The sequence below is a fragment of the Pteropus medius genome, unplaced genomic scaffold (genome assembly GCF_902729225.1).
Source record: "Pteropus medius unplaced genomic scaffold, Ma_sr-lr_union100, whole genome shotgun sequence".
NCBI classification, from domain to species: Eukaryota; Metazoa; Chordata; class Mammalia; order Chiroptera; family Pteropodidae; genus Pteropus; species Pteropus medius.
The window spans coordinates 4,648,257-4,770,152 of NW_024342469.1; the positions used below are offsets into that span (position 1 = coordinate 4,648,257).

Here is a 121,896-nt window from a genome sequence, read left to right on the forward strand (position 1 = left end):
CAGTCCTCAGGGCCTGCTGGTCCTGGGGGACCTCCCCAGGCAACAGCACACTTCTCCACGTTTCCATGTTGTAGAAGCCAGTAGTGACTTGGCTGACGCAAGGTGGCCATTCCACCTGGGTCCAGGTGAGGGAGAGAAAAGAGAAGGTGGGCGAGGGCTGGGCCCAGGAAGGACAGATCCCCACGACGAGTCCAGAAGCACGGAAGCCGAGGACCAGGGTGCAGGAGTCCCGTGCTGCCGAGGAAGAAGCCAGCTGGGCAGGGGCTGAGCCAGAGGTGCACCCCCCACTCCTGGATGGACGTGGCCCTTGGACAGCCAGACTCATCTGGGCCGCCCAGGCCTGCCCTTGGCCTGCACCGACCCTCAGTGGCTGGTCAGTCGGTGAACTTCAAGGGAAGGAGCTAAGGAACAAGCTTCTGGAAAAAGCTTGCCCAGTCGGCCAGGACGGGAAGCAGGCGCCAAGGCCAAGAGGCTCTGATGAGCTCGGTTCTGCTCCTGGGGAGCATCGTGCTGGGCCAGCTGGAGAGACGGCGAAGACAGCAGTGGGAGACCACGGCGTCCGCACCTGATTCCTGGGGACGTGCCACTGCCCCGCGTCCCCGGCCTCTTCTGGAACTCTCTGCTTCCACAGAAACATGCTGAGGAAGGAGAAAGACTCTGCCGGGGGGGCTAGTGGCCAGCCAAGCCCTGGGCGTGTTGATGTCCCTCCATCTGCTTCCCCAAATGCGGCTCATTTTTCCCCAGTTCCCCCCTGTACCTGAGCCGCAGCCTTGCAGCTGTCACGCCGTGCTGGCCTGTCCCCTCCCCTGGACCTCTCCATCCAGTTTCTCAAACAGCAGCATCAGCCCCTGTCCCCCAGGTCCAGTCTGCCAGTGCTGGTGACATCATTCTTCCCAGAGCCGGCTCCCCAGGGACAGTCCTTCCCAGCTTCTGCCCACCTCTATGGCGACACGCTTGAGGAGGCTGTTGGGCCCAAGGACAGCTTTCCCTCCTGCCATCCTCCGTTGGTTTGGGACATGCAGATAAAGTAGAACCGAAACCCAGCCCGCAAAGTCTCCAGACTGCAATGGCCCAAAGAGGCTGACTCTGAAAGCCTGCGAGACCCTCTCTCCCCGACCTTACAAACCCGTTTCCTACCTGAACCCTTGTTCTCCCAGAGACGCAGCCAAGGTGACCCATTTTCCACAGCAAGAGACCTCTGACCTGTGGGAGCTATAGCAGGTGCCTAACTGACATTTTTTTGGGGGGGGTGAATAATTATCCCAGCACCTCCGCCACCCCCACAAGAAAACTAAGATACTGAACTAAGTCGGGTCACTTAGCAGACGTTTGCCGAGCACTTACTGTGTGCTAGGCTCCTATAGAGGCAAGAAGACCACAGCTGGGAACTGACAGGATCCCTGGAAAGCCCCCCTGGTCGCAGAGACAAAGGTGACTGAGGCTGAGCTGGTGGTGGGCAGAGCCCAGCGTTCTCCTCAGGAAAAGCCAGTCCCTAACCCCAGCGCCACCCAGGACCCCCACTGGGGATGGAGGGCATCCACAGAGGGGACAGAGCTGGGGATACATCTGCATTTCAAGGACATCGGAAGAAGCAGCAGCCAGCCTGGCCTCACGAAGCGGCCGCCCTCCTCCACCGGCAGACAGAGATGCACACGGGTCAAAGCTGCTGACCTTGGGAGCCCGGCTGCCCGCACGCGGCCCTGCTGCCTGTGCCCACACGGCGGGCGCTCCACAAGGGACGTGCCTTTCTTGGCACCCAGGGACCCCAGCTCCATGCTTAGAAGTCGGTCAAGCTGGCAAACTACATCTTCTATCAAGGCCCCTCTTCTTCACCAACGACACACATGGTGGCAGCCTAGCCCTTCTGAGCCAAAGTTTAGGCCAAAGGCGGAAGGATTTGACATTCGGGAGACACTGTGAATAGTTCCTATTCTCCCACGCAGACCGCTAGCCCTTCCAGGAGTAAGTCCTAAGGACCTACTGTGTGCCAGGCACAGAGCCAGCACAAGCGGGAGTCAGCCTCACCCAGGCTGCCTGGCTTCCTGGAGAGGGCGCCAGCAGAGGCGAGCCAGCCCCCCACCCCGGCCCGGATGACACTGCACGGCCACACGCTCCCTCCCAGAACCCTGCGCAGGTGGCCTGCAGACAACAGGACGCTTTGCTCTCTGGGGCCTCCTAAGACCCTGAAAAGACACCCTGAAATTCTCTGTGCACCCCAAATCTCAAAAGGAAGGGCCAGGGGTCCCCTTCCCACCCTGGCCAGGCTCTGAGCTCAACCCACTACCGTCTGCTCACAAAATCCCTCTGCCCCAGAGGAACGTGGGGCTAAACGAGTTCTTCAGATGCGGAGCCTAAGACTGGGAGCCGAGCGACCTGCCCAAGGCGATAGTTATAATTCATGGGACCGAGAATCAGAACCAAGCCCGTCTGATCCCAAAGTAGGAAACGTCTCTCTGAAATGTCGGTACCGAATTATGCAGGTTGGCCAGCCCTGGTAGCAGAGCGTCCAGGGGCAGGGGTATGAGGAAGAGGGCAAGCGGGTGAGGAGGGGTGCGGATGTAACTGGGGTCCTTCCCTCTGGAACAAGCACTAAAACTTCACTCAGAGAAAGAGGGGCCTCTGCCTTCTGCCCCGGTGGACAGGTCACTTCCGTTCCAACGTGAGCCCGCTGAGTGAACTGGGCCGCAGCTTCCAGCCCAGGCCCTGCTCACAGCCCCAGATGCATGCCGAGTGTCCCCTCCTCCATCAGGCCCTCCCGCAGTCCAGGCACAGGCACAGTAGAGAGTGTGGGTGTCCCTCCGCTGACAGGCGGTGAGAAGTAGGGGTGGGGGAGAGAAAGCTGGTCGACGCCAAGTATTTTCTTGTTCGGTCCACCAGAGGCCACGTACATCTTTGGGGAAACTTCTTGATTCTGCCGAGATCAGAACTGTTACGCAGTCTGGGCAGACCCGGTCCATATTGCTCTTGACACAGGATGCCTGCATATCGCTGGGTCGGGGAGGGACCAAGGGACCAGAGAGCGGAACCCTGGTGCCTGCGAGCCTTGCCCTGGGTCTTCCGTGACGGCGCTGAGTGTCCTGGCGCTTCGGCAATCACCGCCTACAGAGTGACACTATCGGTATAACCACGTTTTTCTTTTAGTCGCCTCGAATATTCAAAATTTTGTTTTCTCATTATGTTCGTACATATGCATGTATTTAAACATTTGTGAAAATCACTTTAATAATAAACAGAAAATGAACGTAAACACCGCTCCTCTCTCTCATTCATCAGAGGTCATGCTGGCGGGGAGCAAGGTAACTGAAACCTGGAAAGAAAAGCTTTTCAGAAATCCCCTGGCTGTACTGAGCGCTGAAAAGTACAGGTGCTACAGTACATTCTGGAAGGCACAGCAGGCGTCTGAGATCTGAAGGCGAAGGGCACCCGAAGTTAGGGAACACACCTGCTCCTAAATGGTCTACCAGAAAGGAAGGCTGTTTCAAATCCCATTCTTCCTCGTGACGGGCATTATGAAATGTGAGGCGGCGTCCCTCCCTGTCCACGGGGACTTCCATCTGGGAGTCATGGGCACGGCGAGCCTCAGGGGATCCGGGACCCCTCAAAATTAGGTGCGAAATCAGTGCCCTTAGTGTGTGCACACCTGCACGTACATGCGCATGCATTTCTCTGGGAATACAGCCCGTGGCCTTCATCAGATTCTCAAAGAATTTAGAATCCCAACCAAGCTAATAACTATTCTCCTCAATAATGAGGACAGTCTGGTGTCACGCACTCGGCAGGAGAAAAAACAATTGGATAAATGATATTAATATTCCAAACAAGGTACGCGTCTCAAAGAGTTATTTCTCGTGCACATCCACTGGCTGAGGAATTATTCCACGGTTGATGCCGATTTGTATCAAAGTCATCAGTTCCAATTTTTTCATCCAATTCATGGGATCAAAATTAAGCTTTCGGAAGTTCATTCCGTCCGAGGTGAAAAACTAGCATTATTGTGAATGCTACCCAGCTAACTCAGTGAGAAAGTTGAACACCGAAGGCCTTTTTTTGCGATGATAATACTCATATGAAATTCGATGGGACACAGTACTAACCTTCTAAGTTATAACCCCATGGAGCAGACATGCATTTGGAATTAGATGTGGTTAAGAATTTCATCCAAACAAGCTGTAAAATTATACTGTTGACTGAAAAATAACGTCTAGGTGTTTCATCACCAAAAAGTATTTATTTGGGAAAAAGATAGAGTTGCAAGCGAGTGCATGCAGACATGGCAAGACACGTGCACACTCTGGCCTGTATGCCAAGATGGAGGAGTATTTATAGAAGGGAAAAGGAAGTTAAAACCATAAGCTTTACTATAAACAGAGTTCTTGTAGTGTTCTTGTGTATAGGGGTCTCGCAGCTAGAGTACAAGAACTTCCAGAAGTCCCAGCTCCTCCCATAGACTCTCCTGACAGATTATGTTTGCTTAAAGTTCCAGTTAGTCTTTATCAATACTAATTGAATTAAAAACCATAGTTATCAAAATTTTACAAGTATTCATAATTAGAATAATTGAAATACTTTTTTTTTTGTGACAAAGCCGATGTCAGACACGAAAAAATACTTGAGCGTGGCAGTAACATGTCTTTCTCTGTGCCCCTCACCAACTGGAGTTTGGAAGTTTGTCTTTGCATACAATTTAAGTGTCTTAGCCACGTTGAACACATCCTCTGGACTGGAGTATTTGCTCAAATTCAGTTTTAAACTTTTCATAAGAATATTCAGCAACTGAAGCACCACCCAACAAAACTTAAGCCTTTGAGCCTTTTAGCAAAATGCAATGATTGCAAAGTTGCAAACGGGAAGCCAACGGAACACATGGCCGTGGAAGTGTGTGGGAGGGAGAAACTTCCTTTCGCTAATCTAATAATCAAATAGACGAGACAGAGTGACAAGAGGGAATAACCGAATTTAATGCATCTGTACACATGAGAACCCCACATGCATGAGGAGACCCCACACACGAGAGGTTCAGAGACAAAGGGAACATGGTGTGTAAGACATTCTGAGCTACCCACGAGGCAAAGTGCCTTGTGGGCTTCAATGGGTCATTGCAGGATGATACAAAGAGCTTTAAGTAATTAGAAGTTTCTCTTACCCTATAGATAGGCTTTAAAAAAATAAAAAGTTATCTCTGATAATCCCTTATTATGGGCGAGTCCCCCAATTCAAATTCCTCTAGATAGAGGGGCATGGGGCAGAATTTTCCTTTGAGGCCTCAGGGTCTCAGTTGCCTTGAACTCAAAAATAATCCACATACCACTTAGGCATATCTTGGGGGTGGCTCTTTCTGAACTTCCATAGAAGTAATAGAAGAACTTGAAAACTCAGGATGTTCAAAGAATGATTTTTTTGAAATTCTGTAATTGCACTTTGAAACACCTTTGCAACAGCTCAACTGGTAAGAAAAACCTCCCAATTTTAAATGCATAAATTTACATGCTGAATCCAAATGAGAAGGCCCACTTCTTTACAGCACTTAAGTTAGGTGAAGCACTCAAAGTATCGGAGAGCCCCTCCTCCTTCCCGCGGCCTGCAAGTCATCAAACTGTGCTCGGCGCCCGGGGCGGCAGCTCAGCCACAGCGCTGTCTCTGGCCCTCAGTTTCCCCTTGGGGACAGGCTCCGGGGAGTCTCTTCGGTTCCGACAGCGCTCGGGCCTCCTCCCGGCATCCCGCGGGACAGGCGCGGGCGAGCGAGAAAGCCCCGCCCCCGCCAGGCGCGCGTGCGCAGAGGCCGCAGCTCTGGCCACAAACGCGCCCCCCGTGCGCACAGTCCCGCGCGCTCGCCCCTCCGACGGCCAGGCCTTCGGGTTCCAGGGGTTTCCCGCCCCGCTCCCCGCGAGCCCCGCGGGCCCGCGCGAGCCGGCCGGGCGTGCGTGCAGGCGGGCGGTGGGCGCTGGCGCGGGGACCTCGGCGGGAGGGCGGGGCGGCGGCGCTGGCGGGCGGGCGGAGTCGAGAGGGCCGGGCCCGCGGGCTGCGGCGGCGCTGGGTTTGGTGCTGGTGGAGGCGCCATGGAGGCGGACGCGGGGTTGGGGCTGACTCCGGAGTCGGCGCGGGGCCCGGACCCGGAGGAGGGCGCGCGGGCCCGGGCGGAGTTTGAGGCGCTGCACGGCCCCGCGCTACGCGCGTCGGGGGTCCCGGAGCGGTACTGGGGCCGCCTCTTGTACAAGCTGGAGCACGAGGTGCGGGCCGGGGCGACGCAGGGTGGGGGTCCCGGAGCCGTGCTAGGGCCACCGCCTGCACAGGCTGGAGCGCGAAGCGCGGGCCCTGGGCGCACCGGGGGTGGACCGCTCTCGACCCTTCTGCTGGGAAGGGCGCGGTCTGCGGGCGGGCCCCTGGCCGAGAACCGCTGGGGTGCAGCTGCGGGAGGCCGCGCTGGGTCCGCCTGGGGAAGGCACGGAGGCCTCCTGGAGGACACGTGCAGATGAGGGTGGGAGGGTGTCCGGCACCTCGCGGTGTGAGTGCGCGATCCAGGGCGGGGAACTTGTGCCCAGCCCGGCAGGCCTCGGTGAGACGCTCAGGGGTGTGTGGCTCGGGGAGCTGAGGGTGGTGTGGATGAACAAATCAAGGAGGCAGAGGTTCGGCGATGAGAAGCCACAATGCTGTGATGACCGAGTTTAGGAGTCATCTAAAGTTTGGGGCCCGAGAGTGGCAGCCAGAGCCCCATACCTGTGGCCCTGGGCCTGCCAGCACCTAGGACTGGGCCGGGGCTGAGCCAGGGCTGCGGAGTCACAGAATTAAAACGAACTTTGGCTCCCGCTGTGTGCCAAGTCTACGCTGACCTCGCCACACCTCCGAGCCCCCCAGCTGTGAGAAATAAGTTGTCAGCCCCAGTAGACAGTTAAGAAAACTGATGCTCCAGAACAGGAAGTGAGTCTCCCAAGGTGTGTCAGACTTTAGAACTGACCGCTTGATTTCAGCCACTACCTAGGGGAGAAGAGGAGCCCCATGAGTTTGTGTGGCTTTATGTTTCCTCATTCGATTGGAGCCTGGCTCACCTTCATTTTGCAGATTAAAGGAAACAGGGTGAGAGATGGAAAAGGAATGTAAGGAAAAATGAAAAGGTCTCCGATCGCTCCCTTTCTGCAGGCAGAGCTCCATCCCGCTCGCCAGCTGCTCTAGCCTGGACCTCCAAAGGGTCTCCCGACAGGTCCCGGCTGAGGGGTGGGCCCTAGTTTTGGGTAGTTTGCCCAGGTGCCGAAGCCAGAACACATTCACAGGCCAGCCGCCTTCTCTTTTGCTGGAACCAGGCTCCTCTTCAGGGGGCTGCCTCCTGGGGCCGAGACAGAGGAAGCAGTGCAGGTGATCAGGTGGGGACTCCAGAGCCAGGAAGGGGGTTGTCCCCTGGGTCTGGCTGCTGGACAGACCCCTCTCACTCAGCCAGTTTATCTGTAAAATCTGGGTGGGCCAGGTGCCTCCTTTCTCAGAACACAGGTAGTTGCTATGAAAAAGATACAATGTCAGGGGCAGACAGACAGTAGTAACCTATCTTTTGTAACAGTGAATTTCCTTCCCCCAGTGACTTGCCTTGTCTTCCGCCAGCATTTCCTGAGCACTTGTCCCGGTTCCAGGCCTGTGCTGGGGTGGGAGGGGACCCCAGCCATTTGTTAGGGTGGATAAACAGGGCCCCCTGTGCTGGGTGAAGGGAGCACAACATGGGAGGGCCTGGCTCCAGCCAGCCAGCCTCCGAGGGCAGTAAACCCTCACTGGGGCAAGTCACTCACCCCACTGAGCCTCCATCTGGAGAACGTGGACCATGGAAGGCGGCCCCAGCTCCCACTATCTTGGCGGGGATGGGGTGGGGAGGCATGAGATAAGTTTCGGCCAATGCCTAGCACGTAGCGGGCAGTCCTCAGACTGTAGTGTCCCCTCTGCCCTGTTTGCCGTTGCTCTGCTAAGGGGCAGCCAGTGTTTTTCCATGACCCTCCCCTGCCATTATGGGTTATGGGCAGAGCTGTGAGTCATCATGTTGCCAGACCCAAACCTGCAGCCATTGTTCCAAGTGAAACCAGCTATTGCTGCTGCTGCGGGCCCAGGTGTAGGGGAGGGCACACGCCAGCAGGACGGGCACCTGCACCATTGGCAAGGCCCATGATGCTGGTGCCTTGTCTGGAAAAATCGGTTCCTTTGGAAAGGATGGGGGAAGCGTTTTAAAATTTCGACTCTTCCTGTCCGCATGCACTTCCCAGCCAGGGAGATGCCGGACCTCAGGCAGGCCCTCTGTCTCCCTCCCTCCCGTCAGGTTTGGGGACTGAGAGCTGGAGGTTTGGGGTTCTGGGTTGGAGCCCAGGCTGTGAATTCCAGCCCTCTGAGCCGCTTTCCTAATCTGTAACCGGGAGGTGGGGCAGTGTGCCCCCCACCCCAACCCCCGGGCTCTCTGAGGGTTAAAGGAGAACCCAGAAAGAGCCCAAGGCTGGTCTCATCCCACAGCCCGCTCTGCCCCGCGCACTGGCTCTGCAGCTCCCTGCCTGGAGCCCTTCCACCCGCACCCCGAGTTCTCCCTCTTCCCCTGGCGCTCACCTCTGAAGTTTCCAAGATCTTCCCGCCCTCCAGGTTCAGCCCCATTTACCTGGTCCTATCTTCGCCCCCCAGGGCAAGATCATGAGTGACTCATCCTCAAGGCCCCAGCACAGGAGCTGCTTGTGCCTGGCTGGCCAGCTGCGTTGGGATGAGTTTTCCTTCTGTTTTTAGTAGAGATGTGAGAAATAGGTATTTTGAGGGGGTGGAAAACTGGCCTTTGTTGAGTCCCTGCTGTGTGCCAGGGACTTGCTCCTGGAGAGTGGGTGACACCTCCTTCCTAGGTGACAGACCAGCCTCAGCCACCGTGGTGCTGGATTGGTTCCTCTGATTATAGCAAAATTAGGGTGTAGTCCCTGGCCCCCAAGACCTGACTTCCATTTACTTCCAGTGTGACCGGAGCCACCCCCTCTGCCTCTGAGGCCTCATTTTCCCTGTAAAACAAGGGACCAGACTAGATATAATTTGGACACGTACATGCAGGCCCACTTCCACGCACGGGCCCCGTGGGGCGAGGGGCCTTGGATGATAGTCCCGGTGATGAGGGTACCCCAGTTCTGACCGGTTTCGCCAGGAGCCTGTTTTCCCACCTGCGACATGGGTCCCTGGGTAGTAAACAGGCCCCACTTCTCCAAAGGGATGTAGTTTGACCTGGAGGCCAGGCGTGGAATGCCAGGGCATCCGCCGACACGCCCTGCTGTGGCCCCCAGGTTTTCGACGCGGGGGAGATGTTCGGGATAATGCAGGTGGAAGAAGCCGAGGAGGAGGGCGAGGAGGAGGCAGCGCGAGAAGCTCAGGAGAAGCCGCCCAACCCAGGCATCGAGCTCTGCTACAAGGTCATCGTGACCAACGAGGACGGGCTCCAGGCGGCCGACCCCAACAGGTAGGAGCCCAGCAGGACATCCGTCACTCGCAGCGCGGCTCTCAGGGATGGGCTTCCTGCGTGTCGAGCACCGGTCACTTAGCCAGCTCGTGACGAGCATTTGCCGCCACCATGTTTCCAGCTGGGCTTCAGGGTCATGCGGGCTCCAACACTGACAGTGCTCTCATGTCGCTCGCCTGTCCCAGCGGCCCCACAGCAGAGATGTGGGGAGTTCGATTTTGCTGATGAGGAAGCAGGAAGGACTCGCTGCAGGGTGGGTGTCACCCAGGGCGGTGCTGCTTGTAAGCCCAGGCTTTCTAGATCGGAGTCACTGGGTGGAGTCTGGGGAACAGTATTTGACATGTCCTCCGGGGCTTTATTCCTGGGAATGCAAGGAGCGGGGTCTGGCCAAGTCCTTGGGTGAGGGTGCTGAGGCCCGGAGCGGGCCTGGGCCACAAGGCAGAGCTCAGACAGGACCCTGGGCTTCCTTCCTCCCAGTGGCCAAGAGGGCCATCCTAGACGGGACAGGCCTGCAGACTGCTCTCCCAAACTTCGTTGGAACCTTGAGGAAGAAACTGCTGGCCTCTGAGGGTCACAGGGCCCCTGTGTCTGTAGCGCCTCCTTCGGGGTGCCGGTGGAGTGGGAGCGGCCACACAGGTCATCACAGCAGCCAGGCACCTCCCTCCATATGTTTTCGGACTCAGGGACTCACCCCTCTCATTAAGTNAGGTCATCGTGACCAACGAGGACGGGCTCCAGGCGGCCGACCCCAACAGGTAGGAGCCCAGCAGGACATCCGTCACTCGCAGCGCGGCTCTCGGGGATGGGCTTCCTGCGTGTCGAGCACCGGTCACTTAGCCAGCTCGTGACGAGCACTTGCGGCCACCATGTTTCCAGCTGGGCTTCAGGGTCATGCGGGCTCCGACACTGACGGTGCTCCCATGTCACTCGCCTGTCCCAGCGGCCCCACAGCAGAGATGTGGGGAGTTCGATTTTGCTGATGAGGAAACAGGAAGGACCCACCGCAGGGTGGGTGTCACCCAGGGCGGTGCTGCTTGTAAGCCCAGGCTTTCCCAAGGACCCCTGGGCCTCCCCGGCCCTCTAGATCAGAGTCACTGGGTGGAGTCTGGGGAACAGTATTTGACATGTCCTCCGGGGCTTTATTCCTGGGAATGCGAGGAGCGGGGTCTGGCCAAGTCCTTGGGTGAGGGTGCTGAGGCCCGGAGCGGGCCTGGGCCACAAGGCAGAGCTCAGACAGGACCCTGGGCTTCCTTCCTCCCAGTGGCCAAGAGGGCCATCCTAGACGGGACAGGCCTGCAGACTGCTCTCCCAAACTTCGTTGGAACCTTGAGGAAGAAACTGCTGGCCTCTGAGGGTCACAGGGCCCCTGTGTCTGTAGCGCCTCCTTCGGGGTGCCGGTGGAGTGGGAGCGGCCACACAGGTCATCACAGCAGCCAGGCACCTCCCTCCATATGTTTTCGGACTCAGGGACTCACCCCTCTCATTAAGTTCAGTGCAGCCAACCTCCATGTGCACCTGCTCTGTCCCCACCCGGGCTGGCTCCGGGCCCCAGCACAGCAGCCACCTTGAGTAGCTCACGGCTTCTCACGTGCCACCAGCAGTCAGGTTTGGGAGGAGGTGGGCTGGGCTCCTGGGCCTCTCTCCCTCCAGGCCCCAACCTCCATCTCTTTCCCGCACCTGCCACGTATAGCACCCCTCATGTGCACTTGCCCAGGGTCACCTGGCTCTGTGCCCTGCATCATAAACTCTTAAGCAGAAGGGCAGAAATAAGTCATTTATTTTGGGATATACAAATATCCCCAGTCTGCATGGGAGACTGGTTCCAGGATCCCCTCAGATACCAGAACCCACAGATGCTCAAGTCCCTCATATAAAATGCCATAGTATTTGCATGTAACCTACACATATCTTCCTGTTACTTTAATCATGTCTGGATTCCTTGTATTACCTGATACAATGTAAATGCTGTGTAAATTGTTTGTCTAGGGAACAGTGACAGTAAAAGTCCACATGTTCGGTACAGACACACTCATCATAGGCTCAACTACGTAATACAGTCAGCAGCTAAGGAACTTTTATTTTCAAATGTTTTTGATCCGAGGCTAGGCCGGTCAGATCTGCAGGTGCAGGACCTGTGGATCTGGCAGGACAACTGTGTGAGCACAGTGAATAAATACCGCCGACCATGCAGCTCAGCCTTACTCCTGGAACGCCTGCCGTTGGTTCCGGGGGGACAGGTGAGGGCCGCTTTGCCCACCTGTTTGCGTGGAGCCTCCTGGTCCTGCAGGGCTCTGGACCGTGGCCTGGCTTGACGCGGTCGTGGTGAGCTGTGAAGATGGCCCACCGGGCTCCTCTAGGGGGACCAGAGTGTGTGGGCTGCTGGTGTCCACACGTGTGGGCACGTGGATCCTCTCCAGGAGAAAGGCCTTGGCGCTTCCCCGGAAGTCCCAGCATGCGTGTGCGCGTGCCTGAGCTCCGCCTGGCGGCTCCTTTGCACGTCTACCTGCTGCCGGCCTCCAAGGTGTGCGGCCTTCTCTTTAGCCGAGCACCCGCTGTGGGCCGGGCTGCAGGTAGCAAGGTGAGGGCTGTGGGCCTGTCCTCCAGCAGCTCACAGCGCAGCCAAGGACACTCACTGTCACAATGATTGGTGTGCAGTCGGCACATTGTATGTTCTGTCCCATCCGATGCCGGTACCTGCCTGGTGAGAGGATGTGGGGACCCATTCTGTTTTAGAAACTGAAAGGGGGAGAGGAACTTGCCCACGGTCGCACAGTGAGGGTTGGGCAGAGCCCGGACCCACTGGTGCCAGGAAGACTAAGTCCCCACCTATGTTCTTGCCATGCCTGCGTGGCAGCCTCACGCCTCCTGTGGCCCGTCCCTGCAGCATCTTCCTCATTGACCATGCCTGGACGTGCCGCGTGGAGCACGCCCGCCAGCAGCTGCAGCAGGTGCCTGGGCTGCTACACCGCATGGCCAACCTGATGGGCGTCGAGTTCCACGGCGAGCTGCCCAGCCCTGAGGCCGTGGACCAGGTGCTGGAGGAGATGTGGAAGTTCAACCAGACCTACCAGCTGTCCCACGGGGTGAGTGGGCAGCCAGGCCCCAGGGGAGGCAGAGGGCGGACATGGACACAGGCCTTCACTGCCCGTGCGGTCAGGGATATGGGGGCATGGCCAGGAGAGCCCCTTCCCAGTCCGGGGGCCTTTACCCCGCACGTGCGCCAACTCAGCTTCTCCCATGGCCCCTGGAATCCGTTGTTGCTGTGGCTTCATCGTGGGCCTGTTACTGTTTGCCTTGGACCAGCCAGCGACCCAGGTGTCTGTGCAGCCTTTAAACTCACAGGACAGAACCCTCAGAGCCCTGGACTTGGGCTCAGTGACTCAGCCGCCCCTTTCCTGGTGCCTTCTGGTTCTGTCACCTCTTAAAAGGCCTCAGTGGTCCTCTCGGCCTTTGGGAGAAGAGTCGAGTCCTATTAACACATGTCCTCAGGCTTTCGTCACCCCCACCTCCGGCTTTCCCAGACTCACCCTTAGGCTCCAGCCCCTCACCACTTTTAGGTTGGGAAGAACAAAAGTTGTTTATTGTAATCTCCGCTTAGATGTTGCCTCCTCCGGGGAGCCTTCCCTGAACTACAAGTCTGTCCCCGCCCCACCCCCATTCTCCTCCAGCCCTCAACATACAAGACCCAACACATCCATGTAGCTACTAGGCGAAGCGCCTTGTCTGCATGAGCCTTTAGCACACAGGCGATCACCCTGTGGTCGGCTGGTCTGCGTCTTGGTCCCCCAAGACAGGGCCACGGGCTGGGAGCCCTGGGCTGACGGGCCTGGGCTTTGTGTGAGAGCTGCTCCAGGCTCAGAGAGTTGGGCACAGGCGGTGGGCGGGTGGAAGGGACAGGCGGAGGGCTCATGGACCAGGGCGGTGTGTGCTCTGCCCGCAGCCGGCCGAGGAGAAGGTGCCGGTGTGGTACATCATGGACGAGTTCGGCTCCCGCATCCAGCACTCCGACGAACCCAGCTTTGCCACCGCACCCTTCTTCTACATGCCCCAGCAGGTGGCCTACACGCTGCTGTGGCCCCTGAGGGACCTGGACACGGGAGGTAAGTCAGACGCCCGCCCACCCCTGGAACGGCCCTGGGCCCCCATCCGCGGCTGCCCCCTGACGGGCACGTGTGTCTTGGTGCAGAGGAGGTGACCCGGGATTTTGCCTATGGAGAGGCCGACCCTCTGATCCGGAAGTGCATGCTGCTGCCCTGGGCCCCCGCCGACATGCTGGACCTCAGCTCCTGCACGCCCGAGCCACCCGACCAGCACTACCAGGTGTGACCCTTGACCCTTCCCCTCTGACCCTGGGCCTCTTTGGTGGCTTTTGGAACCTTCTCCACCCGGCCACTGAGTTTGGGAGCATCTGAGTGACAAGGGTCTCAGAGCTCGGGCATGAACGTGAGCTGCCCGTGGCATACAGCTTGGGCGCCAGGCCTGAGAGGCCTGATCCCAGGGTGCCTGATGCTGCGAACCGTCGCTCAAAGGGCCCGGTGGAGCTGGGGTGCTGGCGGTCAGTGCTGCTCTGCCTCGTTTCCGTTTCCTTATCTGACACCTCCCTCCCCAGGGACGGGAAGACACTGCACTCAAACAGTGTGGCACAGCGTCCGGCGCACAGTAGGCCCTCAACAAGTAGTCGTTACTGCTATTGTTGTGGACATCAGAGGTGCTTTCAGTCCGTGGGCAGCCTGTCCTTCAGGGCCCTGCCAGGACCCAGCTGGCCCCCTAACAAGTGCCTGGCTGGTGGTGACAATGCGGGGCCCGGTACGTGGGGTGGGCTGGGTTAGCGGCCCAGGGTTTGTGAGACCAGGGAGGTGGAGCCTGTAGAAGGGCAGGGCCATGGCTGACAGTCCAGCCCCTCTCCCTCCCATGCCGGCTGGTCTCCTGCCGCTGCTTCCTGTTGGCCGGTCCCAGTCGAGAACCAGGCGATGAGGGAGTCTGTGCTTAGCACTCTGTGGGCACGAGACTCTACTGTAATCCTTGAAACAGTAGGAGTGACTGTCCTGTTTTCATCTTCCTTTTACCAAGGATGAGGAAACAGGCTCAGAGAGGTTAAGTAACTTGCCAAAGGTCACACAGCTGGTGGGCGAACTGGAGTCCAAAACCAGGCGGACTTGATCGCTCGTGAGCGGCGGCCACACACCTGCCCCCGCTGGCACATCAGCCACTCAGGGGATGCCCCCCGGGATTGAAGGAGAGAGGAAGCGAGTATAGGAAGCACGGTGTGGTGTCAGCTGTTCTGTGGGTTGCAGGGGGCCGGGCTCAGTGGTCCCATGGCACCTTTCCCCTCAAATTCGATCTGAGCCCCCGCAGACTGAACTAACCATGCTGAAAACTCAGCGATCACCCTTCTTGGTTCAGAGATGTGTTTCAGAGGCTCGTGAGGTACCTGCGCCTAGTAGGTGCTCAGTAATCTTTTGAAAAAGTGAGTGAATGCGAAGAACTGAGGCTTCAGAGTGGCTTAGGGACAAAGACTTCCTGATCGCGAGGTTATTAAAGGAACGTGAATTAAAATTCATCTTTTTCACTTTTTCTTGAGACACTCTACTGGCTAGAAAGAGGAGACAAGAAGCCACACACTGGTTGTCTGAGGCTTCCTGGTTGTTTGTCCCACATGACCCATCTGGATCAGGCCTCTGCTCAGGGCCCTGGGGTTGCCTGTGTTAGTTATTGTCGGATGACAAATTATTCCAGCTTAAAACAGCAGACGTTTATTATCTCACATGCTTTCTGTGAGGTGAGAGTTAAGGAGTGTCTCAGCTGGGTGCTTCTGGCTCGAAGTCCCTCGTAAGGCACAGTCAGGCTGTCAGCCAGGGCCACGTCATCTGAGGCTTGAGGGGGCTAAGGACCTGCTTCCACGTGGCGCCTCACACACCTGGCGAGGTGATGCTAGCTGTTGGCAGGAGGCCTCAGTTCCTCCCCATGTGGGCCTGTCCACAGGGCTGCTTGAGAGTCCTTACAGAGTGGTGGCCAGCCTCTCAGGGCAGGTGATCTGAGGTTTGATGGAGTCACACGTGGTTCCAGTTTCTTTGCGTTTGATAGAAGCTCAGCCCCCTCGCAAGGGGCGGTGAATTAGGCTCTTCCAAGGGCATGCAGCTGGTGGGCGTGTTTTAAACTAGCACCTAGCGTAGCTCGGATCAGCTTGGGGGCTCCCCAAGGACCAGGCAGCCCCTTCCCCACCCCTGGGAGGTGGCTGTTGAGAATGTTTATGTTGTTCGCATGACATAAGACCGGCCGTCAAGCGCCTGAGCGGCCTGAGCCCCGGAACCTGGGGAGGGGGGCGGTCAGGGGCCTTGGGCACCTGTGAAGGCTGCCCCTGGGGTCTAGGCGTACCCCCAGAATCCTGACACCCGCTGTGCCGGGGGCAGGGGGGAGCGGGGGGAGGCATGTGTTCACTTGCTCCGTCTCTCTCCCTCCGGTGTCTTTCCTTCCAGGCCATTTTGGAGGAAAACAAAGAGAAGCTGCCACTCGCCATCGACCCAGTGGCTCGTCCGCGCGACCACGTCTTCACGTGCGTAGCCCCCTCCTCAGCTTGCGACGAGACGTCCTCGCTCACTTTGCTCACTCAGTTCTGGCTCCCAGAACAGTGCCTGGCACAGGGAGGCGCTCAGTAGGTTCACTCTGTCCTGGCGGCATGAGGGTGACAGATGCCAGGGTGGCGTTCTTAGCGTCACAGAAAGAATGCTGTGAAAAGCGAGCCGTGAGCAAGAGTGTGTGTTCATCGGGTCCTGGAATGAAGTCTCCTCCAGGCCTGTGCACACCGGGGCTTCTCCCGAAGGCTGGGCACCTGGGAAAGGCACCTCGGCTGCCAGGAGGGGCCGTGCCCAGGTGCGGCCGTGCCCGGGTGTCTGCAGGTGTGGGCCGGCCAGTTACATAAGGCCAGGAGGCAAGCCCAGGCTGGCCTTCTACTGAAGCAGACACTCCATCTTACAGGCGAGGAAGTGGAGGTGCCAAGCTCAGCGGAGGGCGTAGAGCAGGCTCAGAGGCCCGTGACTGGCTGGGCAGACGGGCCTCTGCCCCCAGTCGGAGCCCCTCCTCTCGCTGCCCAAACCTGGTCCAGCCAGAAACGGCAACATGCTCCGCTCTGCCCTCCCGCCACGTCCCAGGAGTTTCCTCCTGCTGGCCCTCTGCCCGTGTTTCTTTCCCTTCCCCAAGGCCACTGCCCCGGCCCAAGCAGCCCGGGAGTTCCTCCTGAGGCCCACTGCCCAGCACCCCTCTACCTCGGGGTCAGAGGCCTCGCTGAGGCCCATTCCATCAGGCTGCATGCTCTGGCCCTGCCGAGCAACCTGGCCCCTTAGCTCTGTTCCTCCCCTGACACAGCACCGTCCTGGGCTGGGTCCCCTCTTGCCCCCATACTCGACCCCACAGCCTTTAAAGTGTGGCTGCCTCCACCACCCCCAGCACAGGCCAGGCCAGGCCAGGCAGGCGCCAGCGATCCCCAGTGTGCAGACGCCTCATCCAGGGCACTCTTGGCCACGTGCTCACCTGCAGCTCTTGGGGCTCCGGCTCTCTTTCCGAGGGTCAAGCTCGGAGTGTGTGCGTGGGAGATCGGTAGTGTGGACCTGTCCTGTGGTTTCATTGGGGCGGGGGAGAGCTGCGTTTGTGGAACACTCAGTCTTATCCTGTGTCATCCTAATGATGCGTGTGGGCTCATCTTGCAGGTGGGGGACCAGAGTCTGAGTTGCCCCCCCACTCAGCAGACGGGCAGGTCCACGCAGGCTGTCTGACCGCAGCCCACCCCTCCCCGCAGGGTCTACACGGACGTGCAGCAGGTACTCGACCACCTCACCCACCCGCGCTTCACCCTCACCCAGAGCGAGGCGGACGCCGACATCCTCTACAACTTCTCGCACTTCAAGGACTACAGGTGAGGCCCCACCCAGCCCGGCTGGCCCCGGAGCCCCTGGCGGCCCGCTGAGCCAGTCGCCCGCTCGGCCCTGCAGGAGGCTCAGCCAGGAGAGGCCCCACGTGCTGCTGAACCAGTTCCCCTGTGAGAACCTGCTGACAGTGAAGGACTGCCTGGCTTCCATCGCACGCCGGGCAGGAGGCCCCGAGGGCCCGGCCTGGCTGCCCCGCACCTTCAACCTGCACACGGAGCTGCCCCAGTTTGTCAGCTACTTCCAGCAGCGGGAGAGGCGGTAAGCGTCCCCACCGCCACCGCCGCGCCGTGCAGCCCGAGACCCCGTGTCTGCCAGGCTCCTACGGCCCCCACCCCACCTGCACCTGTCCTCACACTGCCAGCCTGCGCCTTAACTAAGCACCTACTGTGTGCAAGCTGTGCTGCTGGGAGCCATGGGCACTGAGCACACAGCCACCCATGGCTGCCGTGGGTCCAGGCTCCAGCAGATGCCTCCTTAGTCCCCAAGGCCTCACTTCTAACCTCTCTGCTGCGACACCCCCCTCATCCTCCTGAGGAAGTCCGAGTGTCCCTCCGCTGCCACGGTCCCAAGGAGACATTGCCTGGGAGGGCGGGCCCAGGGTGCAGCCTAGCCGGCCCCTCTGCTCCCAGGGGCGAGGACAACCACTGGATCTGCAAGCCCTGGAACCTGGCGCGCAGCCTGGACACGCACATCACCAAGAGCCTGCACAGCGTCATCCGGCACCGCGAGAGCACCCCCAAGGTGGGCCTCCAGCCGTCGAGAAGGGGGCGAAGGGGACTCTGATGTCGAGGGCCTACGCGGGTGGGTCCTGGTGTCACTCAGTTCACAGGAGTCTGTTAGGCCCGCGCTCCGCCCATAGCCCTGCCAGCAGCAAAGGGCTGTGTGACAGGACAGGTGAGAGGAGGGGCCTCGGTCACAGCCATCCGAGGGGACTCGCTCCCGCAGTCCCCACCTGAGTCCCCACACTGCACCACGAGTGACCGCGGCAGCCAGGAGATGGCTAGGGCAGGGAGTCCCTCAGGGGCCCTGGACAAAGGTGCTGTCGTGATGTGGGGCGGTCAGAAGCAGTGTCGGGCATCTGAGGACACGTCACGTGCTAGGCAGAGGCTGTGGGGTGATCACTGCAGATTCCAGCAGTGGGTAGGGAGCCGGTGGGTTTACGGCTGAAAATTCATATTCAGTGTCCAAAACCTAAAAACTGGTGGGAATTGTCCTTCAGTTAGAGAAGATGAAGAACTCGTTCGAGCCTAGGCAGGGGTGTGAATGTGCAGAGGAAGAAGGAAATCTTGGGGCGTAGGTCCCTCCGCAGACACCAAGGCAAAAGGAGGCCCAACTCCTGGGCCCGGGGTGGGCGGGGACTGCGGGAGTGAGCCTGGTCCTCCAGGATGCGCAGACAGTGGATGTCCCACTGCACGAGCCCACGGCCAGCAAAGTCGGGGCGCCCCTGGGTGCTCCAGCCGGGCCCAGGCGAGCTGAGAGCCGCCCGTGAGCCTACATCTGCCCCCCAGGTCGTGTCCAAGTACATTGAGAGTCCCGTCTTGTTCCTTCGAGAAGACGTGGGGAGGGTCAAGTTCGACATCCGCTACATCGTGCTGCTGCGGTCGGTGAAGCCCCTGAAGTTGTTCGTGTACGACGTGTTCTGGCTGCGATTCTCCAACCGGTAACCAAGGAGACTGGGTGGGTGCGGTGAGGGGCCGGGGGCAGGAGATAGGCCCCTCTTGTACGGGATGGGAAGTCTGCACTGGAGCGCCTTCACCACACACCCAGCAGAGACCGGCTCTGTTAGATGGCGCTAGTTCTTGCCACCACAGGGACTTGACGTTCCTCATAAAACGGACACCAACACCTGCGGGTCTTGATGGCATTTATGGGTCTACAGGGGGTCCTCACAGTTAGCCGTGAGGGGGCCATGGAGGAACTGGTGCCCATATGGGGGGTTCTGAGCACCCCTGCTTCTCAGATGCGGCCACACTCGGGGCTCACCCGAGGCTCTGTCTGCTTGTCCTGCAGGCCCTTCTCACTCAACGACCTTGACGACTATGAGAAACATTTCACAGTCATGAACTACGACCCGGAAGTGGTGCTGAAGCAGGTAGGGGGCCTGGAAGGACCTGGGGAGCAGGTTCACACAGACCCCGACCCCATACCCTTAAGCTTGTCTTCCGGGCAGGCAGTATAGACAGAGGAGCTGCCTCTGGCACCTGTGTTACGTCAAACGGCAATGTCTCCCTTGAGGCCCACAGCAGCCCCGCAAAAGTCAGTTTGCTGAGCAGGGAGCATCGTCTCGTTATACAGACGGAGACACTGAGGCCCAAAGTAAATCTGTTTGTCTAGGGTCACTCAGCGAGATCCAGAGCTCAGACCCAGCCTCCTGCCTCCTGTTCATGTCCTAAGGGTGTGGGCTGGACAGACTGCTGGCACTGACCTGTGGCCCCAGCGAGTGTCAGAGGCTCCATGTCATGGCGGAGCAGAGCGTGACGGATCCCGTCTTTGTCTCAGGTGCACTATGATGAGTTCATCCCTGAGTTTGAGAAGCAATACCCAGAATTCCCCTGGAAGAGCGTGCAGGTGAGTGCTGAGCGAAGCCTGAGGTGCCGGGGCTGGCATTGGCCGGGTGGGCTGTGCCTCCTCGGGATGGTCCCGCTCATCCCACCAAGGAACAGAATGGGTGACAGAGACATGGGGTGTCGTGGAGGGCTCCAAGGGGCATTCGGGGTGCCCTTGGGACAGCCAGCCATCCACAGGCCCTGCCTGTCCCAGGAATGCAAACCTGACAGCAGGGACTTGGCCAGAGACACAGGCTGGTCTCCACGTCCTGGAGTGGGCGTTTTGGGGGCTGCTCTGTGCACCTCGGTGCAGAGGAGGGCCGTGGGGGCTCCAAGGCAGGAGACACGGGCAAGTTTGCAGTGGGTGAACACCAGCAGTGGGGGGGCAGGTGTCAGGCAGAGGTGGGACCTGAAGGATTTAGTGGGAGCTGACTGGAGCCAGTTGGGGACCGGGGCTTGGGAAGGGGCAGCAAACCCCACACTGAGACACTGCTCTGGAGGGCAGGTCCCAACGTCAAAGCCATGCAGGCCCCGTGACCATGCCTCCCCTGGTCCCCAGGCTGAAATCTTCCGGGCCTTCACGGAGCTGTTCCAAGTGGCATGTGCCAAGCCACCGCCACTGGGCCTCTGCCACTATCCCTCATCCCGGGCCGTGTATGCCATCGACCTCATGCTGAAGTGGGACAGCCGTCCAGATGGTGAGGGGGGCTTTCCGTAATCCAACCCCCCCCAACTTACCCAAAGCCGATTGTCCAGCCCTCCCCACACCAGCTCCCCCCCCGGGAGAGGGCATCACTGGTCAGTGCTGTCTGACTGGTGCTTTGCCTCCAGTTAGCCGGGAGATCTGGGCCCGGGGAGACTCACTGTTGAGGGGCGACAGCCCACATGGCAGAGTGACAACGGGAAGGGTGGGTGGACTGCAGTGGCTTCAGAGAGAACCCACAAGGAAGGGAAACTTGCGTAAAAGGCGGAGGGAGCGGGCAGCCCAGCCAGCCACCCTTGGCTCCAGATTCCCTGGCGGCCGAGCCCACCCCATGCCCAGCCTGCATCTCTGCTCCCTCTGCTGGACTAAACTGGAAGTCTGAGCTGGGTGTGGTGGCTCACGTGACTCCTCGGGCCAGAGGCAGCTCCAGGCTTCCCTGGGGAGGAGCAGGCATTGGGCCAGGTCCCCCAAGGAGCCGGGAGAACCCTCCCTGGCCCCCCACCCAGCCTCCCAAGAGTGAGCTTCCCGTGCTTTGTGCCATCAGGGAAGCGAGCGATGCAGCCACAGATCCTGGAGGTGAACTTCAATCCAGACTGTGAGCGAGCCTGCAGGTACCACCCGACCTTCTTCAACGACATCTTCAGCACCTTGTACCTAGACGAGCCCAGCGACTGCCACGTCACACGCCTCATCTAGGCGTTCACTGGCTCTCTGCTTGTGCTTGCGGCAGAGTCCAGCCTCAGGTCTCTGAGCTGCTTCTGCCAAGTTCCCCTCCTTCCGCCATAGGTCAGGAGCAGGGTCAACTCTTGGTGTCCCCAGGGCTGAGTGCCAGGCACCTCTGGTGCATTGATGAGTCTCAGCTCAGCCCAGGCTTTATTGCTGAGACTCTGAGTTCTGGGGAGCGCGACGAGGCGTCCTCAGAAACGGGGGTCCCCAGGGAGCCCATACGCTAACAGGGCCAGGCCGCTCTTCTCCAGAGAGTCTGCTCACGCACTGCGGCCCCTCGGAGCAGTCAGGGTCCCACGCCCCTCGCGGGACTCGTGCTGTGATCATCCCCAGAACACCTTGGGGACGCTCCTTGCCAGGCCCCGTCTTCTCGCCCTGCCCCCCCAGCTCCACCAGAACCCCCACCAGCAAACCCCCACCGCCCCTTGCTGCTGTTGCCTTTCCGTTTATTGGGGACCCACCCGTCCGAGGTTGGGCGATGCTTCAGCGAGGGGACTTGGACCAGCGCGGCAGCAGCGCACCAGGACGCCTTCGAAAGACAGTTCCAGCGAGGACTTCACGTCGGTCAGAGGCCACCCTCCGCCAGGGTCGAGTCTCATTGTCGAAGTTTTGTTACTCTTTCATGATGGGAGGAAAATATAAAATTCTCTTTCTTAACGTCGTTTCTGAAATTCGGAGTCAATGCCAGCGTGTTGTGTAGCCGCCGTGGTTCCGGGCCCAGGTCACGGGACGGGGCGGGTGACCCCTGGAGCTCTGCCGTGAGAGCTGAGGGCGGGCGTGCCTGTCGAAGTCAGAAGCCGAGAGCACTCCGTGCAGCGGCCGGGACCTCGTCAGCAGGGACCTGGTTGTGCCTCCCTCTCTGCCTGTGCGGGTGTGTCTGTCCATGCCCTGGTGACCAGAATCTCAGCCCTTCCATCCGGCAGTGGGTGGGACACCTCATCTCTGGTTTCCTCCCTGGGGGAGCTGTTGGCATCCTGTCCCCTACTTCACTGGATTTGTACCACAATAAAGTCAGCCTTCTGTACCTCGGCCTCCCTCTCTCTGGGGAGGCCTGGGACCACAGGCCTGCTTGTGTGTTAGCTGCTTTCCTTGATGGCCGTTGGAGAAAACCAAAATACCAGGATGTATATTGGAGAAACCAGAGAAGAAATGAGATGGTGTGTAGGCCTCCAAGACCCCGTCTCAGTCCGTTTGGGCTTCTGTACCAAAATGCCATAAACTGGGCAGCTTAACAGTTTTCTTTCCCACAGTTCTGGAGGCTTGGGGTGTCCCGAGATTGAGGCAGATTTGGTGTCTGGTGAGGGCGACAGGGCCCTCTTTCTGGTTCATAGACAACTGTCTTCTCCTGTGTCCTCATATGGTGAAGGGGCAATGGAATTCTCCGAGGGGGGTCTTATTTATTGAGGCACAAATCCCACTCATGAGGGCTCCACCCTAAGGTCCTGATAACCCCCCAAGGCCCCAGCTGATACTATCACACTGGGGTTAAGGTTTCATACAGATCTGGGGGACGACTCAGACCAGACCGTAGCAGCTCCCTCCCTGGAAGTTTGATTCCCCAGCACCGGTTCCATTTCAGAGCAGGACGCAGTGGGGACAGATGAGCCGGGGCCCATCCCAGGGTCACAAGCAACACCCGGGAGCTTCGGTCCTCGGGTGAGTCGGAATCGGCTGCAGCCGGAACCTGCAGCCTGCTTCCTCATCCCATGGGGTTGATCAGAGACCCTCCCTGCTCAGGGATCCAGTGAACTGATGCAGCAGAGGTGCGTGGGCACTGGTGGCCAGCACCGTGACAGCCCTTGGTGGTTTCAGACGTTGACACAGGAAGGCAGAGGCCCTCACACACCCAGGCGTCCGGACCACATGCAACTTCCCACAAGCGCCCCCCAACTAGGGGCCATCTGGCCCCCTCAGGACGGTGCTCACACCAAGATTACTCATCCAGATGCCACAGGGATCGTCCGGCTCGCTCCCACTGTATTTGAAACCTGATTGCCCGGGATCCTCTGGGTGGGCATGGCACAGCCACTGGGAGCGGAGGACCCCATGATCCTTGGATTATAAACTGCTTTTTCTTAATTCTAGATGCTCTGGCACCTCCGTCCACCCCCAAGGAAGGCCACCCCGGCAGACCGGACCTCTAGCTCAGTGCGGTGCTGACGGCGCCTACCCTCCAAATCCGTCTTGCCCGTACTTGGCCTCCCGCAAGTCGCTCTCCCCATGTCGAGGGTCCATTGAAGGCCGGTGTTTGTAAGTGCTGGACGCTGGAGGTTGGAGACTCCCAGTAGCGGTATTTATCGTGCCCAGTTTCCGCAGGGGATGCAGAAGAAATCCGAAAGGTAAAGCTCGAGACGCTGACGGCGAAATTAGAAATGTCCTCAGCAATGACCTGTGGCCACACACATGCGCCCAAGCATGGCAGCTCCGTCACAGAGGCACGATCGCAGGGGGACCTCGGCGCGGGAGAGGCAGGGCTTCCTTCCACCTGCCGAGCCCAGCGTGGCCGGTTTCAACGTGAACCGGCTCAGCAAGCCCCTCCGAGTCACTGCCGACCACCGACCAGCCGAGCCCGCTGGGCTGTGTGAGCGAGTGGCCTCGTCTTGCGTCCTCTATGGCCATCCCAGGAAAGCGTCACGAGAAAGCCAGCAAACAAAACAGCAAAACGCCTTCTCCTCTCGCCCGTTTCTCCAGGCGTTTCTGTGGCCACGCGTGTTTTGTGGTCGGTAAGAAGTATGTGCGACATTGCTAGAGGTGAACAAAGCTATGGGTGTATGGAATGGACAAATACCGGTCCGCCCGAGCATCGCGGAGCAGATTCCAGAAGTCTCACCTGCACATTGAGTGCTCAGTGAGGCGTCTGGCAGGCACACGAGTACCCATGACGCTCCGACCATCTTGGAGAACTTTAGAAATAAAAGGATGGGCAAAAGAGCCCCCCATCTGACTCCCCTAGTCCGATGAGCCTCAGAAAAACCGTGCGGGGAGCTGGCTGAGGGCTCAGCTAAGTGCTCACGGCTTCGAAGCTGCTAGATTCCCACAGAACATGATCTGTTGGGTGTCAGATTCCAGCAGAGGCAAGTGAGGTGACAGCCCCTGAAAGTCAGCTGTCTGCCCATCTTCTCCCTGAGCTTTTCGTCATTTGGGGTCACGTCTGAACGTGCCCCCCAGGGGGACAAAGGAGGCCAGGCGAGAGGAGAGAGGCAGCCAAACTCACGGCTGCTAAAATGACCGAGAGAGCTCTAAATACGAAAGTTTTGCCAATTCGGATTGACTTATTCAATGACCAAAAACAAAACAAGCAACCAAAAGCCCAGCAGGTCGGACCAGCTGTGGTCCTAGGAGGTCGTGGTGCAGCGCATGGCACAGGACGCGGGGCTCACGGCAGGAAAGGAGGGCGGCGTTCCAGCAGGAGCCCGCCACTCCAAACAGCCGCCTGGCGCGGTCACCTGTTTGAAGCCGGGAGTGACACCACCAAACCTGGGCTGGCCGGGGCCTGTGTGAGGCTGCTGTCTGTGGGGCTGGAGCACAGCCCTTCTTCCTGCCTCTGACACCCCCTCCTGCCAACGGGGTGTTTGTGGGGCTGCCCTACAGAGGTGAGGCTGGCATGAGTCCTGACACGTAAGGGGCAGGTCAGCTGGTGTCTCCAGCTCTGTGCCTAGCCCCATTCTGGCCGAGGCCTTGGGCACAGGCACAGCCAGGCATTGGCCCAGGCCATCTGTGGGCCCGAGAGCCTGGGCCGAACCTCGGGGAGGCGTGGGAAGCGGGCAGGCCCTCCTCCCTCGGCTGGAGCCCAAGGCCCCAGCCAGTGTGGGTTCTGGGTCAAACCTAGTCTGCTCCACCCCTGGGCAGGCCACCTCACCTCTCACAAGGTATTGGGAGGGTCCCCAGAGGTGCGGAAGCCTCATCCGTATGACAACAGCCCAGATAGATACAGCGAAAAGATGAACTTCTCTCCCCCACCAAGACCAGGGTCCCACCCAAGACAAGGGCCACTGCCAGTTTAAAAACTTTATTCGGTTTATAAAATTCCATGTCCCGAGACTGCGCCCTGAACAGTGCAGAAAGTGTAGGACGCGGTTTCTGGGGTGGGAGCTCAGCCCAAAGACCTCCAAAGCTGCTGGTGACCCCCTGGGCTGCAGCCCAGACAGACTCACAGGCCTGGCACCCATGAACGTGTGAGGGCCACCACCACCAGCAACGCCTGCCTAGCAGCAGCCACAGTCCTCGGAGGATGAGGCACCTCATTCCTCAAACTTTCGGCCACCACGCCAACCACGGTTATCCCGCCAGACGCAATAGTTGAGCGTGGCCGCAAAGGCCAGCCAAGCCAGGTACGGGTAGAGCAAGCGGGCGGCCGGAGGGCTCACTCGGTGCCAGGCTACGGCCGTGGCTGCTGCCACCCCACCTGTCAGCAGGAGGTCCACGAGGGCCTGTGGAGACATGAGGGAGGGAGGACAGGGAGGCCTGAGGCTCAGGTCCCCACAAGGGTGTGTGTCCCAGCTACCCCTAAGTGACCCAGCCAAGCCCCTAGCACTCTGCCTCAGTTTCCCCACGTATAAAATGGGAACAGTCACCCTGACCTGACCCATGCCATGTGGGGGGTGTATGGTACCAGGTGCAATATGGGTTTTCCTACACAATGGCCCCTAAATCCAAGCCAGCAACTCCGTCTGCTTCAAACAGAGCCCTGCACTGGAGGAAAAGCAGCTGCGGGGGACACTGGTCCCCTAAGAGCTGCTGAGGAGATGCTGACCGTGAGCTGTATGCCACCCCTGCCCCTGCCTTTAGACCCTGACCCCGTCTGGGATGTGATGCCCCATGTCCCCCGAGAGGGGCCCACCCCGCCATGGGCCACCTGCAGGCCACACTCACCAAACCCATCTGTCGCGTGCCGAAGAAGATGGGAGGGAACGCCCAGTTGAGAGCCAGCTGCCCAGCGTAGAGGCCCAGGGGGACCACTGCCTCCTCCGAGAAGCCCCCCAGCTCTTTCCAGACGATGTAAGAACCATACCTGAAACAGAGGTCACCTGTCAGGGCATCAGTGGGGAAGAGGCCAGGAGCCTGGCTCACCTCTGGGATGACACAGTGATGCTCAGGTGTCACTACTGTGTGACCTCAGGGAAGTTGCTTGACCTCTCTGGGTCTTCCTGTCTCACAGGGTTGCTGTGGGGATTCAAGTTAACACACTGGCTGAGCTACGAGACGTGCAGAACTATCGCCCTCATTTTACAGGTGAGGAAACTGAGGCACAGAGAGGTGGCGACTGCCTACGATCTCTTGCCAGGCAGTTGGCAGGTCAAGTCAGGTTTTAACACAGGTGGCCAGGGCCAGAGCCCGGGCTCTTCACTCTGACGTGAGACCCCGTCAAGGCCACAGGGAGCCTGCACAGGGCTCCGGGAAACAAGCTGGGGCCATGTTTGTTTCATCGGGCTCTGGGTGGTGGAGGACGGCCAAGGGGGGATGCAGAGGCCTGAGGGCTGAAGCAGAAACGAGGCGTCTGGGCCAGGAGAGGGGAGGACTCAGCAGTGCTGGAAGCCTAACTGGGCAGGGGCTGGGGTCCAGGTGACACCCAGCTTCAGGAATTGTCTGACTCCTGTCAGAACCCTAGGGCACCTGGTCTGGCCTCTGCTACCTGCCCCTTGCAGCCCCACCCTGCACTAGGCTGGAATAGAACCAGGATGCAGGGAACATTCCAGAAGGAGGGGAGGAAGCTGACCTTACCTCCTGGGTGCGGTTCCCACTGGCACCACCAGGGGGCGCCCCCTGCAAGCAGCACTTCCTTTCACCATGGCGGTTCCCAGGGTCTAGTCCAGGGATTCCTGCAGGGTTCCTACTCTCTGGCCCTGCATCCTTGGGCAGTTTGTCAAAAGGGGGGCCGTGAAGATTACCCGAGACAGCCTGGCACTGAGTGGGTTCTCAACAAACGGCAGCTGTTATTGCCGCTGTTGCTGCTGTGGATCTTGAAAGCACCCACACTGCCCGTCTGAACTTTGCACACTGAGCCAGGCTCAGCCTGGAGTCGTGAAAACAGCCAGGAGGGTGCCAGCGCGGGGTTGAGCCACCCGGCCCGCCCCTCCCAGGGGGCCCGGAGGGGAAAGGTCGGTGGTGCAACCAACAGGTCCCACAGCCTTCTCCACTCTTGCTTAGCAAACAAGGCCCAGAAATGATGCCAGTTGCCCAAGGGGCGCTGGACAGTTAAACCCTGCAGAAGCTCTGCCTCGGGCCTGGGCCCCTGTAAGGGGGAAGGATGGCCCAGCTCCGTCTGCTCGAGCGGGGGGCACGGGCACAGCTGCGAGGCCAGCGGCCAAGCCCACCTACCCCATGGCAGAGTAGAGTGTGCCCCAGATGGGGCCCAGCGTCCAGCGGGGCGGGTGCCACGAGGGCTTCTGCAGGCTGGCATACCAGCGGAGGCCCTCTCCACGGACGTAGTAGGAGCCCAGGAAGGCCCCCAGGCTGGGCGCCAGCGTGAAGCCCACCGCGGGCAGCCAGGGTGGCGCCATCGCTGCTGTGGCTGCTGTTCCGGGAAGCTCTGGAAGAGAAGATGGATGCAGTGAGATGCAGGGCTCTCCAGGGCTGGGCCGAGGCCTCACGGGGCATTTGCCAAGGACCTACTGTGCACAGACCTGGGGTTGGGCCTACCGTCTCCTTCAGAGTCACCACAAGTCTTTGGGTGGATCCACTACCAGCCCCTCATCACTCATCGGTCAATCAATCGACTGACCGAAAGATCGGGGGGTGCAGAAGATGAGCGAGGCAGGGAGGGGTGGGCCCACAGCGGCGGCCCCCCGCCGTCACAGCTCCAAGCTTCAGGGGACACATTTCCATCCAAACTCCTGCCCTCACCCAGACGGCTGCCCTGCCTGCAGGAGCCTCTCAGGTGCCCTGCCCCGACTCCAGCTCCCCTTCAGCTCCTGCCAGAGTCCTGAGCTCTCACCCTCACCCTTGGCCTTGGGTGTCCTGGCAAAGGACCCCTTCTCTCTGCCACCTCACTCCATGCCAGTTTGGGTCCCCCCACAGGCAGGCTTCCCAGCCGTCCTCCCGAGGCCAGGTGCCAGCGGGGCGCTCTGCACGCTCGCGTGACTCCACACCCTGTGCTTTGTGTCCTGGTGCTTTTCTTTGGGTCATTCACTTGTCACTCATTCATTTATTAGACAACTGGCAGCAGACAGAGCTGGGCTCAATTCCTGGCTCCCCAAGGACTCACTGTGACCTCAGGCAAATGACTTCTACTCTCCAGGCCAGCCTCAGTTTCCCCCTCTGCAGAATGGGATATCAACATCGCCTACCTGGACCCAGCCCAGTGTGGAGTGTCTTGCACATAGTTGTTTCGGTGCCGCCCCACGGGCCCACCCGAAAATCACCTTCCCTTCCCCTGCGTGCCAGAGAGAAGCAGACTGCCTGGGACCCACAGTGCTGTGAAGCCAGGCTCTGCCTGCTGCTACCCTGACACCCAGGGCCACTGACATAGATGGGAAAGAGTTCCAGGCAGATGAGGTCCTCTCAGCAGCACTGAGAGGCTGGCAGGGCTTGGGGCAAGGAAGGCCCCTGACTAGGCCTGGAAGCTGCCACCCCAGAGCTGGGGACCCAGGCATCGAGCTTCTCCATTATGCTCATCAGCTGTGCCCCCTTGCCTAGCAGCCTCGAGGTCTGCACTGAGGGCCTCCTAGGTACCCAGCAGCGGCCAGCTGAGTTGCTCATTGGAGATCAGAGTCCAGACAGACAACAGGGAGGCCCAGGCTGGACATCTGGGGCCAGCTCTGCGGAACCTGCTGTGGGTTGGCACCCTGACTGGGCTTCTGCTTCCCCATCATAAATTGAGAGGACCGAGCTCCCACTGACACACTCCAGTCCTGGTTGGAGAATCGGGGGGGTGTCTGTTTGCATGGGATGAGAAGCCGCACACAGGATTCGGCTCAGCAACTCTGCAGCACGGCCTGCTGGAGTGGGGGCTGGGGACCCAGGGTAAACGGAGCAGGGAGGCCCTGAGGGGGACACAGCCCTCAGAAAGGGCACCCTGACCTGGGATCCTGGAGGTGGTTCTGGAAGGACAGCGAGCACTTTCTGCACAAGGACACAGACACAGGAAGGGGGCGTGGTGGGGTGCAGAGAACATCCGGGCAGGCAGGTGTGGGCTGGTCAGGGAGCAGATACAGGGAAGAGACCCTGCTCCATCTGGAGGCCCTGGGAACCACTGGGGCTTCAGAGTCAAGGGCAAAGGCTGCCCCGGGGCGGGGCGGAGGGGTGGCTGCTGGCCGGGGGCTCCATGAAGCCCCATGAAATGCAGAAGCAGCCTTGGTGCCCACCGGGCTCTTAAAGGCCGGTTGACCCCCAAATCCAGCCGGTGAGGGCTCTCTCACAAGGTGAAAGTTATTCTCACCTAACATGAAATGAAGAACGTGGATGTAAAATTGAATAACACAGTATAATTCCAACTTTAACAAAAAGCAGGTAACCTAAATATGCACGGTAAAAATTGTAACAAATGCACAAAAATTGTAACAAATGCAGCAGCCATCATAATCATGAGGCCAACACTTACGAGGAACGGCTGTCTGCCCGGCCTGGGCAGAGCCCCAGCCTGAAAATCACCCTTCGGCCCTCACGCTGCAAGGGGGCGGCACCATTTCTCCCACCTGCCAGTGAAACCTGGAGCATGGAGTGCAGAGCTCAGGAGGCCTTTGCTCAGGGCCCCTCCGCTAGCGCTCCTGGGGGGCTGGGGAGCTGGGGAGCCTGAGGCCTGCACACCACACACCACGGCGGGATGTAAGATGCTTACACTCATGATGGCTTTATCAGTTTCCACAAGGTCTCTGATGAGCATTATTTTAAAGAGAAAAAAATCAGAGTGTTGGCTACCCAGCAGATGCCAGCTCTCTGCTTAGTGACTGAGTGTCCCCTCCCTGGGCCTCAGTTTTCTCACGTTTTGGGTAGGAACTGTCTCCCCGCACCCCGGGATCACTGCACAGACGAACCAGGAGGATGGACATTGCCGAGGGCTGGGCATGTGACACGGGGCCCGCCGGTAAATGTGCCTTTGCTTCTTCCTCTCTCCTCCTCCTCCCCTGCCCTCTGGCTTCCAGGGTGCTCACAACCGTTCCCAGGGTGCAGGTTAGAATGGCCACAATATGAAGGGCCACCTGCCCTGGGGCCAGGACACCACTGACTCTAAGCGGCTGTCAGGTGGATGTGAGCACTGGACCCAGAGCCCTGGAACCCAGCGACTACTGTGTCACCTCGGGAGAGCCCAGGCCACCTCAGCCCAATTCCTTACCTATGCAACGAGGACATAAACCCTTTGCTAAGCCTGTTTAATAAATGCGGTGAACCCACAGCGAAGTGACAGTGTTCGGGCAACTGTAATGAGCTGTGTGTGTTCAGTGCGTTAGGTCTCCCATGGAATGTGACACGGGCTGGGCAGGTGGGAAACCCTCACACCATACTGACCCTTACATACAAGTAGGGAAACTGAGGCCCGGAGGCCACGGGGCAGGGACTGCGGGGTCAAGCACTGAAATGGGCCAGACCTCAGGTCTCCTCAGGGTGACCCTATGAGCCTTTTCCCAGGACAGTCCCTGTTTATAACCACTTGGTCCCAAACTAACGGCCCCCTCTCAGTCTCAAGAGTCCCTTTTACGTGTCCTCAAGGTTAATGCCGCCAGCATAAGACACGTGGGCGTCATGAACCCCGGATATAATTCACGGAGGTGGACACGCCCACTGTGGTAATCTTGCCCCAAATGCAAACTCCAGACTAATCAAGGGAAAACCTCAGACAATCCCAGGTAGAGAAACATTTTTTTTCAAAATAACTTATCAGTACTCTAGCACAGTGGTCCTCAACCTTTTTGGCACCAGGGACCGGTGATCCTATGAGAATCTAACACCTGATGAGGAGAAGCTGAGGCGGTGATGCCGGCTGCAAATACAGATGAAGCTTCGCTCACCTCCTGCTGTGCAGCCCAGTTCCTAACAGGCTCCGAACCAGTACCTGTCCGCAGCCCGGGGCTTGGGGACCCCTGCTCTAGCATCTTCGAATGTATCAAGGTCACAAGGAAAGACCCAGGGAAATGTCACCAACTGCAGGAGACTAAGGAGAAATCACTAAACTGCACTGTGGGACCCCAGATGGGGTGCTGGGGCAGGCTTAACACAGTAGTGGGAAAGCAGAGAATTCTGGCCAGGTCCAGCAGTGTTAATTTCCTGGCTTTTATCATGGCCCCGTTAGGGGAAGCCAGACGAAGAGTGAGGTGAAGAGTATGTGGAAACTCTATACTTTTGTAACTTTTCTGTAAATTTAAAACTAGTTCAAAATAAAACGTTAAAAAGAAGCATCCTGGTTTGGACGGTAACTTGCACAATCACCTACTTCCTCCACATGACTCCTGCTCTGAGACCCAAAGTGGCTACCATCCAGTTTGTTTTTTTTTTTCCTATTTTTCTTTAATTGAAGTGAAATTCACATTATGAGAAATTGACCATTGCAAAGTATGGGATCCAGTGGCATTTAGTACTGTCCTCATGCTGTGCAAGTACCATCGATATCAACTTCTAAAACATTTCATCACCCCAAAAGAGCCCCCACACCCTCGTCCCTCACCCCCAGGGGGCTTCCTGCCTCTACAGATTTACTTTTTCTGGATGGTTCCTGGGATCGTACAATATGTGGCCTGTGGGGTCTCGCTTCTTTCACTGAGTGTGTTTTCAAGGTTTACCCACATTACAGCATGTGCCCATACTTCTCCCCAAGGTTTTTTTGGGGGGGTCATGTCACCTTGCCACAGCACCCAGCCACTGTCCAGGAAATCCACACAAAGGACTCGCCTGACATGCCAGCTGACCAGGCCCTAGAGCCCACCATCTAAGTCCTCCACTGTACAGAAGGGGCCCACTAGGGAGTAGGGGCTTCCCTATGAGCCAGAGCGACAGAGTAGGGTCTCAGCCCAGGGCTCTGTCCCCACCCCAGGCTGCCCCTTCCAGGGCCTGGCTGTGTGTATGCTCCACTGGGCCTAGGGGATCAGAGGGTCAGAAAACAGGGAAGCCAGATGCCCCAACGTGGAAAGAGCCAGGCAGGGAGCTTCTTGAGGCCTCCTGGAGACTGCCCAGCTCCTGAGTCGCCCTACCGGGGGACCCACAGAGCTGAGTCATGCGGGGCCAGGCTGGGCGTAGGGTAGCTGGCCTTGGCAGGCTTCAGATCTGCTCTGGGGCCCCAGGGAGGGTCGGGGAGGGCCAGGGAGCACCCATGTCTGGTAAGAGGCTCAGGACTCAGGCAGAAGGACAGAGCTACCCACCTGTCCTTTACATCTATCTCTGTCAGAGGTCACCAATTCGCTTGGTGACCCCAGGCGAATGCTCTTCTGATCCTCCTCAGTTTCCCCCTATGTCCGGTGGGTACAAGCTGCCCTGCCTGCTTCATGGGGTGGTGGGGAGGCTCAGATGAGGACCAGATGAGGGGCTATGGGTGTGAGTATTGGGGGCTACTCGCCCATTCCCTTCAGGGAAAGAAGCGGCCCCGTGGCATAGACCCAAGGCTGAGGAAACGTCAGCCAGTCGCCCGTGGGACACTAAGTGGGTGAAAATGGCTCAAGGCCTGGTGCCAAACACGGCCAAGCAGAGGGCTCAGGACCTGGGGTCCAGAGGAGGCTCTAGGCCTCTGCAAATGAGTGGCGAGGGTAGGGTGGGGCTGGGCCTGTCCTGACGGTCTTTACTTCACTTACTGTTCACAGTGGCCACAGGGGAGGGGATCAGCTGCTGCTTCGCCCTGGGCCCGAACCATGTGGCCCTCTCAGCCTCCCCGTAGACTCCTCCGAACTATTCCCATTGTCCAGGCGAGGAAACTGCCACAGACTGGGAGTCACGAACCTTCCAGGCCTCTGTAACTCTGGGGCCCACAACGCCACCCCACTCCCTGAGCTGGGAGTGTGCTGGCCTCAGGTCTGGGCCATACAGCCGCTCATAAAGACTGTCACCTCACCTCCCTCAGCCTCCTCCCTCCTCCCAACAGGGCACTTGAGGCCCTTCCCAGAAGTCTGCAAGTCAGGGCAAGATCAGGCCTCAGGCTGCTCCCACCCAACCTCAGCCTTTCCACCCTCTGCCTGGTGCCAGAAGGTTCTCTCAGGGAGACAGCCTCTCTCCAGCCCCAGGGCCAATGTCCCCGCCCCCACAGGGCAGTGGGGCAGCAGTTACAGGATCTCAGCCCCCTCTTTTCCCAAGGTGGGACCCAGAACTTGTGACGCTCCACTCTCCCGGCCTCTTGTGTCCCTGTCCGTTAAGTGGGTCTCTGGGGCCTCCCTGGAGAAGGTGACCCTCCATGGAGAAGGTGACAAAACTGCCCAAAAGCAGCACAAAGAGTTTCGCTCTTTCTCTGATCCCTCCCTCCCCAGACGTCCCCAGCCCCCCTGACCCCTCTCCCTGGAGCCACCACTGTCCCAGTAACAATTCACAGTAACTCCTCCTCATTATAACCTCCGTGGAGCTTTTTCACTATGAAAAAGTCTGGAAGGATCCACATCCAGCTGGTAACCCGGGAGGTCTGGGCCGAGGTGGGTCAGGGGGGATATGGGGGGATTTGGGGGGAATTTGCTTTAGCGAGCCCGACTACTTTTTTAAACACAGAGCACATCCAGGCATTGCTCGCACAACCAAATATAAGTAGAATAAAATACAAATAAAAGAAACCCAGATTTGAAACCAAAATAATAAAAAGACAAGACTGTGCCGAGTAAAATATGGCTCCCTCCCTGTCAGCCCGAACCCCCCACCCCGCACCCCCATACCCCGTTCAAACCCTGGCTCCACGGCTGGAGCTCTGAAACCCTGGCCAATGAAGGGTTCCGGGGTGAGCCTCGGCTTCCCCCAGTTCAAAGGGCTCCCTTAGGGGGCCCAAGGTTACCTGTGAGCTCCCTCCGGGGGTGCTGAGCAGCCACTTGGAAACGGGAAGAAGCAGCCTGCTCCCTGCCCCACCAACAGGCGGGCCACCCTCCCGCCCTTGCTCCTCAGGGCCTTCCAGGGCCAGTGCTGTTGCCCAAGAGAAGCTGCCGCCTGCTGCGAGGGGCAGGGAGGGGAGGCTCCACCCCACAGAGACCAAGGCCCTCTGCCCACATCCTGGCAGCTCCGCCTTCTGGTTGAGGGCCGCTGTGTGCCAAGCTCCGTGGGCGGGTGCTTCTCGCACACAGCCTCCTCTGACATCCTGGCCTTACGCACGATCTTTTCCGAACAACCTCAGTCCCAAGGGGAGGCTCAAGTCCTGCCCCTCCTGCGGTGCCAGTGGCCGGTACCAAGTACCACCGGGCCTTGGCAGGCCAGCCAGAGAGGCTCGCAGCCCAGAACAGGCCACAGACATCCGCCTGGCTGACCCCGCACTCAGCAGCATGTCCACTGCCGGAAGCCCCACGACCCATCGCACCCGGGCCCCGAGCGTCTCTGCAGGAGGGGCAGGGGGCAGGCAGGTCCCACACCAGTCCCCTGTCCAGGCTCCAGCTCACCTGAGCACTGGACTGGAAACTAGGGACCTGACTTTGGGCGAATCGCCTCTCCAGTCCGGCCCGGGTTTCCTCTCCTAGAAATGAGAGTTTCCAGCGGGTCTGGAGACAGCGATCTCCTGGGCCCCTCCCGCCCTCCCCTGCCCCGACGGGCTCATCAGCAGGAACAGGCAGGAGAAGGGGTGTCTGGCCCCTCCCGGGGGCTCTGCTTCCCCGGACCCAGCGGGACCCAGCGGCCGGGCCGGGCCGGACCGGGCAGAGGTGGGAGGGAGCGGGGCGGGGCTGCCCAAGTGCCCGCCGTCTGACGCGGCAGTCGAGCCCCTAGTGCAGCCCCGCGGCCGCCCCTCGGGTCCCCGCCCCGCGGCTCCGGCCTCAGTTTCCCCTCGGGCCCCGCGCCTGTCTGGCGGGCGCTGTCGACCGTCGCCCCCGCGCGGGGGGTCCCTTGCTCTCCGCCCCCTCGGCGCGCCGTCCCCACTCACCAGCGACGAGGACTCGCTCCGGGAAGGGCACTGCGCGGCAGGAGGTGGCGGCCGAGGTCCCGGGCCCGCCCCGCCCGCCCCGGCAGCGAGGCGCCGCCCGGCCGCGGCCCCGCCCGCTGCTGCGCCCTCGGGACGCGGAGCTCACGGCGCCGCCCGCGGGACGCGCGGCTGCCCGCCCCGCCGCGAGCGGGCCCCTCGGCCGCTTCTTCCTACCGTGACCGCATCACGCAGGACAGGCCCACGCCGCATTCCAGCTGTGTGACCTCTTCTTGAGCCTCTCTTATCCCATCTGTAAAATGGGGCAACAGAAACTGAGCTCAGAAAGGGACATTACGTCGCCTGATGCCAAAGCCCCAGACATCCTCCTACAAAGTGGCCTGGCCCCCCCATCTCCGGAGGAGCACCCTAGTTCCTTTAGCTGTTGCCCCAGGACACGGAGGCAGCGCTGCACTTTGTCCTGGCGCAGCCTCCGTCTCTCATCTGTAAATAGGCATATCATATGGGCCGGATGGGGATGCTGCGCTGTGATGCAGGCGGGGCGCTCTGCAGATGCTTGGTGCTCAGTGAGAGGTGGCTACCAGCATCACAGCGGAGAGGTGGCCTCCTGTTTGCCAGGGACACCCCAGTGGGACGGGCATGTCTAGCTTGGGGCCTCGGGCACCTCACCTCCCCATCTACACGCTGCTTTATTACTGCAGCCAGGGTCTGTTTGCCACCTGGGGCTGACTTGGTCTGGCAGGGCCCTCAGCCTGTAGGAGCCATAATTGCCCTAACTGGTCCTCTGGGGGCCAAGGTGAACTGCAACTGCTGCTCCCCAGTCACAGTGGCCTGGAGCCTCCTGGGCCACAGTCTGACTTTCATAGGCCCTGGCATTTTCACCTCTGTGGGCCCCTTCCACCTGTGACTGCAGTGGTATAAGAACAAGTATAATCCAGGTTGGAACTCATCCATCTTTTTCTTCTTCGATTTTAAAATAAATTAAAACGTTTGCCTGGGTCCCTCAAAGTATGGTGGCCCAGGGCACTGTGCCTCCGTTCCTACTGAAGGCAGTCTGGCCGCGCCTCTCCCAAGCTGCCAGCTCTCACACTCTTCCTGTACAGAGGTGTCCGCGGCTTGGCTGAGTGACACACTTGCCTCCCACAGAAGACCCAGGAGGAAGAAGCAACGAAGTTCCCTCACCCCAACTGCCCACAGGACTCCCGGCTCATGGGGGCGTCCTAGGAGGCCGAGATGGCTGTCCCCAAATTCTTCCTGCATGCCAGAGCCAAAGGGAGAGGCTGAGCGCAAATACACAAGGCTCTGCCCTCACGAAGGTCACACCCTTCCACAGAGGAGCCCTGCAGCCCAGAGGGGGTGTTGCTGCCCGAGGCGGGCACGTCTGGGTGCAGATGTGAAGGTCCCATCCTGCTCTGCCTGCACGCCTCCCATGACTTCTGCCTCCCTCCTTTCCAGCTCATCCACCCCACCTGGGCTGCAGTGACTGTCCCTCCTCCGGGCAGCAGCCACAGCCACGAGCTGGCCCCCAGCTCTCCTCTTGTCCCTGCCACACCCTTCCTCTGCTCGGGACCCTCCAAGGCTCCCACTACCTCAGAATATAGTCCAAGCCTTGTACCTTGTACCTGGCACTCAAGGCCCTGCCAAGCTGGGGTCGAGCTGCCTACCCCACCCTCTCCCACCTCTGTGCCTTTGCGCTCACTGTTTCCCCCGCCTAAAACACCTTTCGCCCCCACTCGGGGCACCTCCGCATGTCCAAGTCTGACTGCTCTCCAGCGTCACCCCAGGAAGCTCTTCCAGAACCCATCTCTGTGCCACCCACACTCTAAGTTGGCGGTGACCTCTTACCTCCACAGGACTGAGCATGGGAGCCTCTCAGGCATTCGGCATGTGCCAACCCTGAAGGACATATATATATTGAGCATCTGCGGGGAGGGGGCCAGCTCTGGGCTGAACTCTGGAGGGTACAACACGAGCAAACCCAACCCCTGGCCTCAGTCCATCCAAGAAGGAGGCCAGGAAAACACCCTCCGAATCCCCGAGGGACTGACCTCATCTCACATGCTCAGAGAGGTGAAGGGGCAGCACACACCTGGCTGGAGAGAGCGGGCATGATGGCCAGACCAGAAGAAGACTCCCTAGGAAGATAAAACTGAACTGAGCCTCAGCGGCACAGACTGGCCTCAGCCTCTGGGAGCACTGACAAAGGCCCTTTCTGGGGCAGTCGGAGGAGGGCAAGGTTGGGGGTGAGGCACATCTGGCAGGGTTGTGGCAGAGGCATTCAGGAGGAAATGCTTAGAGGTGTGGGTTGTTTTGTCTTGTTTCTGAGCTGCACCTGTGTTCATACCTCAGGGGTAGAGGGGACACTTCTGTGAGGCGGAACAAGTGTTCTCAGCTGAGCCAGGAAGCAGGCAATGGAGGGGAGAACAGGATCTCATTAGCCTGTGATCGAGACCAGCCAAGTGTGGACAATCACCAAGGATTTGGTTCTTAAACAGTCAGCACAGTGGCAGCCAGCAGCTTGGGGATGACAGCCCGCAGTACCTCCCTGGAGTCATGCTGCTCCCAGTTGGACTGGCTGCTTGCACATCTGTGCACACATCATCCTGGGTCCCTCTTCACCACCCCGCACCCCAGGGGATGCCCGTGACCCCTCTGCTGGCTAGCTCATTTACTGGATGGCACCTCTATGCCTTTCTTCATCCCATCCTCCAGGAGTTCTTGAGAAAGACTACATAGGAGGTATCGTTTCGAAATCTTGCATTCTTCCCCATGATTGATTAATGCTTGGTTGAGTAAGAATTCAAAGTTGGAGACATTTGTCCTTCGGCATCATGAGGACATGGTCTTCTAGCTGCCGCAGTGCTGATTGGCAGGCTGAAGCCGCTCCGTGTGGTTCAGCCTTTGTCTGTGACCTAATTTGTATTTCCTGGGGGATTTTAAGATTTTTGTCCCCAGAGTCCTAAAATTTCACACTGGTATTCCTCTGCGTTGGTCTAATTTCATCCATCATGCCAGTGCTCAGGGGCCCTTTCATACAAGAAACTCATATCCTTTATTTTCCAGGAATTAAAAGTTCGGGGTTTTTTTTTTAAATGATTTTCTTCCCTCCATTTTCTCACTTTCCTTTCTGAGTCCTGTCACTCAGAATCCGGGACCTCCTGGTCTTCTAACTTACTTTTCTCTTCTCCTTCTCATGTTTTGCTTTTCTGCTTTACCTTCTTTCAGGTTTCCTCAGCTTTCTCTTCCTGGCCTTGTACTGAGTTTTTCAATTTTGCTATCCTATTTTTCATTTCCAGGGATTATTTTTTGTTTTCTGAATTTTTTTCCATTACTTTTTGTTCTTTTGTCATGGATGCCGTGTCTTCTCTTACTTTCTTAACTATCGGTGCTAGTTTTCTTTAGTCTCTGAATCCTACGTGGAGTTGTTTTTCTTCTTTTTTTCTGTTTCTAAGAGGCTTTCTCAGGTCCTTGCCAATCTTTGGCTGGTAGAGGAAGAAAATAAATCCATGGATCATATTCGCTGAATTAGCTTCACTGTAAGTTGAACTTGGTGGGCCATTTGCCTGGGAACTTTCTGGACTGTCAATATCTTTAGGATTTTCCTCTGAGACTGGTCAGATTCCCCCAAGGTATTCCAGTCCCTCGACTTGAGGGTAAGGGTCTGGCTCCAGGTTTCTGGAAGTTCAGTGAGAGCCCTGGACGAGATCTCTGCATTCAGTATCCACCTGTTTCGGCAGAGAACCCATATTCACCTCTGTCTCTGACATGTCCAGCCCTTTCCTGAGCTAAACTCTAGATATTTGCTAGAATGGGGAAGGGGCATCATCCAGTGGCTAGACAGAGGGAGAGGATCTACAGATCTGTTTCTTAGAGACACCTTCAAATAGTTCTCTTTATTTTAGCCCTCTTTCACCCTTGGAAGTAGAAGCAGCTAGTGCTGCCAGTTTCTAAGCTTTTGAGGATTCTGTTATCTGAATGAAGGTTGATTCTCAGCTTTCCTTACCTCCGGGAGGGGTTTGGCTGTCTGGGGTCTGCTAAGTCAGGTAATACTGGTCTACCTGCTTTTCAGCTTCCAGAGCTTCTGTTGCTAGGGCCCCATTTCCTGTTCTCCCTGTCCTTGAGGATTCATGTCTCTAAAAGGTCCATTTATTGTGGATTTATGGGCTTCTGAAAGCAGTGTATTCTCTATTCATGTCTTAACTTGAAACTCTCCTCCATATCTTTTATGACTATGGCATTGCATAGATTTCTCATAATTCATTTAACTATCTATCTAATTAATCCATCTTCCCTAGTTGGACATTCAGTTTATTTCTACTTTTCTCTTGTCAAAAGCAAGGCTGCCACGATATCCTGAGAGTTAGGTCTTGGCTCATTTAATTCTTTTCTTAGGACAAGTTCACTGAAGATTTGCTGATGTGATCTTGTATGTGTGTGTGTGTGTGTGTGTGTGTGTGTGTGTCTGTCTGTCTGTCTGTTCCGTCTGTCTGTCTGTCTCTTGGGTTCCTTAAAAGTGGCTGGCAGGAAATGAGGGGAGCAAGGGGAAGTGGGATTTGTGGTTAGGGGTGAGCTCAGAGTTAGACTCTGACCCAGCCTCACACCACTGCTCAGAAGCCAGAGAACTCCACTTTCCAACCCCACTTTCCAACCACCTGTCACTCAATCTTAGAGCCTTTGTCTACTCACCCATAAATTGAGGATAATAATTGCACCATTCAACGCTATGATGATAGCGTTGCTGTAAGGAATTAAATAAGCTAATGTCTGCAAAATATCCAGGGCTTCATTCAATGCAACACATATTTACTGGGTGTTTATTATGTGCAGCGCACTGTGTCTGGTTTGTAGGCAGCATGAAAGAGAGCCGTTATCTTGCTTGTCACTCAATGCAGTTGGGAGAATCGTGTCTGTTCTAAGAGAAAGAATGCGGAAGTGTTTCAAGAACTTTTCACGTGCTAGGTAGAAAGAGTGAACGTTACATTGTGTTGTTTATTCAACAAATATTTTTGAGGGCTTATTGTAGTGCGATGTCGTGTTTTATTCTCAGCTAGGTTTAGGTAAGCGCATAGGTCACTCCGGGGCCCCTGCACGTAGCAGTGAAGGATCTCAGAGCCGAGACGGAACCAGTTACTGCGGAACCTTTCTTTCCGCCCCCGGGTGCCCGGGCCCGCCCGGGAGGAAATGAGCCAAGGACCGCTATGCGCCGCCGCAGTCGGGCCTCAGTCGCCCTGGTAACACGCTTGGGGCAGGTTCCTCATCATGAGCGTCCGGGTCGCGCGGGCGGTGAGGGCCTGGGGCTGGGGCACGAGTGGCCGCCGCGGCGCCTCGAACTTCCGGCTGCCTCCGCTGGGCGCAGTGGACGTGGCGGAGCTGCTGCGAGATGCGACAGCAGCGGAGGAAGTGCCCCAGGAGGCGGCGGCGCGGCGCCAGCCGGGCCAGTGCTCCGTGCTGCTCTTCCCCGGCCAGGGTAGCCAGGTGGTGGGCATGGGCCGCGGTCTGCTCCGCTACCCACGCGTCCGCGAACTCTACGCTGCCGCCCGCCGCGTGCTGGGCTACGACCTGCTGGAGCTGAGCCTGCACGGGCCGCAGGAGGACCTGGACCGCACCGCGCACTGCCAGCCCGCTGTCTTCGTGGCTTCGCTGGCTGCCGTCGAGAAACTGCATCACCTGCAGCCTGCGGTGAGGCTCCGTGGCGGGCCGAGACACAAGCCCTCTCAGCCCGGCTGGGGCCCACCTCAGGCTCCGCCTGCCACGTCTGACTCGTTAGGCTGATTCTTAATGAGTTCGCACTCGGTTCCAGGCACTGTTCTAGGCGCTGGGGATACAGCCATTAACAAACAAGGACCCCTGTCCTCAGGGAGCTTGAATGTTAGGGGAGGGAGACAAATAATAAAGAATAAATGCAGTAACTATGTAAGTTACATGGTACGTTAAAGATGATAAGTATTATAGAAAGGAACGTAGAGCAGGGAAAGGGGCTGGGGAGTCAGGGGCTTGAGTTGCCATTTTACTGATCCTTAATAATTTAATTAATCACTAAGTGATTCTGGAAGGATTAAACGTCATTCTTAAGTGATCATTGAGATGATATCTGAGAATGTCACTTCATTTGAAGGTGTGAATTATTATTTAATAATATCAAGACAGTAAATGTTAAGCTAGTGCTTTAAACCCTTTACTCCATTTCATACTCGCAACAACCTTATGAGATAAATGCTGTGATTTCGTGAATGAGGGACGTAGACTCAGCGATACTAGAGGAATTAGTTAAGTGGTTGTGTCATGATAATAACATCCGTTGAGTGCTTACCCTGGGCCCGCGCTGAGCTAAGCGTTTTAGAGACATTTATGTAATTCCCTCAGCATTGAGGTAGGTCTTGCTTTTTCCCCACTTCACAGATGAGATAACTGAGGCTCCGAGAGGGTAAGGTCAAGTCCAACTCTCTGACTCTGAAAGTCATACTCTTAGCTTCTATGCTTAGCTCCCTCTTGCTCCATAGGGCCTGAGAGACGGCTCTGGGACAGAGGCAAGAGAATCCAGCTTTACCTTGGAGTCAGCCAGCAGACTTTCGCTTGCCTTGCTAGGAAGTTCCTTATCAGTAAAGGGCTGGATCAGCGATTGTCAATGCCACTTCTGTGTGTCCTCTTCTAGCTGAAACACCAGGCCAGCTGAACCTGGCTCACTGAGCACAGAACACTGAGCCGCCGCCAGCTCTCAAGGGCAGAGCCCTGGACTGAGCTCCGCTGAAAACACGGCCTCACATTCTGCATCTGTCACCGCAGGTTATTGAGAACTGTGTTGCTGCTGCTGGATTCAGTGTGGGAGAATTTGCAGCCCTGGTGTTTGCCGGAGCCATGGAATTTTCTGAAGGTACAGAGAAAGAGTTTGGTTTTATACTGGGATATTGCCTTGCTGGGCTCATTGGGGGTAAGGGACAATGCCAAAAATAATTCTGGACACACTGAGAAAAAGGAGAATATGGGTGGGGATGACATTGGAACCCTAGGACCAGACTTCACCTTGATTCCCTTCTAAGCCTGAAGGATTCATCAGGGATTTCCTCTCTTTGTGTAATCTCATAAAATCTGCTTGCTTGACTGCCTTTCCCACTGTCTTAGGCATTCGTAGTCCACTCACCTTCAGTGCCTGTCATGTGGTAGATGCTCAGTAGTCATTGAATGAAAAAGAGTAAATGAATGTTTGGTCTTGAGTCATAGCAGTTTCACTTAAGGGTTTTGTTATAGTTAAAAGTTAAACATATTGCTTATAATCAAATATAGGCAAAGAAATTAAATAGATATTTCTCCAAAGAAGACATGCAAATGGCCAATAAGCACATGAGAAGATGTGCAACATCACTAATCAAAACCACCATGAGATACCACTTCACACCCACCGAGATGGCTTTAATTTAAAACAAAACAAACAAAAAAATAAGCATTGGTGAAGATGTGGAAAAACAGGAACCTCACACATTGCTAGTAAGAATGTAAAATGGTGTGGCCACTTTGGAAAATAGTTTGGTGGTTTCTCAAAAAATGAAATGTGGAAATATGTCCACACAGAAAAACTTGTACACAGATGTTATAACAGCATTATTCATAATAACCAAAAGATGGAAACCAAATGTCCATTATCAGATGAACGAATAAGCAAATCGTATATCCATATAATGGAATATTATTCAGGAATTTAAAAAAATGAAGTACTTATGCATGTTGCGACGTGAACCTCAAAAACATGCTGAGTGGAAGGAGCTAGACACAGAGATCACGTATTGTGGGATCCCTTTTATGTGAAGTGTCCTGAATGGGCAAATCCATAGGGACAGCGGATTCGTGGTTACCAGGACGTAGGGAAGGACGAATGGGGAGTGATTACGCTTAGCAGGTATGGGTGTTTTATGGGATGGAGGAAAGTTTAAAACTAGAGCTGGTGGTCACACAGCATTATGAATACAACAAGTGCCACTGAATTCTATTCTTTAAACTGGTTATATTTTATGTGAATTTCACCTCACTTTTAAAAAAAATAGTATTAAGAAAGTGAAAAAATTTTTCGTATTTCCACATCCTAATAAAACTTTTATACAGACAGTTCCTGTGTACATAATTTGCAGAATTCCAGCATGTGTGCGTTCTGTGTTCAGTTTTCTCACTATGTTGCATAGTTATTTACTGAGCCTGCGTGGGAGGATTGCCACACGCACTCGACACATCCCTGTGCTTCTCTCCTCCCTCCTACCACGGGCTCCTAGTGGACCTGCCGCAATGGTCAGGGCTGAGTCCAGTACAAACACGTATGTAAGTGCTGAGGGAAGGAGATGCTTCCATGGGCAAGCTGTACGATTTGCTCCTCACACTGTCTCTGTTGTTCCATCAAACCCAGAACTGGTGTCCGAACCTCTCCTTGGTCTGGTCACCCACTTCCCACCGGGGAGCAGACCCAGGACCCGGTCAATGGGCGTTCATATGTCAAGGTCATGGGAGTTGCCTACCTGGGTCCAGGCCTGTCCTCTCCCCTAGCATTGGAGCCGCACCGAACTAGGAGCCCTGCGCCTTAGTGCATCGTCCTTGGCGGTGTCAGCGTCTCCAGCTCTAAGGGCAGTAAGGCCTGAGTCACGACTATACATTATTGAAATTCATGTAATTGTAGTTTGCACGTCATTCCAAATATCTGATGGCTCTTATTTTTCCTCTTCAGCATGATTTCTCTTTGGTAATAAACTAATTAGTAATAACTGCTACTGTTCACAACCATCCAGGCAGACTGGATCCTGTTATCCTCATTTTACTGACTACGAAGGAGGTCATGACTTGCCCAAAGCAATGTAGCCCGAAAGCTGGTCCCAGTCCACCCTACACCAGGGTTTCTCACCACAGCACTGTTGACGTTTTGGACCAGATAATTCTTTGTTTTGGGGATGCTTTGCAAGTAGCCACCTTGGCCTCTACCCACCCGATGCTAATAGCCCCAACTTCTAGTTGTGACAATCAAAAAATGTCTCTAGACACTTACCCTAGGGGCAAAATCACTCCTGATCAAGCCCTACACTAAGCCAGCTCTAAGGCAGGAAGCTCCATGGTTTAATCTGTGTAGTGCCAAGGACAACACCTTGCTTTTGATGATGGTGCATCTCTCTGTGGTAGACCAGACACACAGAACTACAGACGTGCGGCCTAGTGATAAAGGCCAGTGTCAATGTCCCCAACACAGAATGCGGAACTCGTGCTTTGTCTTTTAGGTCTGGGCTTCCTTCCCCATTACGCGCCCTGATTTTTCCAAATGCACTTCTCTCTGAATAGGTTTGTATGCAGTGAAAGTCCGAGCTGAGGCCATGCAGGAAGCCTCAGAAGCCGTCCCCAGTGGGATGTTGTCCGTCCTCGGCCAGCCTCAGTCCAAGTTCACATTCGCCTGTTCGGAAGCCCGGGAGCACTGCAAGACTTTGGGCATAGAGAATCCTGTGTGCGAGGTGGCCAACTACCTCTTTCCAGATTGCAGGGTGATTTCAGGACACCTGGAGGTTGGTGTTGACGGGAACAGCCTTCGTAGGCCCCAGTCCTGTGCAGAGGGTTGGAATGGTTCCACGTGTGTGAGCCCACAGTAGCGTCGTGGGTGCCCTGCCGAGCTGTGGTCTTTGGGAGGTGCTTGCGGGCCCGGAGAGTGTGGTGGAGTGACCGCAGAGGGAGCTGGGAGGCTGGGGCACTGCCTCCACTTCACCATGTATAGACCGGGACCTTGGGCAAATCGCCCAGCCCATCTGGAAAGTAAAGAGCTGGAGCAGATGATCTCCAGGGCCCTCCTGGAGAACATTCTGGGCTTCTCACAGCCTCTGATCTGGCCGCGTATAGAGAGAACATTTCCTGCTGGGTTACTGCGCCCTGCCCTGCTTGTGCTTAGATGCACCGAGTTAACTTCCTCTGCTCTGGCCTTTCTGTTCACATTTCCCCAGTCGTTTCTTGAGCAGCTCCCATGTGGCAAGCACTGAGGGCACACGTGGCTGGTAAGCCAGGGTTCCCGCCATCAGAGGAAGGCCAGCTGTAAACCAGCGAGCACAGGCTTCGTGGCAGTCCAGGTCAGGGTGACCACCCGCGGACCTGAGGAGGTGGCCCCAAGGGGTGGTGCCTGGCGGGGCATCCCCTGCACGGGGTAGGGGGGGCAGGGCGCACCTGGTAGACGGGCAGCTGCATCCTGTGTGCCTGGCTCAGGGCATGCTGAGCGCAGACGGGACCGTAAGAGCAGCTGCGGGTGTCGTCCTCACAGCCAGCCCTGCGCTCTCGGGTATGGGGGGCGTCTCCATGGTCTGTCACTCTGGAACCTGTTTCTTCTGCTTGACCGCGCTCGCTTCACCTTGCCCGTTAAGGCCTTGCCAGTGTACCAGGTGTCCCTGTGTGTCTCCTGTGAATCAGCGACAGCCAACAGGTCCCTGTTGGGACAGTCTTGAGAAGAGATCGGCCACGGTGGCCCCCAAGTTACTCGTGGAGCTGGCTGCTCATCCCCATGAATGGCTGTGGGACGAAGCCCAGATATGGGCCACAAGGGCCTCCAGCCAGGGCACAGCCTCCCTCACGGGCTCCCCGACAGGTGGGCACCCGACCCGGGTGACGACTCCCCCGGTTTCCAGGTTCGGCCTTTTGGTGGTGTTGGAAATGCCATAGCAAAGAGCTCAGGTGAGGGCAGGGGTCCCCCTGAACAGGGGTCTTCACTCCCATAATTGATGTGAAAAAACTTCGTGGCCTCTGCTGGACTATGCCTGAGCTGAGGGCCAGCCGCAGAGGCACCCGCTGGACCCTGCGGCTGTGGCCCTCGCCTGGCATTGAGTCGGATGAGTTCGGAGACTGCGTGGAAAGCACTTCGAGACATGAATTGATGCAGAAGTGCCACCGAGTAGCCATCCACATAGATGCTGGCGGTCACGGCCATCCCGGCAAGGGTGGCAGGGCCTGGGCTGTGGAGTCCGAGAGGCCTCTGTCCAGAGTCGCTCCTGGGCCGTGTCCGTAAGTGAGAGAGATGGATGGAGGGTGGTCATGGGCATGAAGCATCGGGCCAGTCAGGACAGGCTAGGCTACTGCAGTGACAGCCCAAACCCAGGGGTTCCCACAGGTGAGGTACAGTAGGGTTCACTGTGCTGGAGTCTGCACCGCCTCACCTTTGCTCCAGCGCTCCGGCCACTGGGGCAGCCTCTGGGGAACACAGAGCGGCCTGGGCGGGGGGGGGTGGGGGCTAGGGGCTGCACTGGCCGTGACTGGGAGGGCGGGCAGGGTGCACTCCCGCAGGGAGGGGCCCCCAGAGATGGCCGAGCCAGCACCATGCCAACAAGAGTAGTAGCCCCTCTGACCCTGGGGGCACGGATAGCTACTCTGGTATATTTTTTCCAGGGGACACGGATGGGCGTGGTGTGCGATAATTGCCAGCCCTCACAGCACTCGTGTACCAAGCATAGTTCTCCTTAACAGGGTTCTGTGAGATGGATGTTGTTGTCCCCATTGTATAGATGAGGAAACTGAGGCATGAGAGTAAAGTAAAACTGCCGAAGGTCATGCAGCTGCTGCAGGCTTTTCAAGGCTTATCCTAAGTCTTCCAGGGAGCAGCTGGCCCAGCCTCTGAGGCGGGTGTCGGGGCGAAGGGACATGGCAGGCAGCTTAGTGCACAGGAACCCCTTCAGCAGCCCAGGTGGAGGGCTGTCAGGCGGTAGGCCCTGGGCTGTTGTCCTGAGTAAGAGTGTCTGCCGTTTTAAAGACGTTTGCAAATCGAGGTATTTGCAGACAGCTCCTTGTTGGGGCCGTCAGTCCGGAGGCCCCTTCAGGGGCGGGCTGTGGCTTCAGGGAGAGGCTCTGGTTCTCCGGAGAAGCCCCAGACGATGGGCTTCTGAGGGAAAAGCCCCTGCCGTGGGAAATGAGACTTGGAGTCTCCTGAAGTTTTCTCTTGAAGGTTATGCAGTAACACAGAAACAGGGCACGGAAAATTCTGAGGGACGGCAGAATTATGACTGAAAACTGACACTAGATAGTGCTTTTTTATCAGACACGTGCACACCTCCTATCCGATCACGTCCCTGCAACCTTGTAACGGTGAATGGTCAGGTCCCCAGAGGAAGGCTTCTGGAACACTGACTGCGTGACCGACTTTAACTGGAACGAAGGGAATCGAGTTCGTCACCCCGGCTGTGCAGGATGAAATGAGTATACGATGTGCAGATAAACGTTCTATACACAGGACTGTGATGGCGCCGACGGTGACTGCTTGTTCTTCCCCTAAGAGTTACTTGGCTTAACCCTCCTTTTCTTCCTTCCAGGCTCTGCAGTTTCTCCAGAAGAATTCCTCTAAGTATCACTTCACACGCACCAAGAGGCTGCTGGTCAGCGGTGGGTTCCACACTCGCCTCATGGAGCCCGCCGTGGAGCCCCTGGCACAGGCGTTAAAAGCGATTGATGTCAAGAAGCCCCTGGTTCCCGTCCACTCGAACGTCAGCGGGAATAGATACACGCACCCAAAACACATCCAGAAGCTGCTGGTCCAGCAGGTGGTCTCCCCAGTGAAGTGGGAGCAGACGATGCACGCCATCTACCAGCGGAAAAAGGGCACCGAGTTCCCCCAAACTTTTGAAGTGGGGCCTGGGAAGCAGCTGGGAACCATCCTGAAGAGCTGCAACCTGCAGGCCTGGAAGTCCTACAGTCACGTGGACGTGCTGGCAGCTGCCGAGGACACGGACCAGGACCTGTAGGGGTCTCCCCATGACCGTGGGGCTCCAGTGGGCCGAGGCTGGCCTGTCCTCCGCCAGGAGGCCGTGTGCTGTGCCTGCTTCGCCCTCCCTCCGGGCTGCCTCCTCTAGCACTTGGGAGGGTTGTCTGCAGAGTGCTTAGAACGCCACATCAAAAGCACTAAAAAGGAGTATTTCTTTACCCAACAGTCCACTTCTCCTCCTTGAAACGTGTTTGAATGCTCGGAGAAGATGCGGCGGTGGCGCTCACGTGGACACTGCCGAGTTCCTGCTCTGCCTCTCCCGGTTCTGCCAGGTGGGCAGACCACACCTCCGCGCACCCAGCGGCCACCTCTACAATGGGCTGAAACAGCCTGGCCTGCAGGTGCCTTCTGAGGACTGGCAAGGCTTGGCCCACTGCCGTCTCACCCTGCCATGTGGGTACTGTGGGTACAATGGCATGGCCACAAGCAAGCAGGTGCCGGGGGACCGCACTGCTCCTGAACAGGGCTTGCAGCCACCCACAACCAGACTGTTCACGCCTCTGTCACTGAATCCAAAGGGCTGTAGGACCCAGCTGGCCCTGGCAGGCCTCCCACCCACCACCCCACGCTCAACTGTTGGAAGACCCAACAGGTAGTCTTGAATGCCCGCTGTGTGCCAGGGAGTGGGCGGCCTCTGCCCGGTGGGCAAGAGGGTCCTTCAGCAAGACGGGAGGGGTGTGGGCAGGGCCGACGTGGGCCCGTTTCCTCTCCCACGGATTACGAGCGCCTCCTGCCGAGTGCTTACTGCGTGCCCTTGACCTAGTCTGGCACAGGCTGGCCCCTGCCAGCTCCACACCAAGACCGAAGCAGGTGCTCGGCAAGAGCAGCTCTTCGCACTGACGTTAAATGATCAATTCCACATCTCGGGCTGCGTTTTCGTTATTTGGTGATAGCAGGCGAACCTCGCTGGGGACGGGACCTCTGCCTTTGTCTTTAAAGTTGCTCACATGTACTCGTCAGATCCCAGATGAAGCTTCTCATTTTCAACTCTACAGTGTTTCTCAACAGGCACTGTCGTCCTTCGGGCCAAAGTGGTTTTTACCATGTGGTGCCACGCTTGTGGGCAGCTGTCCCGGCTCCCGGTCACGTCCAGGCATGGAGAACCCCCAGCACACCACTGCTTCCATGGCACTGGCTGAGAACCGCTGTCCCAGGCGTTCCCACAGCACCGGACGCCCCCAGGGCCGAGTCTGAGCATTCCCGGCAGCACAATGAACCATTTAAAATTTTCAAACATTCACAAAGAAACACTTTTATTTTGAAGTAATTGCTGGTTCCTTTTGAACCCCCTTCATTGAGTGCTTTGAGCAAAGGCAGCCTTGGGAGACCCAGGTCTCCCTAGTGGGGGTTGCGGTGCAGGCAGGATGGCATCACAGGCAGGATCGCAGAGGTCACAGGTGTGCTCAGCTCTGAGCACACTCCCACCAAAGAAAGGGGCAGCAGAGGCTGACGGCTCCTCGGGTGTGGGGTGCTGTGCTCCGCCCTGCCCTCCACAAGCTGGGAGAAGGAACAGCAAGCACAGGGCGGGTGATGCAGCGGGGCGAGACAGGGCTCCACCGCCAGAGCCCCGTGCTGGGGTGCGGGGGCTCACCCCACCCCTGCACAATGCTCTGGCCCAGAGGCACAGGGCAGCGAGGGCTTCTGGGATGAGTGCAGTCTTGGGGTAAGGGCCTCGGCCGTGGGGTCTACATCCTCGTCCCTGACAGGATCTTGTCCAGTTCCTGACCCCTTGGGGAAAACACTGATGTCATCTTTGGCCCCAGGATGCCACCTTCTTGCCAAGACTCAGATCTTTCCTCATCTCCAGAAACCCTGACCGGACCCCCAAGGGGTCTTGTTCAAAAGCCCCCCAAAATGGACAAAAATGATGAGGCCCCTCCTGCCCCCACAGCCTTTTCCTCTTCTGGGAAGGTGCTTCGCTGCCCGCCGTGGCCTCCATCCCAGTGGTGGCCCCAACCTCGGGACCTCAGGGCATGGGGGTCCGTGTCCACCCTGCGGCAGTGCCTCCGGGCCGGCCATAGAGCCCCGAGATGGAAGGGGGGCACTGTGTGCAAGTCCTTTAGGTATCATGAGGCCACTGGGTGACACCTCACACCTGCCCCTTTTTAGGAGGAACAGGCCTCCTTCCTTTTGGGGACTGAAGAGTGATTTCTTATATTGCTGTTGACAGACTGAAGCTGGTGGTGGCTCCTAAGGGCTGGGCACCTTTCTGCAGCCAGTGGAAACAGCCCCTGGGGCATTCCCGCCCCCCCACACACACACCCCTCTGCCGGAGCAGCCCCACAAGCTGCCCCACGCCAGCAGACAGTGCTGGGTGAGCAAGCGTGGGAAGGGCAGGCGGCCCAGTCAGAAGAGGCCCGGACAGCCCAGAGGAAATAGTCCCTACTGGTGGCTTTCAGGCACCGAGGCACAACAGGGAGGGGTAAACGCGAGCTGTGCGGCCAGCACTTGCGGTGCTGGACAAGCCAGGAGGCTGCGATACAGGTGGCTGGGAACATGCCCGCCCCCGCCTCTCCTCCACCACGGGCCCCTCCAAGGGGCAAGATGGAGCCCACACTGCCAGCCCCAGAGAGGACCACAGACCACTGAAAACCAACATTTTATTGAGCTCACCCCTCAGAAATCTACTCCAGCAGATTTTCTCTTTGCCGTGGGCATCACAGTCACAGACGGGGGTGTGACCAGCACTCCCCCCGCTGCCCACAATATGGCCAACCCACAAGAGGAAGGCTCCTTCTGGGGACAGGCCACTGCAGAATGGGCTGGGGCCGGGAGAGCAGTTAACCATAAAGACCCCAGAGGTATAATTCATCTCTTACAAAAAAAAAAAAAAAAAAAAAAGAAAAAACAAGTATGAAACCTCAGGAGTGTCCCAGCACTCAGAGTTTAAATATAAAAAAAGGGGTCATAAGAAAACAGTTAAAAAGACAACAAAACCAACAAGGCCACCTCCAGGGTGGTGGTCCAGGGGGAGGGGCCCAGCCCCACCCCCGCACTGGCCAGCAGCACGTCACTGGAGGAGGTGGAGGCCCCAGTCCAGGAGCAGCACCAGCAGCAGCAGTAAGGACAGCTTGCGCCCCCGGGTGGGGGACACCTGTAAGACAAAGATGGAGAGAGGTGAGGGCCGCCAGCCTGGAAGGTGCCTGGCTCATTCTACAGCTCGCCTCCCGTGCCTGCTCTGTGCGTAGGACTGGGGTGGAGAAGAGGAAGTCAGGTAAGGTGGGGACATGAGAGCACCTCGCTCAGAACCGGAGGGGTCTGGGACAAGGAGACCAGAAAGATGAGGGCAGGAGGGGCAGGAAAGGAAAGTGGCCCTGAGGACACGGCAGAGGCGGGGAGGAGGCCAAGGCACCTGCCCTGGGCGGATGAGTGAGAAAGGAGACAGGCCTGCCAGGCGAAGGCGCACCCGGCAGAGGGAGACGCCTGAGCGCGGAGGGGAAGCGGCCAAGACCCCCGAGCACCCGAGCACCCGTGCACCCAGCCAGCGAAGCAGGAGCCTCAAACCCAAAGGCCTTTGGGACCAGGCAGAAGTAGAAACGGGTGAAGCGGGCAGGACCGCAGGGAGTGGCAGGGACTGTGGCATTGGGAGAGATGTCCCATGGAGCGGCTGCTCCAGACCTCCGGACTGTCCCAGCTTACCCTGTCCCTGAGGGTCAGGAAGCTCCAGAACCTTCTGTTTCCCCTGAGGTTAGTGAGTCCATCCATAAAACTTCTAAGAACACCCCTCAGGCCTGTCTGGTAGGTGAAAGCCAAGCTGTAAGACAAATGGGAGGGGGCGGGGCCATTACTGTGGGACAGGGGCCTATCTCCCTGTCCCCCCCCACCCTCACGCACGGCACCCTCACGCCCTTGTCTGGGTGGTTCCATCAATGACCACCACCCTCCACGGGCTGCTTCTGGTCTTAAATCCATCTGATTTCCTGTTTCCTTCCTCCCCCGCCTGCCAGGCCGCTGTGGTTGGCGTTGCGTCCTGGAGCTGGCTGTGGCAAACACGCCATTGTCCACACGCCCACAGAGCAGGTCCAGGAGAGCAGGTCCTCTTTCGAGAGGAGCTTTACTTTGACAGAGGCCTGGGCTCGCCAAAGGCAGGCTGCTGCCCTGGGGAGCAAGCGACTACATCGATTTTGGTCCTGGTCTCGAAGAGCAAGGTTTCTATGCTGCCACCTTGACCCCTCCTGTGAGGTCTAAGAACCCGCAGGGATGCTGGCAAATCATGGACATCGAGTGTCATTGGGAGAGATGCCTGGTGCAGAGGACTCTGCCAAGGACACACGGACAGCACCGCCAGAGCTCGCTCAGTATGTCCTGTCATTTTAAGTCAAGACCCTTTGGCTCGACACGGGAAAGAGGGAACGGGCTCAGGTTCTGCTCTGCTGCCAAAGCAGGAAGAACGAGGTGGCAGCAGACCAGCTCCAAGAGCTGGCGCCTCCTGGCAGGGAGAGCGAGGGTTCCCGTCACTTGGGAGTGGAGCCACATCCCCCTAGGGCCTCCCGCGGGCTGGTCACCTGTACACCGCCATCCAGGGCAGCTCGGCAATGCGGGGCAGCGTCCACCTCACTTCCATCTCGTCCCCAATGAAGGCCAGCCGCATGGCCATCTCGTGGGGGATGTCCCTGTGGAGAGGGGTACAGGAAGTCAGGGGTAGGTAGTGCCAGTGACCCTCATACCCAGACCCACCTGGCCATCAGGCCACAGGTTCATGGGGCACAGAGCAGGGCGAGAAGCAAGCAATCTTCACATGCCCCTGCTTGGGCTCCCCTACTTTACTGCAGAAGCAGTCAGCAAGTGCCGTGCACAGGTGCACACTCCCTGAAGTGTGGGAGCGGGGAGCAGGGGGCTTCGGGTTTGGTCTGAGCCCTTGGAGGGGGTGGGGGCAGGGAGACACCATGGGCAGTGGGGCGGGGCCGGGGGGGGAGGGCTCTGAGCCCTTCCCACAGGCGTCTGAGCTCACTCCTCTCCTCCTGAGGGGGAGCTCTGGGGCCTGCTCCCCTGACTCCAATCCTGAAATCACCCGTGTCACCACCCTTCTCAGAAAGGAAGGGCTGACGGCCCACCTGCCCTGCCCCCCACTCTCAGTGAACCCTGGGTCCCTGACGGAAATGGAGGCGCACACTCCCACCCATTCTCCAAGTCGGCCTCTCCCCTCCCCCGTGGGCACCTGGGCGGGTGTCAGCCCTGCTCTCAGGGGTTTGCCCACACATTCCATCCCGGTGACTGGGCAGCTGCCTGGGAATTCCCAGAGAGGCCGCCCAGCCCAGCCCGTGCCGTCTACCGGTCTCCCGGGCTCCATGCTCTCTCTACTCCAGGGGGGCCGGCTGGGGGCTTGGAGGGCTGGCTGGCAATCAGGGAGGGGGGCTTAGGTCCCATCTGTCTGCCGACACCTGTGGGGCCTCAGGAAAACAGTGCCCCGGCCAGCCTTCTCTTACCTTACTGTCATTTACAAGTTGGAGGAAAAAGGCAGATTTTTGGGCCCCTCCAGTCCTAAAATCGCAGCCAGCCCCAATCCCCACGTCTAAGACCTAATGACTACATTGAGTCCTGAGGCCCAAAGCAGGAGGGGACGTCTGGAACCCTGGGACTGATCCGTGGAAAGTCTCCGCTTCGCCACCCTGACAGCCAAGGCCAGGAGCTGCCCTGAGGTGGCCTCAGGCTACGTCAGCGCCATCTCTTAGGAGGCCTTGATGAGGTGATCCTGGTCAGGCATCACCTGTCCCAAGGCCGTAAGTTTGAACCATCTCATGGCTGGTGCCCAAGGTCCTCCCTGGGACTGTGGACAGACTGGATGCTCTGAGGGGACTCGGGGAGCTGGCATCAGAGCAAAGCTTCCCTGCCCCAAGGCACCTGCCCCCATATCACACCTGGGGAGTTTCCAGTCTGGAGCCCTTCCCGGAACCCAGGCCGGCTCTTCCAACCACACCCCCAGAGGTTACTGACCAGGAACCGGGTGGGCGGGGCCCTCAGAGGGCTTCTGAGACTTACCCGTAAGGATGGGGATTGTAGTGCTGGAGGAGGTTGGTCATGCCGGGAGGAGACTGGGCTTGCAGGCCATGCTCCTGCAGGAAGGTGCACAAAATGAGGTTCCTGGAAAGGGGCATTTCTCTGGGGGAAAAAAAAAGAGACACACAGACTGACTGATGCCCAGAACCATGCGATCGGGGGTCTCAGTCACCTCACCTCTATCCCGCCCACTCTTTCTCGGCTAAAGCTATCATCAGCCTTCCCCCACCAGCTCCCCCAGACTCGAATCCTGCAGCATGCTGGCTACGTGCCCCTGAGCAAGTCACCCTGCCTCTCTGTTGTTCTCCGTCATACATCTTGCAAGTCAGGGATCTCGAGGTGACTTCTCTTGGTGAAAAAAAGAATCAGGATACATAGAAGAAAGGCTCTAATACTGGCCCTCAAAAGACCAGTAAACCCAGGTGTGTGTTGTCAAAACAGTGCACTAAGGCTGGGCCCCACCAGGAGGACAATTCCATGGTGCCGCCTGTTGCCCACGCCTGCTACTTCCCTTGAGCAGGCGAAGCAAACGAAGGCAATGAGGAGAAGTCACCACCCACAATCCCAGTTCCTGGACGGAGGCCGCTCTCTTCCCGTCTCCGCTTCTAAGCACATATGGACACCACACACACACACACACACACGCACACACACACACACACCTTCAAACCGGGGTGTAAGCCACTCATGCATACGCCATTTTATAACCCTTCTTCACCTCACTGTCTTGGTGCAACCGTTACCTCTCCACGCCCCCCGGCTCCTTGCTAACAAAATCATTTTCCTCAAGGTGGCCCTGAACCCTTCCTTGTTCATCTAAACCAATAAGGAATCTTTCTTTCCCAGCATGCTTTGCTGCTAGTGCTGGGCATGCAACTGGGTCCCGGTCAATGAGGTCTCAGAAGTCTGATGCGGGGGTTGAAAGGGAGAAGACCCAGCCTGGGCAACTTCTCTCCCCCTTGCTGCCTTCAACACAGGGTTCAAGTGAAGGCTGGAGCTGCATTGGCCATTTTATGACGCTGAGGTGCTGAGTACAAGAATAAATAACATGCTCAGAATACCGAACGGAGGGGTAGAGAGTTGGATCTGATGGCATGGCTGGAAACGTAGAAAAAAATGCAAGCCACTGACGGCATGATGTGTAGAAAACCCAGTTTGTTCAAATCACCATTCATCGATTTTCCTGTTTCTCCAGCCAAAGGTCTTCCTGAGCATTACGACTGTGAATTCCCACATCGGTCAATGTTTGCATCGTCACTTGCGATAGCTGCGTAGGACTCTGTGACCTGGGTTCACCATAATCTAACTTACACTGTACCAGAGAGCCTTACGCCCAGAACGGAATGACGAAGGATATGGCTCTGGAACCAAAGGGCCTGAGTTCAAGTCCCCGCTCTGCCACTTAGCCATGTGACGCCACTCATTTCCTCATCTGTGAGGTACCAGCGGCCTCTCACTTGGCTGTTGGAGGATGACATCAAGGGACTTCCTTCAAGCACTCGGAGCTGAGTCTGGGACACTTGAGGGGGCAGGCGCGGCCTATCATAAGCTTTATACTTCAATCCACTTTCTTACAATAATGTCCTGAGTTTTTTTTAAAACGTCTAACTCCTCACATTTGCCTGCACCGAACCCAGAAAAGACAGAGCCCCAAGTCTCTTTGCTCCCAGGCCAGGGGGGACCAGTGTTTACCCCTGAAGAACAGGCAGGACATGCACAGCATTCTGCACGGACACCCAGGCCAGACAAGAGTGTGCATTAAAGGGGCATGGCGGGGCATGCAAAGGCAAGGCCGGGGCCCATGGGAACACGGAGGGAAGCTGTGAGACCTACAGGCGTCCCAGGGGAGTCTAGACAGGTTAGTCTCAAGAATGTGCCCAACACACATGCAAAGGGATGGACATGTTGGGATGTCATCAAGGGAACACACAGGTATTAAGGGTCTAGGGAACTCTGGCCTTTGAGAAGGAAACCACACAAGGACAGCATTATTCTGGAGAGAATACAGGCCCAAAATGTGTCTCAAAGAGAGGCTGTTTGAGTTTCCTAAGAGGGAAACAAGTCTTATATCTGTTCCAAATGAAAGCCAAACACAGGAGCTACGCTGGAGAAATCAGACGTGTAAACATAGCCACAAAGAGCCCGGGGCCTGACATATGCCACCCGCACCTGTCAGGACAGCACCTTCTCCCTCCAGCTGAAAGGAGCTGTCAGGTCAGACCTGGTGGGTGGGGGGAGGGTGGCCCCCAGCGTCCGCAGGGGGAGGGGTGCTGCCACCTGCTAAAGGAACCTGCAGGCAAAGTGTTAAAAGTATGCAGGCCCGAGACCCAGGGACTCCCCCAAACCATCAGGCCATCACACAGGTACAGGGAAAGTCACGGTGACATTTCTAAGCGCCCCCAAAATACTGTCGGCAACTTAAAATACCCAGCACAGGAAACGCTGTGGGTACATAATCTCCACACGTTAGTTCCTGGGAATGCTTGGTGGCAGTGAAAAACGAGGAGGTGACGCTAGATCCATCTACATCACACACAGGGCTGTCAGACAATACTTAAGGGAAAAAGCAAGTATCAAAACGAATATGGCTGGAAGCCACTTCGGTAGCCAGAGCTGACTTTCATCCATTTGCCTTTTAATGGGATTGGTGAAGTGGCAAACCCTGGTCCCAGGCGGCTCCGATGCCCACCCACGGGGCCTTTCAGCAACTGTTTGTTTAAAAGAGAAAGAAGGGGGGTGGGGGGGGGGCAGTGTACACTAGTACAAAAAGAGCAAAATGATAAGTCGATTTAAGCTAGAATTAAACTGAGTCTACGGCCATGCCACCCTGAATCCGCCCGACCTCGTCTGATCTCAGAAGCCAAGCAGCATCGGGCCTGGTCAGTACTTGGACTGGAGACCGCCTGGGAATACAGGGTGCTGTAGGCTTTAAAACGAAAAAATAAAAAAGCAAATCGCAAATGAGTCTTAGCAAGCTACAGGAAACTTCTAAGAGAATCAACGTGTGACATTCAAACCAGCAGAAGAAAATGTGATTGTTTTAACGAAAGAAAGGAAAGCGAAGCTTTTTTAGCAGAAAAGAACATGTAGAGAACCAGTGACTAAAACTACCAGGAGTTTCGAGGTGGCCAGATCCAAGATCGACATACCGAAATTAATCACATCCTCACGAAGCAGCCAGAAATATAGTGGGAAAGAAATACGTACTTACAGAAATACGAAGTCTAAGAATGAATCTAATAAAAGATGCTTAAAATCTTCACGGAAAAAATTTTTAAACTCCATTAAAGGACATAAAAGACCCAGACAAATCGAGATGACTCTTGTGGATGAGATGTTTACAACGAGGCATACTGTGAGTGGAGTGTGTACACATGTACTTGAGCTTGCCTCAGGGTGGGCCGTAAGGAATTGTGACCGGACTCGGTGTCTATGCAAATGACCGTGTCCCAGGGAAAGCGCCCTGGACCTCATTTGCATCCGCCTTCTAGCTCTCCCTCCCCCCCACCCCCCCCTCCCCGAGCAGGGGCCTGCTCTCTTCCCAGAGGCTGTGCCATGCTCCCCTGGAAATCCCCGCTGAAAGGGGCCTCAAGGGGACTTCGCTAGACATGTAGCCTGAGCCTTACCTTGACCCACTGTCCCATTATCCCTCGGCCCCCAACAGACAATCCGTCTTTCTTTCAGCACCAAATGGGATGAGGAGCCCAAGTCCTATAGGGACAGGAGCCTGACCAAGGACAGTGACCACTGGCAGCTTGGCCAGGCTGGAGTTGAGGCCCGAATGTGTCTGACTAGCTCTCGGAGTGGAGAGCGTGGGGGCGGGGGGGATGCCTCCCCTGGCAGACTGAACTGTTCTGGGGCAGGGCCTGAGTCTGTACCTTTCTGTGGGTCTCCCAGACACTGCTGGACCTCCCCATCTGAGCCATCATCCTGGACCAGACAGCAGACTGTCCCTCGGGCTCCAGATTCCCACTGAGCTGGGGTCCAAGCACCCACACTCCAGAAGGGCAGTGGGATCTTGGTCAAGGCACTGTTTCCTTATCTGTTAAGTGGGAATAATGGTCCCAAACTAACAAGGCTCCTTATCCAGGCAAGAACCAGCATGAACCACCTGTTACAACCCTGGCTGATGTTTGAGCATCTAGTGTCGTCTGTCCGGCACCAACAAGCCCTGTGTAAGGATCCTCATTAAATGCTCCCCAGCCAGACATGATATTTGAGTGGGAGCGCTGAGTGTGCTGGGAACTGGAGTAGCAGCCTCCCACTTCTAGCTCCGCCCAGCTGCCCCGGCGCCCTGGTGGAGGGCCAGTGCTGGACCTGTTCTTGCTACCTTGGTTCTCTCTAGTCTCCAGCTGGGCTCTCTCCAATCTAATTCCTAAGCTGCTGCCTCCTATCTGACCCTGTCACAGCTCCACTCGACTCCTAGTCCCCTCGGGAGTCACGCCGCACTGCTATCAGCACCCCTCGCTTCTTTCCCTGGCCGCTTCACCAGCCTCAGCCCTGCCACCGTCACCTTGGACCCTGTCCCTGCCACACCGAAGACCAGGCGCTTCTGTAACTGTGCCCCAACAGGTCAAGCCTCCAAGACTTTGCATGGACCGTGCCTGCTGGTTGCCGTCCTCAGCCTCCCCTTACTGGCCCGTTCCTAATGGTCCCTAAAGAACTCAGCTCTAGCAGCCCCTTCCCAGATCCCAGAGTCGGGCTCCCACAGCCCCCCGCTCTGCTCCCTTCTATCTGCAGCCAAACACACTGGCCGTCGCTGTTTCTCCATCTGCGATGGCTTACGGCATGGACTCTGGAGCCAGGCTGCTGGGTGGCGACCTTCTGCATCTCCAGTTTCCTTACTCCTCACCGATACCCGTTTCACAAGGCGGATGCGAAGGACAAACCGACAGAACCGTGTTAATGTGCCTGACACAGAGCAAACAGGTAACAAGACAGGGGCTGCATGTATTCTTAGTCTCTGGTCCCCAGCGAAGAGCAGAGAAACGTCTGTCAAATAACTAGACAAAGCCGAGCGCTGAGGCCGCGGCAGCTGCAGGTCCAGAAGCCCTGCCTGGTTTTAAGCATCTATTTTTTCCAGCAGATTTGCAAACGAGTGGTTTAAAACACTCCTTTGGTGAAAGGAAGGCACACCTAACCCTGTGTCCCCACCCGGGCTGCAGCCGACACTCTTAACCCGCCTACACACTCAGTGGAAAAACCAGCCAGGAACCCTGTGTTACCCACAGAGGCCAGGATGCAAATCTAACCCGAGACGGCCGCCCCCACGGCCGTGAGGACACCTGCGGAACTCAGGACACAGAGGGACGGCTGGCCCTGGACTGGCCAGTCTGCTCTGAGCAAACAGCTCTGCCCTTGGACCAGCTCCCGGCTGAGCTCAGTTTCCAAATCAGGGACTGGGAAAGGCGATCTCTCCCCAGGGGTTGCTTCAAAGTCAAGTGAGTAGAGATCCCTCAGCTGGTGCAACACGTAGCAGATGTTCAGCAAAAGACAGCAAGGTCAAGGCTACGGGAGGAGGCAGGGGAGGGGGCTCAACCTCCTGGTGGGGAACCCTCAGACCCAGGTGGGACTTTGACAATTTCTATTTCACAGGTGGGCAAACCAAGGTCCAGAGGGTGGAAGAGACCAAACGGGTCACGGGGAGGGTCAAGAGAGGAAGGATGACTCTTTCCAACGGGCCGCAGGTTCACGCGCCTCCACCCTACACACACGCGATGGGATGCAAACAGCTGGCCCCTCCTTGGAGGGTGGACCCTCAGTCTCCCCAAACCCAGCCTCGTCCCACGTCAGCAAAGCAGTAACAGCTGATACCTTTGGGGCTCCATCGATGCCACCTGGTCACTAGAGTCCTAGGTGCCAGGACACTGGCTGCTGGGTGGGCCCAGCTGGGACATCCTGGTCCCCGGTCTTTTCCACTGGGGTTTCCCACCCACACTCATCCCAGCCACCGGCCCTGCCCCTCCCAGTGCTCAAGCAGAAAAGCCCTGACTTCAGCAGGACAGACCCAGGTTCCAGTCCCAGCTCCACCACTGCCGTGCGACCAGGACCTGAGCCAAGCTCAGAGAAGGCTCTCCCGCCTGGGGACAGCACAACCTCCAGGACTGCCGAGAGGGTAAAACCATGCGACACTGGCCCCTCAGGGGCTCCAAAGCTGGTTGAAGAACCAACAGAGGGAGCAAGAAGCCAGGCAGCAGCCAGGGTCCCCGACCCTCACCGCGGACCGACCCTGGACCGGCCAGTTCCTGCTCCTCTGGAGATCAACTTCACAAGGACAATCCATCAAAGTCACAAATGCACGTGACCTTTGACTTCCAGAAACGTATCCTGCATAAACCCCCACACATACCAGGCAGCCCCGAAAAAGATGAGCAGTGGACCTGTAGGAGCACTGTGGCTCCAAGAGCACAGCAGGGAGGGAGTTTGTCATTAACTGTGTAAACACAAAGGCATCACACAAGCTTCTGTCTTCACAGACCACCTCCTGAGGGAGAGAGCAGGGAAGCGTCTCTGAGACAGAGGTGGGAGGAAGACTTAATTTTTACTACGTGCTTTTGTCTTCCTAAAGTTTTACTACCATGTACGACGCGCTGGTTCAAGAAAAGCAAAAATCACTCTGTTTCAAGTGAACAGCTTGACCTGGTCTGAAATGGAGATGTTGGTCTTTAAGGTCTATTTCAGAAATCAAGCACCCAACCCCCACCACCTCCTCCCGCCCCCTCACCACCTGGCAGAGGAACTACAGCCTCCAGCCTCCGCCGTGTGAACCTGCAGATGCCCAAGGCAGCGCGTTTGAGGCTGACTCCCGTTAAGTGATGGAAAAGTAACTGGAGGGGAAAAAAAGGAGGAGAGAGAAAAAGGAGGTAGAGGGAGAGAAAAGCTAAGGACAGAGGTATGTCAAGCAAAAAGAAAGTTGAAAATTCACCTTGGGGCGGCAGGGTGGGGGGGTCACTAATTTGGAACTCAGCCCCTTAGAATGGACCTTTGGAGCCACAGCCATTCAGTAGTGCTACCCCACCCGCAGTAAAGCCCTCCTCCTTGAACCACAGGGACTGGCCAGATCCACCTTGAACCTAGATGCAGGCAGAGCCATCCACTGGGGTGGGGTGGGCGGGGACAAGAAGTCTCGCGTGGCGTGGCTTCCAGCAGCCTCACCAAGCACTGCTCTCATGGCCGAGGGCTCCTGGTGACCCCACATCATTTGTATTTGCACCTACTGAGTCCCGCCTCCCTCAGGAGGGGACTGTTTGCCCCATGCCACCGATGGAGGGCCTGAGAGGGTGAGGAAGGAAATCCAGGGCCTCTTGGCCATACACTACCACCCACGTCCGGCTCCAATATGCACTGACCCGGCAAATGGGCCGATACACTCAGACAAAACTCAGACCAACGCGTCATTATTCCTGATAGCACCCTGCCCTCTGAGCGCCTGAGGGGTGAGGCTGCATGAAAACGAAGGTAAACCACGTGTGTGCCCATCCAGCATCGCATAGCACTTTACAGTTTTAACTCCATGGGAGGGAGGAACATCATCCCCTCCTTACAGATGAGGAAGCTGAGGTTTGGCAGAGAAGGGTTTGTCACACATCCGAGGGGGAGGAGCTATATTAAACGTGGTCTTTAACCCCAGGACATACTTTCTTTGTAGCTGCAGTTTAGGTCAAAGTTTGGCTGGAGCTGCGCAGGTCCGATTCAGCTCTAGGTCCTAAGGTCGCCCCGCCTCCCGGACCTGACTCAGGGAGCTAGGGAGCCCCTGCTCAGGTTAGCAAGGCACAAAACCCAAGCCCTTTTCCTCCCCCAAATCCACACAGGCTGGCCGCCACAAAAATGGAAGGACGTGAGTCTCTATGTAGGGAAGTGGCAAGAAGTCAGTGAGCTGCTGAGTGACAGACACAAGCAAGATGAGAAGCCAGCTGTGACACCATTTAGGCGAATGTATACATTTCACTGGTTACATGTTATATGTAAATGGAAATGCCCGGAAGATTTGCAAGAAAATGCGTCACCTGATAGCGCTACTGAGATCTGGAGATGCCAGTGGACTTCAAAGGTGGTTGGCAAGGGTGGAGGAACAGGCTTTCATTCTACCTCCGGTGAGAGTATCATTACTTCTGTAATTAAACATGTCACCCCCTCACTGCAAACCCCAGCAATACCTTTGTAGGCTTTGTACTATGTGATCCTGGGTACGTGGCCGCCTCTCCACACAAGGATCCAACAAGGGATGACAAGGACCCTGGGGCGAAAGTCAAAGCTTTCGAACCTTGACACCCTCGGAGCGTTGCAAAGGGGCAAGGCGGGCAAATCTTCATACCTCCAGTGAAAGACTTCGCTGAGTTTTTCAGATTTCACAGCGAACCCTTAGGAACTTGGAGAGAAGCAGGTGTGCTGGTGTTTGTGCCCGCCCTTATACCTGCCCCGTGTGACAAAGCCGTTTCCACTTATTTCATGTCAGGTTATGTCGAAGAGAGTTGGCCCAAAGGGTCAACGTGTTTCTCCCTCGTCAAAGAATGCCAGCTTGGCCCTCGGTCTGGTGCAGACCCAGACAAGCGGCCAAGAGCGCCCTGGAGGAAAGTGGCAGTGCCAAGCGACACACGGCTGGGGCCTAGGCCAGTGTGGCCATGTGACTTTGGACAAATTCCTTAGCCCCTTAGGGACCCCCGATCCCTCACTGGGGAGAGTCTTTTATATCTCTTCCTTCTGGAACATCTATGAGAATACCTCACACTGTAGAGTGTAACAGATTCATAATTCTCTGGATGACTGATTTTGGATATAACTTTAAATCAGTTTGCTGTGGTCTGCATGTTTGTGTCCCTCCCAAATTCGCATGTTGAAAACCTAACGGCCATGCGGATGGAATCCGGAGGTAGGACCCTCGGGAGGCTCTGCTAACTGGATTAGTGCTTTTCCGGAAGAGGTCCAGGAGTGCTCCTTGCAGGAAGTCTGTGGCACCCCGACCTTGGACTTGCAGCAGCCACACTGTGAGATATTAAAATTTCATTGCTTATGAGCCACCCGTCCTGTGATATTGTCATAATAAAGGGCTCAATGAGATGAGCACAAAACGGGTGGGGGAACAAGGCAAGAAAAACCTGGGGGGCCCATTGTGCAAGTCATAGGCAAGTCCCAGTCAACCGAGTCCTCGTGCAGGCCAGAAAGGGGACCCCTCTGCTTTCCCAGGACCATTATCCGTGTGCCCAGATACCACCTGGTCTGCGGTTTAAGTTTAAAAAATACGTATTTAAAAAGTATTTAAAGTAAGTGAAGAATTAGTCCCTACTGAGCCCAGATGTAGGGGTGCTCAGAGAGGGGGAACCCCAGTGTCTCCTTCCTTCCAGATTGGGGTCTCCTCTCAATGTCTTCTGAGGGGGCTCTCAGTTACTCACTGGATCCTCACACACACACACACACCCACCCACATACACACACAGTCAGCAATCTTGGGGGTTCCCACTTCCTCACTGGCACAAGGCCCTTTGCCCCATGGGGCCAAGCCTCCCCAGACTCACCCCACCCTTTTTGAAGCCTCAACCCCACCTTTACATCCTCCCGCTGCCTGCTACCTGCTCCCTCCTCAGGGCCTGGCCCAGAACTCAGCTCCTCCCCACCTCCCTGGATTCAACTGCTCCTCATCTGCCTGTCCCAGCACCTTGGGTAAACAGCTCTGCATTGGGCACTTAGCCCATTAAGGTCTCATTAAATGTTTACCTGCCTGTCTGCCCCAGCTCGGTGCCGGGATCCAGTGAACTGAGCTTGGGGGCGGAACCAGACCACACACTGTAAAACAGAATGGGGGAGCTGGGCTCACAGTGACAGGCAAGTCCTGGCTGGGGGACCCTGGACTGGACACACCCTCACTTTCCGTGAAGGACAGGCGTGAGAGCCCGGCAGGGAGTGGAGTTGCGGGAAGGAGGCACCGTGCACGCACGCTCTACAGCAGGTGCTCGCTAATGGGAAGCCACGTCCAGTGAGTCAGGCGCTCCGGAGAGCGCCACACCCATGCCCAGCACCCAGGGTCAGACCTGGGTGTCCCTGGCTCATCGTCTGTACGTGGTGAGTCCACAGACATTGCCCTCACTTCGCAGAGCCTCTTCTGAGCTCCAAGCCACAGAAACACACAGATCACTTCTCTTGGGAAAAGAAAACAAAATCAAGAACTCTCAACCTAAAATCTCCAAAGCACAGTGAGCACCCACAAACAGCCAGGTGGGCTTTTCACTCTAGAGCTTGCATTTCCTCTGAATCTGGGTGACCGCGTGTCTCCTCCCACCTCCAGAAAAACAGGTTTACCATGCAGTGCCCAGCAAGGCCCAGTGGGTGTTTTGTGTTGTCACATCCTAATATTGACACTAGGAAAATCAGCTGCCCTCCCCAAGCCCGCCCAGTGCCCTGGCCACCAGGCCTGGCCTTGCTCCTGCCTGTGGGCCAACGAGGAAGGCAGGCCCTGGCCTTATCTGCCTACGTTCAGTTATTTCTTCCCAACCCACCGAGGCAGGACAAAGAGATGAGGGGGCGGCTGCACACGTCCACCCTGGACCCGCTGCAGGCTTCCTGGTGGCAGCCAACAACAAAACCAGAGCGTGCCGGGGACTTCCTTGAAACCTCTTGGAATTGTTCTGAGCAGAGAGAAAAACAGCTGGACTCTCGTGGGATCCACTGTGTCCGCGGTAGGGGAAGCAAGAAGCCATTAATTGTCTACACACTTAATAGCTTCACTACAAACAGGATGCTTTCCAGGGAGAGGGAAAAATGCCTCTGAGGTCACAGCGTCGACACCCGGCTAGACAGAGCCCTTCCCCAAAACCCCTTCTGTTTATTAGAGATGACGAGAGATGGCAAAATGGGCTAACACTGCCCTCTGGTTCCCCTGCAGCTCAGCAAACCCGCCTGTTACACCTACTAAGCACTAACATGGACAATGACGTGCTACAGCCTTCGATCTGGCTTCTCCTCCGCGTGCCCAGACTGTAACTATGAATTTTGAGCTCCCGTTCCCACAGAGCTGCAGGCTAGCATAAGACACACCAAGTGAGCCAAAGCGGGCCATTTTACATTGTCTTTAGTGTCCTGAAGACAGTAAAATAAGGTCCTCAGACAGAGGAGCTGGTGGGTGTGGGAGGGCTGCACCTTTAGACGCACTTCTCAGAAAAGGTGGCAATTGAGCTGAAATGGCAAATTAGGATGAGTGTGACACCCACAGGGACCATGCTCAGCATACTCCGTTTGTTTTAGGTCTCACACCAGCCCATGGAAGGTGGCACAGGATCCCGGCTGCTTGGATTAATATTCCCACTAAGATCTTTCTCACCAAAAAGAAAAAAAAAAATGATCAACTAATGGTCAACTTAGAAGATTGACTAAGTATGTTCCCTTGCTCAGGGGGACATTCTGAGCCACTGGCTGAAATGACAGCTTGGAAGCCAGTCTCCCCCAGGTCACTTCAGACATTTTAAACCAAAAGCAAAAACAAACTTGCTCAACCTTATGTTGGTAAGGTTGGAAAAGCCACAGCTAAATCATTCAGTGACACTCCCCTGTGACCTTGCGATTCAGATGATGGTGGGAAATCCCCAAATCCTGGTAAGAAGAGAAGAGTGGAAAAGAAATGAGAAGGCAGGGAAGAGTAACACCACACAGCAGCCGGTATCAACGCGGGGACCCAGGCCCAGCCACTGCCTCAGACAGGTCTGAGGACACGTGCAGAACAGTGCCAATGAGTACAAAAATGTGCTAGTCCTAAGAATTTCTTCATAAGGCATGCCCAAAATAAGTAGAAACAAAGTCAAGCATTAACTCCAGGGAAGCTGCTAACACTTGGGTGGGTGATCTCTACACCTGGTGGGATACCTCATGGACCCATTTTAAAGAATGAGCAAACTGAGGCTCAGAGCTGTACTACAAAGTGTCCCAAGGGAGGGTTTTGGCTTGGCTTCCACAACATGGCTCTGGACTGCTACGAGACAGCAGTCAAGCTGCCTCTTGCAACTTGAGTCATAGTTTCTCCACCTGTAAAATGAGTCCCGTCCTGGGAAACCCACCAGCACAGAGCTCAACAGTCTGTCCCCTGCCTAATGGGGGAAAGATGGGCTGAGAACCTTCCCCCCTCTTGGGGAGCTGGGGCGAAGCAACCGAAGAAACCGTTTCAAGAGCCCAGAAGCAGCAGGTGCTCGAAAATGTTACAACAGCAGCAACAACAACAAGAGCTCAAAACACAACAACAACGTCCCGCCCCCCCGGGGTGGCTCATTCTAGCAAAAATTACAGTAACAATGAACGGCTTACAAAGCGATTCGCACCCAGGAGGCCTGAATGCATCGCGAGACCCTGAGCCCTGATCTCCCCCAAGAGCTTGTATGGGCCCAAAGGAGCAGGCGGCGGGACCCCTGACGGTCACCAGATGGAACGTGCCCTGCGGCCGCCCAAGCGCCGAGAGCTGGCCGGCCGCCTCCCGGTTCCCAAGACCAGGCCGCGGGGCCCCGAACGGTTCGCGCGCCGCTGCCCGCGGGCGCACCTGTGCAGAGCGCACCTGTGCAGGTCGCGGGCAGGTGGGGTGGTGGCCGCGCCCTGCTCGCCCAAGTTCCTGCTTCGGACTTCCCCCGCGTGCCGTAACGAAGCCTGTCTCCGGCCCTCCGCAGGTGCGCGGCCACTCGGTCCCGGCTGGGGCAGTGCCCGACGCCATCTTCTCGTCTTTTAGTGGACACCCGGCCCGCGGATGACAGTCTCGCGCCCCGGCCGGGTGCGCACGGCCCCCTAGGATGTGAGAGCCCGGCCCCCAGAAGTCGCGCAGGAGGGCGGAGCGGGGCCGCCGGGCACCCGGCCCTCCCGGCGGGGCGCAGACGGGCCGCCCCATCGAACAGATGCGGAGACTGAGGCCAGCTGGGCCGCGACTGGCGCCCCCGCCCGCGGGGACGTGGAGCCCACTCCAGAAAGAGGCCGTTTCGGAGCCAGGGTCCCGAGACACCGCCCGCAAGCGACACACCCGACAGCTGCCAGGGACAGAAAAACCAGGCCACGGGTCCCCAACGTCCCAGCCGCTCGGCACCCAGGGCGGCACCCTGGGCGCTTACCTGCCGGACTCAGGCTGGGCGGAGGGGGCGGGCGACAGCGGGGTGAGGGCCCCGGCGGGACTCGGACTCACCTCACAGTAGTGGCGGTGGCGGTGGCGGCGGTGGCGATGGTGGTGGCGGCGGCGGCGGCGGGACCGATGATGACGGTGCCCGGAGCGCTCCAGCCAGGAGGCGTATTGTGTGCCGCTGGCAGCCCGCGCGCGACCATATAAACTGCCGGCCCCGCCCCGGCCCGCCCCCGGGCCGCCCTTCCCGCCCCGGCACCAGGAATCCCGGACTCCAGGTACGAATTGCAACGAGAACTGCTACAAGTGTAATTTGTGTACTTGTTTACTTCTCTCTGCCTCCTGCTACTTGAAAGCTTGTCTTGTCGCGCGCCGTGTTTTCCCAGCACGGGCGTGCGCACACCTAGGAATACGTGTGGATGAATCCACAGGCCGAATTGAGGTTTATAATCCGGGATCTTTATGTGGACTACCTCCCTCGCCCTCAAAGCAGTCCTAAGGGCTTGGTGCTTTTTTCAAGCCCATTTTACCAATGAGGAAACTGAGGCTCAGAGGGGAGGAAATGACTCCGTGAATTCAGGTGCTCCAATACTTGTGCTCGGTGCTCTTGGTGCTGGCAGCTTCCGGAGTTAGGTTTTGTTTTGTCTTTTCGATTTTTTTCTTGCAGTAGAATACGCATCACGTGAAATTTACCATCTTGATCATTTTAAGTGTATTGTTCAGTGGCATTAAATACATTCATAATGCTGAGCAACCATCACCACTATCCATCTCCAGAATGTTCCATCTTGTAAAAACAAACAAACCAACCCTGTACTCGTTAAATAATACACCCCCTCTCCTCTCCCCCAGGCCCTGGCAGTTAGGCATCCTGAAGCCTATTTCACAAATGTGAAAACAGAGACTCACACTTTGTTAGAAACAGCATCAGCAGCATCCTACCCAAGCCTGGGTCTTCTGGCCCCCCTCCTCACACTCCACCTCCTCACCCTTCCAGCTCCACCACTCACCACACCCTCATTCCCCTGCTTCCAATAGTGGGGCCTACCTGCCCTACCCGGGGGCTCCTGGGCCCTGGGGGAGAATGGGGGGCAGAACCTTGACCCTAAATTTCCCAGAGAGAGAAATCAGAAAGGTTCTAGGTGGAGTTTGACCCAGCCCTAGGGCTGGTTAAGGAGGGGCCGGTAGGGTCTGTTTTGGAGGGGGAGGAGGCATGCTGGAATTACAAAGTATCCATTGTCTCAGGAACTCAACAACAAGGCTTGTTTACCCCAGTCCTGCAGGGGAGCAGCAGGGGTCCAGGGGGGCTCCCCTCCCCCTAGCCCTGCCATTTTGCTACCTGTTGGAGCTACCCTGTGCCTTCCTCCCACCTGTGGAGTGATGACAGTGTTACCCACTTTTCCCTGGGTGTTCTCCTCTGTAAAATGGCACGACAGCACCACCCCCACCCCCAACCCCCTTGCCCTGGCTGGGCTGCAGGCAGGGTCAGAAGAGATAGTCCGAAAACGTTTAGTAAACTCTGTAGAATTTAAGCTTCAAGTCCCCTCCCACCTTGGGTGCTCTTCTGGCTCTTTCCGATGTAATCCTTTCTTTAAGGGGCCCCCCAAGTCACATCATCTCTTAGATCACCCTGACCCCTTGCTAATAGCCGCAGGGTGCCTTAGAGGCAGGAGAGAGGAGCCTACAAAATAGGGGCGCGCTCTCCAAAAACACTATGCAAATGAAAAAACACAGACTCAGGGGAGGCGAAGACACAAGGTCTCCTGGGCCAAAGAGACCTGATGTGTTTCAGAATGCCTCCACATGGATCTCGAGGCTGAAGGCACGGTGCCAGGCACATAGTAGGTGTTCAGTAAACATGAGCAGAGCAGATGGAGGAAGGAGGACAGTTGGGGGACAGATGGGGGATAGAAAGCCCCAAGGGAGGGGTGGGTGAAAATATTTGCCTTGCAGGGCCCCAAGATAAGATGCTGATGAAATGGAAGTGAAGAGGAAAACATCTTTTGAATAAGAATGGGGCCTGTGGAAGGCCTGGGCTTCTTATCAGTCCAAAACAGGCCCTGGGTCAGATTGCGAATGATAATGGCAATACAATAATAATGGTAGCTCCCCCCATCTGTTCAGGTTCCCCAACCTCAGGGGGTAAACACTTTCTATTGTCTCCTGCGATCCTCACCATTGCCACCATTGCCCGGTGAGGCTGGCCATCCTCACGTTGCAGACACCAGAGCACTCGCCAGGGTCTGCACACAGGCAGGTGAGAACCTGTGGCCCCGTTTCACAGATGAGGAATCTGAGGCTCTGAAAAAAGGAGGCCAGAGACCACCCGGCCTGTGGGCAGCAGAGGCAGATTCCAACTCCGGTCTACACCTCCTGCAGCGCCCTTTCCACCCCTCTACAGCTGGCCCCCAGACATCCCTTTCTCCATTGAGATTTGCTGGCCATCCCCAGGATTATCCCGCTGGGTGTGATGACCCAGTGGGGCAGCCCCTTTCTTCCCTGGGGGCTCCCATCCCCAGCTGAGAGGCCATGGCAGGCCCCTCAGCTCACGACTTAGGTTTTGGACTTCATGTAACTTTGGGGGGGGGATGATTCCTGTAACAAGTGGCACCTATGCTCCCGAGCAGGGAGGTTGATTAGTGATGAAGTCTAAGAATCTAGGAGAATGACAGGTGGGGGAGACAGTGGGAATAGAGCGCTGAGCGGCGGCGCAGCACAACCAGCACTCAAGGAAGTAAACTTGGGAGAAGTGAAGAAAGCTTTACTGTAAAAGAGGTCGAGAGTGCTTGAGGATGTGACTTTGAGAACTTGAGGAGGGAGTGCAGGCTGAGGGAGCAGGCCCACCCACAGGCCCAGGGAGCGGAGGGGGAGCGGCAGGTGCTGGCCTCAGCATCCAGGGCTCATCTGGGGAAGCCAAGTGCTGGCGCAGGTTCTCAATGGCCCTGTTTTCCACTTGCCATCCCAGACTTTTGTCCCCAGCTTCGGGACACCTCATCTGGTACATCCTCCAGCTTTGAGAGAGGCTTTGGAATATCAGGAGAGACCCATCAAAGGACTTCCCCGTCCTCTCCAGAGCTGGCCCGAGCTCCTTACCCGGAACTAGAGCAGCCAGCCCGCCAGCTCCTCCCTGTGGCATTTCACCGGCGACTGCCCGGTGGACGCCTCCTGGGGGACCCTCGCAGGGCAAAGGCCACCTAGAGACTAGTGTTGCCTGGGTGGTTCACTCAGGAGCTGGGGTCCCTGCACTTTATCTTCCTCCGCGCCACCGACTCACCTGTTTGTCTCGCGTCTGGCTCCCCGCCCCCCACACTGAGACTAAGCCAGGCTTGGCTTGTTTACCGCTCATGCAGTAGGTGCTCCCTCAATACCTGCAGAGTAAATAAACACAGGAGGGCGATCCCCTCCCTCTGGCCCTCCTTTCCTCTAACACTCAGACAGTTCTCCCCCAAGAAAGACATTTTAAAATAGCTGCTTGCCGGCTCGCAGCTTCCATTTCTCTGAGGCGGAGGAGCGGGATAGGAGGCGCGGCCGCTCGGAGCACGGCCTGGGGGGGGATGTGCGGTCTGCTGTTGATCTGGGAGAGAGGGGACATTTCTCAGAAACCTATGGCCGTTGGTCCCCTTGGGCCAACGTGGTAGTCCGGGGTGGGGGCACCGTCCCTTTGTGCGCTGGGGCGCCGGGTTCACAGACCCGAATCAGGCCAGCCGCGCCTGGAAGCGCTGCCAGGCAGGCGTGGGCTCGCTGACCACACGGGTCGGGGCAGGGCTATGTGACCCTGCGACCAAGGGGCCCCAGGTCCGGGGACTGGTTTCTCATGAATATAGTGCGGCAGCAGAGAAGCCGAAAGGACGGCTGTGGCCCAGCTCTGCCCTCCGGGATCACTCACTGGGAGGGTCTGGCTGCTGTGTCTTGAGGACGCGCAGGCGGCCTCGGGGAGAGACCCACGTGGGGAGGAACAGCGTCCAGGAGGTGGGTCCTCCAGCCCTTGTCCGGCCTTCGGGTGGCTCCAGCCCCACCGATGTCTGGACTGCAGCCTCGTGGAGACCCTGAGCCAAAGCCACCCAGCTCCACTTTTCCACAATTCCTGACTGTGACACCGTGTTCATTGTTGTTTTAAGTCACTAGATTTGGCTGTCATTTGTCACGTCATTTGTTACGCAGTGACAGGAAACTAATATTCCCCGTATCTGATTCTCCAGCAAATCTCATCGGCGTTCTTTGTAAAATACATCCTGGGCCTGCCCACTTCCGGGGCATCTCTCACCCGGGCTGTTGCCATAGCGGCCTCTCGGGTCTACCTGCTTCCGTTTTTGCCTTTCTACAGTCCAGCCTGAGTCCCGGGGTTAAACTAAAACTCTGACCTTGTTCGTCCATTGCTCACACCTTCCCATGGCTCTCTACCTTACACAGAGTGAAAGCCAAAGTCTCGAAGGCCCTACCTAATCCAGCCTAATTTTACCTTTTCGGCTTCATTTTCTATAACTCTCCTCATTGCTCATTCCATTCCAGCCACGCTGGCCTCCTTGCTAGCCCTCAAACACAGGTTCACGGCTGCCTCGGGGCCTTTGCACCTGCCCGATCGCTCTTCCATCTGATATCTGCAAGTTCGCCTTCTCATCTCCTGAAGTCTCGGCTTACATGTCACCTTCCCCAGGAGGCCTTCCCTGAGAATCCCACTTAACACTGCAGCCCTCGACTCCGTGGAGTTCTTTATTACCCTGTCCTGCATTTATTACTCTCACACACACAACAGTTTATTTCTCATTTTTGTTTATTGTCTGTCTCCCCAACTGGAATATAAGCTGCACAAGGACAAGGATCTTTGTCTCTCTTTTTTCCCCTTTTTTCACTGTTGTACCCCCCGGGTCTAGAACGATGCCTGACACATAGTAGGTATTCAAAAATTATATGTTGAAGAAGTAACAAAATACAAATGACTGGAAAATAACTGATATTCACCTTCAGGAGCGATTCTAGACATGTAAACGAAAATATTAACGAAATGTCCCTTTGCCCCCAACGGGAACAGTTCAGAAGCTTGTGGGGACACGTAAGGGCAGGCATTGCGGAAGTGGCCTTCCCCGTACGTGAGTGGGTACGGGAGGCTCCACGAGGACACAGACCCCCTTTTCACCACGGTATCCCCAGCACCTCGGACGGCTCCTGGCACTGAGTTAGATGCTCAATAAAAGTTGATGGATGGACACAAAAATAAATGAGTCTTTCTGGAAGGTAGTTTGGCAATTTCAAACAAAAAACTTAAGAAGGTGCTTTCCTTTTCAGCCAACAATCCCGGTTTTGAGCATCTTCTGGCAAATGTAATTAAACTAGTTTCCACATACGTGTGTATGAGAGTGTGCATCGCAACTTGTCCATCCACTCACTCATGCGCCCCCTAAATTCTGGGGAGACAGCCGCAGGTAGATAGTCAAGTTTTCTGCTCTTCTAAGGACTGAGAGAGATGGATAAACAAGGCAAAATCGAATGTGAGAAACAACCTAACTGACAAGCAGGGAATAAACGATGCCCTACTACGCAGCCATTAAAAGTCTGAGTGTGCTGTGTTAAACGAAAAAAAAAAAGGTTATAGAATAGTAAGTACTATAGGAGTTGATTTAAGTTGAAAATATTTTTTTTTGGCCTTGAAAGGTCTGTAAGGGACACACTAGAAGGTCAAGGGTAGGTAACAGGTGTGGATATTAAGTGGTCTCTTTTTTCCCTCTTGTACCTTATTTGCGATTTTTTTTGCAACAAACATATATTACGTTTCTGGTCATAAAACAATAACTTTTTTATAGACATTATGTTGAGTGAAAGAAGCCAGGCACCAGAGAGGACATACTGTATGATTCCATTTATATGAAGTTCAAGAACAAGCAAAAGTAATCTATGGTGATAGAGGTGAGACTAATGGCTACCTCTTGAGGTGGGGGTGGCGTTGGCTGGGGTGAAATGGTTGGTAGTCACAGGAGTCTGTACGTATGTAAACATTCATTGAGCTGAATGCCTAAAGTCTGTGCACTTTTTGGTAAAACTAAACTCAATACTGCAAAATAAAATCAAGCAAAACAAAGCACAATGAATCAGACTCGAAACAGCCAAGAGCGAGGATTTTAATTAAGACCCAGATTTATGGCTGCCAGGGGTAGTTGGCAGGCTGAGCCCATGGTGGAACCCGAGAGCTGGCCAGCTCTGCTGGTGACAAGGATAGTATCACAATTGAAAACAGGACCAGCACATTTCAGAGCAGATTACAGAGGCTTAACCAGCCAGGCCACTCAGCTCAGTGCCACAGTGATTTAATAGACACGCGTTTGGGCCAAAAAACCAAATGGCCAGTGTGACCGAAATAACCTAATCTCAAGCAAGCTGTCAGGGAGATGGAGAACAGGCCCCCACTCCATCAGACAATTCCAGGAATCCGGGTCAGAGAGGAGGTGATATCTGCTCCCGAAGCATTGTGGTGGCCCTGGGCAGCAAGCCGTGAACATCCTGCAGTGATGGCCACCGCCGTCCCCTGCCAGGAGCAGGCTCAGGCCTCAGGTTATCGCTCAAGTCAGATCTAGCTCAGGCCTCAGGTTATCGCTCAAGTCAGATCTAGCAAGAGGGACGAGTCCCACGTGGGTGTAGGCGGGAAGGAACCCCAGTCCTGCAGAATCTCTTTCCACCCAGAGATAACATCCCTTCTGACAGCTGAGTTTATCAGCGTGATAGCAGCTCTTTTCAAAACAATAGCAGCAATCCTAGCGGCTCACGTGGCCCGTACTCAACGAGGATGGGCTGGCCGTGGTGTCAGCGGCCACTGCTGTCCACACCTCTGCTCTGGGGGCGGGGACACCCTAGGGAGACCTGGTTCATAAGCCCCAAGAGGGCAGGACCCGTGCTGGATTTCACTCTCCGGTACCCTTCCTGGAGGACCGTGCAGACACCGTTTCACAGATGAGTGAATTTCCCCTTGGCCGTACCTGTCGTCCTCACGACAGCCTTATGGGATGAGCGGTGCAGTTCCCATTTTACAGAGGAGGAAGCTGAGGCCAGGCAGGCGAAGTGGCGCCCTGAGGCCGGAGCCAGCTTCTCGTCCCAGGCCCGCAGGCTCCCCTACCTCATGACTGCTAGTCACAGCTGCCCACAGTCCCCTTCTCCTACTTGGAAGCATGAGGAGGATCCAGGGACAATAGCATTTTTGACTTTTTTTCTCTCATAGAACATACTTTTGATTTAAAGTTTTGCAGTTGTGTCCGTCCCCCCGCCCCACCTCTGGGACATGTATATGGTACTATGTTCCAACTAGTAACAAAAGAAATTCAAATTAAAGCGACAATGACACTGCTTGACATTGGAGCCTCTGATGATACACTGCGCTGTGCGGGGAACCCGTCTTCATGGGCGCTGGTGCTGGGACCACGCATAGAGCCTGTTAGGAGGGTGACCTGGTGAATACCTCGAAACGTGCCCAACGTGCCTGTTCTTTGACCCGGACATTTCACTTCAGGACATTCTGGGCAGAAGGAATAGTATAAGCAAAGGTGTGGAGGTCAGAGTTCAAAGTGTGGACAGAAATATTTGACAGAAAAAGCGAGTCTGGCTCTTTGCATCGGAAGGAAGGGAGCTGCTGGCCACGCCGGGAGGCAGGACTCGCCTGTCCCCACAATAACTGGGTCAGGGGCTCCGTGAGCAGAGTGAGCTGCGGGAGAAGTCGGGAGGGGAGTCCTGAGGGTCTTGCAACCTGGTGGGGCTGGACGTGGCTCAGTGCCTGCATTTGCCCACTCACAGCTTTCGTGTTATTTTTCCTTCTCTGTCATCTGGTGAAGTGCACACGAAGGGCCCGTTTCACAGACGAGGAAGCTGACCAGAGAGGCTCAGCCACAGGCCCAACGTCATACAGCAAAACCCCAGTTTGAACTCAGGCGCGTCCGACTCTCAAGTCACTCATTTGTTTGTTCCCGAACCTCCTTGTGGCGTCTTCCCTAAGCACTGTGACTCTGTGAACAACACAGGGCGTCTAGAGCCCTCAGGAGACTCGCCGTCTTGGGGACAGTTGGAACTGGGAAAAAGCATCCAGTCAACTGTGTGGAGGCCTCAGCCCTTTCATACGTGACTCTTTGAGGGTGGCGAGATTGGAGCTTCTGAAGGAAGAAATGAAACTCAGTGTAGCTCAGTCAGGAGCCTCTGCCCAGGCGAATTCCCAGGGGGCCTGGGCCAGGTCTGTGTCAGCCCCAGATAAACCGAGGGGCCTGGGCCAAACTCCTCACCTCCCTGAGCCTCCGTTTCCTTTTGGGCTGAGCAGGGGTAAGAGTGTCAACCTCAGGGGTCCCCTGTGAGACATGCAGAGACTGTGCTGTGCGCCAGGCCGCAGCGCCCGCCTAGGCTGGGCGGCTTAGTTCAATGTGAGGAGCTCTCGCACCATCTCCTCCCCAACCCCTCCCCTGCTGCTTGCCACCTCCTACGTTTTTGTTCCCACTCCCTCTGTCCATAAATAACTGCCTTGGGTACAGTCTGGGGACGTAAAGTGTGCAGGGGCTTGTTAGAGTCCCCAGAATTGGATCCATCTGGGAGAGGTCTGGACCTTGGCCCCTCCCCTCCCAACCCCTCATCCCAACCCGCCAACCCTGCCGCAGGGTGAACGCACATGCACACGCACTCACGCATGCACACACACACGTGCACACACATGCACACTCGCCTATGCACACACGCACACACATGCACATGCACATGCACACTCACAGACACGCGCGCACAGCACATGGTCCTCATCTCAGTGTTTCTTTTTCATTAATAATGTATAATGAAACAATACTACTATGTCTAATAGAAACTGCCTGCTGTGCCTGGCTCCCTGCTGCGCTGTTCCCCTGCATCACCTCGTTAATCTCGCCTCCTTTGAAGCTGGTTCTATTACAGACCCCGTTTTAAAAAGGAGGAACCGGGCACAGAGAGGCGAAGTATGCAAAGCCGCGGCCTGTGGACGACTCTCTGGGACAGAAATCCATTCCTTTGTCATTGCTCTCCACTGCTCTCTACACCTGGTGGAGGGTCGGAACCCCAGGGAACCCCCAGGGCCGGGGGAGAGCCAGCAAGGGTGGGGAGGAGCCCAGCAGGAGGGCAAAGGGGTGGGGTCCCTGTGGGCACAGAAGTGGGGAGAAGGGAGGTGGGGGAAGGGATGGAAAGTCGTCCCCCACGGAAGCAGCCCCCCAGCTGGCTGGTCTTTGAGGAACGGCAGGTGGTCACCCTCCCTTGCCACCCACCAGCTCTGAGGTTGAAGATTCTTTCCGCACAGAAGCTGTAGGCCTGGTATGGCTTGGGGGTGGGGGCAGGAGGCAGAGTGACAGGCATTTTCATGTCTGGGCTGCCTTGCCCTGTCGGCCTCACAGTCTTGGTGAGTCATCTCTGCTCTCTGCAAGGCACCCAGCAGGGGGTAGGGACTGAAGTGGCAACATGATCTGGGCGTCTCCGAAACCTGCTTGCACGTTTCTTCCTACTCTGGAGCACCCACAACTGAGAAAGAGGCTGTTCCTGGAAGGGCTCTTTCCCTCCGGGGTCTGGCTTTCTATTTCCTCCCCACCCTGGGTTTTTAACCATTTCTGAGCCCACAGGGTCTCCAGTCCTTTGGTCCCAGGTCAGGCAGCCTATCCTCTGGGCCTCAGGCCATACCTCCCACCCCCTTGGCCAGAAATGGGCCTGACAAAAGCCAGAGCTGGGTCTCAGCATCCAGCCCCTCAGGGAATGCTCAGTCTGAATCTTGCCTCTCTGCTGAGCAGGGCCTTCAGGCCTCCACACAGAGAGGGGTTGGGTACAGGGTGCTAGAGACCCTGGTAAGCCAGGGCTTGAGGGAGCTCCTGAGGCTGCTGGGGGTTTGGCAGCGCCTGGGGGTAGCATTGGGTCAGTGTACCCCTCAGGGTGGGGCTCCTGGCTGGCCAGTGTGCAGGCTGGGGTGGGCTGCCAGGGCAGGCTGGTGGGCTGGGGTGGGTTGGGCCCTGGGTTCCACAGTGGCATGGGGTGCCACTGGGGCTTTACGATAGCCTCAGGGAGCGATGGGCTGTGGCTCCATCAAGTCCTTGCCTGTGCTTCCGGCTGGCCCCTTGACAATGCCTACCAGGCCTCCTTGGTGGCAGCAGGAATTGGGTGGGGCCTTTGATAGGTCACAGCTGAATTGATAATATGAATTGGCTGCATGGCCTTGGGCAAGTTATTTACTGTCTACAAGACTCAGACTCTATATTTGAAAAGTGGAGAAACCGTACCCATTAAGGTGGCTTCTACCCAAAACAGAAAATAACAAGTCTTGGTGAGGATGCAGAGAAATTGGAGCCCTCGTGCTCTGTTAGTGACTGGAAAATAGTGTAGCCAATGTGGGAAAGAGCATGGCAGGTCCTCAAAAATTTAAACAGAACTAACGTATGATCCGGCCATCCCATTCTTAGGTATATATCCAAAAGAATTGAAAGCAGGGTTTTGAACAGATATTTGAATGCCCATGTTCATAGCAACATTATTCACAACAGCTAAACAGTGTGTTAAAAGGAGAACCACAGGCCCAAAATGGCGTCACTTGTGCTAAAGTCCATGATACCAAATATAGATTTAAATCCTGACCTAATTGCCATTTCAACCTTTCCCAGAAACATAATCTTAATCAATCAACCAGTCTGGAATTGTCTCGTCAACACCAATGAGGTAATCTGTCAAGTGGGCCCTGTCCATTTCCCTGGAAAGGCCATCTGCATGATAAACACCCTTGCAGTTCCCTGTCCCCCCTGAAGAAGTCCTGGTCTAAAATAACCCTCTCTTTTGTTGATAGCTCCCTTGCCTCATCCTTCTTCCTATAAAAACTTTCCATTTTGTACAACCCCTTACTTGGTTGAATGTTGTTCTTTGCGGTCCCCAACCTTTTTGGCACCAGAGACCAGTGCTCCTATGAGACTCTAATACCTGATGATCTGAGGCAGAGCTGAGACTGTGATGCTAGCTCTGGGGAGCGGCTGCAGATACAGATGCAGCTTTGCTTGCTTGCTGCTCACCTCCTGCTGTGCAGCCCAGTTCCTAATAGGCCATGGACTGGTACTGGTCCATGGTCCAGGGGTTGGGGACCCTTGCTTTAACAGGTGAAAACAACCTTAATGTCCATTGACTGATGAATGGATAAGCAAAATGTGGTCCATCCATACGATGGGATATTAATCAGCCTTAAAAAAGAAGGAAATCCTTTCATATTCTACGATGGGGATGAACCTCGAAGACGTTCGCTTAAGGGAAATGAGCCAGTCACGAAAAGACAAATACCATATGATTCCATTTATATAAGGTCCTTAGAGGAGTCAAAATCATAGAGACAAAAAGTTGAATGGTGATTGCCAGGGGAGGAGAAGTGGGGAGTCAGTGCTTAGTTTTAGTTTTGAAGGATGAAGCGTTCTGGAGATGGATGGTGGTGGTTGTTACGCAACAGTATATACTTAAAAATGGCTGAGGTGGGTAATTTTATGTTGCATTTATTTTACCACAATTGGAAAAACAGTGGTATATCAGCACTCCCTGAGCAGGGTTCTTTTGAGGGTTCAATGAGGGGCGTTCTGGCCAGGTTCTTAGGCCAGTGTCCTGCACGCGGTTGGGCAGGTTTCGTGGGGCTGCAACCTGGGCGCATGTACAGGGCCCCCGTGCTCAGACCTGCCCTGCAATTGCTTCAATGCTATTGTAGCTATGTTAAAATTCTTAAGTTTTGAACGAGGGTCTCCTCATTTTCATTTTGCACTGGGCTCCTCATATTATGTAGCTGGTTCTGGCTGTCAGCCAATATGAAACGGTGGTTCTTAGTAAAAAAGACACCTGGACAAACTTTGTCAGCAGCTTTGTGCAGGAGTAACTCGGTGAAGGGCCTCAGGGTCACGTGATGGCAGCATTACTCTCTGGGGGGTTAGGAGGAGCAGGGCCACCTGCCCAGGGAGAAGAAGCCACATACAGCAGAGGTTGGTAAGGAGCTGGGGCCAGGTAGTGCCAAACGGATCCCTAACTGCTCTAGTTGATATTTCAAGTCTCCCATGGCAGAACCCGGCTCGGAGGAACCAGCGGAAAGCAGCCATCGCAGGTAAGTCTCATCTAGGAGGTAATGTTTATTGGACACCTATGATTAGTCAGTGGTGCTAGGCGCTGTAATCACATCACGTGTGAAATCTTCCTATTCCCATTCACGTCCTTGGTTTAAGGTGAGTCTGGGATCCGCAGCAGTGGGGCGTGACTTCGGCCAGTCAGGCTCCAGATTAGTGCTGGTTCCACTAGATGGTGCTAAGTGCAAATGACGATGGGCCCAAGGAGCTACCCAGGCCTTGGAGAGGGTCGCGGGAAGGTTTCAGGAATCCCTATAATCAGAGCTCAGACATCACCTAGAAAATGCACGTCTTTCCAGAAGGCTGCTATATTCCAGGAGGCAGTAGTGTGAACGGTCAGGTTTTCTGGGTTCAAATCCAGGCCCTGTCACTTACGAGTTCCACGTTTCACATTTTTATTGATGAAATAAAAAAATATAGTAATAATTGCAAACCTTTTTGGTACTACAGGTCCAATGAAAAAATGTTTTGTGTGTGTGTGTGTGTGGGGAGGAGGTGGGATAAATTTCACTTAATTAGGGTTCAAAGTTCGTATATTTTCTATCATCAATGGATTGCAAATGGTCATGGGGATGGATCGTTCCCAACTTTCGAGCTGTAAAAAACAGGCAGAAGGCTGGATGTGGCCAGTGGTTTGCTGACTTCTGATCTATTGTATTAAAATTTCCTTGGTGTTCGGTTCTACTTTTGCTGAATTTTGTACCTTTCTTGAACGTTGTTGGTCTTTCGTGTTTTTGGTTGGTGTCTGAACTCTTTCATGAACTCCCCTCATGGTACAATGTTTATGTCCTCTCAAATTCATGTGCTGAAATTCTACCCCCCCGACGTGATGTATCAAGAGGCCCGGCCTTTGAGAGGTGAGGAGGTCATGAAGATGGAGCCCTCATGAATGGGATTAGTGCCCTAATAAAAGAAACCCCAGAGAGCTCCCTCGCCCCTTCTGCCCCATGGGGACACGGCAAGATGACTGTCTACGACCAGGAAGCGTGCCCTCACCAATCTGTGGTGTTTAGGCGGTACCCAGTCTCTGGTGTTTGTTGTTATAGCAGCCTGAGGAGACTAAGACACATGGCTTCAGCCTCAATGCCAGAGGATTCAATCCAGGTCTGACTTCAGTTTTAAGTTTTACACTAGGTCAGGCTGCCTCTTCCTAACAGAGGGAGCTTAAAAATATATAGTTTGAGGAAGTAGACCTGTCCAATGCTCAAGGGGACACTTCACAAATGAGCTGACCTTTGCGTAGGCTATTTCTTTACTACATGCTGAGCCCAACGTGTCACGTTATCCTTACAACAAACTCAAGCTGAGCAGCAGAGGGAATAAAGAGCGGTTTGGACTCAGCGCCCCAATCATCGGGCCGCTCTGCCTCCCACTATCGAGCTCAATGCGCAACCGACCCGTCTCAACCTCATTTCTGGACCCTGAAGGTTGCGCGGTCCCCGCGACTGATCGGCTGACTCTTGGGGCAAAGCGGGCTCCCAGGCTGCGAGCGCAGAGACCTGCGGGGAACGTCTGACCCCGGAAGCAGTCGCGGCGCCGGCGGTCGCGTCTTCGGTTGCCAGGGCGCCGCCCCGGAAGTGGGGCGCGGCGCGCCGCCGGCCAGTGCGCGGGCCGCGGGCGGCGTCTTCCTGCGAGCGCGGCAGTGGGGCTGGAGGCGGCGCCGGGGCGCGGTGCGGAGGCGCCCTGCTCCGCGCTCCTCGGCGCTGCTCCGCGCTCCGCGCCCACAGGTGAGGCCCCGCGCCGAGGCCGCCGCCTCCCAGGCCCGAGGGTGTGGCCGTGCTTTGGTGAGCGAGTGCGCACGCGCGAGCCAGCGTAGGCGCCCAGGTCTTGGCGGCCGCTGGCGTGGGGTTAAGCTGCTGCTCGCGGGACCCGCGTCTTGCAGGGCGCAGTGCACCTGTGGCGAGAGTTCTGGGCAGGAGCCGGGAGACTTGTGTTCCCCGCCCTGTTCACCTCTCTGGCGTCTGGACCTACGCATGTCCTCTCTCTGTTTTCCCATCAATTAGAGAGGTGGGGGGGCGGGGGGTGGATGTAGTCATCCACCCCATAGAGTGGCTGGGGCATTATAGGAGTTTTCATTCTGGAAGTAAAAGTATCGTATCTTTGTAACCCGATTAGGGTGTGCAGAGCGGTTTGTTGTTCGGGAAACAGTGAGCACATTTCAGTACTAGGTTATGGCCGTGCAAACGATCTGCCCAGCCCCTGCACTCAAGGCACGGGTAAACAGTCCTGTGGAGCATGGCACTGTCCCCCAGTAGGAGTGAGGAGAGAGGCGGTGGCAACACAGCTGTGAAGGAATGCGCTGCATGGCTATGAAGTCCTCATTTACATTGTTATTTATTATTTAAAGGTGGCGCTTTTTCCTTTTCGAAGACTCACAGGAAAAGAATCCAGGTGCCCAGCATTCCGGCCTAGCTGGGACTTTACTGAAAGTGATAGTGGTAGTCGGGGCTAGTGGGGATGAGGACAGAGAGGGCTCCTGTGTTACATGGCTGGACCCAGAAGGGTGGCTGAGATGACTTCCCTCTTGCTGTTCCCCCTGAAGGTTGTCTTGGCGTTTGTCTGAGGGTAGTCCTGACTCCCGAATGTGAAAGGCCTCTTGGTCGAGTTCTGTCCTGCAGTTGCAGGTGTGGATATTCCCCGAGAGGTTCCCTTATTCAGTGGAAATCAGCCAAACTCCCAGCCCCTACTTCATGCCCCAGTCTTTGTGGGTGAGTGTATGGGTATCCGTCCCCTGCAGGTCCGGGCAGGGTCTAGTTCACTGCTTGACACAATGGTGTCTGATGGTGTGCGGAGGGAGATCTTGTCTTCATTTTCGTTGATTGAACACCTGCTTTTACTAGACACTGTTTTGGGGGCTGGGGATGCAGCAGGAGACAAAGTGGAACCGTGTTCCTGTTCCTATGATGTGACAGATTTGTGTGAAAGACAGATAGTCAAGGAACCAAACGCCTGGACTAGACCTTTTCTTTTCAAACTTGAGCATGCGTAAGACTCATCTGAGAGCTTAAACAGATGCTTGGGCCCCATTGCTGAAGAGTCTGATTCAGTGCATCATGGTGGGGGGAGTTCAAGAATTTACATTTCTAGCAAACTCCAGGTGATGCCCATGCTTCAGGTTCATGGGCTATGCTTTGAGTTGGCGCCAGACTCCGCAACTGTGTGCAGCATAAGTGCTGTGAAGTGGTGACAATGTCGTAAGTGGGGAGGATGGAGATGGAGATTGGAAAGCCAGGATGAGGCATTGACTTTTGAGAAGGGGCCAGACGGGGGAAGAGCAAAGCCTTAAGACAGGATGCAGCTCGGTGGATGTGAGGAGCTCAGGAAAGGCTAGAGACTGGAGATGGGTGGTGGTGGGTGGGAGGGGTGCCAGGAGACAAGACCCAAGAGGTGATGGGCGACCATGTAGGTCATGGGCAGACCTCTAGTTTCGATGTGAGTGCGATGGGAAGCTGCTGTAGGGTCATGAGCAGAGCGATGTGATTTGCTTCGTTTGGGTAGAAAGATCAGCTTGCTGCTGGATGGAGAATGGGTAGCAGTGGAGTGAGGATGGCACTAAGGAAACCAGTTGGGGCCTGCTGTGGTTGTCTAGGATCTCTGGGATGCTGGGGAGAGACGCAGAAGGATCTGGAATCTCCTGTGGTAGAGCTGACACGGTTTAGTGCTGGATCGAATTACTGGTCCTTTCTCCTTGGAGCCACAGCTGAACTGTGTTTGCAGGGTTGTGAAAGCACTTTGTCGCTGGGGCTTACACTTGTTGGTTGTGTCTCCGGCGTCCCCCCTTGGATCAGGACTGTCCAGCAGTGCTTTGTCCCAGGTAGCTTGTTATCTCCTGTCATGGGCCTGGCTCAGAGTGGCTGAACAAAAGCTAGACTGTCGATGGCCCAGGTGCCTGGGGCCACCCCTGTGGAAACTTGTTCTCAGGCTTGTGAAGATCCTGCCCACTTGCCCCAGGAGTTCTCGAAATAACCAACAACTGTCTGGTTTCAAGATGGCTCTCTGCTGCTGACATACCCCAGGTGGTGACGGCCCACCGGGATTTCAAACTGCGATCAGAGTAAAGATCAGCAAAGTAACAACCGCTCTCTGTTTCTCCTGGTTAGGCTTTGACGATGCTGTGTTGAAAGTGGCTGGCCAAGTGGCTTAAAATTCGGATGCACCAGTTCACGTGAACCAGTAGAGAGGGAGTTTCAAATTCATTACACATTTTTTTATTAACCCCACTTTTTTTTTTTCTGTTTTAGGAGGAGGTGACCAGAAAACGATCTGACATCAGGTATTTATTTGCTTTTGTAAGAAAAGGGGCTTAGTAGTTCTTAGGGCTGGGAAGGAGTCAGCCCTGGCTTCTGTACTGTGGGATCGGCCAGCTGCTTCCTTTGTCCTGCAGACGATTGATTTCTGAGCCCTCTCAATGGCTGAGTGCTGGGGGACAGAGCAAATGAGCCTGCTGCCTGCCCTGCGGGGGTCGAAGTCTGCCTCAGGAGACACATGTAAACCGACAGTTGACACATGGTGTGGGAGGGACGCAGTGTGCATGACCCTCTCCTCTGCCTCTTATTCCCAGGCCCCTCCCCCATCCGTAAATGAGGGAGTGCCTTCCCTGGGGCGCCCGTCAGCCTGATAGACTTAACGGAGAGAAGCGGCACGAGCCATCCAACCCAGTGCCCCCCACGCCCTAGTGCTTAATAAGTGGCAGCTGTTGTTTCTAGTGATGATATTGATATGTAACTAGTACTTACCCCGGGAGGGCGGGTTGATCTCATCACCGCCATCACATCACCGCCCGAGCCTGGCGGCCCGCTCTCGAGCAGGGGCCCGGGCCCGGAGGAGTGCGCATGTCCAGTCAGGGCAAGTGTCAGGGTGAAGCCTTTCCTGCGTGGCGCACTTGTTTCAAGTCCAGGTAACGGCTGGAGCACATGCCGTGGGGGTCCTCACCTGCTGACCCTGCAGTCATCCCGGCACTATGTGAAGGAGCTGTCGTGTCCATTCCCATTTCCTTGACTTGGGAGGCTGAGCCCCCAAGAGCACTGGCCGGTATCTGGAGCTAGACACGTCAGCACTGGGTCTCTGAGCGTCATGTGTGGAGGGAGATGCTGTCCCCTCTTTGGCTTTTCCTGGGCTACCTTGTCATCGATCCTTGGTGGTGGTTTCCACACTGAGTTAGCATATTTCTGAAAAGAGGTCCTCTGTCTTTTCAAAGGAAACATGGCCTTAGGTTATTTCTCCCTTTTTTTTCAAACTATAAATGACTGTTTTTCTGCTCATCACTTTACTGCATTTTCTTATGCATATACATTTACACACATATATATATACAAAAAAGACAATTTATGGGCATACATTTTTCATTTAGTATGGGTACATTTTATTTTATTATTTTTTAAATGCCTACAGCACCTGGTCTTCCTAGGTGGTCTCCCATCCAAGTACTTACCAGGCCCGACCCTGCTTACCTGCTCAGCTTCCGAGATCAGACGGGATCGGGCATGTTCAGGGTGGCATGGCCGTAGACAGTATGGGTACATTTTCTTGTAGTTTCCTAGGGCTGTGGTATCAAAGCGCCACAAACTGGTGGCTTAGTGAGGCCAGAAGTCTGACATCAAGGTGTTGGCAGAGCCACGCTTCCTGCAGCCTTGCCTCTTCTGCCTGCGGGTAGCCCCAGGTGTTCCTTGGCTGATGGTAGCGTAAATCTAGTCTCTGCTTCCATCTCCACATGGCCATCTTCCCTCTGTGTCTGTGTGTCCCTGTGTCTTCACGTGGTGTTCTCTGCCTGTGTGTGTCTGTGTCTAAATTTCCTTACAAGGACACCTGCCATTGGGTTAGGGTCCACCTCAATGAGCTCATTTTAATCGCGAAGACCCTACTTCTGAATAATGTCACATTTACAGGTACCCGGGTTATCAACATATATTTTTGGGGGACACAGTTTCACCAGTAACACATCTCCAGAACTGAGTATTGAGAGCGAAGAGTCAGGTTCACAGGACTGACCCTTGAGGACTTGTGCAAGCACACACGCACGCTGTGAGTAGTTACGTGTCAGTGGGCAAGGTGCCGGGTAGTAGGGTCGAGCAGGTGTCGGAAGCCAGCCGACGAAATAATTCAGGGTACCTGAAAGGGGGAGCATGGACTGAGGAAAAGAAAGAAGACAGAACTGCAGGAGGGAGCACAGATACTACAAGCTGTGTCTGTGTCCGTGTCCCCAAGTTTATTCAAAACACACTACTTATAGCATTGCAATGAGAAAACAGCAGTCAAGACTCAAGGTCAGCCCAATTACCCGTCCTGCAAAACAGATGCAGTTCTCACAACTCCCTTCTTTGAAAGCACTGAGTGATTAAAATAGTTTTAGTACCACTCATCTCAAAGCTCGCCAATTTAGCTCAGCTCCATAGTTTACCTCAAAGCTCGCCAATTTAGCTCAGCTCCCAACAAGCAGGGCGACTGTGAGCTCTGCTGCAAATACCCACACTTAGGTCTAGAAAGAATCAGTGGGAGGAGGAGAACAGGTGACTGAGTCTCTTCTCTCTCGCATTTATACAAGGAATATACACAAAGAACTAGACTGCAAAGAGGGAAGTTCTGAGTGCCAGCAGAGCTGTCAGGAGGGGTATGCAGAAGGTTCGGAGGTGGGAAATGTTAACTCCAGCGAAGGCGATGAGAATGGCTCCCCAGGGGAAGTGACCGCTGAACTGTGCGCACGTGACTGGTGGGAGTTGGGTAAGAAGCAGGGGGAAGAGAAGGGCGCGAGCACAGGCTGGCGGGTGGGGAAGGGTGACACGTGCACGGAAGGGTGAGGAGGTGTGTGCAGTGGACGGGGTGGCGTGGCACCGCCAACGCATCAGCAGGAGCCGATAAGTAATAGAATTCAGAAATGTTTATCACAACTGGAGAACCTTACGGCATCTTCTGGCGTGTTTGTTAAACAGAAGACGCCAGCCACTGAGTACTCTGGTCAGTCACAGTTTTGCTAGGCTGTCAGAGTGTCTTTGATCTTGTGCTGTGTGTGTTTTAGGGAAAGACACGAGGCCAGAGTCAGTGAAACAGAAGAGAAATTGGATGTTACCGTTGGCTCCATGTGGTAGGTCCAGCTTGAGATGTTTTCCTTAGTGATGCTTGGCGGATAGAGGGAGCGGAGAAGACCACACGTCTCAGGCTCCATTTCCTGCTCAGTTAAGTGAGGATGAGAACATGTGCTCCGTGGGCCTTATTGGGTTGGGGTCCTACCCCTGGAAGTATTTGATGACTTTAAAGCTCAGTGCAGATATAGATGCAGCCTTTATGGTTTTCCCCTCTCGCTCTTGCTTCTTCTGCGTTATCCCCAGGTGGGCGTCAGTGGCTGGTGTCAGGCCACCCAGTGAGATTCGTTTGAATTGTGCAGCCGCAGTGGTTGTGGTGTGGGTGCTGCCTGGCCGGCGGGTGATTCTCACCCTAAAGCCTATGTCGCAGTTGGACTCGCGTGGGCAGGACACGGCAGGATTCGTCAGGGAGGCAGGGCTGTGGCAGCCGAAATCAGGTGGAGATGAGGGAACTCCCTCTGTGCTGGGTTTTGACACTGCGAACGGGTTGAAGTGTGCGAGACGTGCGGGGTTCGCTCAGTATTGGGACCCAAGTTCACAGCAGCGGGGCCGAGGCTCCCGTGCCGCTTCTCCATCATTTCTGGGCAGCGACTCCACGTGGATTCTGACCGATCAGGTGATAACCTTATGTGGTTGTTAGGTGGCACCTTGGACTTTGCAGAGGGGTTTTATTTATTTATTACTTTGATCCTGTGGCTGTTGTCATCCTGATGAAGGCCAAGTTCACAGAGGGAAGCAGCAGGCTGTGTGGAAAGAGGTGGCACTTTAGAGTAAGGTCACCTGGGTTTGAATCAAAGCACCATGACGCCCTTTGGTCTGGTTCTTAACACAGACTCTTAACTTTTGAGCCTCAGCTTCCTCATCCATGAAATGGGGACATGACGATATTAACATAAAGTATTTCTTGAGTGCGCTCCCTGCACCAGGCACTGTTCTTGGCGCCATGTTCACGTGTTCACGTGTTCAGTCCTTTCTATAACCCCGTGACACGAGTAGGTGTTGTTGTCATCCTCATTTAACAGAGAAGGAAACAAGTTCAGAAAGGTCAAGTAGGCGGCCCAGGGTCACACAGCTAGTGAGCGCTGGGCCTCAGACCCAGGCTCCGGAGCCCGTACTCCGCCATGGTCCCGCCTCTGTGATCCTCCACGGGGCGAGGACGGGGTGGGCTGTGTGACTGCACTGGGAGCTCCGCCGGGTGGATGCCTTCTCTTTCCTTCTCCCCAGGCAAGGCACACCTGGTGCCCATGTCCACCTCCCACACTTTTTCTGCCCTGTCAGGTTGTCCCAGAAGCAAAGCTATCATCCGTCCGTGGAGGAGGTGCCTCCATTCGTAAAAGGCCCCGAAGGCCCCTGGCTTTCGAGCCTAGTTTTTCAGGGAGCCCCTTCTTCGGATCAGGTTGTACACAGAAGTATAACGAATGCAGCCTTTTCGGGCTGGAGCTGGGTGAGAGCTGGTTCCCGGGCCGCCCGAGCAGTTCGAAAACCCTTTTCATCGCAGGAAACAGGCTCAGAGAGGTCAACTAACTTGCTCAAAGTCCCACAGAGGTGCTGGCAGACTTGGCAGCATTGTCCGTCAGTCTGGACTGAGCACTCCCCATCTGCCAGCACAGTGCTCGGCCCTGGGGGAGAGCCAGCTCCCTGCCCTCGAGCAGGGACAGAGCTGCAGGGACAGAGATACGGGGTTGCGTCCGGTCGGAGGGGCAAGGGGGCTCTGTGCAGGAAGTGACATTTACACGTGCAGGCAGAGGGGTGGGAAGTGGCTTAACCAGCCAGAGGGAGGGACGGGTGCTGCAGACAGACGCCCAGCATGTGCCAAGGTCCTGAGGCTGAAGAGAGGTCCAGTGGCAAGGACAGAGTGGACGGAGGGGAGTGGGGCACATGATGCACCTGGAAAAGCAGGTGAGGGCCAGGGGTCCGCACTGTCCGTGTGCACTGGGGAGCCAATGGGAGCGACAGCAAGCAGAGGCCCGCACGTGCAGAGGGGTGGGGGCAGGGCGCGGGGCACTGGTGGGGGTGGGGGCACCCGCACCGGGTGAGTCAGCTCCAGGCCTTCCCCAGCTGCCCTGGGCAGAGCCGTCCTGCCGCCTGCTCCACGTGCTTCTCTGTGGCTCCCGTCGCACTTGCGATCGAGCACCTGTTGCTGACGATTTCATGACCGCCTTCATCTCCTCTGGACCAGGATCGCGGCCTTGGCGCAGTTGACAGTCGGGCTGGGTGGCTTGTGGGGGCTATCCTGCACGTTGTGGGGTGTGGGGCAACACCCCTGGCCTCTACTCATTAGATGCTAGAGATACCCTCCCCTCCACTTGTGACCAAAAAAATGTCTCCAGACATTGCTGAATTCAGGGGCAGTTGGCCCCTGAGAACCATTGTGGGGGGCTGAGCTTGGGTGGGGGATGGAGGCTCGGGGGATGAGAAGGGTTCCTTTGGGTGGGAGGAGCTGACATTTCAAAGCTCTGAGCAGTTGATCTCTTGCAGGATTATGGCAGGAAAAGTGAAATGGGTCACTGACATCGAGAAGTCCGTGCTGATAAATAACTTTGAAAAGAGAGGATGGGTCCAGGTGGCGGAAAACGAGGACTGGAATTTTTACTGGTGAGTGTGAAAAGTGGGGCTTCGACCATTTCCACACCAGCTTACCAGTGTCCTCAGTCCTGGCGCCTGCGTGCAGAGGGCAGTCCCAGAGGTAGGTGTCCCTGCCGGCACGCGCCTCCCGTCACGTTTGTCATCCCACGGCACTTCCTGCCCACACGGCCAGGAGCCCTTGGTTTGCACGTGCTGTGGGGTTGCCCACACTGCTGTTCATCACATGGCGAGTGTGGTTAATACTGGGGATTCGGGTGAGAACCCGGGGCCCCCCTCGCTGGCTGGTGTGCCTCGCTGCCAGCGCCTGCTGCTCAGTGCCCAGGGCCTGCTCTGGGGAAGTCGGCGACGTCCTTGCCCGGGAGGAGGACTGGGGAGAAGACTCTGGGAGAGGATTCTGTCCTTCTCTTTGCTTCCATCTCGGATGGCAAGAGGGTCCTGTTTGCACTGAATTGAAAATAACTGGAAGGTGAGTTAGACTAGGGAAGGAAGAGCAGTGATCTGGCACTGTCCCCGGGTGGTGCTCTACCCAGCCGGGCACCTGGGTGTTGATAGTCCAGCCTCTGAAGCGGGCTCCGTGCCTCGGGGCAGCCTCCACCCTCTGGCAGGGCCCCATGACAAACCTTACTCTGGTTGGCCATTGCCTGTGCCATCCCTGGCTCTGCAGTCCTGGGTCCAGGGCATCGCAGCGACTCTTTGAGGTGAGGGCAGCACATCAGGGTCTCTGGGGGCTTTTTTGCCCTACACGTCCCCCCTCCCCAAGACTCACCCTCCCGCTGCTGCCTTGAGACGCGGCTTCTCTCTAGCGGCTTCTCCCCCATTCCCCCCAACGTAGCAGGCCGCACGTTTTTCTCTGCTGACGAACTAAGATGTCTTTTGTCTGCACCTTCCTCCGTGCTGTGCCCTCTGCCCCTGCCAGCTTGTCCTTCGGAGACACAGTGCACCCCCAGATTAGACATCCAGGCCCTGGAGCCAGGTTGCGCCTGCTTCACAGCCTGTTCCTCCACGGCTGTCTGCGGCCACTAGCAAAGGACTTGATGTCTCTCTCTCTCTCTCTCTCTCTGCACATTTGGTTGTTGGAGGTTTAAATGTACGAGCTTGGAGCAGTGCCTGTGATGGCTGCTGTCAGCACATGCCATCGCTGTCCTTTAGGTACTGGCACATGTGCTGCCTGTCCCCAAAGCCACCTCTGCCTCTTGCAGGCTCCCAGACCGCTCTGTTCAAGTGTCCTGCAGCAAATGCCGTGTGCCTTGATTAGTGATTTTCCCACCTGTCTCCTCTTTACATGTTACTGTGAACCCCTAGAGACCGAGCACCTTGCCTGGCTCATCCCAGCATCCCTAGAGCTTGGCCCGGCCCGGGTGAGGGTAGACCAGCTTCCCACTCCCATGTCCAGCAGTGGTCAGAGGGGTGACTGTACTCTGCTCCCAGCAGCAGTTAAAGCTCCCTGCACTTTAAACCACAGCCGAATTGCCCTGCGGGAGGATGCAGTGCGGGTAGGGAAGGCCTTTATGGAGTCATTCAGCACCTGCGTACGGGTTAGCGCCTAGTTAGTAATCTTTCTCCTCAACCGTAAATAATTCCCCCAGAGCCCTGTTCGTGGGAGCCCGGAAGACAAGGCTGACCCAGACCATGCAGTGCGCTGCTCACCTTGGCAGCGCTCGGCTCCTTGTCATGGGCTCAGCAGGAGCTCAGTGCATCCTTTTGGTGCTCGGGGAGGGACTTGGGCATCTTCCTGCTTCATGCCAAATAAGAAGCATTTTGCCACTATTAACAAAAAAGAGAATGAGAGAGAGAACTAAACAGTATAACTTTGGGTATTTGGTATCTTAAGAGCTTCCATTTTAAGCAGTGAGTACACTCTCAGTCTTAAAAATTAGTTTGTAATAGTGGAGACAAAATGGTCAGTAATTGAGGAAAGGTAAATTTCTTGACTGAGTGGGTTGTGGTACAGCCATTAAAATAATTATGACAGTTATAAAGCAGTTTGGGCAATTGTATAACTAGTATGAAAAAAAACATGAAACGACTTGTATTCTGATAACAGTTATGCAAAAATAACTTGTATATAGACAGGACGTGGAAACAACACGAAACATGGAAGCAGTGACTGTGAGAGTGGGCGTGTTAGTGATCTATTGCCAAATTAATGGTGCGTAACAAACACCACAAAACTTAGGGGCTCAAAATAACAACCATTTTTTATTGCTCACGAGTTTCTGGGTTTGGCTGGGTGGTTCGTTTGGCCTGGCAGGACTTAGCTGGTCTGTCTTAGCTACTCACTCACGCATCTGCTGTCACCTGGTAGGTCAGCTGGTACTTAGCTGGTCTGTCACCTTCCCACCGGCTAGCCTGGGCTTGTTGTCATGGTGATAGCAGGAGTCCAGCAGGGAACGTGGAAGCTTTCAAGGATAGTTTCAGAGGTGGCACACCATCGCTTCTTCCATATTCTTTTTGACCAAAGCAAGGCCAAAATGGTAGATGTCTGGGCCCAGACCTTAGGAAACCAGCAGCTTCCCTTTCCTCTGTGGGAGCCCTCTGCAGGAGCCAGGAGCTGTGGTGCGAGAGGCCTTACTGTGCTGGGACTGTCTTGCTGGAGAAGCTGCGTGTGGGTGCTGTGCATGGCACTTGCAGCTGTGCCTGGCCTGCCAGCCATGCCCGCCAGGGTGCCAGACCTATGAGGGAAGCCTTCTTGGACCTTCCTGTGCCACATGGAGCAAAAGAACGCTCACCTGAGCCCTGCCCAAGTTCTTGACCCACAAAACCACAAGATAAAATGGTTGTCGTCTTAAGTCACTGACTTTGGGCAGTTTGTTTTGCAGTGCTAGGAACCCGGACACGACCCGTCACACCCCTGAGGGTGGTAGGGCAGCAGCTTGTCCTGAAAACTGATAAAGGGAAAGAGTCATTCCTGTGTGAACCGGTTTTCAGGGCATCTAAATTGTTGATGAAGGGAGATTTCTCTTTGTAGGAATATTCTCACTAATGAATGAAGGAGGAAGGAAAGAGAATATCTCCATTTTGTAATCCCCAATGAAATAAGGACCTAGGCCTGTCCGGAGTGAGCACTCAACTGGCTGCACCCAGCGGACGTGCTCTAAGTGTGACGTGCATGCCACGCTTTAGAGACTTAGCACGAAGGAACAAATTCAGGTTTCTCATCATTAACTTTCATCTTGATTATATGTTGAAATGATAATATTTTAGATATATCGGGTTAAATAAGATTTTTAAAATTATGATCACCTATTTTTTAAACCTTTTAATGTGGCAACTAGAAGATTGATAATCACCTACGCGGCTCCGTTGTGGGTCAGGTTCTCCTTCTGTGGAACGGTCAAAGGGAGAGCCCCAGGGTGGACGTGCTCGCCAGTGGCCAGACACGCCATCCAGCTCGCAGCCTTGCCCAAAAGTCAACTCGCAGCTCATGGCACTCGTAGGTCTGACTCCAAGTTCACAGGAAGCGCCGGGGCAGGGCGTGTGCAGGACAGGAACCTGTGAGGACCCCTCCAGGCGGGCGGCCCAGCGTCTTCACAGAGGAGGGAGGGACGATGTATAGATTTAAAGAGAACAACTAGCCAGAAGGCCTGGCCCTTATGTTTGCACAAGCCGTAAAAAATATTCATCAGACAATTAGGGAGTTTGAACACGGGTTAATATTTGATGATATTCAGGAATTGCTGCTACTTTTTTTCAGTTGCGATAACAGTATAAAATAGGATATTGTGTACTATAAAAAGGGGCCCTAAACCGTCAGAGGCTCTTACAGAGATGTTTTGGATGAAGTAGTGTGATGTCTGGGAATTCCTTCAAAACGTGCGGGTGTCGTCAACTATAATTAAAGTAAAAAGAAAACTAAGCCAGTTCTGTGAGAAGTGGGTGGGATACAGACAAAACAAGCCTGGCTGCGTGGTGACAGCTGTCGAAGCCGGATAATGGGGTTCTGTTATACTTTTCTCCTTACTTTGACATATGTTTGAGCTTTTCCATAATAAAAAGTAAAAAAATAAAAATAAATATCTTTCTAATGATCATGGAATCAAAAGAAACCCTCTGGGTGCTCTAGGCCCCCTCCTTAGGCTGGTGGCCTGGGGTGTAGGTGGGGGCCGGGGCCACAGAGCGAGAGGTCCCGTGACACCCCGCCTTGTTTTGTGACTGCGGCTCCCTTGCAGGTGCCAGCCCTTCCGTCCTTCCCGCTCCCGCCCTGCCTCTGTAGGGCTGATGAGGGCAGACAGGAGTGGCCGGGAGACCGGCTTTCTTAGAGCATTAGGATCCATTTCTCTCTTGACTGTTCTCCGCGCTTCAGTGGGGCGCAGCCCAGTTTAGCTGGCCCGTCGGATCCCTCCGCGAATGCGAAGTGTCGGGGCCTAAAACAACCCCGGGGGCTTTGGTTTTAAGGAGTCCTTGTCCTTCCTGACTGTGAGGGCAAATATTGTATAAATGACCTTACTGGCTTCAGAGTCTGAAAGTCTGTTTTCCATTAGTTATCGATACTAGTAATCAACGTCATCATTGATTGATAAACACTTATGGCGCACCTACTGTGCGTCAGAGTGGAACCATTCAGGGGAGAGAGTCAGAACAGCTCCTGCTTCCAGCCGGTCACTGGACATGTGTCCTGTGCTGCTGTGGGCCGTGGCCGTGGCCGTGGCCGGGCACCCTGGCCCAGGTGCTGGGGCGGGGGGTAACGGGTAAGCGCTCAACCCACGTCCGGTCGCGTTCCCGGGCTCTCGTGAGGACACCTGCACGTGGACATCCTCCGAGCCTCCCTCCTGCACATCCCGTTTGTGCTTCTCTCTCAGGATGAGCGTGCAGACCATCCGAAACGTCTTCAGTGTCGAAACTGGCTATCGGCTCTCAGATGATCAAATAGTCAACCACTTTCCGAACCACTATGAGCTGACCCGGAAGGATCTGATGGTGAAGAACATTAAGAGATACAGGAAGGAGCTGGAGAAGGAAGGGAGTCCTCTGGCGGAAAAGGACGAGAATGGAAAATACCTCTATCTGGGTTCGTGTCTTTTTTGCTGGCCTCAGATTTTACATAAAGAGTCGAGTTTTTCCTTTGGTGGCACAAGGCACCGAGGTGGCGACCGTCAGCTTTGACAGGTGACCGCGTTTGTGCGGTGTCTCCGGAAGGCTGTGTGTGTGGTGGAGGTTCTCACGTTTGGCATTGAGATTCCGTGAGCACCTCGGGAATTGCCTGTCAGGAAGAGAACGTCCTCGCTGCCCAGTGTGGGGGGACCACTTTCTGAGCTACGAAGTGCCACGAGGGAGTGTTACTGCTTCTGTTGACAACCAGGGAGGACATGTGTCCCTGTCCTGTGTGGCGATCAAAGCTGGGCTGTCTGATAGTTTCAGGATTCCTTTACGTACTTGGGCAAAATTATGTAAGTGACCTCTCCGGGCCTCAGTTGCCTCCTGTGATAAGCGGGCGTGGTGGCGGTACCCAGCTCACAGGTGCCGTGAGGATGAGTTGATACAGGTTTCTGTGGCGCTTGGTACACAGGTGATAAAGGTGACTTTTCACAGGAGTTGAACCACCCAAGTCCTTGTTGTGTTAGATGCTGGTTTGGGGCTGCGGGTAACGACGCTGTGGCAGTATTTCTCCTCGTGGCCACTGCTGGGCTGGCTCACCCTGTCCCTTCTACTTTACCTTTCAGACTTCGTTCCGGTCACCTACATGCTGCCTGCCGACTATAACCTGTTCGTGGAGGAGTTCCGGAAAAACCCCTCCAGCACCTGGATCATGAAACCTTGTGGCAAAGCCCAGGGCAAGGGCATTTTCCTGATCAACAAGCTCTCGCAAATCAAGAAGTGGTCCCGCGATAGCAAGACGTCTTCGTAAGTGGGGAGACCGCCCGTCCCTGTGCTTCCTCACTGGTGGTTTCGTGGCATCTGTCAGTCTGTCAGCCCCGCACCGGTGGCCCGCGCCTGCTTTTGCAGGTTTACGGCATTTGTCACACGGCGTCGGGGTGGGGCTCTGCGGCTGCTGTAGCCTCATTAATCACACGCTCCCACGAGGTGAGGTGCAGAGGGAAATGGCCCACAAGCCAGTGGAAGGTCACAGGAGCAGGGAGACTTGCAGGCTGCTCTTCATCCCAAAGTTGATGTGATACCTACCGAGTCATGGAGTTTGGGGGTGGCAGAGCAACTGCTTAAGACCTGGGACCCGGATCCTTGACACTCACTGTCGGAGCACATTTTGCTGTGAGACCCTGAGGGTCCTCATCTGGGCAGACCGACAGCACCGCCCTTGCAGGGACGTGGGGACGGCCAGTTAATCCGCACCCGGGCGCCCTTGGTACGTGTGGTCAGCACGGATGTGACGCTAGGTGGCTGGTCGGGTCAGGTCTCCTCCCTGGGTTGGGGACTCCTTGGAACGGAGGGTGCTGGGAGTCCCGTCCCGTCTGAGGCTCACTCTGCTTCTGCGAAGTCCTTGACAACGGTCACTGTGATCCTGTGTTGAGCATGGCGGCCGTGCCTTCTTGTGTAGTGCATTGCTAGCCCCCAGGTGGGTCAGCCCAAGGAGCACTCCCCGGATGGGTTCCTGGGAGCTGCTGCCACCGTCTCCAGGGGACACCACCTCTCTCTTCTTACTTAGAGGCAGGGAGCTGGTTGCCAACCGACTGCGAGCACCTTTGCTCTGTGCCGTCTAATTTTGTTTATCTCTGACACGCGTAGGTTTGTGTCTCAGTCCACTAAGGAGGCCTATGTGATCTCTCTCTATATCAACAACCCGTTACTGATCGGCGGGAAGAAGTTTGACCTGCGCTTGTATGTGCTGGTGTCCACGTACCGCCCGCTGCGCTGTTACATGTGAGAGCCGGGGTCTGTTTCCATTGGGGAGACCGTGCTTTGATGTGGCACCTACTCCTTAGCACCGTAATGAGGGTCCGCGAAGCACACCGTGTGCATAGCACCTGACGCGTGATAAGTATTGAGTGACATGGCTAGCCTTGATGCTAACGTGAGTCTTCAAAATGAAAAGCAGCTTTTAACCAGGCAGACATGCTCAGTGAAAAAAGCCAGACGCAGAAGGCCACACAGAGTGCAATGCTGTTTCTATGCAACACCTGCAATAGGCAGATCTTTTAGAGGCAGAAAGTAGGTTGGCGTTTGCCTACCACTGGGGTTGCGGGGTGACCGCTAAAGGTCACAGAGTTTCTTTTTGGGGCAACGCAGATGTTGTAAAATTGATTGGGGTGATGGCTGCACAGCTCTGCGAATGCACCAGAAACTGGTGAATAGTTTCCTGTAGGTAGGTGAGTTACATGATGCATAGGAGTTACGTCTCAATAAGGCCGTTATAAACAACAACAACAAAAAACAAAAAGAAGCAGCACTTTTCAAAGTTTGAAACAAACCGGCCCACAGCTCTTTAGAGGACAGAGTGTTATTTTTCACGCTCTTCCGGCATCGAATGGCCCCGAACGCTGAACTCCCCGCAGGTACAAGCTCGGGTTCTGCCGCTTCTGCACGGTGAAGTACACCCGCAGCACCAGCGAGCTGGACAACATGTTCGTCCACCTCACCAACGTCGCCATCCAGAAACACGGGGTGAGCGCTGCGTTTCTCCTGAGCTTAGGGAAGCGGGCGGATTGTGGCTGGCTTTCTGTTTCTGTGGGAGACGGTGGGCTGAGCATGGTGGTACTACCAAGATGCCCTGGCACCCACGGGGTATGGGAGTCCTCAGTGTCCAGCGTTGCTGTCCTGGGCCATCAGCTGAACTAGCCCACGGTGGGGGGAGGGGACTCGAGGACAAAGGAAGCCCCAAGGTCAAGCTGTGCCTCTCCAGTTCTGTGACCTTGGGCAAGTTAATGTGGCTCTCAGAGCTTCTAGTTGTGAAAGGAGAAGATGTTAGTGCTTTAGGGGTCGTTGGCCCGATTACTGAGCACATTTAGCCCAGTCATTCATCTGTTCAGTAAGTGCTGTGGGGACCTGTCTCTGCGTCAGTCCCATGCTAAGTGCTGGGGCTCAATGTGGGCAGAAACTCCCGTGGTCCCTGCTGTCATGGAACCTAGAGCCTGTGGGGAAGACAGTCGTGAGACAGCCCCACGGTGAATGTGTGATCACCCGCTGAGGTATGCGCTCTGGTCCTAAGGAGCGCATCGCCAGAAGGGCCTGGAATGATGACGGGGTCCCCTCGTGTAGGTGGTTGGAGAGGGCTTCCTGCAGGAGTGGTGCTTGGGCAGAGACCTGAAGTATGAGCGGGGGTACTCAGGTGGAGGTGGGGAGTGTTCCAGCAGGGGATCCCGCACGCGCCCAGGCCCTATGGTGGGAAGGAGCGTCACAGGAGCTGAAGGGCCGTCAGGGTGGCCGGAGCCCCCAGAGCGATAGTGGTGAAGCGAGAGGTGCCTTGGCCTTGAAGGGGTCTGGGCGGCCCTCCACCGCATGTGCGCCAAGGTAGAAATGCTTACTGGTGAGAACATTCCAGAGTCAGTACTTTAAAACCATGCTCAGGTAGGAAGCCCAGGTCCCCCTGGGGCCAGGCCCACCTTGAGGAAGGAGAGGCACCCAAGGGGTGTTCTGGGGTGCTGAGCACCTCTGGGGTGCATGGCCTGAGGCCCCACCCCTATTCGCTTTGCCAGGAGGACTACAACCACATCCACGGGGGCAAGTGGACTGTGAGCAACCTGCGGCTCTACCTGGAGAGCACCCGGGGCAAGGAGGTGACCAACAAGCTGTTCGACGAGATCCACTGGATCATCGTGCAGTCGCTGAAGGCCGTGGCGGTGAGTGTCGGGCACAGAGGCAGCCGAGGGGAAGACAGCCGGCAAGATGCTTCTCGTTCTTTGCTGAAAATTGCCTGTTCCACGGTCTCACCTCCCACTTGTCTGCCAGATGCCGAGGAGATTCAGGGAGGGAGAGGGGCCCGCTTCCGGCCAGGTGCTGCCCAGGTCGTGCCAGGAGCCAAGCCCTTTGCCGCAGCCACAGGCCCCGGGATTGTCCCCGTCATCATTGGCTCTCTTCCCATTAAATCAGTAACAAACGTGTTGGCAGAAGCTGGTGTTTTAGAGGACTGTCAGCAGCCCCCTCATTTTTAGGTTTTTTGCTTCGCTGTTTCACAGACATTTAGGGCCGGAGCCATCCATGTTTTTGAGCCTCAAGTCTCACACTTGTTGGCTGGCGTGCAGAGTTTGTGTTTCCTCTCACGGTGCTAAAGCAGCTGTTTTCGAGGGAAAGGGAAGGCGTGAGCACTGGAGCGCCGGCGTGCTGGCCGCTGTCCGAGGTGCCTGTCATCCCCGATGACATAAGCAAAGCCCCAGAGCCAGGTATTGGAGGGACAGTCACTGGGGCCCCGGCCTGCTCGGGGGACTCCTGACAGCCCGGCCCGTGGGAACAGCTCCCTCGCTTGGCGGAGTCCGGGCCGTGTGAGATCGCTGCTCTGGGGGACGTGTGCTGTGGACTCGTGTGTGGAAACGCGTGTGCGAGGCCTGCACAGGGGAGAGCAGGGCCCTCTCCCCCGTTTGTACCTTGAAAACATCGGCTTGCAGCGACTCCCCCTGCATGCGAAAGCTTTGCAGAAAGAACCGGGTGGAGGTGATGACAGATGGAAAGGGGGCGCTTCCGGGCGTTCCCTGACTTGCTCCTGCCTTCAGCGCGCGTCCTCTTTCACTAAGTGCCACGTGAGCACTTCGTGTGTTTTCAGTCTTTGCTTTTGGTTTAAAGGAAACATTTGATGGGAAAAAGAAAACCCAGTTTTAATGCCAAAAAAATGAAAAAAGAAAACGCAGGAACTAGCTAATCTAGTTCATTTTTGGAGAGGTGTCTTAGGGGCCGTTTCACGTCCCTTACCCCACAGATCCCTCCTTGTACCTTGACAGCGCGGGTCGGGGGTCACGGTGCGGAGTGAGTGTGAGATTCTGGGCTCAGAAGAGATTTCAAGCCAGGCCCCACCACGAGCCGACAAGTGACTTTGCACAAGGGCCCCGCCTATTGGAGCCTCTGTGGAATTGGCTCCCAGGAGCCGACGTCACGGGGTTGGTGCGTAACGATGCTCTGCAGAGGTTGACGTAATGATTGAGGTGGAGGTGAAGCTGGCAGTCCACGAACGCGGACCGTGGGAGTCCTAATGCCTGACTCAGCCGGCCCTCCCACGCCCTCCCTAGCCTGCTCTGTCTCCCCGGTCCTGGCGAGCTTTGAGAAGTGGTTGGCTGTCGGATCACAAAATCTGTGTTCTGGCCTCAGCCCTCAGCTGTCTCACGGCGGAGTCCTCTGGCCGGAGCCTCTGGGCGTCAACTCCTGGGCCTCAGCCTCCAGAGCTGGGAAGCCGTGGGTGTCTAAGGCTCTGAGGGGGTTTGGGGCAGGGATTTACTTATTCAGTCTTTCTTCACTTAGCAAACATTTAGCCGCCCTGTTTTTACCAAGTGTGTCGTTTTTAGAGAATTGAGAGGAGAAGCAGCAGAGAAGCAGGTAGCTGCAGTGATACACGAGGTGTGGCATGGGAGGTGACGCATGTGAAAGGGCACCTGACCCAGAACACGGGACGGCAGGGAGAAGCTGGGAGCCACAGCTTGGGGGGCAGAGTGCTCAGCGGGCCGGAGACAGCGGCGTTGAGGGATGAAGAAGGGTTAGCGACTTCCTGTCCTGCCGCGGCTGTCTGGGACTGTGGTGGCAGCACTAGCCGGGCCCAACACACCAGGCTCTCGGTGGAAACGCAGTTCCACTAAATCATGTGACGAAACCACCCACACACGCCTAATGTCCCTCCCTGTGAGCGAGAGGCCAATGGGGCGCTCTACCTGCTTAGCAGGAGTTTCCTGCGTTAAATCCAGTGTTTTGAGTAGAGTCCATGCGTCCACTAACATATAAGACACCTCACTGTCGTGTCCGTATGGGTCACTCACTGTGCCGCCTGCTTGCTGGGCCTCTCCCACAGGTTTTAATTCAGGCAGCTCAGGTGGAGCCCGGGAATCTGCATTTCAAGTGAGCGGTCGGTGGGTTTTGATGCACCTGGAGAATGGTTTATGCGGTGGAACTGAATGGAAGTTGATAACCTGGCACTCCTGTCCCTAAGGGTGCGAGAGGGGACTAACAGCCTGGTGGACAGTGTTGGTTGTTCTGTGATGAGGCTGCACAGCTGTGACTCCAGGTGCCTGGGCTTGGAGCTAGACCGCTGTCCACTCTGAGGACAGTCTCGTGCTCATGGAGACGCTCATTGCTCGTCGTCCGGCCTCTGATGCATGAGGCCTGGGACACCAGTGACTGCTTTATAAATCGCCTCTCTGGGTTTGAGGAAAGCGTCCACCTCGGAGCCCTGAGGAGGGTCAGGAAGGAAGGGAGGTATGGGCTTTGGGGGTGGAGGCTGGGACCCACCGGTCATGGAGGTGAGATGACACGCCTTGGGGGCGGAGGCTCCAGGACCCGCATCTCTGACATGCTAGTCTCTCGGGGCCTTTGATGCTGGCCGTGTAACCGGGGTCGCTCTCTCTGCAGCCGGTGATGAACAACGACAAGCACTGCTTCGAGTGCTACGGCTATGACATCATCATCGACGACAAGCTGAAGCCCTGGCTGATCGAGGTAACTTCACGACCCGTGTGCCAGTTCACTCCATGGCCTGTGCAGAGGTCGCTGCCCTGCGTCAGGGTCGCCAGCCCCCAGCCTAATGCTCCTCAGGCCGGGTGGCATGACCAGGGTCTCTGACGAGTTTTTCAAACGTAACGGGAGAGAGGTTCAGGTTTGTCTGTTTGCCGATGGTTGGAACTGAGCCCACTCAGATCCCTCACCTCCAGTGAGCCCAGTCCACAGATGAGAGCTCAGTGGCCCAGATGCCCCAGTGCTCCAGGGTGGCCCGGAAGGCGAGTCTATGCTCAGAGGCCCTGCCCTGTCCTCGGGGGACGTCATTCCCATTCAGGAAAGGAGCTTACAGACCTGGAAACCCTCTGGAAGTGGTACCGTCCAGAGATAAGGAACCTTATCTTCTTTGGATGAAGGCAGAGTTCAGAAGTGGATTTGTCTGCCTGTTCGAGGCATAGATGAGATGTAATGGCAGCTGTTCTAGAAAGTTCTGGAGAGAGTGACGTGCACACACGTCACCCTCTCCTGCGATAAGCCTGGGCGACTGCCTCAGCTGCAGTGGGTGCTGGCACAGGGTCAGCCGTGCTGCAAGAACAAAGCCACCTGTTCTGTTGGCTCCTGTTCCCGTGAGTGCCTCTGAGTGCCGGGTCTCCTCACCACGCTCGCGGAGAGGTGGGCGGCTCAGGCCCTTGAGCTGAGCCCCATGTGAGCCAGGAAAGCCAGGTCTCCAGAGCAAGTTGTGGTGAGCGGTCCCGTGTCGGGGACGTCAGTGGGAACCCCTGCAGGAAGCTCCTGGAAGAGTCACGTGATCGGAGAGGGAGCTGTGCTCCAGGACGGTGCTGTCCAGGTCACTTGCTGTTACACTGCTAGTGCCCTGTGTGTGCGCATGCGCGTGTGCGCGTGCGCGTGGAGAGGTGGGGGAGGGGAAGATATCTATAGATATGGCTATATAAAATGTGTTTTCTCTTTTTCTATCATAATCAGAATAGCTTGAATGGACGTCAGCCTTTCTTTGAGCTAGGACCTTAATTGAGAATATCCCTTCTAACAATAACATCTTTTTTTTTTTTTTTTTTTAAGGCGAGGCAACCCTTGGTTGACCTCTCAGACTGCAAGAACCTTGTCAGCTTACAATTCCTTATTTTTTTGTTTTTTACACCTACAGCACTCGGTCTTCCTAGGTGGTCTCCCATCCAAGTACTAACCAGGCCCGACCCTGCTTAGCTTCCGAGATCAGACGGGATCGGGTTTGTTCAGGGTGGCATGGCGGTAGACACATAATAACATCTAAATTTTATCACCTTCGTAATGAGAATCGTGGTATTGGGGTACACTACGTAGTAATTTCAAGGGCACCTGAAGCCCACGCTCCCTTTCACTGCACATGAAATAGCCCATGTCCTGCTAGAGCCGAAGGACATCTGACCCTGGCAGAAACCCAAAGGACTTGCAGATCTGCTCCCTCTGCTGTCCCGTGACCTTAGAAAACGGCTCGCCAAGGCCATCGCTACTGTGCCTGAAGCGAGAGTAAAGAGGTGGTGACTGAGGGCTTGGGGGACTCTCCATGGAGTAAGTGTCTGCATGTCACCAGGCACATTTTCTGGCATTGCTTAACCCCTGAGAGGCCTGAGGGCACTAACTTCCCATGTATTGGGTGGGTTTCATTTGAGTCAGAATGTTGCTTTATAGTGAGGTATTGTTCTCGCAGCAAAAGAGGGGCTCATGGCCTTTGCTTCAGCTCCACAGTGCTGCTCGTCCAGGGTCATTTGAGTCACTGGTTCTAGGAGAGCTCTGGGCGGCTTTTGGTACTTAGGACAGAGCTCACACACAGGTTGACACTGACATCGTATTTGTGATACACGTTGACCTAAAATTTTTATTTGTGCGATGACCAATTTGTAGTTCATAATCTTAATCCTGTCTTTAAATGTTATTTATGCTTCATCTAACAGCTAATGAAAGTAGATCACAAAGTGCTTCTGCAACAAGGTGCCCTGAGACATTTCACATCAGCAGTATGAAATTGCAGCTTTACCTAAATGCATGGCAGCTGAGTAAGTGACACAGGTGAAGAGCGTGGCTTCTCTCCTCTCACAGGTCAATGCATCCCCATCCCTCAGCTCCAGCACTGCCAGCGACCGGGTCCTGAAGTACGGCTTGGTCAGCGACACCCTGAACATTGCGGTCCCTGGCGGCATGGTTCCAGACTGCAGATGGAACAAATCGCCCCCAAAGGAAGTTCTTGGCAATTACGAAATCTTGTGAGTTTTCATGTGACTTTGCTGTCACCCTCGTGTGTTTCAGACTGAGGGGTGCTAAGGCCCAACTTAGATTTTCTGAGTGTACATGGCTCGCCATATGTAGACAGAGTATTTCATTTGTTAATGATGTCATGGGACGGAAACGTGTCTGGGTGCTAAACCAGGCCTCTGGTCTTTTGCTTAAAAAATATCAGTGAAGTGCTTGCCACATGCCCAGCACGGGCCGAGGTTCTGGGCCAGGCAGGAGCAGGAGAGGCCTATGGCTTATCCTCGCCCAGGTCACTGTTGGGCAGAGAGGCCCAGCTCGTGCCCCGGCTCCAGCTGTTGGAATGGGAGGACACCCAGGAACCCTGGAGCTCTTCGGGCCTCAGTCTGTACACCCTTCGAATGGGGATAATGCGACCCGACTTAGAGAGTTGGGAAGGAAAGAAATGATGACAATGGCTAATCGGGGCTCACCACATACCAGCCGCTGCCGAGTGCTTCGCGCACCGTCACACGTTGTTTCCCCAGCAGCCTTGTGAGGTGAGTGTTATCAGGTCCATTTGACAGATGCGGAAACAAAGGCTTAGAGAGGTTAAGTGACGAGTTGGTAGTGATGAAAAGCAGGAAGAATGCCCAGCAGGAGGGCGGGGGCTGAACATAGTACGATTCGTTCACACCGTGGACTGGCAGGCGGCCATTCACCAGCTGGACCTGGAGCTGCGCCGGGGGGCCCGGGGGCCGCGGCAGGAAAGCAGGCTGCAGAAAGGGGTGCGTCATGATCCCTGAAAGATAAACAGTGACCGCAGCACCCCCTTGCGTGACGCGCATGTCCATGTGTGGTGGCTTACATGCCATCGGGTGAGCGGGGACACGTGGAAGGACACGCCCGGTGCTGCTGCCGGGGCCAGGGGGGAAGGCGAGCCAAGGACGGGAGCCGGGGAGACAGCTGGGGACGAAGGACCGTCCGTGTCAGGCTCTCGCCAACGCTCCGCAGCAGCGGAAGTGTGTGCGATTTAGCGTTTTTAAGAAGGAAAGGGCGAACTAGTTAGCGGACCTCACACAGGCACGCAGACCCCAGGCTCACAGCTGGTGAGCGCTGCTGGCGTGGGGACTTGAACCCCCGTCCCCCCATTTCTCTGCCCGAGGAAGGCTCCAGTGTGGAGCTGAGAGAGCTGAGTGCACCATCCGGGACCCGCTCCCCCACCGCTTAAGGCGACCTCCAGGTCAAAGATCCCGTTGTCGGCTTACAGCCGCGGCCTCTGGCAGCAGTCCATGGCAGCGGCGGTGGCGGTGGCAGTGGCAGGCTGCTGCTGCTAGGGGAGGAGGCGGGGGCCCTGCGGGGTGCAAGGCTCTGGCACCCGGCGCTCGGTGCTCTGCCGCCCTCCCGGCCCGCGAGCCGCGGGGCCTCGCTCTGTGTCCACTCCCTGCGCAGCGCTCCGCGGTGCCCCGTCTGCTCTCACAGCCTTCACGAATGCTGTCCTGGGCCCCGGACAGTCTGCCAGACGAGGTGGGGGCCGAGAAGAGCCACCCTGTCTGACCGTCCTCTGTGTTAGCTCTGTCAGTGACCACGCCGCCCCTGGGAACAGCCTCTCCCAGAAGCCAGCTGCTTGCCAGGTCATTTCTGTTTGTTTTGTGCGTTTAAGCTCCACAGACCAGCACAAATGCTGAGTGAAACTGGTAACCCGTACGTGGTTCTTTCCTCCGTGCTTTAGCAGATTCTCGCGTGCACACCCACCCCGTGAAGGAGGTGCTGGGGTGGCCGTGAGCCACAGGGGCAGAGCCCTGCAGCCCCTACGACAGTGAGGCAGACACACAGCAGGGAGCAGAGCCAGCGCGTAGGAATGGGGGCCCGGGGGCTCCCGCCGTCCCTGGGGTGGGAGAGGCGGGGAGGCTTCTTGGGAGAACCCCCACAGGTGGAACCTTCAGGGTCCCTGGGGAGCCCTCCCTCTGCATTGTCTCTCAGGGAAACGGGGAGGAAAGGGGGCACACGTGCTGTCGCCCTAGTGTCCCCACCCTGGCAGCGGGAAGCCCCGTAGCACCTGCCACACGGACAGCAGTCAGCTGTTCTTCTGCCCGCCCTTCCCTTCCAGCCCCGTTTACCATGAGGAGCACGATGCAGTAAATACACCTCCACCCTCAGAAGTTTCTGACCCACACTACACATCATACTCAACCGGTAGATTCTGATTCGGAGAATAAACATAACAAATAGCCATTTCCAGAGGTCAGCAAAATCAGCCAGTGCAGCATAACTGAGCACGTTAGCACCCTTCGCGTTTGAGGCGAGGGTCTGCGTGTGGCAGGGGCCGCAGGGCGCGTGGCCAGCGCACACACCGCCCGTGAAGGTGCTTGAAGAGGGAACGGGAAGTGTTCCCGCTCCTCCGATCTGCAGGGTCGAAAGTTCCACGAGCCTGAAGTCCCGGGTTTCATTTACTCCTGCCTCTGCCACGCACCAGCCGTGTGACCTCAGCCCGGTACACGTCTGCAAGCCCGTTTCCTCCGGTAGGAAGTGGAAAGGTAACTCCATCCGCCAGAGCCCATGTGGCGCCAGGGCCTGCAGTGGATGCCGCGGCACTCCACTGCCATCATGGGACCCCGCGAGGGGGCCCCACTGCACGAGCAAGGCCAGGGACAACCCAGATGCCACAGCTGGTCAGGGGCGGTGCGGTCCAGCCTGTTCCTCGTGCCACAGAAGCCCAGGCCGCACCTCCTCCGCGGGCCGTCACTCAGTACCACACAGGCCCGACGCATCGTCCTTCCTGGGGCGAGCAGGTCGCAGCTGCTGGAGGGGTCACCGGCCCTTCCCGTGAGCGAACTGCGGAACCCTGGCCTGGCCTCCTGCTGGACAGGCCTCTCTCAGCCCCTGCCTTGCCTGGAGCGGGGTTAGTCATACCTGCCCCCACATGCTGTGTGCAAAGTATTTCCCGTGTTCAGTTCTCTCCCTCACTGTCCTGCTGTCTCATTCATGTTTCCTTTGGGGGTCATTGCCACATTCGATCTGGTGGCCTGTATAAAATGTCAGCTCTGGGGGCTGCGGACTGTCCACAGCAACAGTCTAACAGGATTGCGCACACATGCCCGTGGCCTCCGGTGCTGTTTGGTGGGTTGCCAAGGCCGCCTGGGGGGCAGGTGGGCTGGAGGCATGTGGGGCAGGGACGAGGCTGCTTCTCTGGGTGACTGCAGCCCAATGGCCGTCCTGGGCGCCGGATTCTGGAGATTCTCTTTGTTCCTCTGTCGCTAGGTACGATGAGGAGCTGGCGCAGGGGGACGGGGCTGACCGAGAGCTGAGAACTAGATCAAGCCAGTCGCTAGGGTCCAAAGGGGGCCGGTCGAGAGACCCAGGGAGGACCATCTCCACAAGCTGGAAGTGACCACCAGAAAGAGCGCGACTCCAGCCTGGACCCTACCAGAACCATTAACTGTGCCCGGGCCCTCCCCGGAGGCCAATTTTGACATTTTTCTAGAGCTTATTTCTTTTCCTAAGCCCTATAAATAAATAAAAGCTCTTCTTTGGACGGTTGAGGAGTCCATTCCCGGGGAACTTTACTCACACTCACAATACTTCCGACACCGAACGTGTGGGGATTTATCTATTCTCCAGCCAGATCTGGGTGTCCTGCAATTCAGTTCTGACGCTATCTACCTGGAGATGGCGGCAGATCCTACAGGTTAAGGGTTCAGTTCCACAAGACTGTCCTCCACTCCTGTGACTTCAGATGCCAGTCACAAGTCTGGGCTGCCACCTGTGTGTCCGGCCAATCGGCTGTAGGTTCCTGCAGCCCTCTCAAGGGTTGGGTTAATTTGCAAGAGTGGCTCACAACTCAGGAAAAGTCGACTTACAGGATTATTGGCTTATTATAAAGAACACAACTCAGGAACTGCCAGAAGGCACAGATTCACAGGACAAGGTTTGGTAGGGGGACGCAGGACTTCCATGCCCTGCCCAGACATGATTGATTAAATCATTGACCATTGATGCTTGGTTCAACCTCCAGCCCTTCTCCCTTCCCCAGATACTGAAGGATAGGCCTGACGGTGCCAACCCCGTGATCATGTGCTGTGTTCCCCTGGCAACCAGCCCCATCCGAGGCTACCCAGGAGCCCCCACACCAGGCCTGCCTTAGTGCAAACTCTGGCTCCGTTGCAAGGGGCTTGTTATGCATAACAAAAGGCACACATTTCACCCCTCTGTGCTGGAGCCATTTCAGGAACTGTGAACAGAGCTATATATTGTAACGAAAAGATGCCCCTGGAGCTCTTAGGAAGGAAATTACAAGGGTTTTAGGAGCGATGTGCCAGGAACTGAGGTGAAGAGCAAATACATATTATTATAAATCACAACATCACAGTCTTTCAGTAGGGCTGGAAGAACTAACTAAATGTACGAAACTAGCTCAGCAGAAAGTAAGCTTCAGCATGTGATCTAGCTTAAGGTATTCATGTTTTTAAAATTTTGCACCAAATTAAAACCGAAACCTGGATGTCTTACAGACTCATGCTGCTGTGAGAAAGCAAGATTTGTAATCTGACAGCTAATTTGGTTTCATTCCTTTTGACTGATTTTGAGGAAAACAAGCAGTTAGAAATATTCCTCGGTAATTTGTCTTTACAAAGGGCTTTGTCTAGGTGTTCTCAGGAGAGGTGGGTCTTGGTTGTGTAGGTGAGTCACTCCATCAGATGAAACCAGGTCGTTCCTGCCGTGTGGCTCATATGACAGCATCTGGACGTGCTGCAGCAGAGGTAAGCACTGTTGGCAGCCCAGAGCAGCGACAAGCTCTCCATGTGTGTTTATAGGAAACCATCCTGGACACTGGTGACTTACAGAAAAACATGGGAGGAAGCCTCAGTTGGGCAGAGTGATCGACGCATTCGAATAATCCTGAGACGATGTTATTCTTAAGAGTCTTTACTGAGATCATATCGATACCTGTTTACTGGTGCTTCATTCACTGTCTAGAATTTATGTTTAAAACTCCCCACCTACTTTTTGTGATGATGTTAGTATTGGAATTTTGTTCTCACAGTATTACCCTGGGGACATATTTCAGATAGAGGTCTCTCCCGTACCCATGCGTGAACATGTGTCACTTTTACATGGCATGTGTGTGTGTCTCTGTGCCCACATGCGCCCACATATGCTTAACAATGTCTCACTGCCACTTAGGGAAAAGGTCCTTTTAAATGAACGTGGTACTGTGTAAAGTGGGAGAAGCATAATGAAATGGTATTTAGTCAGAATCCCAATAAATTGCATTTTGGGAGGATTTGTGTGCTCTGTTCACTTTAAGTGTGAAGTTCCAGCTCATAACTCTGACGTGTGTGTGCCTGGCCCTCATTCCTCGACATTTAGGGCTAATGGCGATGCGGGGTGTGGCTCTGAACCTCTGGGCTCTGCTGCTGATGAGTGTCCCACGGCTGTCGGTGGCTCTTTGAACCTTTGCTACCTGTGTATGAAAAGGATTAATTACATTCACCTCAGAAATCACAAGTGCCACTGCCTGCCCTGCCGGCTCTTGTCACAGCTCTGCGTTTTCTTACCAGGAGGGGGCGCCATCCCCCTGACCGGGCCTCGCCCGGGGCTTCCCCACACAGCTTGTCCCGGCACTGGTTCTGACAGCCCAGGTGCCCCGTTAAGCTGTTTTATCTTTGCCTCGCAGACATAGCTGGAGGAGGGGGGGGTGTCCCTGGCCGGGAATGCTGACCCCTGAGTGAAGAAGGGAGTGAGGTCATCGGTTTGCTGCTGACCAGGTTGTGAGGTGAGAACAAGTGTCTGCTAAACAGATTTGTGTCAAATATTGACTGTTCCATCAGCGGTGTTATGTTCTGGAGCAGATGCTTCCTCCGACACTTCCAGAGCACACACGGGTAGGAAGTGCGTGGGGTCTGAAGCCGGCTTGGAAAGTTACAGGCCTACGGACAGACAGCTCATCACTCCTGCAGTGGCCCCCCCTTGGAGTCTTCCAGAATGACAATTTCTGATGCCTTATCAGCTCCCGTTGTTTGCTTTCCTTTTGATGAGGGGTGTTTACAAAATCTGAGGGTTGCACCATCTGGTCATTTTCACAATGAGTCTTTTTATTTGATTTGCTTGATTTTTTTCCCAGAGTAAACCTATCATTTGCCTGCTTCTCAAACAGGCTACTCATTGGGGCTACTCCCCCAATGTTCCTTGGTGGGTTCTCAAACCAGGAATGCAGGTATTTTCCTAAGTGTCCCCCCTCCCCCAGCTCAGCGTCCCCAGGCCCCGTGACAGGCTTCTCACTCCGTCTGCCACCTGGACCAGTGCTGGAGCGCCCGCCAGTCAGCCTACTACAGCCATGTCACATCCACTTGGGACCCCCACTCCAGCCAGCGGGGTCTTCTGACTTGCGGCCACCTCTTCCTGACGTGCAGTGGTTCTTTATCGCAGTCCACAAAGCCTCCTGTCCGTGGAGGCCCTCTGCACACACCGTCGCCACCTGCCCCAAACTCACCTGCATCAGCATCCCTTAGGAGGCTGACAAATTCCTCCCTCCATCCAGGCCCCATTTCCAGCTCTGCTCTCTCTCCCAGGAAGCCAGGGGTGGTGTTTCCTCTGAGCCGCCTGGCCCTTGGTCTCTCCCATCAGGCCAAGAGCCTCCCACGGTCCAGGGAGGCAGGAGAGGGCCTGCCGCAGAGGCCTGTCCAGCTCACCTCTGGGCTCAGTGCCTGGTGCTGCTCAGTGACCAGGGACCCACAGGGTGTCCACTGTGTCATTTAATGCGAGCTGGTCCAAGCGGAGTGCCCTCGGGGCATCTCAGGACACTTTGTGAGGAAGCAGGAGCAGTATCCAATTTTGTTTCCTGTTTCTCATTTAGGAAGATGAGGTATTTTTTGTCTTTTCTGATTTGCCCCGGCCTGAACCATATTGTATCTCACATGTTTTTAAGTTAAAAATAGCATTCCGGGGCTTCTGTGCCTGGGATGGTCCAGAGCGCCGTTTCGTGCTCACTGCTCCCACGGCCGTGGTGCTCCCTTAGCAGGCATGAGCCTGGGGGACTGCAGTGTCCCTTGCAGGGAGCCACGGGCTTCCCTTGCCTGCCGCTTATCCAATTATTTTTCTTTTTCAAGTTTAACTCCTTTGATTTTTCTTATACAAAAATGATGCGCGGTAGCCCCATCCGAAGTCCGGGTTCTCTTCCTGGCCCCTCAGGTGGGTCATAACGAGACAGCGAATTCCTGAGCAAAGTCTCCGTCCAGGAAGGAGTCAGAGCTGTGGAATGGAACGGTGCTGTGCAGCCGTGGCCCAGGTGTGGCAGGCCTCGCCGCCTGCAATAGCAGCAGCAGGTTCTTGGGCAGGGGGACCTGTGCACTACACACAGCCGTGGTGGCAGGGGCCAGTTGGGGGCTTGCTGGCTTTGTTCCTGGTGACCTTCTACACTGGGATGTTGGAAGCTTGGCCAAGGTGGTGGCCTTGTGGATGGCAGCAGCAACTTCCTTTGAGTGGCCTCCACTGCCAGCCAGGGCTTTGAACCTGGGGCTGGCTCTACCTCTGCAGGAGCATCACCCTCAAAACCTCAACTTTGAGGGACATCAATGACCTTAGACCCTGGCCCTCAGAATGCGACCTTATTTGGAAATTGGGTCTTTGCAGGGGTAATTAGTTCAGGAACTCAAGATGAGGTCATCTCAGAGGGCCTTTGTTTTGTCTTGGTCTCAACAACTGGTGTTATGGCCGGACCAGCCCTTGTGGTTCTTACTGTGATTGCAAGATGCCCTTCAGCAATGACCTTCAGGGCCACACAGCAGAGGGGGGTAGGGGCATGTATGGGCTGCATGCCGCCGCTTTTATTGGGGTGGGGGATGGGGGCCTAGGGTTTTGCGGGGGCTCACTCTTTACCGGCAAATGTAAAACCTAGGAGCAGGTTGCCCAATGGTCATGGTCTGTTATTGAAATCAACCAAGATCTCTAAACAAAGGAAGCTCAGTGGGGTGCAGAGACCTGGCTCTTTGTCCAGTCTCCTGGCTGGAAAAGTATTTATTCAAGATAGCCAGTGGGTGATTCTCTGACAGGGATATCTCACCATCAGAGCTTGAGTCAGGCACTTGCATTACAACAAAGGAAAAAACAAAACACAACACAATGTCAGGCTTACACAACAGCCCTAAATCTAATGACTAGTGTTCTTATCAGAATTGGAGAGGGCAGGGACAATCAGACAAGGCCACTTGAAGACCAGTTGGAGAGAGGCTGCCCCCAGCTGCGGAAGCTGAGGGAGCCAGGCAGTGCAGGCCACACCAGAAGCTGGGACTCAGGCCGGAACCAGTTCTCCCTCAGAAGGAACCGAGCCTGAGGGTACCTTGGTTTTAGGCTCTGGCCTCCAAAACTGAAAGAATCAATATCTGTTGTTTTAAGCGCCGCCCCCCACCCCACCCTGATAATTTGTTACAGCAGCCCCAGGAGACTCATGAGTGCTAAAGGGGAGAGAGCTCCAGGGACTTGGTCTTTGACCAGGTGGCTCACTGGTGACAGGTGACACACCTTGTACTCAGTTTGCCTCCACTGCCCCAGGCTTCAGCCCTGCCCAGCCTCAAGATGAAGCCGCAAGGGCTGCGGTTAGGGGCGGGGGTGTCGCAGAGCTGGCGTGCCCTTGGAGAAGTGTCACATTTTGTGCCTTCTCTCTTCCCAGGTCCCAGGCTACCACTGCCCGACTGAGTGTCCTTTGTCCTTTAGTTCCTCTCTCACCTAAGCATCCTAGCAATTTAGATGCTTCAGAGAAAGCCAGCATTTTCTGTTTTGTTTTGTTTTGTTTTAGTAACGTGATGCTATGCATAAATATAATTGCTGATGTAGATTGTGAACGACTCCCTTGCCCAAATGACAGTGTGAAAACAATATAAGCGAAGCCATCGTAACACGGAGCCTGAGCTGCCACCGCAGAGGAACTGCCTTGCACGTCTCATGCCTCAAACCTCTGGAATGTTAAAACAGGGCAGAATAACCTTTGGACTGAGCCTAAAGAACTGTTTGCAAAGATAACAAGAAAGCAGACATGACTACCAGCCTGGTGGCCACTGGACTGAAAGTTAAACGCATTCTTTAGAATGAGTGTCACTACGGTAGCTTATTGCACTAATGGAAATGCCCTCCTTCCGGGGATGTGGTGTCCCCGTCCCTTTCTCATGAACACCTCTCGCCTTTGTCTCCTAATTGGAACACTGCTTGGGTTTCTGCCTCAATCGGTGCTTCCCGAATAGCTGTTCGTTTCTGATCTCCAACAAACGCTTGCTGCCTGTCCCTTCGGCCTTTGCCTGGCCATCTCAGCTCTCCCTTGGGACACGATGCCCATTCCGGCTGGAACAGTGCTCTGGACTGGCTCGGAGTTCCAAGCGTGCCTCCCACCTACCCACCCACAGAGCAGGGGGGCTGTGGTCACCCCATCCACTCTCTATCCCCAGGCCTGAGGTTCTGCCAACCTGGGGTAGCCCCCAGACAGTCATCAAGTGGCGAGGGGTGAAGCAAAGACATCTTAGAAGGGGTCCACAGAGGCACTAGGGACTGTTCTAGCCGGAGAGACCACGAGTGGTGGCCTTCTGTCCTCTGACATTGTCCCCCAGGAGGAGCGAGCAGCCCTGAGGGCCCGCAGCGGGCCTGGCCCGCGCAGCTCGATGCTGTCCTGTGGGAGGTGAACACGGACCGCACGTGGGCATCGTCCAAGCCACAAAGATGACCAAGCCTCCTCGGTCCCAGCTACACGTGTGCCTGCTGCCTCGCCCACCGCAGCTGTGGCCTCGCTGGCGGCGGCCTTCCGGGGCAGATGAGGTTTGTGAAGACACCTGATGGTAGACGCCCCCTCCCCTTCCCCGAGAACGGCCAATCCAGAGCGAAGCCCCGCCTCCTCGGGCCTCCCGCATCAGCCCGCACGCCCCAGCACCCCTTAGCGAGTCCTCCCTGACGCCCTCTCACCCGCTGCCCGTGGCTCCCAGGGGACGTTCTCCCAGACAGCAAGCCACCCACCCGTTCGCCCACCGGGGTGCTCCTGGCCGTCTTTGCAGGGAGAACTTGAGAATGACAATCTTTAAGGATTTAGCATGGGAACTTTCACTAGTTAGACATGGCGAAGTTTAAAGACTGATTTCTTCCCCGAGGTGGGCAGGGGTCCGGTTTAATCTTGGATTACAGGTAAACGCGTTTTTTTCCTCCTCCGGTTGGTGCTGCAGGTGCTGTGAGTGGGGAGCAAATAACGGCGGTGGAAGCTGGCCCTGGGCGTTGGCTGTCCCTGCACAGGGACAATGCCCCACCTTCGCTTTGAAGTTGGGGAAGGACCAGGCAGGCCTGGGCGCTGCTGGGGGCAAAGGTGTAGCTATTTAACGTTTTTACAAGTTACATTTCCCACAAAGCCTTAAGGGCCTACTCAATAAAAAAAAAGAAATTACCAGCACCTAATTTGGGAACTATGTGATGGTGCCCAGTCCTTCACACGGTCGGGGTGGGGGCTCCCCAAGGTCACACAGCTATTGAAAGGCAGAGGCTGCACTGGGATCCAGGGCCTGTGACTTCGTACCTGGCTCTTTCCAGTGTGGGTGCAGCCTCCCGTAAGACAGGCAGGGGTGGAGGCTGTGTTAGCAGAGAAATACCGGGTCGCAGTGGCAGCTGGACCTTACCCAGGGATTGAAATGGGAGACCTTAAAATCGATTAATATTGGCAGCCGCTAGCCATAGATAAGGTCTGGGAAATGGGAAGTGCAGAAGGGTGACCGCAGCGGGTAATGGAACAAGGACAGAACTGGGTGTCAGAAGATCCAGAAGATCTATCCCCCCCGCTTGGTTGCTTTGTGACTGTGAGCAGGTTGGTCACTTAGCCTTTCTGAGCTTCGTTTCCTCATCCGCCAGGTGATTATAACCTGTGCCCTGTCCGCTTCACATAGGCATTATGGGAAAGGGAAGATGATTGCTGAAGTGCCAAACCAGTATTACAATGTTTGCGGTCACTTTTGTTTTAAGACCTGGTTGCCTGCCCTCAACGAGGTAGATAAACTGTTTCTTGTAAGGACCAGGCATTTGCAGCAGTGAGAGAGCATAGGCTCAGGGCTAGAGAAGTGGCAAGAGCAATGTCTGCTCCAACAGTCATGCTCCGGGCAGCCGGGCGACCTGGCGCGGCTTCTTCGGCTTGTGTCTTAAAGAATGAAGGTCAGACGCGGTTCCATAGTGTAGCGGTCCGCACGTCTGCTTTACATGCAGAAGGTCCTGGGTTCGCGCCCCAGTGGTGCCGTGGTCCATGGTCTATGCCATGCCACCTGAACAAGCCTGATGTCTGATCTCGGAAGCTAAGCAGGGTCGGGCTTGGTTAGTACTTGGATGGGAGACCACCTAGGAAGACCAGGTGCTGTAGGCATAAATAATAATTATTAAAAAAATAATTAAATAAAATAATTTTTTAAAAAAAGAATGAGGATAAACTGCAGGGAAGGCAGAGGAATAGTGGAGGGCCATTTCAGAAAGATGGTTCCAGGCCACATTATGAAGGATCTTAGATACCAGTCTAAAAGAATTTGGACGAATTCCATAGGCGCTAGGGAGCCATTGAATGTTTTTGAGGAGTAGAGTGACGAGATGGGGGTTAGAGGTGTGACTCTGGGGGCTGGTCAGAGGATGATCAAGGTGGGGAGAGGCTGGCAGGAAGCACAGCCGTGAAGAGCCACGCTTTGAGCTTTCTGAGGGGACAATGAGGAGCAGGTGGGGGCGGGGGTGGGGGAGAGCTTCTCACACCTGGGAGGGGAGAGCTTCAGAGCCAGGAGCCATTTCAGTTGCCCAGCAGGGGGTGTATTGCGAAAGGGGTTTGAGCCTTGAAAGTAAAATTAAATTTGGCAAAGTTGCCTCAACTAAAGTACTTTCCAGGAACTGTCTAATGAGGTCCTATTACCACAGGGTCATGAAATTGTACCACTTCGATGGAATGACCAAATAGTGAGAAAGTCACTGGCGTGCTTCAGTTCCTGAAACTTGCACGTGTTAAAACGAAATCAGAACTTTCTGAGTAAGACTTAAAATAATTCTGTAGCAAAGCTGACTGGATGGCAAACTCTTCTTCATACACCTGTGCCCCATGCAGAAGCCTTTCCCCAGGCGGCAGAATTCCCTGCCATTTCAGTAAATCACCTAGTACTGAAGGAGCTATTTGACCCACCCCGGGTGCCGGGGCACACAGCAAATAAGATAAGCAAGTCCTCGCTTCTCAGAATTCAGTCTAGAGGGGAGAGGAAAGCGAAAGGATGGTGAGAAATGCTGTCATCTGAAGGGCAGGACCTGAAGTGGCCCCTAGTAGGGGCCAGAAGTAAGTGCCTGGAGGGAGCTGAGCGTGGCTGGCTGGGTGGAGGTGGGCAGCTTGCGGGAGAGGCGAACCTCAGAGTTGTGTCTGCACTGATGCTCAGATTAACGAAGCAACGTGATTCGCTCGGGGGGGACCATCCAAGTGTACAATTCAATGATTTTTTAGCACAATTACAGGGCTGTGCAGCCATCACTGCAATCTACTTGTAGAACATTTCTGTCACCCCAAGGAGTTCCCTCGTGCCCATTTGCAATGACTCCCCATTCCCATTATCAGGCCCTGGCAACCACTATCTACTTTCTGTTTCTATAGATTTGTCGTTTTTGGACATTTTGTATAAATGGAATCCTATAATATGTGGGCTTTTTGCATCCAGCTTCTTTAACTTAGATAATATTTTTGAGGTCCATGCGTGTTGCAGCATGTATCAGCATTTTATTTCTTTATATTACCAAACAGTATTCTATCGTATGGATAGATACACTGCATTTCATTTACCCATTGCCGGTTGATGAAATTTGAATTGTTTTTACTCGTTAGCCATTGTGAGTAATGTTGCTATGAGTATTTGTGTACAAGTCTTTGCGTGAATAAATGTTTTCATTTCTCTTGAATAGATATCCAGGAGTGGAATTGCTTGGTTTTAAGTAAATCTATGTTTAACTTTTTTAGAAACTGCTAAACTATTTTCCAAAGCAACTACACCGTTTTACATTCCCATCAGCAGTGGGAATTTCTCTACGACCTTGCCCACACTTGTTATGTCTTTTTAATTATAGCCATCCTTGTGGATGTGAAGTAGCATCTTGTTGTGGCTTTGATTTGCATCTCCCTGATGACTAAGCATGTCGAGCATCTTTTCATGTGCTTATTCCCACATCTTCTTGGAGACACCGTTTTAAAGCGGTGAATTTTCCACCGCTCGTAGGAGATTATGACTTTTCTCTAATTCTATGGTGGAAGGGTTCAATGACTTTTCCAGGAAGCCCCTCCTGATAGCTCTTGTCTCTACTGGTCTCTCTTTTCTCTTCAATTTGAAAGCACAAGTCAGGTCATATCTGAAGTCTGACCCCCTCCAGAGGAACTTACCCCGAAACTCAGAAAAAGCTGAAGCTCCTTGCCCCTCTCCAGCCTCATCTCCCGCCACACTCTCTCTCTTCCCTGGCTTGTTTTGCTGGAGCCATAGTGGGCTTGGAGTATGCCGTGCTCCTCCCTGTCTGGGGCCTTTGCACTGTCGGGCTCCTTTACCTGAAATTCTCTTTCCCTCAATCTTTGTGGGGCCTGGTCTCTTAGAACCTTCTTCTGTTTTTTGTTTGTTTGTTTGTTTGTTTGTTTGTTTTTCCTTCAAAGCATTGCTCACTATCTGAAATGATCTTAGTCAGGCATTTACTTGCTTTTTTTTTTTTTTACTTTTCCCCCCACAAAGCCATGAGTTCCACAAGGGCCACCACAGCATCTGCATGGCACTGGTTCGGCATATAGCAGGCACTAGATGATTGACCATTGAATGACTGACTGAAGATATTTAAGGCGTCTACTTATTTGTGGTGGTCCTTGCCCCCGACCTGCGTGACTCCTGCTGCCTGCCCAGGTCTTTGCCATTTATCCCCAGGCTGAGATTAGGAAGAATTTAAGGTCGGGGTGACATCCTGTCCTGCTCCCCCGGGGTCCTTCGATGGTCACTTGGTGAAGCATTACTGGACAGTGTTAGTGTGGCAGACATTCGGGACCGTTGACAAGCCACAGCGAGACCACATGGTGTGTGAGGAATGGTGGAAAAAAATCTGAAGAAATTTAGTCTCAAGGAGAGAAGATTTAGGAGTGACCATGTATTTGAAGGATGAAGAACAATAACAGGTAAACGGGGTTGTTTCAGAGGCTAGAACCAGAGACAGTGACAGAAAAAATGAGGAGGCCCGTATTGGTTCGGTTTAAGGAGGGCCTTTCTGTTAATGTTCTCTAAGCGTCCGAATGGCTCTTATTTTGTGGTAGTGAGCCTCCCGTCACAGGGATACCACTCCCAGGGGTGTGGCCGAGAGGATGTATCAGGAAGAAGGGTGGAATAGGTGACTCGTAAGTGGCTTTCCACCTGTGAGCTTCTAGGAATTGAAGGCATGTGCTGCACTGCCCCAGTGTTCGGGTGTGACTAGAATTGTCATCTGGTGCTTCTGGAGAAGGGGAAGAGCCATTTCAAGGCATGGGGAGGAAAGAGCAGTGAGCAGCCTGAGGGCCACCACAGCGATAGGCTGGTTCAAGCTCCTGAGAGAATTTTCTGTTCACTTGCTGATTCCTTTAGTATCCCTCTCCCCCACAGGAGGTCTGCCCGCTGAGGGCAGGGACTCAGCTTGTTCACTGTGGTGTCCCCAGCACCCAGAACAGCATCTAGTGTACAGTATGTGCTCGATAAACCTCTGACTTAAGAGCCCAGCTCCAGAAGCCTAGTCCTTGGGGGAAACCCTGCCCACTCACTGGCTGTGTGATTTCCGTTGGCTCTTCACCTCTCTGAGTGTGTTTCCTTGTCTCCTGAGTATGCATGGTGACATGAGGGTGACAGTCATCCCCACCAGCCAGGTGAGCAGAAGCAGAGGCTGAGCTTGCACACTTGGGGCCCCATCAGCCCTGGTTGCTCTCTTGCTACTCTTAGCAGTGATGATCACATATCTGTGTTGGCAGGTCCCACCTCCTCCACTCCCACTGTCCCCTGGGCAGGCTGTCCCCAGGTCCTGCCTGCTGGCTTACAGAGAAGGGCAGACCAGCTGGTGGGGCCAGAACATTGGCAAATGCCAGAACATTGGCAAATGCCAAGGGAGGGCGAGAGCTTGGGGCTGGCAGAGCCCTGGGCTGGGTGAAGATTGAGTCATAGCCATAAAAACTGGTGTGTGGGGGGGTGTCATGATGACATGGCACTCACTTCCGATGGGGAAGGTGCTGTGTCTCATGCCTCAAGGCAAATTAGCCCAAATAGAAAGGCCCCAAGAAAGAAAGGAAACAGAAAGGCAAATAGGAAATTTTAACCCACAGTGGCCCAGGAATCCCTTCAGCTGGAAGCATCTGGAGCATGAGCTCCCTACCTGCACCCAGCCCACCCGTCTCTTGGCTTGGAGTGGCTTTCCCATTTGCAGGTGTGTGGAACCTCCAGGCATCCCCCTTCCCAGTCATCCATGCCTCTGGACCACAGCTTATGCTGTTCCTTCCACCTGGCATAAGCTCTTCCCCTCCCCCACCCCCTGCTGAAGTCCCGAGGCCCACCCAGTTAAAACACCATGTCCTCGAGGCTTCAAATCATCTTCTGACACAGCCCCTGCCACATTCCTCTCCCTGCCCTTGACATTTCAGGTTTTGATGACAGTACCCGGCAGGTCAGTTGGTGTCCTATTCTTTACCTTCCTCCCTCCTCCCACTAAATCATCCTCCCTTCCCCCAGCTTGAATAGGGTCTGGTGGTCTCAAACATTTTCATATAGCTCCACACATATTCACTCAAATTTCTCATAGGTGCGTGTGCTGTTCTCACAGTTCTGACACGAGGAGCTGAAAATGTGGAACGGCTGCTCATTGAACAGGAACTATCACTCCTTGGTATTTACCCAAGCGAGCTGAGAACATATGTCCACCCAAAAACTTATGTACCAAATGTTTATAGCAGCTTTATTGATAACTGTCAAAACTCAGAAGCCACCAAGATGTCCTTTGATGGCCGAATAGATAAATAAACTGTGGTACATTCAGGCAATGAAATATTATCAGAGATAAAAAGAAATGAGCTATCAAACCACAGAAAGACATGGTGGAACCTCAAATATATGTTACTAAGTGAAAGAAGCCAATCTGAAAAGGCCGTGTACTATACGATTCCAACTCTATGATATTCTGGAAAAGGCAAAACTACAGAGACAGTAAACATATCAGTAATTGCCAAGGGCTGAGGCGGGGGGAGAAGGATGAACAGGTGGAGCACAGAGGATTTTTAGAGCAGCGAAACTATTCTGTGCGATACTGTAATGGTACATATGTGACATTATGCATCGGTCAGAATCCATAGCATGTATAACAGAATGGAGCCTCATGCAAACTGTGGACTTCAGTTAATAACAATGTACTAATGTCGGCTCATCAGTTGTAACAAATGCACCTCAGTAACACGGATATAAATAATGGGACACTATAGTGGGGACTCTGTACTTTTGTAAAAAACAATTTTTATGTTTTGATTACAGTTGACTTATAATATCTCTGTGCTTTCTGATCAACTTTTCTGTGAACCTAAAACTATTCTAGAAAAAATCCACTGCTTCTTTACAGCACTGAAGGTGTCACTCCTCTGGAGGCTGTGTGCATCCATCTCTGTCATTCCTGCCTTTTTTTTTCCAGAGGCCTGAGTCACAGGAAGATCTCAAGAGGCGTTCGCTGAGTTTCCCATCAGGCAGGGTGCTGTGATGAGCTGGCCGAAGAGCTTACACATCGAGGAAGTGGTCAGCAGATAGTTCTCGAGCTGTGGGTTGGGTGGCTGTGGGGTCAGGCCTAACGTGGGCTGGGGGCCCTTGCGCTCACAAAGGCTAGGGCACACATGGCTGGTTCAGACCCTGGCATTACCCCTCACCCCCTTGAGCAAGGTTTGTCACTGAACCATAGCCATTATGATTACTGGGGGCTGGGAGAAGCCCAGCACGTGATCTGTCCCAGTAGGTGCTCAGTGAAGGCTGACTGACCAACCATATGAATGAGCAAGTGGTGGCTCGCTCCCAGGCCTGGTCCCAGGGAGGGCCTGGCTCTGAATGCCTGCTGTCTGGGCACACAACAAGACCGCTGTGACCTGTAATTAACCCAGGCCAGGCTTGGCGGGCATGCAGGCTGTGGGCTCTCCCGATGCCCACATGATACTCCCATCCGCTTCAATGAATGCACGTGCTGCAATCTGAAACCAGAGCCACAGGCTGGAACCAGTTGCACAGAGAATAGAGTTGTCACAACAGGAAGGGTGGGTTCAGAGCCTATAGGAGGGACAGTGGGAGAGGGCCTTAGCCCTGCTCTCCAGAACCCCAGGCCATGCAGGGGCTGCCAGGACCCAGGTGCCTAGAGGATGGCTACCCAGAACATGAACTTGGCCGGGAGCTAGATTCATCCCTGGCCAGCTACCCCTGACCTTGTTCTTAAACTGTAAGGAGAGTTGTTTGCTCAAGGCCTTCAGGAATCTGCTTGTACTCCACCTCTGGCCTACAGCCCTTCGCTCCCACAGCTCCTATTACCCACCCCTCAGAAGTGACCTTCCAAGTCCTGCTTATCTTCAAGGATCTGCTCAAACTCTGCTTTTCTCAGGACCCTCCAGCGCACTGCTTGGGGCCCTCTTGAGCCTTCTCACAGCCTGCCTTCTCTGGCCCCGCCCCCCACCCAGAACGAGTACTTGAAGGTGGGAAATGTGTATTTTTCATTCACGCCTAGCTCGGTACCTGACATCATGTGTCCGTTTTGTTAGGGGAGAGATAAAGTTGGTGTAGGGAAAGGATGCTGGGGAAGGAGCCAGGAGGCCCACGTTTGAGAGGGCTCTCTGGCCCTGGTGGCTGGAAAACTTTGGGCAACTTCCCTGACTTCCCTGGGCCTCTGCTTCCTCACCTTAGAAAGAAGGTAGGACTCGCCTGCTCATCCTTGGTGGGGAGGTCTTCTGGCTTTGATGCCATGTGGTCCCAAATGTCCCACACAGCCTCCTCCTGCCAGTCCCTCCCACTCTTCTCATTCCTTGCCCAATGCTGCACTTCGATGTCCAGGTGTCGCCCCTATGCCTGTTCTGTTGACCACTCATTCTGATCTACTATTCATCATTCATGCATCTGAAGAAAAAAGGGGATATTCCTCCATCACATGCACTCCTGTGCATCTAGTTCAGATGATTCGAAATCATCCGGAACTCACCCTGGCAGCCTCTGGCTTGGATCTCTCATCTGCTGGCCAGACCCAGAGAAAAGAGAAAGTGGGTGACCATGGGTGGTCCACCGGGCAGAGGCGTTGCTTGAACTTCACACGGAGCTGGCCTCCCCCACCCTCTGCCCCCAGTGGGGCTGTTTGGATTGGAGAGTGAGTTCTGATGGGTCTCAGACTTGGTTGGAAGAAAGCGGGGACAAGGAGATGAAGTGGGGCAGGAGTGGGGCCTGGGAGGAGCGGAGGGCTGTGGGAGTAGGTGGTAGGGTGTGGCGGCCTGTGAGATGGAGAGATGGTACCCACATTCCTGTGTGGGTGATAACGCCAGTGAGCCGGGCGCTAACCTGACCTGGAAGTCCACCTCCCCTGAAACTCGGCCTCTGGAGAGGAGCACCCTTTGGCTCTGACCCTGTCGGGGCAGGGAGTGTGGGAGAGGGAGCAGGAGTGGGAGCGAGCTTGTCCACTGCCAGGCATGTCACCTGCTCACTCTCTCCTTTACAGACCAGGAGGTGTCTCTGGCGAACATGTGCACGATGGCGTGAGCCAACACCAACATTGACGGCGCCAGCACCCACTGTGTGCCCAGGCACTGTGCAAAGTGCTTTCATCCATTACTGCATTTAATTCTTCAGTGACCCCCCTGTCAAGTAGGGGTGAGACATCATTTTCCTGTCCAGACAAGGACATCGAGGCCAAGCCAAGATGTGGGTGACTTGCAAACTCTGAAGCCATAAACCTAAAGTTGCTCTAAGAGATAGTCTATTAAAACAAAACCCAAAACAGCAAAAAAAGTACAGGGAACCTCTGAGCCTTTGACTGAGTCCTAGGCGTTCCTAATTTCTGGGTGAAAAAAAAAACCTTGTTAGCACAAGATAAAACTGGGCCTGTGTCACTCAGGCCTCTCCTCCTTCCTTTTAATACCAGGAAGTGACCGAGACTCAATTCAATATTTAACAGAGAGTAGAGGTGTCTGTGGAAGTCTGATCTCTCCACTGCTACTTATAATGCAGCCGTGATGGTGACACTGAGCTACATATAATCCTGGGCTCTGG

At 55.5% G+C, this 121,896-nt stretch overlaps 5 protein-coding genes, 1 long non-coding RNA gene and 3 pseudogenes across 32 annotated transcripts; 5 read left to right on the plus strand and 4 right to left on the minus strand.

Annotated features, from left to right (window-relative positions):
* Positions 1–5,983: 5,983 nt before the first annotated feature.
* Positions 5,984–22,407, plus strand: TTLL12 (tubulin tyrosine ligase like 12). 4 transcript variants are annotated; one of them, XM_039863238.1, is made up of 15 exons: positions 5,984–6,227; positions 8,847–8,909; positions 9,273–9,445; positions 12,330–12,528; positions 13,386–13,545; positions 13,632–13,765; positions 15,922–15,998; positions 17,238–17,354; positions 17,431–17,625; positions 17,997–18,108; positions 18,876–19,027; positions 19,378–19,459; positions 19,867–19,935; positions 20,473–20,611; positions 21,161–22,407. In XM_039863238.1, exons 1-15 carry the CDS (start codon positions 6,057–6,059, stop codon positions 21,310–21,312), a joined length of 1,995 nt encoding a protein of 664 aa, XP_039719172.1. In that variant the 5' UTR covers positions 5,984–6,056; the 3' UTR covers positions 21,313–22,407. The 4 variants fall into 4 exon arrangements, with proteins under 4 accessions (XP_039719172.1, XP_039719173.1, XP_039719175.1 ...); XM_039863240.1 differs by lacking the exon at positions 5,984–6,227 and adding an exon at positions 7,372–8,743; XM_039863239.1 differs by lacking the exon at positions 8,847–8,909 and having other exon boundaries at positions 5,985–6,227.
* Positions 22,408–25,335: 2,928 nt separating this feature from the next.
* TSPO (translocator protein) lies at positions 25,336–35,400 on the minus strand. Of its 2 annotated transcripts, none has more exons than XM_039863242.1 (4): positions 35,300–35,400; positions 27,661–27,871; positions 26,215–26,353; positions 25,336–25,772 (listed from the first exon to the last, which is right to left on the minus strand). In XM_039863242.1, exons 2-4 carry the CDS (start codon positions 27,840–27,842, stop codon positions 25,584–25,586), a joined length of 510 nt encoding a protein of 169 aa, XP_039719176.1. In that variant the 5' UTR covers positions 27,843–27,871; positions 35,300–35,400; the 3' UTR covers positions 25,336–25,583. The 2 variants fall into 2 exon arrangements, with proteins under 2 accessions (XP_039719176.1, XP_039719177.1); XM_039863243.1 differs by lacking the exon at positions 35,300–35,400 and adding an exon at positions 34,232–34,393.
* A 4,969-nt stretch (positions 35,401–40,369) lies between these two features.
* On the plus strand, positions 40,370–49,289 carry MCAT (malonyl-CoA-acyl carrier protein transacylase). 2 transcript variants are annotated; one of them, XM_039863246.1, is made up of 4 exons: positions 40,484–40,975; positions 42,080–42,167; positions 44,603–44,820; positions 47,593–49,289. In XM_039863246.1, the coding sequence occupies exons 1-4, from the start codon at positions 40,556–40,558 to the stop codon at positions 48,019–48,021; spliced, it is 1,155 nt and encodes a 384-aa protein (XP_039719180.1). In that variant the 5' UTR covers positions 40,484–40,555; the 3' UTR covers positions 48,022–49,289. The 2 variants fall into 2 exon arrangements, with proteins under 2 accessions (XP_039719181.1, XP_039719180.1); XM_039863247.1 differs by lacking the exon at positions 44,603–44,820 and having other exon boundaries at positions 40,370–40,975; positions 47,593–47,862.
* A 1,335-nt stretch (positions 49,290–50,624) lies between these two features.
* On the minus strand, positions 50,625–67,271 carry BIK (BCL2 interacting killer). 4 transcript variants are annotated; one of them, XM_039863250.1, is made up of 6 exons: positions 66,568–67,087; positions 58,397–58,399; positions 54,021–54,140; positions 52,547–52,654; positions 51,681–51,795; positions 50,625–51,135 (listed from the first exon to the last, which is right to left on the minus strand). In XM_039863250.1, the coding sequence occupies exons 3-6, from the start codon at positions 54,134–54,136 to the stop codon at positions 51,052–51,054; spliced, it is 423 nt and encodes a 140-aa protein (XP_039719184.1). In that variant the 5' UTR covers positions 54,137–54,140; positions 58,397–58,399; positions 66,568–67,087; the 3' UTR covers positions 50,625–51,051. The 4 variants fall into 4 exon arrangements, with proteins under 4 accessions (XP_039719184.1, XP_039719185.1, XP_039719183.1 ...); XM_039863251.1 differs by having other exon boundaries at positions 66,553–67,087; XM_039863249.1 differs by lacking the exons at positions 58,397–58,399; positions 66,568–67,087 and adding an exon at positions 67,180–67,271.
* LOC120602914 (uncharacterized) lies at positions 54,737–63,014 on the plus strand. The gene is made up of 3 exons (XR_005652906.1): positions 54,737–56,252; positions 58,129–58,213; positions 58,779–63,014. It is a non-coding gene; the product is annotated as an uncharacterized LOC120602914 (long non-coding RNA).
* On the plus strand, positions 56,848–56,966 carry LOC120603032 (uncharacterized; annotated as a pseudogene).
* A 13,543-nt stretch (positions 67,272–80,814) lies between the features above and the next one.
* TTLL1 (TTL family tubulin polyglutamylase complex subunit L1) lies at positions 80,815–121,418 on the plus strand. Of its 19 annotated transcripts, XM_039863261.1 has the most exons (14): positions 80,827–80,941; positions 83,456–83,487; positions 85,100–85,235; positions 85,756–85,931; positions 86,227–86,292; positions 88,769–88,885; positions 93,676–93,884; positions 94,537–94,717; positions 95,558–95,692; positions 96,325–96,433; positions 97,465–97,608; positions 100,313–100,399; positions 102,494–102,657; positions 105,884–106,183. In XM_039863261.1, the coding sequence occupies exons 5-14, from the start codon at positions 86,288–86,290 to the stop codon at positions 106,011–106,013; spliced, it is 1,281 nt and encodes a 426-aa protein (XP_039719195.1). In that variant the 5' UTR covers positions 80,827–80,941; positions 83,456–83,487; positions 85,100–85,235; positions 85,756–85,931; positions 86,227–86,287; the 3' UTR covers positions 106,014–106,183. The 19 variants fall into 19 exon arrangements, 17 of the variants coding, with proteins under 17 accessions (XP_039719198.1, XP_039719195.1, XP_039719196.1 ...); XM_039863262.1 differs by lacking the exon at positions 85,100–85,235 and having other exon boundaries at positions 80,829–80,941; XM_039863257.1 differs by lacking the exons at positions 80,827–80,941; positions 85,100–85,235; positions 85,756–85,931 and adding exons at positions 80,982–80,998; positions 81,757–81,922.
* Positions 84,597–84,723, minus strand: LOC120603055 (uncharacterized; annotated as a pseudogene).
* On the minus strand, positions 101,553–101,671 carry LOC120603050 (uncharacterized; annotated as a pseudogene).
* Positions 121,419–121,896: the final 478 nt, after the last annotated feature.

Bases quoted from the DNA above. Each gene is read 5' to 3' on its own strand.
- TTLL12 (XM_039863238.1), top strand. From the start codon at position 6,057: ATGGAGGCGGACGCGGGGTTGGGGCTGACTCCGGAGTCGGCGCGGGGC. The intron at 8,910-9,272 runs GTGTAGTCCCTG...TGTGGCCCCCAG, and splicing joins CTGATTATAGCAAAATTAGG to GTTTTCGACGCGGGGGAGAT. The intron at 13,546-13,631 runs GTAAGTCAGACG...GTCTTGGTGCAG, and splicing joins GAGGGACCTGGACACGGGAG to AGGAGGTGACCCGGGATTTT.
- TSPO (XM_039863242.1), bottom strand. From the start codon at position 27,842: ATGGCGCCACCCTGGCTGCCCGCGGTGGGCTTCACGCTGGCGCCCAGC. The intron at 26,354-27,660 runs GTAGGTGGGCTT...CCTCTGTTTCAG, and splicing joins ACACTCTACTCTGCCATGGG to GTATGGTTCTTACATCGTCT. The intron at 25,773-26,214 runs GTGAGTGTGGCC...ATGTCTCCACAG, and splicing joins GCACGCGACAGATGGGTTTG to GCCCTCGTGGACCTCCTGCT.
- MCAT (XM_039863246.1), top strand. From the start codon at position 40,556: ATGAGCGTCCGGGTCGCGCGGGCGGTGAGGGCCTGGGGCTGGGGCACG. The intron at 40,976-42,079 runs GTGAGGCTCCGT...CTGTCACCGCAG, and splicing joins TGCATCACCTGCAGCCTGCG to GTTATTGAGAACTGTGTTGC. The intron at 44,821-47,592 runs GTTGGTGTTGAC...TCTTCCTTCCAG, and splicing joins TGATTTCAGGACACCTGGAG to GCTCTGCAGTTTCTCCAGAA.
- BIK (XM_039863249.1), bottom strand. From the start codon at position 54,136: ATGCCCCTTTCCAGGAACCTCATTTTGTGCACCTTCCTGCAGGAGCAT. The intron at 52,655-54,020 runs GTAAGTCTCAGA...CCCTCTCCACAG, and splicing joins TACAATCCCCATCCTTACGG to GGACATCCCCCACGAGATGG. The intron at 51,136-51,680 runs GTAAGCTGGGAC...TTTGTCTTACAG, and splicing joins TCCTGACCCTCAGGGACAGG to GTGTCCCCCACCCGGGGGCG.
- TTLL1 (XM_039863257.1), top strand. The intron at 88,886-93,675 runs GTGAGTGTGAAA...CTTCTCTCTCAG, and splicing joins GAGGACTGGAATTTTTACTG to GATGAGCGTGCAGACCATCC. The intron at 100,400-102,493 runs GTAACTTCACGA...CTCCTCTCACAG, and splicing joins TGAAGCCCTGGCTGATCGAG to GTCAATGCATCCCCATCCCT.